The sequence below is a fragment of the Mytilus edulis genome, chromosome 9, assembly GCF_963676685.1.
Source record: "Mytilus edulis chromosome 9, xbMytEdul2.2, whole genome shotgun sequence".
NCBI classification, from domain to species: domain Eukaryota; kingdom Metazoa; phylum Mollusca; class Bivalvia; order Mytilida; family Mytilidae; genus Mytilus; species Mytilus edulis.
The window spans coordinates 30,294,211-30,438,389 of record NC_092352.1 but is presented as its reverse complement, the minus strand read 5'-3'; the positions used below and the strand labels follow the sequence as shown (position 1 = coordinate 30,438,389).

General features: G+C 30.9%; 2 protein-coding genes across 7 annotated transcripts; both read left to right on the top strand.

The window, feature by feature from the left end:
• Positions 1-33,728: 33,728 nt before the first annotated feature.
• LOC139488074 (Golgi-specific brefeldin A-resistance guanine nucleotide exchange factor 1-like) lies at positions 33,729-93,399 on the top strand. Of its 5 annotated transcripts, none has more exons than XM_071273415.1 (39): positions 33,729-33,870; positions 36,555-36,669; positions 37,279-37,345; positions 38,018-38,149; positions 38,554-38,672; positions 39,257-39,365; positions 40,106-40,215; positions 44,705-44,989; positions 45,970-46,143; positions 46,660-46,840; positions 47,652-47,872; positions 48,681-48,779; positions 50,046-50,240; positions 69,263-69,389; positions 70,133-70,198; positions 70,462-70,586; positions 73,348-73,550; positions 74,034-74,157; positions 74,749-74,874; positions 75,087-75,169; positions 76,107-76,170; positions 76,386-76,558; positions 77,782-77,881; positions 78,245-78,421; positions 78,717-78,784; positions 79,709-79,901; positions 80,183-80,298; positions 80,751-81,142; positions 81,681-81,841; positions 82,356-82,593; positions 82,861-83,196; positions 83,790-83,920; positions 84,242-84,343; positions 84,698-84,811; positions 85,188-85,356; positions 85,727-85,882; positions 86,457-86,665; positions 88,000-88,065; positions 90,135-90,328. In XM_071273415.1, exons 2-39 carry the CDS (start codon positions 36,556-36,558, stop codon positions 90,177-90,179), a joined length of 5,670 nt encoding a protein of 1,889 aa, XP_071129516.1. In that variant the 5' UTR covers positions 33,729-33,870; position 36,555; the 3' UTR covers positions 90,180-90,328. The 5 variants fall into 5 exon arrangements, with proteins under 5 accessions (XP_071129516.1, XP_071129517.1, XP_071129519.1 ...); XM_071273416.1 differs by having other exon boundaries at positions 33,729-33,911; XM_071273418.1 differs by lacking the exon at positions 88,000-88,065 and having other exon boundaries at positions 90,135-91,437.
• Positions 93,400-99,268: 5,869 nt separating this feature from the next.
• LOC139488073 (F-box and WD repeat domain containing protein 10B-like) lies at positions 99,269-143,619 on the top strand. 2 transcript variants are annotated; one of them, XM_071273414.1, is made up of 11 exons: positions 99,269-99,357; positions 102,534-103,174; positions 129,130-129,578; positions 130,646-130,884; positions 131,062-131,265; positions 131,917-132,038; positions 133,942-134,090; positions 135,932-136,074; positions 136,782-136,940; positions 138,728-140,775; positions 141,046-143,619. In XM_071273414.1, exons 2-10 carry the CDS (start codon positions 102,559-102,561, stop codon positions 140,355-140,357), a joined length of 3,711 nt encoding a protein of 1,236 aa, XP_071129515.1. In that variant the 5' UTR covers positions 99,269-99,357; positions 102,534-102,558; the 3' UTR covers positions 140,358-140,775; positions 141,046-143,619. The 2 variants fall into 2 exon arrangements, with proteins under 2 accessions (XP_071129515.1, XP_071129514.1); XM_071273413.1 differs by having other exon boundaries at positions 99,291-99,562.
• The last annotated feature ends 560 nt before the right edge of the window (positions 143,620-144,179 follow it).

Sequence of the window (144,179 nt, the reverse complement as noted above, 5' to 3'; positions counted from 1 at the left end):
ATTGACGATGAAATATTTGGTATATATTAACAACGATATACAGCTTCTCCAGATGTATGCTTTTCAATGTTTGTTCTGCAGAAGTGAAACATCACGAATGGGTTTTGTCACCAAGTCATGGTGATTTGAACGTTCTTGTAACGTACAATTATCGTGTTATAAAATGCATAAATAATATCGAGCATCATTTATTGCACAAAAAAGTGGTGAAAAATTGAAAACAACACTTCTTAATTTCCATGCGTCCGAATCACTTGTCTGAATTTACCTTTATAGGGAACACTCAATGCCGAATATTTGAAAGCCAAGAAGGTAAAAGAACAGGAAAATTGAAGAGCTTTATGACCAAAAAAGACAAAACAATAATAGCCAAATCCATCTTAGATCACATTTGTCTGGGGTAGTTCAGACCTTAGTTTCCTTATAATTTCTAAGTTTTTAAACGGGAAATTCAAAAAAACGTGTGTTATGAATCATGTCAGTATCAAAGAGAGACAAGATATGTGTAAATTTTAATAAACATGACATGCTTCAAGGTGTGTTTCATTTAGCAAGAAACCTTTTTGTTTGCTAAGTTTTAATTCAATACATTGTTGATAGTTTCTTGTTCTCTGTTTTCTCTTATACATATCTAAATGTCCATGGGCGGTTTGTACACATGAATTGATTTATGTTTGAAAAAGAAATCAGTAAACTATTTCACTACAAACAGAAATAATATCCTTAACAAGCAAGTTGACGCTTATCTTTTGAGCACCTGGAATATTTCAATACAACGTGTTAATCCATAGGGATTAACTCTTTTTATTTTTCTACAATTCAAAAAATTCAAGAAAATTGGATAAATATATCTATTAATATTATTTCATTGAAAGACAAGCGGTAAATCAATAAAGCTATTTGGATTATCTAATAACGATTTTAAGTTATTTATTTTATTATTTTCCTTATCAGTTGTATGTAGATCATCGAATAATATTACGCTTCTACTCTCTAATAAAGTATAAGTTTCTTCATGTCATTTTGATCAATTTTTAAATTAATTTTGGAAGTTTCTCAAACGAAGCAGTATCTGTAAGTGACGGTTTAGTTTCAAAAGTTTGGTTTAACAAATGTTTGATGTAAAACTTAAAACAAATTCATGTACAAAACTTCTTAAAATCTTAAGTTTCATAAAATCATTTGAAGTGGCATACCTATTACAAATTTTTGATGCGTTCAAAATATATTCAGTATGAACACAAGTACATTAGGTCCATGTAATGTGTATGCTTATAAAATGGTGTATGACCGGGTAAAAACAAAGGGTAACGAATTCCGAATACAAACAAAAATGGAAATTTGGTCCTTGGTCTTCTTTTTACACGAGTGTTTTCCCCATCACGACCCTTTGATTTAATGTCTCTAATTAGAATGAAATAAACTTAGCAGTCATCACTTGCGAACGGATGCTCCTTCACGTAAGCAGTTCAAATGTAGCAAAATAAAGGTTCCAGGAAGTCATCATTCTGTTTGGTAGCTTCAACTTCTCATCAGATATTTTTAAAAAATGAAAAAAAACAATTCTAACATTGAAAGTTACATGCAAATAATAAACCTGTTTTAGCAGCTCCATCGACTGTATCGAATTTTAATCGAGTCTCGTTTTCGTGATGCTAACACACACATGAAGTTTATTCTTTGCAGTATATTAACATGTTTATGCATCCAATTATTATTAATATTTCAAAACATTGTGTAATATAAGACAGAAACTAATTTTGTATTGGTATTGCATTCTTTGCATTCAAGCCAGTTTGAAATAAATTAGAACTAATGAGGTGTTCTGTAGCTTTTTAACTGTTTGATAAAAAGTAATAAAAAAAATGAATGGATATAATTTGTCAAAATAAATCTATCTATATACAAAACATAGTACAAAAGGTCCCATAAGGTGCCAACATATTGTTATAATTATAATATTTGTAAAAATAATATTTGGCAATGTTGCTAATTTTCTACCACACACAACAGGCTCTGAAACTATTCTAACACTACATTTTTGCACAAAGAGTGAAATATATCAAAACATTCTACCAGTAATGTGCATACATTGAATCTGAACAGATAAATGAAAAAAGATTGTATAAATGTAAAGTTACAGAAACTATATTTAGATAACGTCGAACTTTCGTCTGGATTGAATTTGTGCTAAACAGAGGTTGGGATCCTTCGTTTTATGCATATATGTGTATAAGCGAATGTTGAAAAGGGATATTTTAATTTCCTCCGAATTAAAATTAAAGCAGATTTACTCTCAGATATGTACTTAGTGTCTTTTTGTTGTTGGGATATACAAGTACCTGGCCACGTCCACTCTGTGTAGTATTTCTATTTGTATCCATATGACGAGTTAAGCCTTTTTCAACTGATTTTTTTTGTTCGTTCTCATGTTGTACTGTTACACCACTGTCCCAGGTTAGGGGGAATCCCGCTAACATTTTTTATTCCGCCATATTTTGTATACATGAGCTGTTTGTTGATGTGTTACATATTTGTTTATCGTTCATTTTTTGTACATAAATAGTTAGTCTTCTCGTTTGAATTGTTTTACATTTGTCATTTCGGGGCCTTTTATAGCTGACTATGTGGTATGGGCTTTGCTCATTGTTGAAGGCCGTACGGTTACCTATAGTCGTTAATTTCTGTGTCATTTGGTCTCTTATGGAAGGTTGTCTCATTGGCAGTTATACCACATCTACTTTTTTTTTTATGTATTTTAGCCAATGAAAGTTGATTGCACATATATGCAAAGTTTTGTTTTGCTTACGATTTAAAATACAGCGTTTATTTTAAAGATAATTCATATTTTGATATGTTTTTATGCGTTTGTTATCATACCCCATAATATGAGCTAGCTTCGATTTACTGATGTTAGGTAACTGCCTTGTTTGTTTTTCCTCTTTTAAATATCCAGATGCTTTGTAATTTGATTGTACTTTTTCCGGTGTTAGATTCCAATGTGCATGAACGCTGCCTTGTTTTATCAACCTGTGTTAGATTTCCAATGTTTAGTAACAATAAATACTTTGTAAATTTATGCTAATTTGGTTTGTAGCAAATGTTTAGGTATGAGTTCAGTATTGGCACTACAAACTAAGAACACCTTGCACGAGAGTTGTCTATGTTTGAAATCGTGCATTATCCTTCAGATGTTCTGGAACTGGTATTTTATTCTTGCCAAGTACGTGTTCTTAACACTTGAGTACCATTTCTAGTGACACTAGATATTACTTTTTGTATTTTTATTAATTATTATCCATTCTGATTTGTTAAAGGGGACATATTTGAAGTATGAATAATGGTTGTGTCTTCAAAACATGCTATTAACAGGTTTCCCCTCTGATTCCATGTTCGGATTTGGCAATAGTTTAGTTAGTAGATATAAGAAGATGTGGTATTTCCGAATATATTGGCCGCGAACATTACTGAATAGACAATAATTGTCGAAATGCGAATCTGGTGCAATAAAATTAGTACCGTTTATGTTGTTATTTCAACTGATACAAATTCTCTCAATAAAGAAAGAGGAACAGCGATGTGAAACATATGTTCATTCGTCATTATTCAACATGCAGACTATATTTTTGTTTTGTAAAGATGTTAGCTTTCTTTTTACAAAGCTGTATTCACGTTTTATATGGGACACATAATAACAGATATAAGCTTTTTTCAAATGCGTCGTTTAGCTATATTGCTATTTCCTCTGTGAAAGACAAATTTCAAAGTTAGAAAATTATGTGGGGTTTTTTCTTCATGTAACTATAACCAGAAATAGTCTGAGTTATATCTGCATAAAGAAACAATTACAATTGTAAAGTGGGATGCATATAATGATAAACCCAACCATGTTGTATCATATATAGCAACTAATTCTTTAAACACATTTTTAAGTTCTAGATAAATACTTACATTATAAGTAGCACCTAATCAAGATGAATGTGTTTACTTTAAAAATCTAGATAATTGATTTAGTTTATTTATGTGAAGAATTAATTCGTGGTATGAGTTTACTGAATATCTACCCCAGAAAATCTTATCAGTTTTCCTTATCAGGTTCCATTTGTGCAAAAGTAAAGATATTCAACTCCAAGTATTGAAATGGTCACTTCACGACTCTTGAACTAAGCCGTGTTTACAAAATGACTTCCATCTTGAATACAATGGGATTTACTCCTATCTTTTAATGTGAGTCTAAGAGTGTAACATTTCACTGAATAAACGATGCTTTCTTCCCCGGTAATGGGGTTATTGAAAACCATTGCCGCCAACATGAAAGTACATTTGTTAACAACGAAGGTATGAAACAAACTAAAGAAGCATTTATTTTGTTTTCTCTCGTCATTTGTAAAACGATTCTTTGACGGACGTACCTACACATATAAACGACTTTTATGTCACCCCAGTAACCAATGATAGATTGAAAGAAGGGAAACAATGTAGTCCCAAAAATAGAAAGAACTATTTTACACTTTATTCATTTGCTTTTCAGCTTCAAAAATCGTTTCATCAAATTTGATTTTTTTACAAAATTAAACAATCTTAAATGTGAATTAATATTTCATAAATTGATGAGATTTAAAATTATTCACCCTTGTATGTGTTTTTTAAAATGAAAGACGAAATTGCAAAATAAAAAATATACTGTAAACTTTCGCTGAAGATTTATATGAAGTTTCGAAATTCATGTTCATAACTTGTCGACAAATTGCAAATTAAAATTTGAGGCATTCTACTTTTTTATAAGTGCAGGAAAGATACATTCTAAGTATCAACACTTCAAAATGCGTTATACTGTTTTGTAGTGGGATGTAAAAAATGCGAATAAAAATGCAATAAATATAACAGATATAGATAAAAGCAACCGTACCTGTGACCTATAGTTGATTACATGCACGCTATTTGAACTATGGTGGCTAGTTTTTGCAAATACAACACATCTCCTTACTTTAATCTGGACTTGTTAGAACCTTAACAATACTATGAGAACATGAATTAAGATAACGAAAAGAAGAGTAAATTTTAAGTTTCAGAAAACTTAAAACAAATGAATTTTTGGCTTTTATTTTAGACCTATTACACACTATCCTAATGAATGTCCTCTTTAACATAATTCTTTGTTTTCAGTCTATTTTTCGATTTACGTATTGTTTCAAAGTTAAGTATTTTCAGTCTTAGCATCTTATTGTTTTACTTGTACACTTTTGAAGCTGGTCGAGTGGTTTGGTTCTTAAACATCCTTAGCTTTCAAATGTTGGGCTTCAAAAAGAGGGACGAAAGATACCAAAGGGACAGTCAAACTCATAAATTGAAAATAAACTGACAACGCCATGGCTAAAAATTAAAAAAAAAAGACAAACAGGCAAACAATAGTACACATTACACATAGAAAACTGAAGAATAAACAACACAAACCCCACCAAAAACATGAAGTGATCTCGGGTGCTCCGGAAGGGTAAGCAGATCCTGCTCCACATGTGGCACCCATCGTGTTGCTTATGTGATAACAAATCCGGTAAATAGTCTAATTCGGTAGGTCACATTCATGAAAAGGAAGGGGATTGTAGTTACGATTTAAGGAACATATTCAAACGTTCCCGCTGAAAGTTAATCCAGGAAAAGAGTTTAGAACGAATTACATTTATAACGTTTTATTTCAAAAATATTTTCACACCTGTTGTTTTTTTATATTTGTTTCATTGATGTTTGCTTATGTATTTATATCCAATACATATTAATAACGCAAGAATGTATGTTGTTGCTTGCATCGACGTCTCTGGTGGATAGTGCGGGAAATTTTGATGCGTTGAAGACCCATCGGTGACTGTTTTCTACTCTTTAGTCGGGTTGTTGTCTTTATGAAATATTATCTATTTCCATTCTCAATTTAACGTCAGAACACACCTTATTTGTATATGGTAAATCTTCTAAAAAGATTAACAACAAAATGATTGCAGTTCTTACATATAGTGTTGTTCTACCATATACCATTATTTCAAAAATATAAATTGTTTAATTGAAAACATTTAGATTTATATAATGAGTGTTACATTATTCAAATATCTATTATATATATTACCAAGGAACAGATTATGTCAGTATTATTTGGCAAAACCTTTAGGAATTTTCTGTCCTCAATGCTCTTCGGCCTCGTACTTTATTAAGCTTTTTAAAATTTTGATTCGAGCGTCAATGCAGAGTTTTTTTGTAGTCTTTTCAGATTTATTTTTAAAAGGTATAACATAGACTAACCGATTACGTATTCTTTAGTTACATTTTTTATGGGAATTCCTGGATTCCTATATTTTGTTTAGAAGCCTGAATCCGAAAACATTTACTTTTTTATGAACTAATCATTCCCTAAAATATACGACAGAAATACGAAGTATCATTAAAAGAGCCTCCTCAAATTTCTCTTATTCGCCACTGCACCCCAAAAGTGTTTGTTAAACTATAAGGTAATGTGCATTAGAAAACAAAGTGTAAATTATAAATAAAGTAGCATATTGAAAAAAAATCATTAATTATCCGTTTTAGTCGACTAATATATTATTAGTTTGTGAGTTTATCTGTGATGATTGTTCTTGCGTGTGTTTGTGCAGTATTTCTGGCACGCAGTGTTATCATTTTCGCGATATTTTTTAATATTGCCACATAAGCGGTCGGTTTAGTTATCCATAAAACTAGGTTCAACCCACCATTTTTCTTAAAATGTCCTGTACCAAGTCAGGAATATGGCAGTTTTCAAATAGTTTGTTTCTATGTATGTTGTCGTTTTTTTTTGTTGCGCGTCAGTGTTCACGTTCTTCCTTTGTTTTTCCTCTTATAGTTGATGTGTTTCCCTCAGTTTTAGTTTATGACTTTTGAGTACCGGTATATTTCTGTTGCCTTTTTTTTAACCCAGCTGAGCCCCGAATGATCAAGTGATCAAATGCAAGAAAAAAATGTCATCTCGTTGGAATATTTCATACATAACAATAAGAGGAGAAACAGACATTATCTACCATTCACCTCATGACTTAGAGATATATTTGGTCGATATCCTTGTGGTTTATAAAACATCAGAATTAGATTAATTTGAAAAGCGTATGAAACAATATAACTTTTCAAAGTTTCATCAAATAAAATGACTGTAAGATATCTTTGCTTCAGTAACTGATACTGTACATTTGTCTGGGTATAACTGTCAACAACTGTGAATGACAGGAACAGTCTTTTACAAATTTTACCTGTTCTGTCACTGGCGTTGGTGGAAACAGCTTTTATTACAGGTACTGCAAAGGGCTTCGTTGTGCAGATAAGTGCGAAAATATATTACTAGTATAAAAGAATTCTAAAGCAGATCTCGTCTTCACGATCAAGGCAAATGTGGAAAAGACTGTCATTTTCCTAAGTAGTTTAAAATAGTTGCACTTATTGAACCAGAATGACTGCCTCTCAAACGGATAGCTATTTTTTCAAGTTCATGTAATACCATCGAACAAAATCATTTTGCAATAGAATTTCAAAGGTCTTCTATTAAATACTTTCACAAAACAAAGTACATTGAGATATGCTGCATTAAAAGTAAGCCCCGGATAATACAAAATATTCAAAAATTAAAATGGGCTAGTACGAATTGTCAAGGAGATACAAGGGTTAATTTATTAAGTATTAATAAACTTGTATCATTAAACTTAAAAAGAAATATTTTTGCAATATAAACTACTACTAGTAAATAAACATGTTTCTTGTTACATTTCAGCTATAGGCAGGAATTTAATCTGCGATAGGCCGATATTGGAAATATATACAAAGAGGCATAACCCTGTCTTTTAAACATCAGAACTAAATTTAAAACCAGTGGGTGGTTATCCTTATGAAGTTTTAAAATTATTATAGTTTTGTACTAAAGCAAACCAGTATAGTTTCGATTACAAAATTGCATTTAACGTTTAAATTGTTCAAAACACTTTTTTCGGGCTATCCTCTGTTTATCAATTGCTCGTTGGTAGTAATTGAACTTTCAGGTGTAATTTTTTGCAAACAACAACATTCGTTTCAAAATAGCAATAAGATCAAAGGTATAAACCACCTGCTTTGAAATAAACTTCAGTAATACTCAATTTGCGTCCTTTGTAATTATATACTTAAAACAAAAACAAACACATAAACGAACAAAACAATTCAAATTAACCAAGAAATTCTGAAGGCTGATTAAACCATTTATAATTCGCGGAATTATGCTGCTTCTGAGTGTTGTTGTATGTATTTGAATTTTTCAGGAAGGTCAACACAAATTACATTAATTTCATCAGCTCTGTTATATTTAATGGTAAATTTCATTTAATTAGATTTTTTTTAAATGTTTGACACTCATTTTGTAGTTTCGGATGAACATTTAATACAAGAGATGTAATCCGGCTTCTGTATGTCATTTGGGCAAATTGCAATTGCGCCAATTTAAATAAAAATCGAAATTCAACTTGCGCCAATAAATGACATGTGCAATGGCAAAACGCGAGTATAATTTCAAAATAATGGTTAATTTTAAATGAGTGACACTATGGTGGTTAAATTAACGAACTGAAGATTTTTTAAGTTCTTAAACGTTGAATTTGTTGATAACAAACTGTTAATATGGGTCAGATGCCATGTTTATATACACGAACGCATGAATCTCTGAACAAAATGTAATCAAAAACAAGAATGTATAATCATACAGAATTTCTATATAAATCATGTAGTTGATAATGAAAAAGCTATAAAGTAGCAACATCCTCCGGCAACACTTGTCTTTGCCGATGGTTTTGACTTTCTTTTTATGTTCCTTTAGGGTTGTATAGTAATTTTTGGCTTCTAATCATATTTGGCTTATTCATTTTTGACTCTGATTACATTCTTGACGAAGTTCTATCAAACAAACGTAAAAGATCTGTATGTATTTTTCTTTATTTTGTGATCTTTAATTCCGCATGAATTTTTTGAAATTGCTGGCGATTTGTTTATATAATTTATTTCTAGGACATAACAATATTAAATTTTTGCATGTAACCAACAAGTAACAACAAATTCAAACGTTGTCATTTCTTATTTTAAAAATTACTCGAATAAAACTTGAATTTAATGCCTTATATCCTTTGTTTACGAATGGAATGCTATAAAGGTTGAGTAGTTTTATCAGAATGCTTATGATGTGTCGGAAATTATTTCCATTTTTCATCCTATTAAATATTTGTGATGACTTAAATATAAAATCTTTGTTTTATACAATAAGCTTGATCAAACTGTAAACAGAATTAAGTTCCATGTCAAGAAGTGAGTCTTAGGTGTTTAATAAGATCGTCCCCTTTGATGTATCAGAAACCTTAAGTCTCTGTGGCTGTGATCTGCTAGATTATGTTGCATTTTACAGGGACTAAAAGTCATACAAATATAGGATAATTCAAAGATTTTGCAAATCCCAAATTGAAGCAGAAATATAAACAAGGAATAAAGACCACTCGAATATCGTTTTGTAGTGACGCATTAGTACTTATGACAAATATAGACATGTATGTCGTAGCTATCTGCAAGGGAAAATAAAGTTTAAGTATTTCTATTTATAATTCATTTGTAATTTTTTTTGTTTTTTCAGCTCTCTCTCTTAATTCACCTTTTCAGACATTTCTTAAAATATTATTATTAATAGTCAATATTTTCATGACGGCATTTTTGTCAATATATGAAAATATAATTGCAATTGTTGTTGTATTCATTTATATTTCTTTATAAAAATCTATATCTAAGAATTGTTGGCGACAGTTTGCCTCTCTTATGTTTTTACTAGAGTTTTTTATGTTGTTTTTTTGTTTTGTTTTGCTTTGTTCTTTTGTTGGGGGAGGGTGTAATCCTTTAAAAAAGTTTAATGAATCAATAAGGGATGCGTAAACTTCAGTAATTTAATATTTTGAAAAAATACATGAAGTAATTAACATTTAAAATAATTGAATGTTCATTTGAATTGAATACTATATATATATATATATAAATAAATACAAAAAAAATGTGACAATTTACAACACAAAAGGGGAAAAATGTTTTTGATATGTCAATGAATATGTAGGAATTTGCCATGCAGTTTTGATTTACTAATCGGGTTTCTATAAATTGCATATTCAAACGACTATCTGCATTTCATATATTTTTTTAAAAGGCATTATATAGGAAGAAGAAATGGTTTTATTTTTTTTTATTAGATAGGCACACAGGGGACAAAGCTCAATTAAGACATTAAATTATGCAAAAATCAACTTAAGTAAAAGCCTACTTTTTCACGGGGGTCGAAAAACTAGAATGGTAAAACCGAATGAAACGAGATATACCCGTCTCCTTAAAGCAATTTTAAAACTGTTAAGTCCTTTTTTATTTAGCTGTTACATTTTTAGAATTACAATACTTAGTTTTTTTGTTTTTTCAAGGATATTCTGCTTACTTTGTACTTTGAAATTTAAAAAAAATTAAATACCTCTGTTGTGCCGAAATGATTTTGCATTTTTCAAATGGAGACAACTATCCACTTTTCCTCTTTTAAGACCCATCCGTTGAGGAAAACAAACTAGAATTGTTTGTTTATCAGTAGGTAGGCAGAAACATACAACATGTCACTTTCAAACTGTTCAATTTCAATTTTCAGGTAACTTAAAAATCAAAGGTTACCAGCGCGTTTCTGTTAAGTGTTCTTAGCTAAAATAAATTTCAGAATATTTGAAAGTTTGCGTCCAGAGGGATTAAGACTGATAGAGGTATTGGCACAAACTTAGGCATGGTTAAATTATAGTATACATTTATGGCGATTACTGTCATGGAAGAAATCTGGGTTGGATTAATCTTCTATGGTTTATAAGGAAGATATTCTGCTGAACCAAGTTAAAACATAAACTTTATCTTATATGAATACGTTCATATTGAGTTTTGATATAACGTATTAAATCGTTAATTGTACAAGAAGTTTACACGAAATATGTCCGTGGAGTTTACAGAATCAAAACAAAAAACATTGCGCTTTTTTTATAAATGTATCTGACTTCTTTTATAGGCACGCAAAATTCAACCAAATTAAATTTATATTGAAAGCTCTGTAATATCTTACTTGAATATATATACATGCATATATTATTTTTGAAAACTGTGCTCCTTGTATGCTTTTTAGTAAAACTAAAAAAATATAATTGATGACTGTTGCGTCACTAGCTAGAACAGGACAATAATTATTTTTAAAAGAGGAGCGAAAGATACTAGAGAGACTTTCAAACTCATAACACGAACCCCACCAGAAAGTGGTAGTGAGCTCAGTTTATAAGTTATTATAAATCCATTGCTTTCGAATGTTTTAGTCCCAGTGTATCCAGTTAAAAAAGTAGCATACAATGTATCCTTTCATATTGAAAAAAAACTCTTTTTAAAATCTAGCCAAAAGCAAAGCCGTATTGTTTGTCTAAATTACTAAGATAAATGAAATTTTAATTTTTCTTAGCTTTTCAACCTTTTGAAATTAGAGCAATAGTTTTGTTGCTGATTAATATTCTGTTTTGTTATTCGTTCTTATGTTGTTTGATTGTTTGCTTATTTGTTTGTTAACCGTGGTATTTTTAAATAATGACGATGATGTTTTTTGAATAGAAATAGATTCGCAATATGTATTTGAATATATATGAAGGATTTTTTTTACATACGACATCTTTTGTTCATCAAAAGAAAGAACGAAGAGATATGAGACTATTTCTAGATAAAAAAAAAAAACAGTGTACACAGAAATACCGCCAAAAATGTTACCCAAAAAATCTGTTCATGCAGTAAAACTCGCATGTGTATTTTCAAAAGTTGGCTTGTCTCATGTATTTCAATAGTATTGATATCTCGATGACAATTTTTAAAACATTCTAAAATTTTCCTTACACGAGTTTTTTTCCCTCAGTGTTATCATATTATAGAAAATTCAGTGTTTATTTAGGTTCTACGATCCTCATTAGCTGATTTTCTATTGGATGTTCATCTGCTTTTGAGCATTTCATATTGAGCGGGCTTTATCATTTAAAATATTTCATAAATTTTACTTTTTTTCGTAGGATGTTCTGGGGAATGTCAATGGTACTTGATGTCATCCCATTAAGTGGTATCCCGTGATGCAGCAGATCAGATATGGTTTACAGGTTCGTTTTGTTGTGGTATTTTTTCAGGGGTAATTTGCATCAAAAGAGACCAATCGATGACTGAATGAGATTATTAATTTTGTTTTAGTTATAATCAGTTATGCTGACTACCTTTCCGTCAAAACAAGGCAACAACAAGTTTAAAAAAGAATTTAAGTTTCGCCCATCATTTACAGAGTACTCTATATCTTCCACTGATTTAACTAGACGATACGTTCTGTTTAGTTGCACCTATACGTGAAATGCTTGTGTCCTATTTTCATATTTTGTATTAAATACTTAAAAAAATTCATGATAAAGTTTCTCCGACATAGCTGTAAGACATCCACCAGACAATATCGACATGGAGCTTCTGTAAAGCGCTTATTCGGGAAAATATGCAACCACGTCCGGATACATAGACGATGATTAATGTAGGGAAAATTCCAACCTCTCTACAAGTTGAATAACCATTATAGCAATTCTTAAAGGAGTCCACAGATAAACTGTTGCAAGACCAAACTTTTGGCGCTATCCGTCATAGCACATTTTAAAAGTTGCAGTCCGAATTTCCATTCCGTCTTCCTGGTCGAATTTAGCAGATTGGGTTGTCCTTGTTCAATTTTGGGCTTTAAGCAAAACAAATATTCAAATAACAAGTATTTATTACTTTACTACATGTGTGTGTGTTGTGTGTGTGTTTTTTTAAACATAATTGACATATCAATATCTCTGTCCATTGAGTAAAATACAATTGCTACAAACCTTATTATTTCACAAAATGCTTACATACTATTAAATAAAACTGTCCTTTTTTATTATTATTTTTTTCAGGCGAATTTACCACAGCCTGTCCAGCGATTATTATAAAAAGTGAAACACTGAGGAACTATTAACTTTCTTCCAGTAGTATTTTCAATGCCATGCACTTATCTGAATATCAACGTGTAGAAAACGAGAGCGCCAAACGCAAGATTTTGAAGGCGTCTTGGTTGTTTTCATCTAGGATGTTACTGTATTGTTTATTAGTTGTTGGAAAAAAAATTTTGAAACTTGATTCTTTTTATCGTTTGTTTTAGAACTAAATTCTAATTGTTTCATTTTGTTTTTTTACAATTGGAACTGATCATTCTAATCCCATCTGTATTTATTTTGAATTACGGTAGGTGTCTGGATTCACTCATGATTGAGTCTCTACTCTTGTTTCTGTGAATGATTGCAAAACAGTCTCTTTTTTTTTTTATTTCGGGTAAAAATTATGTTCTGCTATTTTTGATGCTGCATTTTATCATAAAATTGTGCTGTCGTTAATGCTGTGTTTTAATCGATGTATAAATTATAATTATGAAGTATTTTGCAAAGAACATACACAGTAAGCAACTGACATAACTATAGACTGTCGAAACGCCATTGTTTTCTTGGATCCCTGTCTATTATGGTATTTACTTCAGTGTATATTTACCTCCTTTCAATTTCGATCCGTTGGTATTCTGTATTTAATAAAACATGTTCATCAATTTTGTCATCTTTAATATCTAAATTACTTAAGTACATCACATTTGTATCTTTCTATCAAAACAGATATAGTACAATCTAAAATACAACGTTGTAGTTTACATTGGATTTTCTACCTTATTACTGACAGAACATAACAAAAATTGAAGTGCCTAGTTTGTACTAATATAAAAATAAAAGTCCATAATTTCGAACAGTAAAATATGGAATTCTAAACAGTACAATCAGGGGCATCTATACTCGTTAGATACATACAGCTGACAAAGAAAAGAACGTTACATGTGCGTACACAAGAAAGGTTGATTTTCAAAACTTTGACGTATTACATACTAGTTAGTCAAATGATGATCTGAACAGCAATGATACTTAAAGACAACGACCATGATTCAGCTCTGTCCTCATGGGTGAACATAGCTTTAGTATCTGTTTCTTGGTTAGTAGCCATTATGTTGAGACTGTGTTTTATGCTTGCATGATAAATAAATAAACGTTTGTCTGAAATTATCATAACAGTAACAATGTGTGGCAGTGCATAGACATTTAAAAAAAGAAGATGTGATATGATTGCCAATGAGACAACTCTCCACAAGAGACCAAATTACCTTTTTTTAAGTAATGAGCATTTGATAAATGTAGTAAACAGATTGTAATTTTCTGGAGTTACCCAAAATATGGCAATTCCATTTTCCAATGTTCCCAATACCTTAAAAACGGTTTTGAAATATTGTTATTATATAAATATATTAAGAATCAAAATTCGATTAGTGTGTTGTCGTTGTTTACATTTTTATGTACAAAACAAATAGAACAGAACTTTAATTGCAAGTTTGAATGGACGGCTTCATATTTTTTACTTGAATTTTCTCTCTTATGAAAAAAAACAATAATAAAGATGTTGTTCTGTGAAAGCAAGTTAATAAGATCAAGATGTAATACGGGTCATAGTTCCGTAACTAATGTTACATTTCTCAGTCTCCGGGGTACACCAAATATTTCATTTCCTGAAATTATAATTTAAACGTGATAAATGAATGTCAATTTTTAAAGTAAACAAAATGATACTGACTAATTTAAGTTTAAACAGTTCAAATGACAATTCTATATTAATTCTATATAGGCTTATTTATTCAAAAGTTATTTGTAAAATATCACACTTCAAATTGCCAATTTCCATCCAAAATCGGGGACTTTTACGGAGCAAAATAATAGAGTCTGACGTCTAGATTTGGTTTTGCCTATGTTCTTTGTAGGTGTTTCCTACAAATTAATAAATCTCTTGATTTATTTTGTATTTAAGATGCAATCATTTGTAATAAACTACCCCACGACGGAAATTTTAATGTAAAGACTTTGAGCATTTTTGGCAAAAACATTTCTTAAGAAATCAAACAATATTTGGGACAGAAATGTTTGGCTTCCAGAACATTTTCGTGGTGTAGAAGAATGGATACATGGAAATCGGTGAAAAAAACTATGTGAATTATTTTTTTTTTTTTTTATCCTACATTGAAATTTTGATGTCGTCCTAAACCCTTTCGAAGGCTCAATACGCTCGCTCTTTTTTCCATCATACTTATATCTCTTCATGCATGTCTCTTTCCTTTCCAGATATATTTTTCTTGACGACATAAAGTCACTTATTACGATAAATTAAAATTATATGTATTTCGAAAGCATTGTTTAATTGAAAATGTTTTTGTTTGTTTGTTTGTTTTACTTTGGATTTAAAAATTCATATAAATTAATTCTTGTAACGACATCTTTTTTAAGATTTTCTAAAATATTATCAAAAATACAATATATGGAAGCGCGCAAAAATGCCCTCCACATTTTAGTAAAGCAAAGTGAATGCATGGGTCTGGGTTATCAGAAATAAAAGACACTCTTTTATAATGATTATTATATAATACCTTTTTTGAATTTCTCCAACTCTGAAAGTCTTTTTTAAAGCCCTCTTTGTTCTAAATTAGGAATTTAAGAAATATTCACAATAAACAAAACTCTATAGTTATTTAAAAAGATCATATAAAACCATTTTTTTAAATTACAAACTATGGTTTTATTTTCATTAAAGTTGCTATGTATCATTAAATTGCATTATTTGATTTTAAACAAATTATATTTTACATTTGGCACAAGATGCATACACAACGCGTCCAATCTTCAAGATAATTCTAAATCTAGGAAACGAATAAAACTAGCTATGGGTTATAAATTTCAATTTTTGTTTTATTTTCTATTCAGTTTGAAAAGAAAAGCTAATAAATATATGTGGTAGTACTTCACACCCGAAAGTTGTATGTACGGTTCTATTGTTATTGATAGTGTAAGAAATCCATGGGGTTAGTCTCCAAATCCGTGTCACCATTCACGTTACTACACTGCAGCTAGGACGTGCAACTATGATAAGATGACAAGATTTAACTTTCTATCATAAATTGTTGGTAATTGACAAACCTGAATTATAATACTGCCCCTAATATCCCTTTCTCGATGATAAATTTGTCATTTTGGATAAAGCTGAAATAATTTATCTCTGTGTAATGAATTCTCGCATGATTGTGTCTGATTTTTAGGCACGCGCAGATAAAGAGACGCTACAATTAGTGGTACTAAATTATAGATATTTCATAATGATATATTACGTTGAATATTGAAAATTTGTTAAGTCATTGTGACTGTTCTAAGATAGTTCATGGTCATCAACAAAAGACAGTGACTACTCACTAATTTAAGATATAAATTAAATAAGTTTTGGGTAGGATATATACAAAGTACTTCTATGACTTCTCTAAGCTCGGAGTTTTCTTGGTGAAGCTAGGTTAATACAGAAAAGTACTTCAAATGAAAAAAGTTGTGAATACTAGATTTACATTTTATACCATTGAGTAACAACTAGTATTAAAGGACTATGAACCATTGGTAGTGTTTTCAGCCTTTGACCAGTGCTTCGGAAGTGGAGCAATGTTTATAAACAATATCATTTGTAGTTTATAAATCTTATAAATCGAAAAAGAGGTATGCTTTTTAATCGGTTTTAACAATTATAGCATGATAAGGTCACAAGAAATCTAAAATATGACAAAACATTAGAGTAAACAGGGAATTGAAGATACTAGGCTTATACTTCAGACGGTATACAGTTACGCTTCGTCTATAGACATCAGCTCTTGGTACAAAGCAGTTGTAAGGTCTTTCAAATTTTACTAAGGTAGCAAGTCTTTAAAAAAACATCCATACGAGTTGTTCATATCCGGCTAAGGTCTTCTATGTGTCGGGTGGTTGGAACCTTTGTATCTTTGATATTTCATTCTGAATTTCTTTATTGGATATGGCTAAGAGCAGAGACATATAAATACATGTCTCTGCTACGAGACAGCTAAAACCTCCTGATTTCCATTAACAATGTATATTGAAATATAACCAACAAATCGTTGGTTGGACTATACTAACAAAATATAAATGGCAACAAAATAAAATAAAACTCTACAGAAAGTAAAGCTAGAGCTGAATACCACTCAAATAAAATGAAAGAAGAAACAGGATCAGAATTTTTCACTATTTTGAAGCACGTGACATTTCTTTCATATAATAGCTACTAATATACCACAAGGAAAAGTGTGTGTTGATATATGTATATATTGTTTATGTGTTTGGCTTCCAACTTACATTTCCAACTTTTAATGATTAAAGGTTGCAACTGCCAGGGGAAAGCTTGTGACATTTGGTTAGTCTTTTTTTCAGTTACAGCCCGTTTTGATTTTATGTTGTTTGGAAAATTGGAAAAAATATCCCAAGTATCCATCAGAGATCAGAAAGAGGATGTTTTCAACTAATAGACACTGCGGGGCCTTTAACAATGAACAAAACCTACACCGTTCAGTAAGTCATAAAAGGTCGCGGCATGAAAAATGTGAACCAATTAAAAAAGAAAACACTATATATACATGTAATAATAATAAAGAACAAAAAACAAGATAAACAGCTACCAGCGACAACCACTGAAAAATATCCTCCATTTTAGAAATATTTAATGGAATATGGTTTTTCAAAATTAAAGTCTCGAGCATATCTGAGTCATCGGTCATAAAACTTTACACAGTACTCGGAGTACAAAATGTGTCCTCTAAACACCAAATCCAGCATTTTTAATGGTTAATTTCCGAGTAAGATGATCATGCTCGAAAGTTTAACTCTTAGGCTACATGTAAAGAATATGTAACAGAGACACAGTATACAAAGGGAAATTCAAGTTTATAAGTCAAAAATAAACTGACAACACCATGGAAAAAATGTAAAAAAAGACAAAATACGTATTCAAAACAACACAACAACAAAAAAACATTTTCATGTTTCTTAACAAAAACAATACTTCCTAGTGGTGACGGCACTTGTAGTAACCGTGAGAAAAATAAAAGGAAGTCACGAAAGAGGATACCAGGAGCATTAATAGTATGAGTCACATATAATGTTCTGACAGTTGAATAGGGATTCTGTGTATTGTTTATATAAAGAAAGAGGTGGTGGAGGTGTGAAGTGTTTGAACAACGTAATAAATTGATAAACACTGTTTCTCGCCAATAAGAGTTTACTTCACTTCTTCGCAAATGCCATCGATGTTTTTTGTATTGGCTACCATCGAAAAAGAACACTAGTCCATCCAGAAACTTAGGTTAAAGCAACAATTCTTCCAAAAAAGAAGTATATCTTCTCACAACCTAAAATAAGTTTTCCACAAATAAATCAATCAGTGTTATATTATGTTTTTTGTTGTGTTTTCTGTATTGGTTTTGATAAAGTAAGTTGAGAAGAAATATATAGTGTTGATAATGCCAGCTACTGAAAAAAAGAGTAAAACAAATCCATTTAATGACCAGCTACACAGCAGAAAAACTACAAACAAAACATAGACTGGACGTGTACATCCTTCATTAAATCGTTAAGACCCGTAATAAGCCAAACCTTTATTAGGCCTAGGATGATTCAGTTGATGAATACACATCTCTATAAACAGTCGTTTTTGAAATAGGTGTCAGTTGTGCACCTCTGTTAACTGACGTTTTTATGGAGCATGTTGGATAAAAATATCAGAAAAGAAAATAACATGGCAAAATACTTTCAATTCAAGGGACATTCGTGATTTCTTTTTATTAAAAACATCCGTATTTCAAGACATTCAAGCTTCTAATTCCGGGTCTTAACGATAGTTGACCTTAAATGTCTTTGGCTATATTTTTTAGCTTTTCTGGTCGTATAGTTCTTCTACTGTTTTTCAGTGTTCTTATAACTCCGTGGCTTTCAAATGTTGTGTGCTGAGCGTTCCTAATGAAGGTAAATCCAAAAATGTGTAATAAAAAAAGCATTCTAAAAAATGAAAACAACACATGAATTTCATACGTTCGAAGCCCTTTTCTCGATTTACCTTTATAAGGTAAGCTCAAAGCCAAATATTCTAAACACAAGAATGAATAACTAAACTCATATAAGGTCAACTTTGCCAAATAATTTCTAAATAAAAAATGGTTATAAATCATAACAGTACAGAAATACTGACTTCTAGGCTGATGGTACCCTCAGGGACCGATTATCTAACAGCAGCAGAATCGACACAGTGCTTTAAAAAATGAAAACCAGTCATGCATCTGAAAAGCTTTTTTTTTATTTACTTTCTTCAGGAACGCTCATAGCAAAACAGTTTTAAGATCTTTTAAGAGCTATATGGCCAATAACATAAAAAATAATAGGAAATCTAAGGTCAACTTTGCCTGAGGGAGTTTTAACCTTAAGCTTCCTAATAATTTCTAAATTCAAAATATGACCATTTGAGACAGGTGTTTTATAAACCATATCAGTACCAAAGTACGTGATGGAACCACGGAGACTAATAGTCCACCAATAGCGGTATTGACCAAGTGCTGATAACAACACTTTATAAATTTCATGCGCCCGAAGACCTTTTTCTGGAAGTCAAGTATGTATAAGAATCGACTTAGGTGAAAAGCTTGTTTGTAGCATATGTCCATGACTGGATAGAACTACAGAAATTAACTACAGAAATTAAAAATTATGCTTCATGTTTATAAATTTTTCATACATTGATAAAGGTGGGCGACTTAATATTTAAACTAGATTCATTTTGTCATGATTAAAAGGGTTCTTAATTTTATAACTGTTCAGTTTTTTAAAATTTGAAAATAGACTAAGGACATGTCAAAAAATCTCTGCAAGAAACCAAATGACACAGAACCAACAACTATATGTTGACCTTCAATAATGAGTAAAACTGATACCGCACAGTCAGTTATAAAAGGCCCCGAAATAAGAAATGTAAAAAAAGAAAACAACCGGATTTATGAACAAAATGATAAACGAAAAACAAACATGATATACAGAAACAAACCACCACTTAGACAAGCACATACAGAATGTGGCGGGGTTGAACTAGTTTGAAGGCGTGGACAGTGATGTAACAGTACAACATCTAAAATCAGTTGTAAAGAGCTTAACTCATCAGATCTATAAAAACAGAAATACATCTAACAAAATCACAGAGTGGACGTGGCGGGGTACTTATACATCTCAACAACAAACAGACATAAGTACAGTATTCGATATCCTGGGTCTGAAAAATAAAAAAATGAAAATATATCAAATCAAGAAAATTACTGCTGCAAAAGAGTGTATTCTATTTATTATTTTGTTTCTACAGTAAAGAGAGAGAAATATCTTGTCAAATCAAATTTCGAAGAAGATATTTGACAAGGTCTAACTTTTAAGAGTACTACAACTATTTTGGGCTATCTTAGCCTGCTGGAAAATATTCATAGAAAATGTATATAATATTGAAATTAATCTGGGACAACAGATACAAATTTACATTAAAACCATATTGTTTTATAAATATCCATCATTTAATATAGAAAAGAAAAGGAAAAAGTATACGTAATTCATTTTCTTGGTGTATGAATCGATTTTTTTATGGAAGACTTGAGGTTGTAGTAAGAATATATATGGTAGTATATTTTTTTTAAACAGCATGAATATTATGATATTATCAAGCTATATGATAAAAGTTAAACATCGTAGTCGTGTTGCTGTAAAACATGTCATGTGTTTGTCTTATTTTGAATTCATGTCAATAATAGTGGCATTAATAAGGCTCTTCAAAACAACTACAGTGACAAGAACAATATGCCAACTTGACATAGTATAATTTGTAATAGTATATGTTTATTGATTTATTTATTAAAACTACTTACATGAAATGATTTCCTGACAAAATCGTCAGCCATATTAACTTTTTAGCAAGATATTTGATAAGTTAAAGGAAATGTTCTGAAACAAACCTAATGTTTGCTGAATTCCCTTGGCTTTGTTTGTTTCGTAATTTAATAGAATTATTGGAATTTATTGCAAAAATCTAAAAAATCTAAGATTCTGCTTCAGTTATTGACAATTCTATTTGTTCCATAATTACTGGCATTATCTCAAAATACTATGGACTAACTTTGAAGAGCTGTTATAGTATTTTTCAGTGCAACACAGCAATGTGTCAGAAGCTGCATTGATGTCAAACATCATCCTTGGTCAACATTAATGTTTGTTCCCCGGATAAAATTACCAGCAAATATAATATCACTACTTCTATTAACTATTGTATGTTGTAACATTAGCATTAAGTCCGACATCAACTAACTAATATTTATTACATAATCAGTCACTTATATCATATAATAATAAAAGATTTTTAATATTTTTAAGCCTCGTTGTCACTTTGTTAGGACCACATGTAGACTTGGCATTATTTGGGATTTACATCCTATATACTTACATCCACTCGTCGTTAAGAAACTGTAATATGACTAGATATGGGGTTTGTAATGAGGTGAAATAATCTGGGTACAAACATCACTTGACCGGACTATAAATAAATAGCTACATCTGGATTAGGAGGAATCAAGCATGGCCATTTACACGGGAGGGTGGACAGTTCGATGATCCCTTTATCGCAATAACTAATTCCTCCTTTGATTCATAACTGACAACGAGAAAAGAGTGAGAAATTATTGGAGTGTCTATTTAAAATTTATGAAATATTTTTCTTTTTGATTTGGGAGATGTGTCTTTATTGCAATTATTTGAATATTAAGTTTATAGTTCTCGTGGTAACGTTATCTTTTGTATATTTAGGTCCCACACCTGTGACATGATAACTAAAAGATAAAACAAAAGTTCTAGTTTCCATCTTTTCGAATTGTATGTGAAAACAATAATTAGATAGTAATAGTTTTCTGTTCTTACTTATTCTTCTTTCTTTACGTTACTTCAATATATTCCAAATTGTTATAGCATATCTTTACAAAAATAAACAAGATATAAAGGACACATTTATAGTTTAATGGAAATATTAATTTAATAAAAAAAAAAAGCATAAAATTTCAAGTAATTATTCATAATTCTTCGATACACAAAGTTTCCAGCAATTTGAAAACTGTACATCTGCCTCCCTTTTTGTCAATTTTAGATTACGAATAGTCGTCATTTTATCTCCTGTTCTGTTCTGTTTAGAAAATGAGACACGTGAATCTTATAAAATTTTAAGGCAAATATATTCAATTTAGTCGTCAGCATTTTTTAGCAGAATTATAATACTTATGTACCTAAATATATGCATGTAATATTTTTCACTGAACGTTAAGCATACATAAATTCCTATATGTTGAACAGGAACTTTTTCAGAATACTCCTAGTGATTTTCTCTGTAAGTATATATAGGTTTGATGATTTTTTAAACTCTCCTTTGTTGACTCGAATGTGTGATTAACATAACAATTGTGGGTACAAGCCGATGAAAACAACATCCTACAAAAACGAGCAATGTACGGTCTGTAACATGTGGTCCATGGTCTGTATCTGTGTAATGGCTCTGCGTATGAACAAGTGGAAAATAAAGAAGGGATATTAAAAACCCTTAAGCTGATTCTCATGTTAAGCCTTGTTACAAAGAAATAATTCATTTCGAAAGTGTCTTTGAGAAAAAGGTTTTGCAAATAAAAAATACATTTTCATGTACGATTGAAGGTTTTTTTTGTTTTTTTTTTTTTTAAACTTTTTAATGCATTAAGAAATTTTAATAAAAAATTAAGTATGATAATAACCTTGTTTTGTCATTTTAAAAGATTTTTCACTTCTGTTTAAGACATCATGTGGCAAAATATTTAAGGTGAATGAACACGTTTTAAACAAAAAGACTAACTTAAGCAGTTTTTGTCATTTTTCTATCGAATTCAGAGAGTCTGAAGACTGAAAACGATATATAATAAGTTACATTATTTTTTTGATATATTATAACGTTTTGCAAACATCTAGAGGATTTGTAATGCGTTGTGATTTATAGATTAAAGCTAAGACTACTATAACACAATGTAGTAGTCTCTGATTAAAGTAATAAAAAAACACATGGCCTCATCATTCCTTTTTCTTCAGACTTGACGAATTGGTCCAGCATATGTCTATATATAACAGATACCTTCTCTTTGTTTTCGTATAAAACATTGAAACTACATGACATTACAAGAAGATCTGTCAAGTAAACATTTTTGTGGTTATATCTAATGGAAAGTTTTATTTTAGTACTTAAATTCGACCAAGTTCAAATTTCAGATAAATGTGTCAAATATCATATTAACAAGTTGCGTTATTATTTTGGGTAGTTTAAAGAACATAACTTGTCATTTTCGATCGTAGGAACGATATGACAACCACAAAATCAACAGCTAGGAATTTTATTGTATTAAGCCTCTCCAGCTGCAACCCACTTCATAAAAAACATCACAATTTCCACTTGAGTATTTTTTTTTAGATAAATGCTATTATGCTGAAGCCCATTTTGGTCATATACTCTTCATCTGTTTCTGTTCTTATCCATCCTTAACTTTCAGCGTTTCGGATGAAGGTAAATCCAGAAAAACGATTCGGATTCGTAGATTTTATAAAATGTTATTTCGATTTTTAATTTATGCGTAATATAAGACCAAAATATGTGCTAAATGGATGCTACATGTTCTTTAACAAAGCATACGAAAGAATTTTAATGATCAATGTACAATATATTAAGGACAATTTTAAGATCTAAATGAAATACAAACACTTACAACACCCATTTTGGAACACAATTTGTCATATCTGGATTTTCATTCTCAGTTTTATTATATTTTTGACAATTTTCAGAGTTCGAAAAGAATGGTTACTGGCCAAAAAAAAGGGTTGAAATTAGTAAGAATCTTTTTAAAAGTAGTTTTAAATGGTTGTAAACTCAGACTTCTGGAAAGGTGAGAACGACAATACACTGGAGAAAAAATGAAACTAGTTTTTATAATCAAAATTTCAATTTCTTATAAAAAAATAATTTGGAGACAAAGTTTTAACAATAAAACAAGATATATTGGTGTAGTTTGAAATGTAATGAATAATTTTAAATTCGGAATGGAGTCGTTACCAGCATATATCCTGATGTTTAAGCTGTATTAATGAAAACATTGTTTGCAGAATCATGATGTTGAAGATAGGCAAAGTATATGGGAAAACAAAAAACTTATCACCTGAAAGATAGTTAAAAAAAATTAGAATAATAGTTTTGGCCCTAAAAATTTAAAATCAGAAGACATATTGGCATTAAACTTATATTGATGTATGTATATGATTTATTTAGAAATTGAATATATTTTACAAAAACTAATTTAAATTTCGAGTTCAGTTTTGAACTTTACCGAATTGCTTGGTATGTAAATAGATAAATGTACTATTTCGCCTTATTTTTTCATTATATTTTTTTTTTATTATTGTGTTTTTATCATTGATATTTTCTTATTGAATAAAGTGAAAATTTTCGTATAAAATCTGCACAAAAGTGTAATGTATAAAACAAAAACAGTTATGTTGTGAATATTAGGTTGCTCTAACTTTGATATCTTGCAAGAATATGTATAACTAGAAGTGAATATTTTTAAAATGTGTTTAAGTCCCACCAACGACTACCAAAACCATCGGATTGAACCGAACAAAATATAAGCAAAATATAAGTTGTGTTTCGGGACCAAATTAAAAAAAAACTACGGCAATTAGCTTTTTAAAAACCCTTCAAACGATCTGACAAGTAGAAAAATACTTTAATTGAAATAATTCAAAAAAGTTTTGTAAACTTTTAATAAGTATACATCAACAATACAATCTGTAAAGTTCAAAACAGTGTAACGTATCTTTTCATTAACATGTATTACAGAACAATTTTTAATGGTATTTTTTCTTTAAACTGTTAACACATTTGAGATATGTTCCGATGACAGAAATAGCATAAAAAACTGGTACATAAAAAAAAAAAACTTTTTGTACAATGTTTTTATATTCTGTTGTGCATGTAAGGACATCCTTTTTTTTTTTTTTACCTCTGTTAAGATAAAGTAAATTGATAATACCCTCAAATTGAGTAACTAATCTTTCAATTTAATACATGCACTGACAGTCTAGCACGATATACCATATCAAACAGTTTGAGAGGAAATGTTTTTTTTTCTCTTTCAAATTTTTAGTTGTCGAAAATGTTCACAATTATCAACCTGATGTAACAAAGCTTTCTTACCCTGAATTGTCCTTTCTATTTCGATCCTGTTGGGTTTTTTTGCGATCGTTATATGTTTTATTAATATTTATGGATCTTTGACTGAAAAATGAAAAAAAAAAACTACGAAACTTGCTTAGCGCCAAATAATGCATTTCATAAATTAGTATTTTAATGGATGCATTGAACAATAAAAAGTGATTATATACAATTGTTTGAATATAAATTATAAAGATTAAAATAGTGCAAACTCAAATACACCATTCAAACGACGGAAACATGCACTGCAATTTTAATATTTAGTTGTCAATGTGTCATATGGATAAGCATAAAGCAAAAATGTATGAATTAACAGCCAACAAGTTGTCATTTAAATGTGATAATAACATTATAAATTGCCTTATTTTTCTCCCTACCTTCTTCTATCTCTCATTATGTAGACATATTTTCAATATAAATCTTCCTTATTAAATCACAATCAAATTATTTACAATTTCATTCATGATTTTTAGATATGAAATCATGAATTTCCGTGACTAGCGTCGATTTTGAATAGAAGTTTAATCCCAAGGGATTCCGTGTAGATCCTTACAAGCTTTTCTTTATCTATATGCCAATTCTATGGTTTCATTTTTGCGGCTTTTCATTTTCACAAAAACAATTTATTTTGGATGCTGTCACAATTTAATACTATGGTCAATATTAATTTAACACTGACCAATTGAAACGTGTTTTTCAATTTAAACAATTAGTTTTCAATTTCAATAGGAATGGTTGTTCAATATCCAAAGAAATAGTGTTCTTTCTATAGTGTCTTTGTTCTGGTCCAAGAAGAAACAATTTTAATGCATTAACAAATAGGAATATGCCCCTTCAATTGAAATGAAATGGTCAGAAAATTTAAAGGAATGCGTGTAAAACAGGAGTGGGTTGATGAAATATAACCGTAGTATTTAAAAATAATTAAAGGAACTTCATGCAAAAATGTTGTAATCATAAAACATTTATGTAACTGTCAAGCATTATATCCCTATTTGTCCATTTTCTATCTTTCAATTTTGTAACAGAAGTCAGTGTAGATGCAAATGTACATTTTATTGTATATTGTATGGGGCCTTATTCTGAATCCTTTTATGTGTCAGGAATCGTTATTGCTTTATAAGTCTGAACTATTCAAGTTTTATTTAAATTTTGTACAGAAATGTAACTGGTTTCCAATTGTCAAAGAGACAAAAACATGAGCCCAAAGGAACACGTTATTGACCAGATGTAAAACCGACTGTTCTATGACAATGAAGCAAGCTAATATCAATATCAAGGAACCCTCGCAGTAACTGAAGCTTGCGCAAAATACTGGTGGTATTGTGTCATTTTACATTCTAACATAGACTGTTCTACACACTAAAATTGTGAAAGAGCTGGACAAAAAAGAATTTTAAATTCATAATTAAACAACAAAGCAACATTTTTATGTAGTTTTTTAAACGATGAAGCGTCGGTTTTTTTTACATGAAAATAAACTTTTCAACAGTTAAGCAATTACATTAGAATTTAACCCTTCTTTTTAAAAACATGTATTAAAATAAATAAGTTAATAGAATCTTGTAAATCCTAATAATGATTATTGTCGAATATTACTTTAACCTGCAAGTGGAATTATACTTTCCCTAAAACTCATACGATTTTAATATAAAATAACTATATTTCACTATTTAAAATTTTGTGCCTGATACAGTTTCTTTCTTCACTTAGCAAAATTAAAGTTTTTGAAATACTCAGACAATGTTGGAAGCATCCATCAAAAGTAATGTATAATCTCCTTCGTAATTTTAATTAAAGGACAATGTGCGTCATCCACGACATATTTTCTTACCTCGCATGTTCTTACGTTGTATTTGTGTCTTAATATGCTGTTTGTAAGGTATGTTTACTCTGGCTGCATTTCTTCATACTCACGACAGTTTTCGCTTTCATGCAAACGCTACTTCACGTTAATTTGTGCAAAGAAAAGAGTAGTTATGATATATGAATGAAATTTCTGAAAGACAACTGCAATTACCAAAGAATATTGACCATTAAAGCCATAAAAACCACAAATAACTTCGTCAAAGAAACACTTACAAAAATAAACTAATTGGAGCAACATAGGGATACTCTGTCGCGGTACAAGCAAGACAAAACGTGCTAACAAGTTTACAGATATCCATTTACTCTCTTATATTCTGATTTTGTTCACATAAGTTTGTTATGAATTCCAATATCCATATTAAAAATGTACAATACGTCGAACAGTGGGATTACCATCTACTTGAATAAAGAAATAAGACACAGTATCAATTGTGACCCGAATGTTTGTTGGCAAATTAAGGTCACCGTGTAGAGCTGATTCCCAAAACGGGTTTTACCATTTTATTTGTATTTCCAATCCACTATGGAATGAAAGGAATGTGTCGAGGTTTTAATTTATATATTTTGTTTGGTTCTTTCTTGATTCTCTAGTGCAATATGTTTAATCTTAAATGCACATGCATTTGCCGTGTAATGCTTATTCAAGAGAATACATATATGCACATGTCCCAAGTGAGGAACCTGATGAGCAATTGTTGTCGTTTGTTGGTGAGGGTCTTGTTTCTCAATTTTTAGATATCTATATAGATATGACCGTTGGTTTTCCTGTTTGAATGATTTTACATTAGTCATTTTTATGCCATTTACAGCTTTGCTGTTCGGTGATTGCGGTGAAGGTTGTATATATACTTTGACCTATAATAGTTTACTTTTACAAATTGTGACTTGGATTGAGAGTTCTCTCATTGACACTCATATAACATCTTCTTGTATCTATGTAACGGGGAATAACTCCTGCTGTATTATTGACTTTTTGGGGTAAAAGTCTAGTTTTATAGTCTGCTCAAAAAAAAATGTTTATCCAGTTTACTTCAGCCTACCTGTTTTTTTCGATGTTAATATCTAGTCGGCTTAAGTGCAATTATGAATAAATAGAGATGTGAGTGTGCACCACTAAGATAACAGATGTTTTGACTGCATCCGATTTCCTATTCATTAAACTTTAGAGTTAACATTCTGAATACTAAAGAGCTGATTAAACAGTATACTTTGCAGAGTGCACAATAATACAATTAAAGGTCATACTGCACTAGGGCTAATATTGAACTTCCTGCAAGTTTGTAATCAGTAACGTTAAGAGAAAAGAATAAGCTAGGATTTTTTTTAAATTGTGTGCTTTTCATTCTTTCAACAGCTTTATTTGTCAAAACTGATGTTCGTCGGACAAAGTGCCATAATTCAGACCTTAAATGAAATTGTTTTTATTACTTCAGTCTATGGTTCTTGCGCTTTTTGTTATCAGTAAGTAACCATTGGAAAGTAACGAAGAAGACAAAACAACAATGAAGCAGGTTATAAAATTTGAATAGTCATTTCTATGTAGATGTTGAGTAAATATTCATCCCTGTTTGTAGTTGCAAATAAAGAAATTCGGCGAAATTGTACAGCTTTAAGTGGAATATTTCATTAACCTAAAATTGATAAATTGTTCGCTCTGTTTCAGTGTATAGCATGTTCCTTTGTCTTGGTACTTTATATGAATTGTTCAGTCTGCTCTAGGTTAATTGTCCAGTTTACTTTAGGTTAATTGTTCGGTCTGCTCTAGGTTAATTGTCCAGTCTACTCTAGGTTAATTGTCCAGTCTGCTCTAGGTTAATTATCCAGTCTGCTCTAGGTTAATTGTCCAGTCTGCTCTAGGTTAATTGTCCAGTCTGCTCTAGGTTAATTATCCAGTCTGCTCTAGGTTAATTGTCCAGTCTGCTCTAGGTTAATTGTCCAGTCTGCTCTAGGTTAATTGTCCAGTCTGCTCTAGGTAAATTGTCCAGTCTGCTCTAGGTTAATTGTCCAGTCTGCTCTAGGTTAATTGTCCAGTCTGCTCTAGGTTAATTGTTCAGTCTGCTCTAGGTTAATTGTCCAGTCTGCTCTAGGTTAATTGTTCAGTCTACTTTAGGTTAATTGTTCAGTCTACTTTAGGTTAATTGTTCAGTCTACTTTAGGTGAATTGTTCAGTCTGCTCTAGGTTAATTGTTCAGTCTACTTTAGGTAAATTGTTCAGTCTACTTTAGGTAAATTGTTCAGTCTACTTTAGGTAAATTGTTCAGTCTACTTTAGGTAAATTGTTCTGTCCAACTTAGTTGAATTGTTCAGTCTACTTTAAGTGAATTGAACAATTCAAAAAACAATATGTCTTGTTCAACTTGTACCTCACAGTAATTGTTCAGCCTTAATTCAGTCAGAACTTATCGTATACGATCCCTTGCAGTTTTAATCGTTTGCTACAATGGAAAAAAATGTATGCCAATATACCAGCGTTTACTGAAAAAAATAACATTATGTTTAGTGTTTTGTAGGCCTGCTTATTACATATTAGATTTCGGTAGGTATGTTTAAGAGATAATGCAAGGAAATTCAAATTTATAAATGACTGTTAATAACAATTTTAGACCTTTCCGCATTATTAACGGGTTGTACCATGGTACAGAAAAATAGATAATTGAACTTGTTGCACGTGTTTGACAATAGTTTCTACGGTGTTTTATCTCTCACAAATTACAACTTTTATTTAAAAAATACCATTAACAATAGAAAAAATCTAATATAAAGTTGCCATCTCTGTTTCTCGTCATTAATAAAGACTTGCATACCCTTTAAGTAAATATAAAAGGATTAGGTAGAAATAAAATTATGATAGTTAAGATTTAAAAACTCATGCCAAGATTCATCTTAACGCAAATATATATGATATATCTTACGGTGACAATGGTTAATAATCAATACACGTGTCAATTGCTCCATAATAAATGTTGTAGATACATTGATCCCTGCCAAGTTTCGTAGACATCAGAACCATGACAGTACCACGCAGGCCAGATGTGCTGACCTTTAATCCCATAATTCTTAGATGCCAATAAAACCCTTTCTCTTGGTTGGTAATGTGTTCAGAAGATTTGGAAACTTTATCTAAACAACGGAGACATTAATCATGTTTTACGTTAGAAAAGATCATCTCTTTAAACAAAACTATTTTGACGGATTGCAAATTAAAGCGCACAACCAAATAATTTTCAGGTCGTTCCATCTTACTTGCTGACAGGATTGGGGAGGAGTATGGCAATTACATTTCCCATCACCATAGTAACGTATATGATTTAAAAAGAAATTGGAATAAAAGGTAAATCCCATAAACAGATATAAGTAATCCATCAACATTTTATTTCTTTAAATTGTTTTTAGCTTTTCTGACCTTTGGAGTGTCAATTTAAACAAATTCGGGGAGATTATCTTGGATCAGTGTGGATATAATTGAGTAATTGAAATATAAGGTGGTCGAAATTCGATAAGCGTACTTTTTAATTGTTAAAATGAATTTAGGGATTCGAAATTGAATTTGATACAAAAAGCTACATGCTCATTTCTGATCACCAGGATAAATACTTTACAAATAAATGAAAAATTGACTTGCCTCAGACTATCTTAACCAGGCAACCAGCGGTTTCTCTGTTTCTTGTGAAGTATAAACATTTCTTAATTATTTTATACTGTTTAATTGTGATTCTAACCTTTCAACAAACAAGATGTGTACGTTCTTGTTTTACATTATCACAAAGCTTCAAAGAGAGTGTGACTGATAATTCATTTTAGATGGATGTGTACTAAATGATTCTTTAAAACTGCACATGTATGACCAGTTTAAATAGAAAATATATTAGATATTCGTCATTCGTGAAACTAAAATTATACAATGAATTCAAAAGAAAAAAGAAAAGATGTGGTATGAGTGCCAACTCTCCATCCAAGTTGCAATGTGTAAAAAGTAAACAATTATAGGTCAAAGTAAAGCATTGGCACACACCAAACAGCAAGCTATATAAAGGGCCCAAAAATAACTAGTGTAAAACATTTCAAACACTCTAATATGTACGAGCGCGCGAGTTAATATAGCTCTGAATTTTAATCAGATTGCTATCCCCGATTATAGAAGGGGTCTGCGCATTCACACATGTTTAACCCCGTCCAAAGTCAAGAGCTTAAATAAAATCGAGCTTAGTTAGAACAATATTTAGAAACGGCTTCAGAGTGTGGAACTTTTAATATAGTATCATTCTAACCATAAGATTACATATAATAAAAAATGAACTAAAACAAATGTTTGACCAAATAGTTTTTATTATAGTCAAACTTCTTATATCTGTATTGTTTCAAATGAAAACTGCATACCTAAATGCATGATTTACTTGGACAAATGTAACAGATTTGTAGGCACAACACTGAAATTAAATTCTGACAAAGCTGGACACAGTAAATATATCTATCATATATTTCTTATTGTTTATGATTGGCCATAAATATCATACCTTCAAATTTGAAAGCATCAAGAAAATCCACGAACAGATAAAAAAGATTAACATAAAAAATGAACGATACAAGGAAATAATCAACCATTCAGTTTTTTTAAGCAAAGGGTGAATTTAGTATATAATGGAATATTTTACAAATTATCTTGGAATCAACTGATAAAATTAAACTTCATTTAGTTCTAAATTAAAGGCACGGTTTATGCATTAGCATTAGTATAAAAGTAGTCAAGCAGTATACCCCACCATAGGAAATTTACGGAAATTACAGAAACATCCATCAAGCAACCACCACTATCATTCGATATATCAGAAAATGCTGTAAACCACGGCTCAAGTTGGTTTTTTTCATGTTGCGGTGATACTTTTATTTTGACACACTCCTCGTCTATATCTGTACCGTCATAAAAAATAATGCAAATTGCTATTCAGCACTCTATGTGTTGATGTCGAATGCATGTTGATACAAAATTGCAAATAAAACATGTTTTTACAAAATGCTGCTTCAAAAAATTGTCTCTAACAAACTGAATTAAGTTGTGTCCGACAGGCAAAACAATATTTCAGCTTAACTACCAGTAGAACTTGAGGTTTAAGCTAATGAATATATAATGAATGAATCGTATATTATAGTGCAACCTGTAAATATGTTACAGTAAATAGATGAAATTAGGATTTACACGTAATTACTAAATTTTAGGAATTACATGTAATTCCTGTTGCACTTAGTAATTACTAATTTTTGAATTAATTTTTACTGTAACGTCATACAATAGATACATATTAATACAATATTACATTAAAGCCAGTCAGATAGGCTTACCACAGCGAATTCTAGTGATTGCAGATCATCTTTGTGTCCTTGCTAAATGCTTTTGTACAAAATTCGTTTTTTTCAAATGTTTCAATATATCTAAAGAATTTAGCGGCGTGTTTGGTATTAGGTGTAAAGGTTAAAAAGTGGACAAGCAGTATATGGGTTATCTGGACATTTCTTAAGTGATAAGAACATTAGAGTGGGGTGCTCATTTTCGCCATATCTTTCCATATTTTCTTCAGTTTATGTTCAGGTCCTTATGTTTTTGAAGTATACTGATATTTCTATATGAAGATAACTTCAAATGCAAAATATTCTTAGCTTTAAAACGTGTTTGTTTTGAGAAAAATCATTTGAAATGTTGGATTAAAGGGTGTTTGAAATTTCCTGATGTTTTGTCAACGGGGGACACATATTCGCCGTTGTTACACATCTATTTAAAACCAAATAACTGCAGCTTTAAACAATATGTATCAAACAAATTTCATTATAGCTGAATAGCAGACATTTGAAAAGTGTAAAAAAACTGAAATTTAGGGCAATCAGTCAAAGAATTACTAAAGAAATACTTCTTTGAAATCGTTTTTTTCTTCAGGAAATTGGCTGAAAATCGTTGTCCGTTTTTCGGTCCTTTGCGGTAAATGCCGAAATTTGGTCTCATTTTCAAAAATTATCATATTTGTTATAAAAATATTATTTACCGGCATATTTCTTCAATTTCAACCAGCCTTTGAAGTTTTTACACCTCAAAATCATAAAACGGCGAAATTGTGTCCACGGCGAATATAAAACAGAACAGAAATAGCCATTTGATTTTCGTGGAAAAAGGGGGGGGGTAGGTGCTATAGATTTCCCCCCAGTTTTTTGAGAAAAAAATAATTTGTTTTTGACCCTGAGAAAAATTGTTTGTTTCACCCTATATGTAATGCTAAAATTGAAAGAAAAAAAATTGATTGTTTTTCGCCATAGCCCCCCTTTTTGGTTTTTTTATGCAAATCAAATGTATTATAGTGATATTTCGGATTTTTTATGTAGGTTAAAAAAACTTTTGATATTGAAAAACGATAGGTATTCAATGTGTTATTGTAGCATTTAACTTTCAGAGGATAGATAAATCAATAAAAAATAATGATTCGGACAGAGTTACGTCCCTTGTGCACAGTTTTCAATTTCTGAGGTAAAATATCACATCACCACGTCATTTGGGTTGACAGATTTTTTTACACCAAAATTTCCAATTTATCCCATAATGTAGATACAATACAACTTAGGACAGGAGTACACTCATAGATAAAGAGACCACACATCAAAGTAAGAACACCACACAAATAATAAACGTAAAACATAGAAAAGTAAGTACAAAGAGCGTGAGAGTTTGTGACAACATGACATAATTTTTGTCAACAAAATTATGTATTTCCAAAAAGTTAATTCGCAATCATTTTGTATTTTAAACTCTAGTTTCTAAACACAACTGACATGTAAATGATATTCAAATTTTAGACTTAATTATGAAGAGGAGAAACAAGTCTAAAACAGTTCTCCTGAAAATTACTTCATCGGTTCATAGAAAAAACAGTTGAATTTCAACAATACATTTTATTGCTGTTTGTCCACCATTTCTGGACATCACAAAGGTTCCCATACACTTTGAATTCATAATACAAAATATCTGATGCCACAATGGAAAAGTGATTATTGTATGACGTCAATAGTTCAAGCAGGTCAAAAGGGACAGATTTCACGAGGTATCAGTCGTTCCGGCCCCAAACCAATCCAGCTCAAAGTCGATCTGACCCAAAGTCAATCCGGCCAAAGTTGATCCGGCCAACGTCGATCTGGCCCCACGTCAATCTGGCCCCATACTAAAATAATGAATAATCTATATGGGTAAAGTTTTGAAAGGTATCTTTCTATTTTTCTACTACGCGGGACTAGTCTAATAAATTTTACAAAATGGCGACTTCGAAAAATCAAAATAAACAAAGATTTCAACATTGACATCTATTTTTTGAATTCAAAGAATATATAGAGGCATATATGAATGGAATGAAATGCAATAAATTGACCACATTTCCCGACGACACTCACAAACTTGTTTTACAAACTTTGAACAAACGATGACATTAAAAACGATCAAACATAAGGGTTTGTTCACAGGCACTTTTTGCTATCCATTGGAAGCCCCACTATCAACATATATTTACCAGTTGATAGTGGGGCTTCCAATGGATAGAAACAAGTGCCTCTGGGTTTGCTACAATTTGCCAGGTTTACTATCCATACGAACCCCGAAAATTAGCAAGTCTTTGAAGTATTAATTATCACATATTCGAACTAATAGTAATAATTGTTTAGTCAGCAATTCTACCTTTTGAAAACAATTGAGAGGATAAACAAAAACAAACCCCAAGCTTATACAACTTGAGAAATTCACATTCTCTATGTCCAGCTTGAATAAAGCCATTTGAATATTATAATACATTAAGGTCAGAAAAATGAGAAATCATTATGCTAAAAAATGTCAATTCCCTTTCAAACGTCGTAAGGTTAACAGTACACTGCTACAGTGGGTAACAAAACCAAACACAGAAGCTGACAATGATACATGTTTTGCAACATCACCTGTTAGTGCTAAGAATCGTCAAATCTAGGCAGTCTGGTATAGACCCATCATGAAAAAAGTCTTCTCCTTGGGTTTTATACACAGATAATATGAGGATTATATGAATTTACAATGGAGAAAAACCAAGACTCTTCTTCTATATCCAGACAATAACATTAACAAACAAAGGGGTAACTTCCATGAGCACGATGAGGACATCATTACAAGATAAAACATCAATAGCATAATATAAGAAAAACACATAACAAATCAATTACAAATCAACAAACTGCCCGCCGCGACAAAGTTACTGAGAATTGTCGAAAATTACACGCTTACCACAGGCACAGCGCTATCGTGGGGAGACGACTGGTGTGTGTGTATGTGTGTTTGGTTTCTTTGAGGTACCATATCGAATATACTAGTAGTCAATATATTTTAAACTCATCTAATGAAAATATTCGTCAAAGGCAAACTTTTTTTTTTACCGTACACCTTTTATAATCTTATCAATTTCATAAACTTTTATCAGTTATTTACAATTCATATATTATAATATCTTCTTTATTATTCCTTATAAAACAAATTTTTTTGTGGGCTGGATCGTCGTACAAATGTAGGCTGGATCGACTTTGGGCCAGATCGACATGAAAGCATTTCCAGATAGCAAGAAGGTGTATTGAACACAGCAGAAGACAATGCTCACCTGACTGATCAAATACCAGACAGGCCAAAAATATGAGGAAATTCTACTGTTCTGTATTCTTTATTTGTAATAAGCTCATGCTCCATAAAAATAAACCAAGACATGTTTTTCAACAAATTTCAGAGTTTTCAATAAAGTGCTTTATTAAAACATTGCTTAACATCCAGTGTCGAGAATATCTACAAAAGAAGAAGATACTTTAAATTTTCAAAACATTTCTTGATGGATATCCCCCTAAACCCCCTAGCATATTCAGGTTGCAATGTGAATCTCAGTGCCAACACTACTGATAATGGGTAAACAGCTCTGAAACATAATAAAGTCATATTCTAGGCTTACTAGGTAGCAAAAGCATTTCAACATGTACATGATGTATTTAAAGGACTATAAAAAGTGGTGGGAATTTCCTGAAAAGGGAGAGTCTACAATGTGGCACAACAATTGAAGATGACATGATTTGGTGTTTACTTCAATACTTTAGCTAAAAATTAAAATCAAATTTGTGTAATTGAACGCATAGGAGGGGGGAGTGTCTACAGTAAAAATTACTGCAAATTCTAATATACATGTATATGCAGGAACAAGCACCTCTATTTAAATAACTTGTGGAACAATGATACTGATAACTCATCTTCAACTGTTAAACTGTTTAATCTTAAATAAAAAAATTGTTTTATTTTACAGAATGGTTTCATTAATGAAAAGACCAAAAAATGGAATATACATCATACAAGGAGAAATATCTTTGGTTGTCACTGCCATGCGCAGAAGTGCCAGATGGGGACAACACACTCATCAGGTAATAACAAGTGTTACATTGTATAATATCATAAATATAAAATGTACACACATGAAGTACACATAAAGATGAAACAAAATTAGTCTTTTAAGAAAAAACAATGATAGAAATATAAGAAATTATTATAAGCATGAATATGGTGACTTCCTAATAAGATGTACTAATAAACTAAAGCATATCACCTTTAGCTTTCCCACTTAATCATGTATGTTTATCAATGGGTAATGATATCTGGAAAGTTTCTTGAAATTCAAACTTCTATTCATAATAAAATTTTCACAAAAAATTTAAATATTAAGTGACATTTAGTGTGTACTTTAAAGTGTGTTTATAAAGCCTTTCACATATGTACAAACAGAGATACTCTACCCTGAAAATCTTGAATTTCACTAGCTATTTTTATGTAGCTTAAATATGATATATCAGTAATAATGTCAAGCTGTATGTGTAATGAAAATGAATGACTGCCCATGCTTTCAACTTCTTATTATTGCAAAATGATTCTTGTGTACTTTTGAGTTACATAGATACGTAGTAACTCATTATATAATATTTTCGGCAGAAGTCAGTCTGTTAAATCAGATTTGAAAATCTTTTTAACTATTTCAGGATGAGGAAGGAGATCCTTTACTTAAAAGTTTTTCCAAGTTGAAAGATTTGTTAAATAGTGTATCAGGTATGTATCGGTGGTATCAAGTTAAAAGATTTGTTAAATAGTGTATCAGGTATGTATCTGTGGTATCAAGTTAAAAGATTTGTTAAATAGTGTATCAGGTATGTATCTGTGGTATCAAGTTAAAAGATTTGTTAAATAGTGTATCAGGTATGTATCTGTGGTATTCAAGGTATTCAATGTACTTGTAGGGTTTATTAATTGTGACAAAAAAAAAACATAAAAAAAATACCAAGAATGGTTTATTAGATCAAACTCAACATAATAAAGTAGTCGTGGTGATAATGTTTTAGACTGGAATACAAACTTAATTCCATTTTAGAAAAAAGACTTTGGTCAAATTTCTTCCATAAAGCAAAAGAGTTAGTTTTCTCGTTTGAATTGTTTTACATTGTCATATCTTGGCCTTTTATAGCTGACTATGTGGTATGGGCTTTGCTCATTGTTGAAGGCCGTACGGGGACCTATAGTTGTTAATGTCTGTGTCATTTTGGTCTCTTGTGGACAGTTGTCTCATTGGCAATCATACCACATCTCCTTTTTTATATTTGATTAAAATAGTTTCTTGATTTTCAGGTGTCTGTTCAGTTTACTATTAGCAGTGAATAGCCATTCTTTAATTTTAAGCTTGATATTTCTTCACACATTTTTTACTTCAATGTTATTTTTGTTTAGATTTGGAAGAAATTGAACCAAATACATTTCTGAGTCCATTCTTGGAAGTGATCCGGTCAGAGGATACTACAGGACCAATTACTGGACTGGCATTAACCTCAGTGAAGAAGTTAATTTCGTATGGACTTCTAGGTAAGTTTTGGTCCAGTATTTGTCAGTTTTAATGATGGATCATTAAAAGTCTTTTTTTTCTCTCAATTGTATCAATACATTAAAAACTTTGGTTGCATTCAGAAATAATACAAATAATCATTCATTAATTGATCATGAAGGATTGTGTCAAATATCTAAGACATCATGGGCCTGTATGCATAAAAGTTTTGGAGAAATCACTGTTGGATATCATATTGTTGATGAAATACATTCTTGCCAACAAACTGTAGTTATTGTTGTATAGTACAATCTTTTATTTAATAGTTTAACTACACTACAAATGGTAAGAATTCAATATTTTAAGAACATTCATAATTAAAAATTGTTTGCCTTCTAGGAAGAAATTGTAATTACATATGATAAGATTTATTTGTTGTTAACAGATCCATCAACGGACACAGCAGCTGCTGCCATAGAGAACATAGCTGATGCTGTAACACATGCCAGATTTGTGGGCACAGATCCAGGCTCAGATGAAGTTGTCTTGATGAAAATTCTTTATGTAAGATATTTTTTTACTGTTCTCTCAGAATAATGTAACAGTGATTTGGAATCAACTGATGTTAACTAATCAGAGTCAGAAATTCATTACACAAATGGCAATTTTACCAGGGATGACAAAATGTCTCAACTTAACCAGAGTTTTAATCACAACATGTTTAACTGTTTTTACATTTATCATATTCAGTATTAATTTAAACATATACACATGATAGAACACCTGTGCATGCTATGCAGTAAATTTATGTTAAATTGCTTATGTGGATCACTTGCTATTCTATGTATACAATACTAATGTTTAGATGCTACTAAGTCATATAAAAAAGGGGGAAAATATTATTCAAGATTTGGAAGTCATTTCAAGGTCATCAGAAATTATGCACAGAAATGAAATTATACACAGTCATCTTATAAAAATCTAAATAATTCATAAGTATAGCACATTCATTTAAAGGTCTGTCGACAAACATATATTGTATACAAGCACTATTTAATGAGTTTCTATTTGATCACAATAACAAAAATAATGTCCAGTATGTTTGTCACTGTGATATGATGATATAATTGATAGAATATTAATTTTAGGTGCTAGGAGCCTTGTTACTGTCTCCAGCAGGTGTACTGTTAACCAATGAATCAGTCTGTGAAATCATGCAGTCCTGTTTCAGAATCTGTTTTGAGATGAGGCTTAGTGGTATGTAGACTATCATGCACAGCTGCCTTCATTGGACAGATGAATAACTTCTGTTTTACATGGTCCATGTTCATTTATTTTGCTTATAATGTTATAACGCTCTGTCTTGTCCAAATTATTGTACATGTATATGTAATAAACATGTTTAGAAACTAACTTTGATGTCAAAAAGAATTATTACACATTTCTGAAATAATCTCACAGTATCCATGGTATCAGGCTTTTCCCCCTTGTAAATGTGTGTCAATGAAGGAGGCTGTTTAAAGCATAATGATATCATCAGTACTGGGTATACTTCTAAAGTATATTATATTACAGTAAAATGGTACAAGGATCAACTGACAGATATAAATAAATGTGTGTTTTTTTCTAAACCTTACACATGTCTAGCCTTTATTTGGAAAGAGAAGATGATACACTAGACAATATCACATGAAATGCTTAATGAACATATTGGACAGTAAAACTTTTTTCAAAGTAGTTTAAAAATACAATTTTACTTTTCTTGAAATTAAGAAAAAAGACAGTCATCATGATAAGATTTAAAATATATCTATACTTTTTCAAACATTGTCTTTAAATTAATTAGTTTACTCTTTTTATAAATTTTGGCTTAATCTGAAAGGAAAAATAAAACAGCACATCCATTTTATGAAATGGTGTTCTGATGATTTTCATTATTGTATTATTTTGTGTGTGGCCTTTTTGGTAAAATATATTATAGTAACTCTACATTTCAGAGCTTTTAAGGAAATCAGCAGAACATACACTGATGGACATGGTTCAGTTGTTATTTACCAGACTGCCACAATTTAAAGAAGACCCCAAATGGGTGGCCAATATGAAAAAGGTTTGTGGTCATTTTAAACAATCATATCTATATGATCTCAAAATTATAAGTGTTTTCAATGATACGATGAAAGCGATAGACAGGAAAAATGCTCGTTCAGAGGTAAAAAATATCCAATCAGTAAATAGTTTAAAATCTTTAATAAAAACAAATAATTTAACAGACCTTTGGAGATATTCAAATAAAAATAAACAACAATATACTTGGCGAAGAAAAGATAAATCACAGGCAAGTAGGATTGATATGATTCTGATAGGTTCAGATTTCATACCACTAGTAGAATGTTGTAAAATTAAACCTGCAGTTATTGATTCTACGGATCATCAAAGTGTTTTTATGAAGTTTAGAACAGGTGCATCAGAAAAGGGTAGGGGGTACTGGAAAATAAATAATTCTATATTAGAAGATAATGACTACATACAATTAGTTAATCAAGAAATGGAAAGCTGCTTTATGGGTAATCGTAATTTAAAAAACCTTGGTTTAGCATGGGATATATTTAAAATAAAGATAAGGGAGGCAACTATAGCTTATTGTAAATCTAAAGCAAAATTTAAAAGAGAAAACTTACGAACTCTTGAAAAAAAATTAGAAAGAAAATTGAAAATAAGAGATGAACAAGAATCTGAGAATAACGTTTTAGATAAAGATATTGAAGAACTTGAAAATAATATTGCCAAAATTTATGAACAAAAGGCTAAAGGTGCTCAAATAAGATCACGAGAGAAATGGGTTGAATTTGGGGAAAAAAATAACTCGTACTTTTTAGGTTTAGAAAAACAGAGACAGGTAAAAAAGTCAATCAATAAATTAAAAGGGGAAAATGGTGAGATTTTAACGGATCAAAGTGATATACTTAGTAATATTAGAGAATACTATAAAAAGTTATATTCGACGCAAAACCCTGATAAAACATCAAGCGACAAATATATATTTGAGACAAAACTCGATAAAGAAATGGATAAAAATGATAAATCAATTTGCGATGGGGATATTACAGTAGAAGAATGCTCAGATGCTATTTATAAAATGAAACTTAATAAATCCCCTGGATTAGACGGTTTAACCGTGGAATTTTATAGAAAATTTTGGGAAAACTTAAAGTTCATAGTAGTAAACATTCTTAATATTGGATACAAAGATCAAACACTTACATATTCACAGCGTACCAGTGTATTAACGCTATTATTTAAAAAAGGTGATCCATTGTCACTAGATAATTACCGTCCTATTTCTCTTTTAAATATTGACATGAAACTTCTATCGTACGCTCTAGCACAACTATTGAAAAAAATCTTACCAAAACTGATTAAAGAAGATCAGACTGGATATGTTAAAAATAGATTTATTGGTTTTAATCTTAGACAGATACAAGATATTATAGATTTTACTGATTTATACAAAATTGAGGGGGCTATAGTCTTTGTTGATTTTTCTAAAGCATTTGACTCTCTAGAATGGAATTTTATGTTTTCAGTTTTAAAACATTTTGGATTTAATGAATCTTTTATAAGATGGGTTAAGACTTTATATAGTGATATTCAAACATGTGTAATGAATAATGGTTGGATATCTGAGGTCTTTAAAAACACAAGAGGTATACGTCAAGGGTGTCCTTTATCTGCATTATTATTTGTTTTATCTGTGGAAATTATGGCTTCCAGATTAAGAAGCAATACTGATTTTAAAGGTATCAGAGTCAAATTAGATTGCAAAAATCATACTATAAAAATTTCGCAACTGGCAGATGATACTACTTTATTTTGTTGTTCTAAATATGATGTTCAAGTAGCTATGAATGAAATTGAAATTTTTGGTTCTTATTCAGGGCTGAAATTAAATAGAAACAAAACAGAGGGGTTATGGGTAGGAAAACTTAAATCTTGTAAAGACAAAATTGAGGGAATCAACTGGAGCAATGGACCAGTTAAGACTCTTGGCATTTACTTTGGGCATTGTACGGAGGAATGTGATAAACTAAATTGGGAAAACAAGATTGAAAAGATGAATAAATTATTTTATTCTTGGCAAAAAAGAAATCTTACTATTTTTGGAAAAATTTTGATAATTAAAACATTAATTGTGCCCATTTTTACTTTTGTGGGATCTGCTTGCAGAGTTCCAGAGAAATTTTTAAAAGAAATAGAAAAAAGTTGTTTTAAATTTATTTGGGATAATAAACCAGATAAAGTAAAAAGAAATTCAATTATTAGTCCATATGAAAAGGGGGGTTTGAATATGATAGATATCAGAAGTTATTTCACCGCTCTAAAAGCTATGTGGGTAAAAAGATTAGTAAATGATTGTGAAGGAAGTTGGACAATTATACCTCAACACTATTTTTATAATTTTGGGTCAAACTGGTTAGTGTTTCAAACAAACAGTGGGGATAAGACAGACGAAAGCATTGAAAACATCCCAGAATTTTATAAAGATATTATTAAATGTTGGAAATTAACTGGTGGAGGTCTAACAAAAAAACCAGAAACATTTACAGATATAAGAAAACAAATATTATGGAACAATAAATTTATTAAATTTGAAAATAAAGCTATATTTTTAAAATATTGGATTAAAAGCGATCTTATTTATGTAAATGATATCATAGATGAAAAAGGTGGTATTTCTCAAGACATAATTTTAAATAAACTAAAAAATAAATCAAACTGGATGGCTGAAATTAATTTAGTTAAGAAATCTATACCAAAAGACTGGGCAGCAATTTTAAAATCGGAAAATTCTATAAAAAGTATTGTTAATATAAAAAGAAACCAATTTATATTGGATGGTTTACCTATAAAATTAGAAGCATTAACAAATAAACTTGTATATAAGTCTCTGATAAATAAAAAAATTGAACCAGCTATTGGACCCAAAAAATGGCTGCGTATATTTGATATAGATGATGTGTTATATCAAAACTATCTATATAAATTTTTATTCAAATATTTAAAAGAAAATAAACTTAGAATTTTTAGATGGAAATTACTACAACATATTCTACCTACAAAGAAACTTTTATGCAGGTGGAAAATTGTAAACAATAGTTCTTGTAATTTTTGTACACAAGAAGAAGATTATGATCACTTCTTTATACTGTGTCCGTATTTAAAACTTTTTTGGAATAAAATAAATGAAGTTTTAAATAACAGTAAAATAACTTTTAAAGTAAAACTAAGACACTTAGTATTTGGATATAAAACTTCTGAAGAAGAATATTTTGACTTAAACTATTTTTTAACAATTGTGGGCTTTTCAATTTATAAAGCCTACTACATATCTGATCAAAAGACAAAAAATGTCAATGTTTACTCAATTTTTCGCAATGAGTTCAATAGAAGAGTATGTTTGAAGGTTAAAGGTAATGTTTTAGCAACTATTAGAAAACATATTACGTGATTAATCGATATTATCTAATATATATATATATATGATGTAAAAAATGTAATATGTATTTTGCAACTAATCACTACCCTGAGTGATTAGTGGATTGTAACAGGGAACATCGGGAGCAGCTTGGACTCTTGAATGATATTGTAACAAGCCAATATTTGAAATAAATATTTATTTATGTTGTTAAAAAAAAAAAAAAAAAAATTATAAGTGTTCTAATCAAATTGGAATAGTGCTTCTCTGAAGAAGAAAAAGTTATATATATATAAAGCTAATGTATTTAGGCAGACAGTCCCTTGATGATCAAATCGGTGTTGACTACCCATATAAAAAAATTCTTCAACATTTTATCACACAAGGGAGATAAATGCCTGGAATCCTATCAATATTTTAATATTAAAAATACTAAAAAAAAATCTACATTCAAATACATAAAATTGAGGTCAGAAACATATATCAGAATTTCTTTAGGAAATACACCACTTATTAATGGCCCCATTGCTTTCTATGTTAAATTCCTCAATTTCAAGTGGTCACAGCTCTTTTATCTTAAGTTCAAATAAAGTGACAATCATTGCATGTCAAAGCAACACCTTCTGGTGTCTTGTACTGAAAAAATCAACATACCTTTAATGGCATATAAGAAAGAACTGGTTCCCGGAACTTGGATGTACCTAAACAGGTACTTCCGATCTGACAAAAAGGCAAAATGTACCCTCCTTTTTAAATTTTTTTATTACTAGTATTCAAATTTATCAGTCAAAAATTGTTCTACAATAATCACCAGTCATGCAGCTTTCATTTGATACCAAAATTAATCAAATATTCTACATATTTTGAAAGTTATGTCCATGCGTAGGAACTATTTTGTGTTAAATATGTACTACTTTCTGGTATGTGCTTTCTGGTCGGGCTAGTATTAGTGGTGTTACACCTATAAACCAAGTTTATGAACAAAGTCAAAGTTGATCACATTCAAATTTTACCTTCAATGTCTTTATATTTGAAAAAAACGAACAAAACTTATTCTTTGAGCTTTCCTTCTCATTTTATAAACTGGTAAGAAAATTGAGAAATATATTTTTTTATTATTTAGTTAAAAATGAGGGCAGGTGGTGTGGATCCATCTAGAATGGGTAGGAAGAAGAGATCACCTAAACCTCGACCTAGCAGACAAAAGTATAATCAAGACATTAGTACATCTACTGGACCCTCAGAAACCAGTCACAACACACAGAATACAGATGAGTCAGAGGCTGTAGACACCAGTAGTGGACCAATAGATGGTGTAGCTTATGTCAACGCACCCAGGGAAAGACTTGCCACCACACCTGCTACACCTGGGGAGGATGGAGTCATTGATATATGTAAACAATTTCAGGTAAAAACAATTGTGTAAAAAGGAACAGAATGGTATTTTGTTTCCAATTAGAACCAAAATATATTTTTTATTTTCAAATACTGTAAATTCAGAAATTTTGGCAGTGTTTTAATTTTGCAAACAATGCAGCTGGACAGGTTTCTCAAATTTGCATTTACATATTGTGAGCTTCATTTGTTTGCAGCAGTTTCTTAAATTGCAGGGGTCTTGGTGTCAGAGTGGTCTAAGTAATTACTATTGTAATCCCTGGCCGTCAACACTGAGGTTGTTAGTTAGAACCTGCTCGTGGGTGTGCACTAAAATCCAATCTTAATTGAATAGGATTGTCACTTTTCCTATTGAAGGTTGGTTGTTTTCTTCAAGCACTCCGGCTTCCTCAACCAATAAAAACTGGCTGCCACGAAATAGCCTAAATGTGGTGCTTAAAAGTGGCATTAAAACACCAAAAATCAATTAATCTTAAATTGTTGTAATTAATCTAGCATTATTATTCATTGTTCAACAAATGCTATATACTCTGAATTAATGGTTCAAAGTACATTTTTATCATTTAATGAACTTTGATAAAAAGTTGAACTTTTATTTGAAACAAGTATGTTTAAATGTAGTAGTCAGTTCTGTTATAGAAAGTGGATTTCAGTTTGAATGTAATATCTGTAGTTCAAGGTACATACTAAACTGTTGCTTTCTCCTCTCTCACAAAAGTAAATCTGACATGTGGAAAACAAAACTTGTGTATGAATCATTATTGATGGAAACATCTAAAAAAAAAAACACCATAACAACTAATAAACAGCTACAAAAGATGTCTGTTAGAAATGAAAACAACAACAACTTTTTATTGTGAGTTCCATTTCAGTTAATTAATTTCTGAAAAAGGAGGTGTTTGTTGTGTAAGGGTTTTTCAAAGGAATATATCACAAATGTTGGCTAATACTAATTGTATGTTTAGTTATTTATTTATGTGTATATTTAAATAGGAGGCAGCCCAAAAGGAAATTGTACAGATGCATAATGCAAACCAGGAAGAGCCAGAGGAAATCTCTACACAGGAGAGTTCATTACAAGGGACATCACTGGAGGATAGTACTGAACAACCAGTACCATCTGTTCCTGTGGTATTATCATTGCCTGAGGAGGAGGATATGATGAGGGTATTTTTTATTCTTGACAAAAATCATTTGATTAAATCATAACCATTCAAAGCATTATATTGAAAATATTTGAATTATATTGAAATCTCTCTATATTTTGAAAACAGAGCTCATAGTCAATACAGTTTCTATGCTGAATTTAAGTCATAATTGTTGTAATGGGCACAAAAAAAACAACTAAGTGAATAATAATTTTAGAAAGTCTATAAATTTCAAATAAAAAAATTACAATTCTGCAATAGATTTTATAGAAATTTTAAAGTCCCTTGGCTGACTGTTATTTCAAACATCTGAATAGAAATAAGCAACTAAATATACTGTCATGTGACGTAAACGGTAAATTATGGACAGTTTTGTAGTGAAGTTTTTAAATGATTCAAGACTGTTAAATTATTGTTTACAGCTGCTTTATTTGCTACCTAGTTTTTTTATTAACTTATTTGCAACAAGGTTAAAATGGATACTGCTTTTACTTAATTCTCTTTGTGTGTGCTTATATTAAAGATTTATTTTCAGAAATCTTCCAGTGAGACAGACCTGTACCAAGGAAATGAGCGACTAGGTGTGTTACAGTCTGAGATTTGTGATGACTCTGAATCCATACACTCCACGACAGATATGTCAGAGACAGCTTCACAAGATGATTTTATCAATTCACAAGGAGTTAGATTTATGCCACATTCACATAGTAAAGAAGGTTTGTTATTATGCATGGCCTATGATTAAAGAGGCGCATTATAAATTCTTGACAATGTGTCTGTTTGTCCCTCTACTTCTATCAGGTTTAAGTTTTGGTTTAACCAAGATGTCATGTGTCGCTGAACATGTAAGTGTAAAAGCTAGAGCAAGGTTGAATTCCTATGTTTACTATTGATGTTACACATGCAAACTGAATTCAGATGTTTTACATTTTTTTCTGCTTTTGTTTATAAAAAGAAATCAGGTCATTAGAATAACTATTTACATTCTGGTAGAAATATTTGTGTGCAACAATTTCAAAATACAAACTTAAACCTTTTTTGTTCTCTTGTCAAGCAATTGGATTGATAAATGAACACTGTAATGTCACATTTACTTCCGAAATTTAAGTACTTGTTAAATATGTTGTAGAGATGGAAAGAATTTCAAACAATGACATCATATTAATGCAGTTTGTTTTATTTTGGTATTCAAGTCTTGTTATTGTAATGGATGATCAGTTAGTTTACTGCATGTTGAAATTACTTGAACTTGTTACAGTTCACTGTCATTGTAGTGAGAAATTGAAGATATATATGGTACATACTTTTTGGTCTCTATTTACCTTAGGATTACACATAATTGAAGATGAGGATAAGGGTTAGATCATGGAAGTAATATTCCTTTTAAATATTACTTCCATGGTTAGATGTAGCCCTATAGGGGTTGGGTCCCCTTTAAGTAGACAAAATTTAATTTTCCTCACCCAAATGTTATTTAGAATTTAGAATTCATTGTGTACATCAGTTTAAGATTTTGTTTCTTTTCAGGCTCAGGACCTCTACTTCCATATGGTTTACCATGTGTGCGTGAGTTGTTTAGGTTCCTTATATCCCTGACCAATCCATTAGATAGACACAATACAGACGTTATGATACACATGGGTCTCAGTCTACTGGCCGTGGCATTTGAGTCTGGTGCTGACCATATAGGACAGTATGAATCTCTACTCTTCTTAGTCAAAGATGAAATGTGTAGACATCTATTCCTAGTAAGTAAATATTCAGCTGAAATTTTAACTTTGGTCTAAAATCATGAAAGTTTTTGGACAAGAATTTATTGAATTTAGGATTTCTGACAATGCACAAAATTTGCAAAGGATGATTTATCTCAAATTTGACAAATATTTTAATTTCTTATTAACCAAGATTTTATTTTGATCTACAAAGATGGTGTTGAATAAAAAGGTATTTACTACATATTAAATAAATCATTCAGCAGTAATGCATATGTCATATCAGCAAAAATAAACCCATTGTTATTTTGACAGGAGCTGAAAGTCATTATTTCCTTTGTGCTGCTCATCATAACAATTTTGAATATATCATGGGGTCCTTTATTTGTCTCATTATATAATACAAGCAAAGGGATAAATTCTTGTTAAAATATCTAATCAACGATTTACATTTTATAATATCTAATCAACGATTTACATTTTATAATATCTAATCAACGATTTACATTTTATAATATCTAATCAACGATTTACATTTTATAATATCTAATCAACGATTTACATTTTATAATATCTAATCAACGATTTACATTTTATAATATCTAATCAACGATTTACATTTTATAATATCTAATCAACGATTTACATTTTATAATATCTAATCAACGATTTACATTTTATAATATCTAATCAACGATTTACATTTTATAATATCTACAATGATTTACATTTTATAATATCTAATCAACGATTTACATTTTATAATATCTACCAACGATTTACATTTTATAATATCTACCAATGATTTACATTTTATAATATCTACCATTAATTTACATTACAGTTGTTACAGTCTGAGAGGTTGTCATTGTTTTCTGCTTCCATTAGAGTTTGTTTTTTGGTCTTTGAATCAATCAGAAGCCATCTGAAATTTCAACTAGAGGTAAAGTATAAAAATGTTTCAAGGTCATAAAAAGTCAGAGAAAAACTTTCTATATCTTCACAAAGATAAAGGTAAGATTTGTTTAATTAAAGCCTCCGGGTGCGGGAATTTCTCGCTACATTGAAGACCTGTTGGTGACCCTCTGCTGTTGTTTTTTATTTGGTCGGGTTGTTGTCTCTTTGACACATTCCCCATTTCCATTCTCAATTTTATTCTATTAGAATACACATAAACAAACAAATCTTACCTTTGAAATTTCATGATATTTTAGTTTATTACTTTTTATTGAGCTTTGCTGAAAGGAGAAGTAACCTGTATATGTTCTATTTAAAGCATGCAGTGATTATTGGAGTTAATAACTATGGATACTTGTATAATAGTTTAACTGTATGTTAAGGCCAAAAAAAAATATATGTCTGTTTACGGTTACCTGACCGACCCTAAGCCATTTTATTTTACGTCGTAAAGTGAAAAATTAATAGAACTTGTGTCTCACCTTGCATGATAATATATAGAGGAAAGGAGCTCTCATATAGGTACTAAGAAAAAATTGGATTCTGTTACAATTTTATTTGATTTGTTGTTTATTTTAAAGTTAGCCAATTTCAATTTGTGCTGTTTAGATGACACTGTCTTGTCATAAATCATTGTAGAATTTACAAAATGAAAACAACTGTCTTTGATTAATTTATGTTCTTGTTCAAGACACATAGAAAAAATTGCCTATAACATGTAAAATCATGAAAAAATCTAGGTTAATAAGTGATTTTATGTTATTTATTTAAGGAATGACTGTAATATTTTTTCTGTCTATGAAGAAATAAAATAAGAAAGTAGTACACACTGAATAACCCACATAGCAGGTTATTTTAAAGTGTGCACCATATTTTTTATGTTATTTCGAATAGACAGAAAAAGTATTACAGTTATTTCTTATAATTTAATTCTAAATTCCATTTTAAACTGTAGTATACCATGAAAAAACGTTGATGAAGTCATGATCACATGACAAAATTTTGTCTACGAGCTGATACACAAAAAAACGTCAGCCAATCAGAAGACGTGTAACATCCAAAATTAAATTATGTGATAATATTACAGTAACATATTATGTGCCTTTATTTCTGTGATCTTATACTTTTCTTTGCAGATGTACCTGACCAAGCTATCTGATATTATTATATCAGAATCTCCTAGAGTTATGTATGAGACGAGAGAGATAGCATTAGATAAACTATAATTATTTCTGTGACCTTTTCTTTGCAGATGTACCTGACCAAGCTATCTGATATTATTATATCAGAATCTCCCAGAGTTATGTATGAGACCAGAGAGATAGCATTAGATGCCATTGTACAGTTGTTCAAGATTCCAGGCATGGTGACAGAATTGTTTATTAACTATGACTGTGATTTATACTGCTCTAATCTGTTTGAAGATACTACAAAGTTGTTGTCTAAGGTAATTCCACACACATCTATCAAGTTTTGTTTAAATAGTTTTTCATGAACTACAGTCTACAAACTGTAGTATAATCGATGGTAATATCTTAATACTACAAACTCCTCTCCCCCCTATTGTTCACATTGTATAAGCACACTCAACACATCATACTGCTTCTAAAATTATTGTTTTCCTACAGATGCGATAATTTTTGTCACCCACTTTAAATACTACTGATATAAAAGGGTGTGTTAATTAACTCAGATTGGCATCAACTGATGTCTTTAAACAAAAATACACTAAAACTAACTATATATTTTTGAAAATATTTTAATGAAATAACATGAACCAACAATGTCAAAAATCAACAATTCACATAACAAAGCACTAGATTAAAATAGCTTGGTAATATTTACAATACTATAGTATTAATGTATGGACTTTTTCATATTAGCCCTGTAACATGCCCAAGGTGTTAATAATGGCCAAGGATGGTTGTAATGGCCCTGAGGCAACGCCGAGGGCCATTACAACTGTCCGAGGCCATTATTAATATCAAGGGCATGTTACAGGGCCAATATGAAAAAGTCCATATATTGATACTTTTATTAACCAACTATAAAGGCAACTATAAAGGCAACTTCATTCAAGAACAGTCTTCGAGTCTCGGATCCAAAATTATACAGCTATCCACAAACTACAACAGGACCAATACAGAAAAGCCCGTTTCATAAAATTTTTATTAAATGGTTTTATTCTTCGATTAAACAAAGAGTAAAAAACTTACCGTGAAGAAGATACAGGAATTTCATAGCTGAACTTCAACTTGTCTTTTCGCATTCAATTTCGCATGGAATTTTAGTCAACATTGTGACTGTCAGATGTAATTTCTGATTTCTCATCCAAGTACTTAATTATATGCTATTAAAATTCATTTCATCTAGCAAATAAAAAGTAGCTGGGAAGAATTAATCAGACAGTAAAGTCTGCATAATGCATTCTGAGGATTGAACAACGGAAATGAAACAGTGATCGTTCTCGAAAAAGGCTGTGAAATATTTCCGTTTCAAGTCGTTACAAAACAATGTTAATGAACATCAAAAAAGAATAAAAAAATGTCACACTTATTTACAGAAATAAACGACATTTTGTTTTAATCGATATCCCGTTTCAACTGTTCATAATGCATGACTGTGATTTCGTAATGCACGGGTGTGGTTTCGTAATGCATGACTGAGATTTCGTAATGCATGACTGAGATCTCGTAATGACTGGCTGTAGCAATTTCTCCGTTCATAATGACCAGATGTCGAAATTTTCCTTTTATAAAGCATGGGCATTTCTGTACATATTGTAGTAAGTTGGTTAATAAAAAGCACTAAATAACAATACATAGGTAACAATTAACAGTCTCTGGAGAATACACAGAAATCTTCTGTCAGTGACTGTACAGTAGTGTCATTGTCTGGTTGTGTACGTCTTGGTGAATCCTCTGGTGTGCTATCAGGAGATGAAGGAAGGGAGTTGGCAGACTTCATGATCAGGGTAGATAACTCTTGGACTTGGTTCCATTTCTTCTCTCTATATTGGTTGTATATCTTACGGATACCAAGTGTGGTTGACTTCTGGATCATCAAATGATTATTGTAACCATGACTACCATTGATGTCAGCTGTAAACAAGAAGTGGTCTAGTTTTTTGAAAAAGATTTTTAGTATTTTTAATTTTTCTCTTATTATGAGTAACATGAAGGTCCTCATACTAGTCAGACAGTCACTTGACCTAAACTTCATTACATGGATCAATGAACAAGGTTAAGTTTTCCATATCTCAGATACTATAAGCAAAAGGTCTCCTATATTAGGTGTTTGGAATTATTGGAAGGTGTACATGTCCAGGTGACAGGTGTCATCTCACCTTGACCTGATTTTCAGGGTTTAGTGGTTATAGTTAAGTTTTTGTGTTTTGGTCTGTTTTTCTTGTACTGTATGCACAAGGTGTACTGTAGTTGGTGTATGAAATGATTGAAAGGATTACATGTTCAAATGGCTGGTGTCATCTGACCTTGACCTCATTTTTATGGTTTATTGGTCAAACTTAAGTTTTTGAGTTTTTTTTTTTTTTTCTAATATTATATGCAATAGGTCAACAATACTTGGTGTATGGAAATATTTTATGATGTACATGTCAGTCTCACAGGTTTAATTTGACCTTGACCTTATTTTCAGAGTTCATTGCTCAATGTTAAGTTTTGGTGTTTTGCTTTGTTTTTTTTAAAACTACAAGCAATTGGTCAACTATATTTGGTTTATTGAATGATTATTAAGGTGTTTTTGTCTTTCTGGCATGTATTATCTGACCTTGAACTAATTTTCATAGTTCATTGGTTATTGATAATTTTTCATGGTTAAGTTTGTTTCTTAGATACTATAAGCAATAGGTCAACTATAATTAAGGCCTAGATTGATTGATAAGTGTATATGTATTTTCTGTTTTGGTTTTTATGACCATGACCTTATTTTATAGGTTCATGTTAAGTTTATGTGGTACTTGTAGTAAAGTTAAGACTATCAACATAAATCAATTTGTTGTTACAAAGGGCCAGATATTTCGGTGTGCACACTTGTTACATGATTTATTTGAGCTTTGACCTTTTAAACTGTGATAATAATTGAAAGCGAAAGCTATTGTACCTCTGAGTCCTTGCAGACTGATAAAGTGTCAACTTAAAACATTTATATTTTCATTATTTTTATTATATAAGATATCAGCAATGTCAAATAAATAACAATACACACAACAAAGCACTAGATAACAATTGACAATACAAAGCACTAGATAACAATACATATGTAACAATTAACAGTCTCTGGAGAATACACAGAAATCTTCTGTCATTGACTGTACAGTAGTGTCATTGTCTTGTTGTGTAGGTCTTGGTGAATTCTCTGGTGTGCTATCAGTAGATAAAGAAGTGGAGTTGGCAGACTTCATGATCAGGGAAGATAACTCTTGGATTTGGTTCCATTTCTTCTCTCTATATTGGTTGTACATCTTACGGATACCAAGTGTAGTTGACTTTTGGATCATCAGATGTTTACGGTAGCCATGACTTCCATTGATGTTTGCTGTAAACAAGTAGTGGTCTAGTTGCTGGATTTTGCCTTCTAGTACATTGAGTTGAGTAACTGCTTGGTCATGTGCTGTGAGTAAGTTCTTGAGCTGCTGAGCAAAGTCTAGAACAGTAGAGTATTCCATTATTGGTTTGGTAGTATGTTGGTTGGCGGACTTGTAAAGTGATTGAATACCTTTCCCCAAATTATGGTCCTGTATATATATCTTTATAAATTACTCAAAATTAAAGTTAGCTTGGGTTGGGCTTGTGTTTGTGATAAAATCTTCTGACTTTTGGTACTTCCTGTCTGTAAGATTAAAAGATTTTAAAACAAAACAATTACTTAATAAGTACAGATCAAAGGGATTTATCAAATAATTATAAGATGAAAGAAATTAATCAATTCATAATTGAAGCTGAAAGAAATTAATCAATTCATAATTGAAGCTGAAAGAAATTAATCAATTCATTATTGAAGATGTAAGAAATTAATCAATTGATAATTGAAGATGAAAGAAATTAAGAAAGTCATAATTGAGGACAAAAGAATTTAATTAAATAGTAATTAAAGGTCAGGAAATTAATCAAGTTATTGTTGTAAGAGAAATTTTTATCAAAAATTGAAAATAAAAAGATTTTTTGGAAGTATTAATAATAAAAAATAGAAGATAGTTTCAAGCTTTATAAATATTTGCCTTATGTGATGAAGTTTCCATCTGTCATATATCCATTGTTCTTGAACTCATTTTCACGTTTTTGAAAAAGATTCTTAGTATTTTTAATTTTTCTCTTATTATGAGTAACATGAAGGTCCTCATACTAGTCAGACATTCACTTGACCTAAACCTCATTACATGGATCAATGAACAAGGTTAAGTTTTCCATATCTCAGATACTATAAGCAAAAGGTCTCCTATATTAGGTGTTTGGAATTATTGGAAGGTGTACATGTCCAACTGACAGGTGTCATCTCACCTTGACCTGATTTTCAGGGTTTAGTGGTTATAGTTAAGTTTTTGTGTTTTGGTCTGCTTTTCTTGTACTGTATGCACAAGGTGTACTATAGTTGGTATATGGAATGATTGAAAGGAGTACATGTTCAAATGGCTGGTGTCATCTGACCTTGACCTCATTTTTATGGTTCATTGGTCAAACTTAAGTTTTTGAGTTTTTTTGTTGTTTTTTTTCTAATATTATATGCAATAGGTCAACAATACTTGGTGTATGGAAATATTTTATGATGTACATGTCAGTCTCACAGGTTTAATTTGACCTTGACCTTATTTTCAGAGTTCATTGCTCAATGTTAAGTTTTGGTGTTTTGCTTTGTTTTTTTTAAAACTACAAGCAATTGGTCAACTATATTTGGTTTATTGAATGATTATTAAGGTGTTTTTGTCTTTCTGGCATGTATTATCTGACCTTGAACTAATTTTCATAGTTCATTGGTTATTGATAATTTTTCATGGTTAAGTTTGTTTCTTAGATACTATAAGCAATAGGTCAACTATAATTAAGGCCTAGATTGATTGATAAGTGTATATGTATTTTCTGTTTTGGTTTTTATGACCATGACCTTATTTTATAGGTTCATGTTAAGTTTATGTGGTACTTGTAGTAAAGTTAAGACTATCAACATAAATCAATTTGTTGTTACAAAGGGCCAGATATTTCGGTGTGCACACTTGTTACATGATTTATTTGAGCTTTGACCTTTTAAACTGTGATAATAATTGAAAGCGAAAGCTATTGTACCTCTGAGTCCTTGCAGACTGATAAAGTGTCAACTTAAAACATTTATATTTTCATTATTTTTATTATATAAGATATCAGCAATGTCAAATAAATAACAATACACACAACAAAGCACTAGATAACAATTGACAATACAAAGCACTAGATAACAATACATATGTAACAATTAACAGTCTCTGGAGAATACACAGAAATCTTCTGTCATTGACTGTACAGTAGTGTCATTGTCTTGTTGTGTAGGTCTTGGTGAATTCTCTGGTGTGCTATCAGTAGATAAAGAAGTGGAGTTGGCAGACTTCATGATCAGGGAAGATAACTCTTGGATTTGGTTCCATTTCTTCTCTCTATATTGGTTGTACATCTTACGGATACCAAGTGTAGTTGACTTTTGGATCATCAGATGTTTACGGTAGCCATGACTTCCATTGATGTTTGCTGTAAACAAGTAGTGGTCTAGTTGCTGGATTTTGCCTTCTAGTACATTGAGTTGAGTAACTGCTTGGTCATGTGCTGTGAGTAAGTTCTTGAGCTGCTGAGCAAAGTCTAGAACAGTAGAGTATTCCATTATTGGTTTGGTAGTATGTTGGTTGGCGGACTTGTAAAGTGATTGAATACCTTTCCCCAAATTATGGTCCTGTATATATATCTTTATAAATTACTCAAAATTAAAGTTAGCTTGGGTTGGGCTTGTGTTTGTGATAAAATCTTCTGACTTTTGGTACTTCCTGTCTGTAAGATTAAAAGATTTTAAAACAAAACAATTACTTAATAAGTACAGATCAAAGGGATTTATCAAATAATTATAAGATGAAAGAAATTAATCAATTCATAATTGAAGCTGAAAGAAATTAATCAATTCATAATTGAAGCTGAAAGAAATTAATCAATTCATTATTGAAGATGTAAGAAATTAATCAATTGATAATTGAAGATGAAAGAAATTAAGAAAGTCATAATTGAGGACAAAAGAATTTAATTAAATAGTAATTAAAGGTCAGGAAATTAATCAAGTTATTGTTGTAAGAGAAATTTTTATCAAAAATTGAAAATAAAAAGATTTTTTGGAAGTATTAATAATAAAAAATAGAAGATAGTTTCAAGCTTTATAAATATTTGCCTTATGTGATGAAGTTTCCATCTGTCATATATCCATTGTTCTTGAACTCATTTTCACGTTTTTGAAAAAGATTCTTAGTATTTTTAATTTTTCTCTTATTATGAGTAACATGAAGGTCCTCATACTAGTCAGACATTCACTTGACCTAAACCTCATTACATGGATCAATGAACAAGGTTAAGTTTTCCATATCTCAGATACTATAAGCAAAAGGTCTCCTATATTAGGTGTTTGGAATTATTGGAAGGTGTACATGTCCAACTGACAGGTGTCATCTCACCTTGACCTGATTTTCAGGGTTTAGTGGTTATAGTTAAGTTTTTGTGTTTTGGTCTGCTTTTCTTGTACTGTATGCACAAGGTGTACTATAGTTGGTATATGGAATGATTGAAAGGAGTACATGTTCAAATGGCTGGTGTCATCTGACCTTGACCTCATTTTTATGGTTCATTGGTCAAACTTAAGTTTTTTTTTTTTTTTGTTGTTTTTTTTCTAATATTATATGCAATAGGTCAACAATACTTGGTGTATGGAAATATTTTATGATGTACATGTCAGTCTCACAGGTTTAATTTGACCTTGACCTTATTTTCAGAGTTCATTGCTCAATGTTAAGTTTTGGTGTTTTGCTTTGTTTTTTTTAAAACTACAAGCAATTGGTCAACTATATTTGGTTTATTGAATGATTATTAAGGTGTTTTTGTCTTTCTGGCATGTATTATCTGACCTTGAACTAATTTTCATAGTTCATTGGTTATTGATAATTTTTCATGGTTAAGTTTGTTTCTTAGATACTATAAGCAATAGGTCAACTATAATTAAGGCCTAGATTGATTGATAAGTGTATATGTATTTTCTGTTTTGGTTTTTATGACCATGACCTTATTTTATAGGTTCATGTTAAGTTTATGTGGTACTTGTAGTAAAGTTAAGACTATCAACATAAATCAATTTGTTGTTACAAAGGGCCAGATATTTCAGTGTGCACACTTGTTACATGATTTATTTGAGCTTTGACCTTGAGGCCTTGCAGACTGATAAAATGTCAACTTAAAACATTTATATTTTCATTATTTTTATTACATAAGATATCAGCAATGTCAAATAAATAACAATACACACAACAAAGCACTAGATAACAATTGACAATACAAAGCACTAGATAACAATACATATGTAACAATTAACAGTCTCTGGAGAATACACAGAAATCTTCTGTCATTGACTGTACAGTAGTGTCATTGTCTTGTTGTGTACGTCTTGGTGAATTCTCTGGTGTGCTATCAGTAGATAAAGAAGTGGAGTTGGCAGGCTTCATGATCAGGGAAGATAACTCTTGGATTTGGTTCCATTTCTTCTCTCTATATTGGTTGTACATCTTACGGATACCAAGTGTAGTTGACTTTTGGATCATCAGATGTTTACGGTAGCCATGACTTCCATTGATGTTTGCTGTAAACAAGTAGTGGTCTAGTTGCTGGATTTTGCCTTCTAGTACATTGAGTTGAGTAACTGCTTGGTCATGTGCTGTGAGTAAGTTCTTGAGCTGCTGAGCAAAGTCTAGAACAGTAGAGTATTCCATTATTGGTTTGGTAGTATGTTGGTTGGCGGACTTGTAAAGTGATTGAATACCTTTCCCCAAATTATGGTCCTGTATATATATCTTTATAAATTACTCAAAATTAAAGTTAGCTTGGGTTGGGCTTGTGTTTGTGATAAAATCTTCTGACTTTTGGTACTTCCTGTCTGTAAGATTAAAAGATTTTAAAACAAAACAATTACTTAATAAGTACAGATCAAAGGGATTTATCAAATAATTATAAGATGAAAGAAATTAATCAATTCATAATTGAAGCTGAAAGAAATTAATCAATTCATAATTGAAGCTGAAAGAAATTAATCAATTCATTATTGAAGATGTAAGAAATTAATCAATTGATAATTGAAGATGAAAGAAATTAAGAAAGTCATAATTGAGGACAAAAGAATTTAATTAAATAGTAATTAAAGGTCAGGAAATTAACCAAGTTATTGTTGTAAGAGAAATTTTTATCAAAAATTGAAAATAAAAAGATTTTTTGGAAGTATTAATAATAAAAAATAGAAGATAGTTTCAAGCTTTATAAATATTTGCCTTATGTGATGAAGTTTCCATCTGTCATATATCCATTGTTCTTGAACTCATTTTCACGTTTTTGAAAAAGATTCTTAGTATTTTTAATTTTTCTCTTATTATGAGTAACATGAAGGTCCTCATACTAGTCAGACATTCACTTGACCTAAACCTCATTACATGGATCAATGAACAAGGTTAAGTTTTCCATATCTCAGATACTATAAGCAAAAGGTCTCCTATATTAGGTGTTTGGAATTATTGGAAGGTGTACATGTCCAACTGACAGGTGTCATCTCACCTTGACCTGATTTTCAGGGTTTAGTGGTTATAGTTAAGTTTTTGTGTTTTGGTCTGCTTTTCTTGTACTGTATGCACAAGGTGTACTATAGTTGGTGTATGGAATGATTGAAAGGAGTACATGTTCAAATGGCTGGTGTCATCTGACCTTGACCTCATTTTTATGGTTCATTGGTCAAACTTAAGTTTTTGAGTTTTTTTGTTGTTTTTTTTCTAATATTATATGCAATAGGTCAACAATACTTGGTGTATGGAAATATTTTATGATGTACATGTCAGTCTCACAGGTTTAATTTGACCTTGACCTTATTTTCAGAGTTCATTGCTCAATGTTAAGTTTTGGTGTTTTGCTTTGTTTTTTTATGCCCCACCTACGATATTATGCCCCACCTACTATAGTAGAGGGGCATTATGTTTTCTGGTCTGTGCGTCCGTTTGTCCGTCCGTTCGTTCGTCCGTTCGTCTGTCTGTCCCGCTTCAGGTTAAAGTTTTTGGTCGAGGTAGTTTTTGATGAAGTTGAAGTCCAATCGACTTCAAACTTGGTACACATATTCCCTATGATATGATCTTTCTAATTTTAATGCCAAATTAGAGATTTTACCCCAATTTCACAGTCCACTGAACATAGAAAATGATAGTGTGAATGGGGCATTCGTGTACTGAGGACACATTCTTGTTTAAAACTACAAGCAATTGGTCAACTATATTTATACCCCCGCTTTAAAAAAGGTGGGGTATACTGTTTTACCTCTGTCTGTCAGTCCGTCCGTCCGTCCGTCCGTCCATCAGTCCGTCCGTCAGTCCGTCCCATGAAACTTTTGTCACATTTTTCTCAGGAACTACACATCCACCCTTTCTGTAATTTGGTATCAACATTTATATATGTCAGCCATACCGTGTGATGCGTTTTCAGATTCATCACTTGAAAACTTCCTGTTTACCGAACACTTGTCTGATTTTACACATGATAGCCAAGTTGAAAATTTTCGGCACATTTTTCTCAGGAACTACAATACAAGGATTTCTGAAATTTGGTTTCAGGATTTATATAAGTCAGCTATACCGTGTGATGCGTTTTCAGATTCATCACTCGACTACTTCCTGTTTACCGAACACTTGTATGATTTTACACATAATAACCAAGTTAAAAATTTTCGTCACATTTTTCTCAGGAACTACAATACAAGGATTTCTGAAATTTGGTTTCAGGATTTATATAAGTCAGCTATACCGTGTGATGCGTTTTCAGATTCATCACTCGACAACTTCCTGTTTACCGAACACTTGCATATTTTTACACTATTAATATTATCCACTTGCGGCGGGGGTATCATCAGTGAGCAGTAGCTCGCAGTTTCACTTGTTGGTTTATTGAATGATTATTAAGGTGTTTTTGTCTTTCTGGCATGTATTATCTGACCTTGAACTAATTTTCATAGTTCATTGGTTATTGATAATTTTTCATGGTTAAGTTTGTTTCTTAGATACTATAAGCAATAGGTCAACTATAATTAAGGCCTAGATTGATTGATAAGTGTATAGGTATTTTCTGTTTTGGTTTTTATGACCATGACCTTATTTTATAGGTTCATGTTAAGTTTATGTGGTACTTGTAGTAAAGTTAAGACTATCAACATAAATCAATTTGTTGTTACAAAGGGCCAGATATTTCAGTGTGCACACTTGTTACATGATTTATTTGAGCTTTGACCTTGAGGCCTTGCAGACTGATAAAATGTCAACTTAAAACATTTATATTTTCATTATTTTTATTACATAAGATATCAGCAATGTCAAATAAATAACAATACACACAACAAAGCACTAGATAACAATTGACAATACAAAGCACTAGATAACAATACATATGTAACAATTAACAGTCTCTGGAGAATACACAGAAATCTTCTGTCATTGACTGTACAGTAGTGTCATTGTCTTGTTGTGTACGTCTTGGTGAATTCTCTGGTGTGCTATCAGTAGATAAAGAAGTGGAGTTGGCAGGCTTCATGATCAGGGAAGATAACTCTTGGATTTGGTTCCATTTCTTCTCTCTATATTGGTTGTACATCTTACGGATACCAAGTGTAGTTGACTTTTGGATCATCAGATGTTTACGGTAGCCATGACTTCCATTGATGTTTGCTGTAAACAAGTAGTGGTCTAGTTGCTGGATTTTGCCTTCTAGTACATTGAGTTGAGTAACTGCTTGGTCATGTGCTGTGAGTAAGTTCTTGAGCTGCTGAGCAAAGTCTAGAACAGTAGAGTATTCCATTATTGGTTTGGTAGTATGTTGGTTGGCGGACTTGTAAAGTGATTGAATACCTTTCCCCAAATTATGGTCCTGTATATATATCTTTATAAATTACTCAAAATTAAAGTTAGCTTGGGTTGGGCTTGTGTTTGTGATAAAATCTTCTGACTTTTGGTACTTCCTGTCTGTAAGATTAAAAGATTTTAAAACAAAACAATTACTTAATAAGTACAGATCAAAGGGATTTATCAAATAATTATAAGATGAAAGAAATTAATCAATTCATAATTGAAGCTGAAAGAAATTAATCAATTCATAATTGAAGCTGAAAGAAATTAATCAATTCATTATTGAAGATGTAAGAAATTAATCAATTGATAATTGAAGATGAAAGAAATTAAGAAAGTCATAATTGAGGACAAAAGAATTTAATTAAATAGTAATTAAAGGTCAGGAAATTAATCAAGTTATTGTTGTAAGAGAAATTTTTATCAAAAATTGAAAATAAAAAGATTTTTTGGAAGTATTAATAATAAAAAATAGAAGATAGTTTCAAGCTTTATAAATATTTGCCTTATGTGATGAAGTTTCCATCTGTCATATATCCATTGTTCTTGAACTCATTTTCACGTTTTTGAAAAAGATTCTTAGTATTTTTAATTTTTCTCTTATTATGAGTAACATGAAGGTCCTCATACTAGTCAGACATTCACTTGACCTAAACCTCATTACATGGATCAATGAACAAGGTTAAGTTTTCCATATCTCAGATACTATAAGCAAAAGGTCTCCTATATTAGGTGTTTGGAATTATTGGAAGGTGTACATGTCCAACTGACAGGTGTCATCTCACCTTGACCTGATTTTCAGGGTTTAGTGGTTATAGTTAAGTTTTTGTGTTTTGGTCTGCTTTTCTTGTACTGTATGCACAAGGTGTACTATAGTTGGTGTATGGAATGATTGAAAGGAGTACATGTTCAAATGGCTGGTGTCATCTGACCTTGACCTCATTTTTATGGTTCATTGGTCAAACTTAAGTTTTTGAGTTTTTTTGTTGTTTTTTTTCTAATATTATATGCAATAGGTCAACAATACTTGGTGTATGGAAATATTTTATGATGTACATGTCAGTCTCACAGGTTTAATTTGACCTTGACCTTATTTTCAGAGTTCATTGCTCAATGTTAAGTTTTGGTGTTTTGCTTTGTTTTTTTTAAAACTACAAGCAATTGGTCAACTATATTTGGTTTATTGAATGATTATTAAGGTGTTTTTAAAGCAATTGCTTTTATGCCGTCGCGTATGGCCATCTTTGCGACCCAGATCAGAGACTCCGCCCAGATCAAGCCATAGTATTTTGTTAAACAGGCTCCTGGTCAGTCATTCTTTAACACCTATGTATGTTTTCTAATGCAATACATAGCTTGAAACTTTAAAAAAAAGTTAGTGGATTTAAGAAGTTTCAGAATATGTTCTTGTAGATGTATTTTTGTATTTAAAGGGTCAACCGTTTGACTATCAAATAACATAGAAGTCCGAGTGAAAAAAAGTACATTTTTATAAATGCGATTCCGTTCGTACGATGTTTCAGCAAAATATGGATTCATTTCAGTTGTTGATTTAGTATTGAAAATTTAACTGAATTATCTCCTAATAAATACGGTTTTTTATGTTTAATTTGTGTTTCTTTAAGAGGTCAGGTGCTCTTGTTCATTCATAAAATTATCGTTCATTCATACATTTATCGTAAAATCAAAATCACTACACAGGTTAATGCGTAGTGTCAAATTATTACCTGTAATCTAAAAATAGACAAACTTTATTTGCGCAAATAATTTAGCGGAACGAAACCCTTGTTGAAAACACATAACAATAAGTTCGTTTTCCTTTTCTGTCAAAACTCCGTAATATTTATCGATCACCTTACTAATGAAATGGACCCGTCCAAACGTAGTAGATGCCAAGTCGGTCCAGATGAAGAGATATTTACAATTTGGAATTTTCTAGTTTATTAATACATAGATTGAAAAAAGTACGTCTTTTTAAATATCATGGGTTTGCATAACAAATGTCAGATGAAACCATTATCCTCGTCTTTTCAGTGAACAAGTCTACTACGTTTGTTGACACTCGACGGTCCACCGTGTTAGCAATTTTATTTCACATGTTTTCGAAATATTGAAGATCATGTTTCGCAATGTTTCCTGAAAATTGATAAATATCAAAGCAACGTAGAGCTGTTTGTTCTTGTTCGTATAATAAAATTGAGAATGGAAATGGGGAATTTGTCAAAGAGACAACAACCCGACCATAGAAAAACATACAACAGCAGAATTAAGGTCACCAACAGGTCTTCAATGCAGCGAAAAATTCCCGCACCCGGAGGCGTCCTTCAGCTGGCCCCTATACAATATATATACTAGTTCAGTGATAACGATTTAATGTCATGTTTTAATGTCAAAACTATTTATATGGATAATCGACCTTCCTACGGATAGAAACAAGTGCCTGTGCTCGTACCGCATCAGAAGGACACATATCAACTGAGCAATAATGTTTGGAACTTAGTTTTAAAAATGATGACAAAGTAACATTATGAAAATATTTTTATTAAGCTGAAATATACATTTATTCTTTACATGTTTATGTCTTGTAAGATATTTTATTTCTTTCCCGTTTTTTAACATTTGCGTCTGGAAAGTTGAAATGTTTTAACTTAATCATTTGTGTTAATGGTTAAATATAAATTAATAATGAAAATTGTTAAAATTAAATCAATAAAGGAAATTATTGACAAAGGAAGTTACAAACACTACCAGGGGATAATCCATGATGATTTCTTTTTGAGTTATATGTTTCAGCACATGTATATTTGACCCCAACTTTACCCTGGTAAACGTGTTGTCTCCTTGTGAAATATAAAACATATTAAAAATGACTTTCTGCTAAAGTCTTTTATTTATATAAAGTTAAAACCTTCTTACTTTTAACTAGACAACACTCATGTCAGGTTTAATTCTTGTATATATGTGGATGAAAAATAAAAGTCCCCAAACATTAACATGGCAGCAATTGCTTTTACAGCCTTTAAGGCTTTGATTGTCTTTCTGGCATGTATTATCTGACCTTGAACTAATTTTCATAGTTCATTGGTTATTGATAATTTTTCATGGTTAAGTTTGTTTCTTAGATACTATAAGCAATAGGTCAACTATAATTAAGGCCTAGATTGATTGATAAGTGTATATGTATTTTCTGTTTTGGTTTTTATGACCATGACCTTATTTTATAGGTTCATGTTAAGTTTATGTGGTACTTGTAGTAAAGTTAAGACTATCAACATAAATCAATTTGTTGTTACAAAGGGCCAGATATTTCGGTGTGCACACTTGTTACATGATTTATTTGAGCTTTGACCTTTTAAACTGTGATAATAATTGAAAGCGAAAGCTATTGTACCTCTGAGTCCTTGCAGACTGATAAAGTGTCAACTTAAAACATTTATATTTTCATTATTTTTATTATATAAGATATCAGCAATGTCAAATAAATAACAATACACACAACAAAGCACTAGATAACAATTGACAATACAAAGCACTAGATAACAATACATATGTAACAATTAACAGTCTCTGGAGAATACACAGAAATCTTCTGTCATTGACTGTACAGTAGTGTCATTGTCTTGTTGTGTACGTCTTGGTGAATTCTCTGGTGTGCTATCAGTAGATAAAGAAGTGGAGTTGGCAGACTTCATGATCAGTGAAGATAACTCTTGGATCTGGTACCATTTCTTCTCTCTATATTGGTTGTACATCTTACGGATACCAAGTGTAGTTGACTTTTGGATCATCAGATGTTTACGGTAGCCATGACTTCCATTGATGTTTGCTGTAAATAAGTAGTGGTCTAGTTGCTGGATTTTGCCTTCTAGTACATTGAGTTGAGTTACTGCTTGGTCATGTGCTGTGAGTAAGTTCTTGAGCTGCTGAGCAAAGTCTAGAACAGTAGAGTATTCCATTATTGGTTTGGTAGTATGTTGGTTGGCGGACTTGTAAAGTGATTGAATACCTTTCCCCAAATTATGGTCCTGTATATATATCTTTATAAATTACTCAAAATTAAAGTTAGCTTGGATTGGGCTTGTGTTTGTGATAAAATCTTCTGACTTTTGTTACTTCCTGTCTGTAAGATTAAAAGATTTTAAAACAAAACAATTACTTAATAAGTACAGATTAAAGGGATTTATCAAATAATTATTAAAGATGAAAGAAATTAATCAATTCATAATTGAAGCTGAAAGAAATTAATCAATTCATAATTGAAGCTGAAAGAAATTAATCAATTCATTATTGAAGATGTAAGAAATTAATCAATTGATAATTGAAGATGAAAGAAATTAGGAAAGTTATAATTGAGGACAAAAGAATTTAATTAAATAGTAATTAAAGGTCAGGAAATTGATCAAGTTATTGTTTGTAAGAGAAATTTTTATCAAAAATTGAAAATAAAAAATTTGTTTGAAGTAATAATTATAAAAAATAGAAGATAGTTTTGAATAGAATTTTTGTTTTTTAATAAACCAAAAAGATGTTTCACAAAATATTATAGAATTTGTTTTACAAGAAATGATAATGAATGCCATAAAAAGTGCTATAAAAAGTGCCATAATTTTATTGACTTTCCAGCATCAGTGGATAATATTGAACATGTTAAAATAGTTCTATTGGCTATTGGTTATGTCATTGATGGTACTGAAGGTCATTATTAAGTACTTTCATCCTTTGAAATGAACATATGTGATTTTTGTCGAGCCTGCAAACATAGGTATAGTGATATGGTGGTATTAGCTAACCTCTTAAAAGATATTTCAGAAGTTTGAAGACCTGAATCCTTCATACTTTATAAATAGATGCCTTTGTGATGAAGTTTCCATCTGTCATATATCCATTGTTCTTAACCTCATTTTCACGTTTTTGAAAAAGATTTTTAGTATTTTTAATTTTTCTCTTATTATGAGTAACATGAAGGTCCTCATACTAGTCAGACAGTCACTTGACCTAAACCTCATTACATGGATCAATGAACAAGGTTAAGTTTACCATATCTCAGATACTATAAGCAAAAGGTCTCCTATATTAGGTGTTTGGAATTATTGGAAGGTGTACATGTCCAACTGACAGGTGTCATCTCACCTTGACCTGATTTTCAGGGTTTAGTGGTTATAGTTAAGTTTTTGTGTTTTGGTCTGTTTTTCTTGTACTGTATGCACAAGGTGTACTATAGTTGGTGTATGGAATGATTGAAAGGAGTACATGTTCAAATGGCTGGTGTCATCTGATCTTGACCTCATTTTTATGGTTCATTGGTCAAACTTAAGTTTTTGATTTTTTTTTATTTTTTTTTCTAATATTATATGCAATAGGTCAACAATACTTGGTGTATGGAAATATTTTATGATGTACATGTCAGTCTCACAGGTTTAATTTGACCTTGACCTTATTTTCAGAGTTCATTGCTCAATGTTAAGTTTTGGTGTTTTGCTTTGTTTTTTTATGCCCCACCTACGATATTATGCCCCACCTACTATAGTAGAGGGGCATTATGTTTTCTGGTCTGTGCGTCCGTTCGTCCGTCCGTTCGTTCGTCCGTTCGTCCGTCTGTCCCGCTTCAGGTTAAAGTTTTTGGTCGAGGTAGTTTTTAATGAAGTTGAAGTCCAATCGACTTCAAACTTGGTACACATATTCCCTATGATATGATCTTTCTAATTTTAATGCCAAATTAGAGATTTTACCCCAATTTCACGGTCCACTGAACATAGAAAATGATAGTGTGAGTGGGGCATTCGTGTACTGAGGACACATTCTTGTTTAAAACTACAAGCAATTGGTCAACTATATTTATACCCCCGCTTTAAAAAAGGTGGGGTATACTGTTTTACCTCTGTCTGTCAGTCCGTCCGTCCGTCCGTCTGTCAGTCCGTCACATGAAACTTTTGTCACATTTTTCTCAGGAACTACACATCCACCCTTTCTGTAATTTGGTATCAACATTTATATATGTCAGCCATACCGTGTGATGCGTTTTCAGATTCATCACTTGACAACTTCCTGTTTACCGAACACTTGTCTGATTTTACACATGATAGCCAAGTTGAAAATTTTCGTCACATTTTTCTCAGGAACTACAATACAAGGATTTCTGAAATTTGGTTTCAGGATTTATATAAGTCAGCTATACCGTGTGATGCGTTTTCAGATTCATCACTCGACTACTTCCTGTTTACCGAACACTTGTATGATTTTACACATAATACCAAGTTAAAAATTTTCGTCACATTTTTCTCAGGAACTACAATACAAGGATTTCTGAAATTTGGTTTCAGGATTTATATAAGTCAGCTATACCATGTGATGCGTTTTCAGATTCATCACTCGACAACTTCCTGTTTACCGAACACTTGCATATTTTTACACTATTAATATTATCCACTTGCGGCGGGGGTATCATCAGTGAGCAGTAGCTCGCAGTTTCACTTGTTGGTTTATTGAATGATTATTAAGGTGTTTTTGTCTTTCTGGCATGTATTATCTGACCTTGAACTAATTTTCATAGTTCATTGGTTATTGATAATTTTTCATGGTTAAGTTTGTTTCTTAGATACTATAAGCAATAGGTCAACTATAATTAAGACCTAAATTGATTGATAAGTGTATAGGTATTTTTTGTTTTGGTTTTTATGACCATGACCTTATTTTATAGGTTCATGTTAAGTTTATGTGGTACTTGTAGTAAAGTTAAGACTATCAACATAAATCAATTTGTTGTTACAAAGGGCCAGATATTTCAGTGTGCACACTTGTTACATGATTTATTTGAGCTTTGACCTTGAGGCCTTGCAGACTGATAAAATGTCAACTTAAAACATTTATATTTTCATTATTTTTATTACATAAGATATCAGCAATGTCAAATAAATAACAATACACACAACAAAGCACTAGATAACAATTGACAATACAAAGCACTAGATAACAATACATATGTAACAATTAACAGTCTCTGGAGAATACACAGAAATCTTCTGTCATTGACTGTACAGTAGTGTCATTGTCTTGTTGTGTACGTCTTGGTGAATTCTCTGGTGTGCTATCAGTAGATAAAGAAGTGGAGTTGGCAGACTTCATGATAAGGGTAGATAACTCTTGGACTTGGTTCCATTTCTTCTCTCTATATTGGTTGTACAACTTACGGATACCAAGTGTAGTTGACTTTTGGATCATCAGATGTTTACGGTAGCCATGACTTCCATTGATGTTTGCTGTAAACAAGTAGTGGTCTAGTTGCTGGATTTTGCCTTCTAGTACATCTAGGACAGTAGAGTATTCCATTATTGGTTTGGTAGTATGTTGGTTGGAGGACTTGTAAAGTGATTGAATACCTTTCCCCAAATTATGGTCCTGTATATATATCTTTACAATTTACTCAAAATTAAAGTTAGCTTGGGTTGGGCTTGTGTTTGTGATAAAATCTACTTACAATTGGTACTTCCATCCAGTTAACATCAAAAGATTTAGCACAAAGCATATGCTTAATTAGTATAGATAAAAGTTATTATCCAATTCATAATTGAATATGAAAGAAATTAAGTAATAATTATAAATAAAAGAAATTAATAAAGTATTGATTGATGATGAAAGAAATTAATTAAGAAGATATTGAATGTAAGAGAAGTTTTAAGGTAATAATAATAAGAAAATAAAAAAAATGGAATAGAATTTAAGTTAAAGAAGTTTAAATATAAGGAAAATTTAAGACATAAAAATTACAGATTTCAACAAAAGTAATTTAAACGAATGTCTTATGCCATGTACCAAATAATTGTGTGAGCATATTTATTAATATCAACAATATTTTATATTTTTATACATTGAAATAGAACCTTTAAGATAAATGCAAAACCCTTCACATTACCAGAGCACTGTCATTTTAAGGCTTCCACATGATCTGAAAAGGAGAAAAATAGTTGAAATTTTCATCCTTTGATTCTTATAATGACTATCCTGGTCACTAGGACTAGGAGTAGGAGTAAGTAGTTGGTCAATTTTTCTGGTGTCCAGCTTCAGGGATTCCTTATATTCTTTGCTAAGAGTAAATCTCAAAACAAAACATCAGTTCAATGACACAGTGGCTGACACTACATAATGTTGATTTTGGCCTTTTTACAGTCATGGTGTTTAGTGAACATGTTATCTCATTTTCTAGACATCACCATAGATATGTTTTTCAGCTATGTCTTGGATAATGTTACACAGTATCTTTGAAGTTAACAACAATGTATTAGATAAATAATGTAGAATTGTATTTTTTTGGTCAATTTCAGAATGCATTCCCTGTACAAGGACTTTTCTCGACACATTTACTGTCATTAGATGCTCTGTTGTCTATAATAGATTGTATAGAACCTCACTGTTACAACAGAATATTGGCTAAACAGAAGACTGATACTGGTATGTTTATAACTCACTTGCCAGATTCATAAAAGATACATAGATATAAAAAGATGTGGTATGATTGCCAATGAGACAACTCTCCATTCAAGTCACAATTTATAAAAGTAAACCATTACAGGTCAAAGTACTGTCTTGAACACAGGGCCTTGGCTCACACCGAACAGAAAGCTATAAAGGGCCCTAAAAAATTACTTGTGTGAAACCATTCAAAAACCAACGGTCTAATCTATATAAAAAACAAGAAACAAGAAACACTTATGAACTACATTAACAAACAACAAGTTCAGAACATCAGATTGCTGACTTAGGACAGATGCAAATAATTGCAGCAGGATTAAACGTTTTAATGGTACCAAACCTTCACACTTATCATATCAATAAAGTGTTATTAGTCCATATGGCACAAGATTTCTTTTTCTTAGAGACCTGATCATTGCAGTTTGGCTAACAGAACAACAATGATGAAAAAAAATGAATTATATGTTTGAATTTAAGAGGAATTGCAATTGGCAACATAGAGGCAAATGCTACATTTCTAAGACTTTGTTGTAAGTAAGGTAGGCTCCTTATTAAATCATTTCTTCACATTTTAAAGGAAATGTTGATAGGAGTGGATCTCGTGCTGAAATACAATAGCAAAAACTTTGCTTGTTTTTGTACAAAATTAAAAGTACTATTTGTCAAATGGGATGTAATTACCTCAATAAATTCTCAATTTCTAAAACTGTTTCCTTTTTCAGCATTAAAAGAAAGTCAGTCATCGACAGAATCAGAAGTAAATACTGAAGGGTCAACTCATAAACAAGGTAATAACAAAAAGTGTATGATGTTGTTCTATATATTGATGTGCGAGCTTTATTTAATGTGCTGCATTACTTGGTATAAATTGTAGACCCTTTTCTAAAACTAATAGTGACTTCAAGGTTCAGCTAGCAAGCAAACTAACCAAAGATATTACTTTTGCCTACACACTCAATGCGGTCGGCTGTAAAACCTCAATAAAAATTATGCATTATTTATGTTTATATTGAATAAAGTTTGGATCTATAACTTTTATTTTCTTTGGCAGATTCAAAAATGAGTAAAGAAATAAATGTAAAGAAGAATCAGAGTGTTAGACAGAACAGAATGAAAGTAACAGAAGAAAAAGTTCCCACTTCAGATGAGATAGCATCCACAAGGCATAAAAAGAAGGTATGATAATAAGTACTGTGGATTCATTATTATTCAGCGGATACCAATTTTCGTGGATTTAGTGGGAACAGGTGAACCACGAAATTAAATATTCAACAAATACCACATTTTCATAGGCTTGTATGCATACTTCTGCATAACCACGAAATTAAATATCCACAAACATGTCAGTTTTCCTCAATCCAGGAAAATTGGTACAGTACATTCCGGTTATTTGCATAGCCTATTTGTCAGACGAAATTATGCAATAAAGCGGAGTATGCTTATATCCGAAATGCCAAAATACGGAGTCAAATAACATAGATAGTGCAGATCAGTAAAGGAAATCCTGAAGAAAGATGAACGTCCATAATCCACTTACAACATATTGAATGATTATTTATTCTAATAAAAGTCATACATTTTATTTCATTGTTTATTCTTTTAATAAAATTTATAAACACATTTAGTTTTAGTTTATTTATGTACCGACTTTTCCTTTACCTGAGATACGAAAATAAAATTGTTCTAAAAATAGATTTGTTTCTATGACCCGGATGTATAAATTATATTGTTACGCTTTGATTAAAACAAACTGTTGAACAATGCTACACAGTTTATAATCATTTGCTACAATAAATGTGCAATGAACTGCCTTTAATATGCAGTATTTACCGATTGCACAGTGATGTAACACTGTTTCTTTAACCTCGTTAGTTTCGTATATGCAAAGCAGTTAACATTGGGGCCCTGCATGGGTTATTTGCTGGGCACGAGTGTTGAAAGTGAGAAAATATAATAATTTTAAGTAACTGTTCTTTTAAAAAAATATTAAAAATGAAAGATTGATGTATGAAATTCTTCAACCATATATAAATGCCCTGTAATATTTAACATAAATGTAGATCACCCCATGCCAAATTACGAGATTGCACATGGTCGGATATGACCGATAATTAGCAGGCGTTATTGTTTTAAAAATACACCCAACATGTAATCTATGAACAATGTTTGAAATGCAATCAATAATTAACACCTTTTGAGATAGAAGATCATAGAATGGTTACAACAATTGTTTTTACAACAATCAGCTGATTGACATTTTTGTGACCTCGAGGCTTAAAATAGAATATGGGAAACTTTACCTGTGTACACATCGAGGTCTTTTTTATAATCATATAAACACGAAAGAAACTGTTTTAAAACTTTATTTAAATAACACAGAAGTAAATGTGAAATAATATAAAAAAAATTATGATACATTCAACAAAAATATACTTACCAAATTGCTGTTTCCGGTTAAAAATCTCGTTAGTTTTAACTCAGCATATCTAGCTGGCGATTATTTTCTATGCAATTAACCGAAATGCCACTTGTGGGGCTATGCATATAACCATACAATTTAACATTAGATGAATGGGAAATGGTTTTGTGCAGGAGAAAAGTATGCAATTAACCGAATTATGCTATTAAGCGGTATGCAATTAAGTGGAATCGACTGTACCAACAAAAATAAATGAATCCACAGTAATAGAAAAAATTGTACATATAGAAAAGAAAGGATATGGGTCATCCTCCATCTAGTAGATACAGTATACTCTTGTCACAAGATAATACATGATAAGGTAGCCTGAATTTTTTAAATCAGAATATGTGAATAACACTAAGAAAGTTTTGCGTGTTCAAATTGTGTTATTTCTGGGTTTAGCTTCATCATGAATGCTCAAACCCTAACTTTGGAAGCCAAGAATACATAAAAAAGTGAGGGGCTGTATATAATCAAATAGGACCTAAATCCAATAGCCTATTCATTGAAAATCTATGTTCAGAATATTGGAATAAATTGTCTAACCATTGTATGTTAGGCAGAAACTGATTATCTTAGGCATGGTAGAAATCTGTGCACCAGAAATTGCTTCCTTTTCCATGACAACTCGTTTGATCAAATGCTATGTTTGTGCAAGTAGTTCTCAAAAATACGAATATGATTGCACTAAAAATGAAATATACCATTGTATAAAAAAGAAAAGTGCCAATGAGACAACTATACACAAGAGACCTAGGCAATGTAGGAAAGGTGTACTGACATAAGAAGTCTCTAAACACATTAACTCCAAATGGAGCTTTCGTTAGTAGAAGCCATATTAACTATGTGTATCAGTGAGAGAAATGTGAAAGCATAAAAATATAGTATATATACCAATACACATAATTAACAGCGACTGGTGATGTTTCATAGCCTGTCAAAAAGTTTACTGTAACGTGTACATTAGCTAAATATAGATAACTGTAACCATGGAAACCCCACAAGGATTTCTCACTGAATGGATAATTTAACCTGTTTAGACATCAACCAGATACATATTTATCCACTGGATAACTATTGATCCGCCGGTTAACTCTGAACCGCCGGTTAAATCTCAACCGCTGGTTAACTCAACTGCCTGTTAAATCTCAACCGCTGGTTAACTCAACCGCCGGTTAAATCTCAACCGCCGGTTAACTCAACCACCGGTTACCATATCTATATAAATAGGGTGCAAACATTAATCCACCATTCTGCCTCTGATGAAGGTCCTTTTTGGACCGAAACCGGTCAGGCTATGAAACATCACCAGGCGCTGTTAATTATGTGTATTGGTATATATACTATATTTTTATATACACAAGAGACCTACTCTAGAGTAAAATATTATTTTATAAATATTTAAACAATGAGTTTCCATACAATTTAATATCATACAATTTCTTGTAACTAATACATAGAGATAATTTATTACAGGTATATTATGAAGGAACAAAACAATTTAATGTCAAGCCTGCCAAGGGTATTCAGTATTTACAAGAACAAGGATATCTGAAGTCTCCACTGGATCCTAATGAAGTCGTGATCTTCCTGAAAGAGAACCCACGTTTAGATAAAGCACAGATTGGAGAGTATATCAGTAGAAAGACCAATGGTGAAGTCCTCAAAGCTTTTGTCACGTAAGCATAGGAACACCATTAACAATAAGTAATTTTACTAGTTGACACTTGTCTGTCAGAAAAAATGGTGACATGCTAGTAATAAAAGGCTATCAAATAGGTATTAATCTGTGGATTAAAATCTCACTAGTTTTAAATGAATAGATGACAATAAAATCTATAATATTTGAAGAGTAGAAAATATATTCCATATTACCTTTGATCAAATAAATAACTTATTAAACATTATTGTATTTAGTTCTTGAATAAAGAATGTAGCAATCATTAATAATATATTGTGGTAATGTATTTTAAATGGCTGCATGTTTGAAGTCAAAATTTTTAAGTTTTAGTACTAACAAAGTTTTTGACTCTATTTATATTTGAATCAACTTAGATCTACAAATGTAGACTGGATGACTGTAGATATAAATGTATGTGCATTAGTGCTATCTATTACGGCTTTCCACTTTTTACTAATAGTTTATTTGTATATTTTTATAGGTCATTCCACTTTGAAGATTTACGACTTGATGAAGCATTAAGGTTGTATCTAGAGGCATTCCGACTTCCAGGAGAAGCACCTGTTATATCTTATTTAATAGAACACTTTTCAGAACATTGGTCGGTGAGTTGTAATACATGTGAAAATAGAATGATTATGATTTGCACAATCTGCAGATCTATTAATAATAATGTGAATTCCAAAATTAATGTTTACACTTATCATATTGAATCCTTGACCTCTAGCAAAACTGCTAGATCTAATGAATGCTATTGCACATTTTTATGAAGGATGAAAGATGAAACTTTGATAGTCAGTTGGAAGGGATCGATAATTTTGGCTGGCCCGTGTTAAAGAGAGAGCAATATCTCTTGCACATAAAAGGCACCCTTGTAGATTTTGAAAAAGAGCAGGCTAATGTCGCTACAAGGCAGCACTTGCACCTGCGAAGTGGAAAGGGATTAATACAAGCTTTAAAAACTTGTTTCCTGAAAGACTATATATAAATATGTTAAAACTAAGATTGGATACAGAAAACAATGTTTTATGTTTTTATTCCCCCAAAAAGTAATGGAGAACCATTTAATAACTTTCAAGCCTTTATTTTAACCTATGCCATTATTATTTTTTTTTCCAGAGAAGTAATGGAGAACCATTTGCTAACTATGACGCAGCCTTTACTTTAACCTAATCCATTATTTATTTTTTTCCCAGAGAAGTAATGGAGAACCATTTGCTAACTATGATGCAGCCTTTACATTAACCTATGCCATTATTATGTTGAATGTTGATCAACACAATCATAATGCCAAGAAACAAAATATACCTATGACAAATGCGGTGAGTTTTTATAATTTATAAAAGCATAAGGGTTTACTCTAATAAGACTAAACAAAAAAAACTAGATATAAGATACATTTCAACAGCCTTTTTTTATCTGGTAATTTATATTAAAAAAAAAACATTATTAAAAGATTAGATCGATTGTTACTTTGAATTGGCAAGATTATCTAATGTTCATGTTGTTGTTTATGTTTATTTTTATTTTATAGGAATTTAAAAAGAATGTGAACAAATGTAATGGTGGTCAAGATTTTGACCAAGACATGCTGGAGGAGATTTATAATGCAATAAGGTAATTATACCCCCGCTTTGAAAAAAGGGGGGTATACTGTTTTACCTCTGTCTGTCCTTCCGTCAGTCCGTCAGTCCGTCCGTCCCATGAATATCTTTTGTCGCATTTTTCTCAGCAACTACAATATAAGGATTTCTGAAATTTGGTGTCAGGGTTTATATAAGTCTGCTACACCGTTTGATGCCTTTTCAGATTCATCACTCGACAACTTCCTGTTTACCGAACACTTGTATTATTTTACACATGATAACCAAGTTGAAAATTTTCGTCACATTTTTCTCAGGAACTACAATACAAGGATTTCTGAAGTTTTGTTTCAAGGTTTATATAAGTATGCTATACCTTGTGATGCGTTTTCAGATTCATCACTCAACAACTTCCTGTTTACCGAACACTTGTACTATTTTACACATGATAACCAAGTTGAAAATTTCCGTCACATTTTTCTCAGGAACTACAATACAAGGATTTCTGAAATTTGGTTTCAGGATTTATACAAGTCAGCTATACCGTGTGATGCGTTTTCAGATTCATCACACGACAACTTCCTGTTTACCGAACACTTGTACTATTTTACACATGATACACAAGTTGAAAATTTCCATCACATTTTTCTCAGGAACTACAATACAAGGATTTCTGAAATTTGGTTTCAGGATTTATACAAGTCAGCTATACCGTGTGATGCGTTTTCAGATTCATCACTCAACAACTTCCTGTTTACCGAACACTTGCATATTTTTACACTATTAAAATTATCCACTTGCGGCGGGGGTATCATCAGTGAGCAGTAGCTCACAGTTTCACTTGTTGGTCATCAGTTTTGTCAAACTTATACCATTTATAGTTGACATTTTTCACTGTTCTGTGTCAATGGGTAGGTTGGCTCTATTGATAAGCCTTGCTAACAATTTGACTATGTATTTTTATCTTTTAGAAATGATGAAATTGTTATGCCATCAGAGCACACTGGATTGGTTAAAGAAAATTATATGTGGAAGGTTTGTTTTTACAAAATACAAAATCTTTACTATCAAATTCAAAAAGAATAGAAATAAATATTTTGACTTTTTAGGATCACTTTAAAATTTTACTCTTTCATATAACTGTGCATGAATTACAACAAAAAATGTCTTTTTTATGACAACTGTTTACAAACTTTTAATTTTGTCATTCCTAGTACTTTGGAAAGAAATTGACTATTTTTTATCCATAGGTATTATTACGGAGAGGAGGAACAAAAGATGGCACATTTATACATGCCCCACCTGGTTCCTTTGACCATGAACTATTCAACTTGACCTGGGGGTCAACAGTTGCTGCTTTGTCCTTTGTATTTGACAAGAGTAGTGAAGAAGCCATTATACAGAAGTCTATAACTGGATTCAGGTAAATAGTGATAGTCTTGTTAGACTTAAATTTGTATTTTCTGGTATCTTCTTTAATTAAATGTTGTTTTTTATGTACAGTCGAACCTCGTTGTGTCGAAGTCGAAGGGACCGGACCAAAGTATTCGACTCATCCGAGGTTCGACTCATCCGAGGTCTAGTGTGTCGTCATAAATTTTGAATGCATGAAATACGGTATGAGATTTGTGTAAACTAGATACAATGAACAGTGTGCTTTTTCCATTCAATCTCCATTTTTGGTCCTTCGTAATAATTAAAAACACAAGTACAGATACAAATCATGCACAAATAAAATCAATAGTCTACACAAATATTTACAAAGGTCAGTCGCTATAATTATGAAATCACGCGCAGCACGAAATAAGTTCTGAACGGTCTCTGATGAGGTCGTCTGCTTTACATTAAATTATCATGAATTTATTATAATTGTCCTAATCCTTTTATCAATTTTGATTAATGAGTTTTAAATCTAATGATTCATTTAATCACGGCTTGGGTCATTTAAATTCGTTTCGTTTTTATCTCAGGTGAAAAATGTTCAACACACTAACATTCCACTGAACGATCAACAAAGGTTTTAATTAGCGGCCACCATAAACATGTCATTTTAACTGTTATACAAACAAGTATGTTTACTCAGCTTTAATCTCTTTTGAAAATGATTAGTTGACATAAGAAATACATTCGACTTAAATTTTTATCATCATGATCATTAGGTCTGAATCTTTCGAAAATTCTTACTTTCGAAGTTCGAGACATCGGGGTCAATTTACATTAATTTTACTTTGACGGGACTATAAAATTTACTCGACTTAACCGAGTATTCGAATCAACCGAGTTCGACTCATCAGAGGTAATTATGCATTGATCAAACTGGAATTTTACCGGGACCGCGAAATTACTTCGACTCATCCGAATTTTCGACACAACGAGGTTCGACTGTATTTCAAAGTATATGTTTTTAATAAGACCTTTCTTTAATACTTTAAAATATTACCTGGTAATCATAGGTCTTGAAGCAATAAATCAAACGTCTTTTATGATGTAGAATGATCTCTACACTAAAACAAGGTGTAAAATACAGTTCTTTGATTTTATTTTTGACTGGTAATTTTGAATAAAGAATTATATCTCAAGATGCGTTACTTAACTACCTTAAGTGATAAAATTGTGCTGTTCTAATGGACGTAAATTTGTTTTCAGGAAATGTGCCATGATTGCAGCATACTATGGAATGAGTGATGTTTTTGATAATCTTGTTATTTCCTTGTGTAAATTTACAACCCTACTTAGTGCTCATGAGGTAAGAAAAAAGAAACATGCAGGCAAAAAGATTCCTTATTATCATTCACTCGAAACAATAAAAATACTGTTTCATAGCATGATTAAAACCAAACATCTTTCTCTGTGACAGAATAAGTGTAGATTCAAGAATTATCATTTTAACTTTTGACTTATTGCTTTAAATAACAATTGATAGTTGCTTTACATCCATTGGCAAATACTACATGCATATTAAAGATGATAACATAATTTTATTGGAGCTGGTAGAATAAAATTTTACTTCAAGCGACATTTTAAGGACAATAAAAACAAATTTTGTGGCCATAGAAAAACACCTTATTAATGTTCTGATTAAAATTAAACAAATGATTTTGTATTGCAGAATCCTGAGAGTATATCTGTGTCGTTTGGAGGTAATATGAAAGCAAAACTAGCAGCACAGACTGTGTTTCAACTGACTCACAGACATGGGGATATACTGAGAGAAGGATGGAAAAATATCTTGGACTGTATGATACAACTGTTTAGAGCCAAATTGTTACCTAAATCATTAATTGAGGTACATGGAAATACAAAATGTATAAAGTATTTTTAAATACACATTTTCCAGGTTTTGGCAGAAAAATAACATAGAAAGTTGATGTTCTACTATAATCCAGTGGCGGGACTCTTTCAAAAACTCTTCCAACCACAACTTTTTTCTTTCAAATTCGGATTAATTTGGAAGATGTCTTCAATGAGTATACATCACCCACCAATAATTAATTTTTAGTGCCTCCATACCACCCTGTAAAATCAAAAGTCTTTATTGTTTTGTTTGGATTTTCTCTAAATGATAATATTTGGTTTTTCAGGTTGAGGATTTCATAGACACATCAGGGAAAATATCAATAATCAGAGAGGATAACACAACAGCACAAAGGTATTGAACATTTCGAAACTGATGAATTATAGTTGTCTGAATATATAAATGTATCAGTTTATTACCAGGTTATGAACTACTAAGCGTGTTACCTGATAAGACGAATTAAAAAAGTTCATTTAAGATTGTTCACCAAAAAAATCTATGCGTTTTAAAATTCAATGATTCATTTGCGACAGAAAACCTACAAGTAAAACCTAAAGACTAATACTGTATTATTATTGCAGTTATTTACTGTATATGATCTGCTTGTATAAAACTATGCTGTCTTGTTCTACACATGGTTCAGATAGTCTTTGACTTTGTACAGTTTAATTAGTTGTATATATGCCATTTGCCCTGTAAAGAAAATTGCATAAAGTAAAAGACATTATAGAAAAATTGCAGTCAAGATTACCACTTATTGAAAAAGAAGTTAAAGATCACATTTAATTTGGAAAGCAGGGTCAAGACGTGCTCACATCTACACAAAACTAGCTTTGGGAGCTTGGTCATAAAACTTTAATCAGTACTTGGAAGTACAAGATCATGAAGATGTGTGCTCGAAATACAAAATCCAATATTTTGATTGATTGATCACAAGTCTGAGTTAGATAATTGTGCTTGAAAGTTTGTTGACCACACGACAAGGTAACCACAGCTATTGGCTGTATTCTGCCACTGTAGAAAACAGAAAAAAGTGTAATTAAAAAATATAAAGAATGGAATTAATATAAGTAGCTAAAAAAACAGATGCAAGTTTGAACAACAACAGTAGTTGTAATTGATTTTAATGATTCAATACAAGTCTAAAAAATAATCAAGAAAACCAACAAAGTTCAAGTATAGAAGTTTTGAATAAAACCTTTATTAGAAAATAAGATTTTCATCCATAAGCAAATTTAATGTAGTATTAGGAAATTAATCCAATAAATCTATTTATAGATCAGAGAGTGGAGTATTGAGTAGTTTTTACTCCTACTTCTCCATGTCAGAAACAGCTAGCACTAAAGGTCCTACACCAGAAGAGCAGGAGGCCACAAGATTTGCCCAAGAATGCATAGAAGAGTGTAACCTGGAAAACCTCATCACTGATAGCAGATTTTTGCGTGAAGAATCACTACAGGAACTTGTCAAGGTAATTCTATAAAAATGATATGTTAAATTCATGGAGTCGATATACAAATATCTTTCTTTTGCCTATCTAAGAAACTTTTGCTTTGAATACATAACAATTTCAGCTTACATTTTTGAAGATTCATGGTGAACAGTTATAAAAGATCGTAAATAGTAAAAATGATTTTAGTACCGTATCTATGAATTTAGTGAATTAGAGGAATTTGGTCTAGAAAGATCAAGGATCCATTTTTAATTTGATACAACTCCACTCTAAATTTTGAAACATTGTCTTGTTTCCAGGCATTGATAGTACAATCACAAGGTCCAGAGGCCCATGTTTCTTCAGAAACTGCTTTTGATGAAGATGCTGCTGTATTCTTCCTAGAGTTTCTAATTAAGGTTGTTTTACAAAACAGGTATGTTTGATTTCAATCTCAAAAATATAGATTGTTTTGCATGTTTTAAAGACCCTTAGATAACAAAATGTGAATCAATTCAAAAAAGGAAACCCAACAGTCTGATTTAAACTACAGCATATAAAAAATAAAAATGACAGACAGCAAACAATGACAACCATAGATTTACGCACCTCTTTCTTAGGACAAACATTTTAATTGCAGCAGGTTAAAATATGTTCCTGGAAGAGTAATGTACCAACACATATCCAAATCAGACTTCCAAAATGAGACTTGAACCATCAGATTGGTGCTAAAGACAAAAAAAATAATTAAGGAAATAAAAAACAAATTGTGCAATGAACAGATGAAACAATGAAAAAAAATTATATAAGACCTCATAAACAACTATATATGTTATATAAAAAGAACATATTTCATACATAATAATGAATACTTTCTGTATATTTTAGAGATAGAGTAAATTTAGTGTGGCAAGGAGTAAGAGACCATATTTATAATCTAGTAGTTAATGCCAGTGAACATACATTCTTAGTGGAAAGAGCTGTGGTAGGGTTATTACGATTAGCCATAAGACTATTGCGACGAGAAGAAGTGGCACCACAGGTTCTAACGTCATTACGGATTACATTAATGATGAAACCATCTGTGATTCATTGTATAACTAGACATATAGCTTTTGGATTACATGATTTGTTACGGACTAATGCAGCAAATATACACACTGGACAAGACTGGTTTACTTTGTTCACATTGTTAGAGGTTGTTGGGGCAGGGGCTAACCCTCCCCCTATTTTACAAGTGTGTACAGGTGTGGAAATGTCTGAAGCAATATCTGATGCAGGTGAGATCATTATAGTAATACAAATTTTTGTATTTTAACTAGTTTTGTAAAAAGGATAAGGGTATGTTAAACTTTTGTTATAGCATTTGTTTGCAAATTTTTCAAAATGTATGAAACAGTTATAACATGAAGTGATTCACTAGAAACCTCTTTATAGCTGTTTGAATCCTTCATCTCACCACAGCTTAAAAGTTTCTATCATTTATACTGTTTAGATTTGTTAAAGGATTCTCTGTAGACCAAAAGTTTAACCTGGTTTGGAAAATTGCTGAATTTTCCATTTTCGTTCTTGAACATACTTTGCCTCAATAAAATGTAATGAAACTTATATACAATGCAACCTTCAGGAATTTGGGTGCTGTCGTTTTCCTTATTTAGTATGAAAGAAAACAAAGTGTCAAAATGTTTGAATAAGTTTATTGACAGCATATTTACAAGCAGGTCATTTATGTTTTATGGATACATTCTTCCTTGATTTTATTTCAGATAAAATAATGCATCAAAATAAAAATGTTTACACAATAATTGTTATTTTTAGGAGCACAGAGTGACAGTGAAGTGACAAGTGTTAGTACGTCAGATGGTTATGATAGAGGATATAATTCTGATGGAGATTTGTATGAATCCCAATCAAAGGCTCATAGGTGTCCTTCACCTCTAGAAGTCAGACCTGTACCAGAAAATGGCAGCTGGTTACTTGTAAGTTTAACAAGTACCTAGTAAATGTGTAGGGAAAACAAACGCAAATTTGCATGAATGAATTAATAATAATTTATTTGCTATACAAAGTACAATTGAAAGTAATAAAAAAGATATTTTAAATCAATAGAAATAGAAAGTTACTTGAATTTTAAATTGCATTTGATAGTTGACAAATCCAGGAAGGGAGACAATTTTAGTCGGAAAATCTTATGGATACATTTCTTATGGCACTCATTTGAATAATTGTTGTTAAAAAATTGATACAAATTATATTTACTGATTGTACTATTTTTCAATTGGGAAATAGACCTCTATATGAATACTCACCTTAAACTGTTGGAAAATATAAAAAAGAAAAGGATGTGGTGTGATTGTCAGAGACGAAAGAAAGTCTGTTAAAAATAGTCATTAATTTTATTTGTTATCTTAAAAATTAATTTATATCATTTCAAATGGTTACTGAAAGTCAATTAACAGACGAAAATTATTCATGTTCCATATACTTTTCCAGGTAAATAGAGAGAACATTTCCACTACTAAAGAAGAGCAACCAAGAAAAACTAGCTTAACAACAAATCAATATACAATAGAATTAAATGAAGAACTGTATTACTGTGATAGTAAATCGTTATTGAAATCATCAGAAACATTATCATTTCTGGTACGAGATGCTGCTCACATTACACCATTAAACTTTGAAAGTTGTGTACATGCAATAAGATCATTTGTGGAAACTAGCCTGAATGGGGGTAAGTGTAAATATTTATTATTTCAATAGCAAGGTATTCAAATGTTGCTACACACAAGTTTGTTTTTTATCATGCATCTTTTAAGTTGAAGTTGTTGGCCATTTTGCTATTACAACCATGATCAAAATATTGTCACTGACCATCAGCTTTTTCAATCAACTAAGGAAAAGTTAATTCAAAAGTTCATGATTCTTTTAAAAAAAAACTTCAGATTTCTAAATATTCTGTAATGTGTTGGGAATCAACTTAACTCATTTTCTCTTGTAGGTCGGCAGAGAATCATATTACCTGAAAAGAAGCCAAAAATGACAAAAAATCAGCATAAAAAATCAAAACATAAAATGAAAAAGTCCAATTCTTCACCAAGTCGTTTACATCAGAATATAAATGTATCTGATGAAGAAGGGGAGGTAGAAGGAACTGCAGCAGGAATACATTCTTTATCTATACAGCTATTAGATTTAATGCACACACTCCACACAAGAGCAGCTTCTATATATAAATCATGGGCAGATGAAGATAAAGTTTACCAAGATCCAAATGATTCAATAGATGCTGGAACTAATGCATTATGGGTGAAATGTTGGTGCCCATTACTGCAAGGTCAGTTGGAAAGAACATTAAATAATTGATTGAAAATGATAAAGTGTAGACATACTTTATGTCTGTCTAATAGATAAGTGCATGGATAATACTAATCTCTTACTTAAATTAGATATGATTCAGTATAAATATAGATTTAATATATTACGTCTTAAGATTACTTGGTCATATTTTGTTCTTTAAATGTTATAATTGACTCATAACATATCAATACTGGGGCAGTAGATAAGATTTTATATATTGTTGACTATAAAATACAGGTCTGGTTTGATTTTGATGGTTTCAATATTTTACTGTTTGAACTTATTTACCTTTATGATTCTTGCCTTTAAAGTATTTGTTTTTAAAATATTTAGATATCGTTGTATCTGTTATCAATAGATCAAATTATTCTAGTTCTTGTCATAACATTGACAATGAGATAATATAAAAGTAATAGGATGTGGTATTCTTGCCAGTGAGACCAAATGACCAAGAGGAATCATAAATGTAGGTCTCCATATGACCTTCATAAAACCATGAGTGTACGGTCCATTACTTGTTTGTTTGAGAATTTTCTAGAGCATAATCATTATATTTTAATATATATACAGGAATTGCCAGATTATGTTGTGATGTGAGACGACAAGTGAGGAGTCAAGCACTGACTTACCTACAGAGGGCATTGCTGGTTCATGACCTTCAGACATTATCTGCTGCTGAATGGGAATCATGCTTTAACAAAGTAATAACTTCATTAAACAAAAAGAAAAAAAAAGTTATAAGTTTAGGATTGTTCTTTGTTTGATTTAACAATAACGTTGATGTATTATTCATGTTTTCCTGCAAATAGATTTGAGTAGATGAATTCTTTGGTAAAATGTAACTATCCCTAAATAATAATGATTTCTTATTGTTTACTGTAAACCAACTCATTTTTGCTATTAAATCTTTCTTGACACATTTATATTCAAAATGATAAAGCATTAGATTTATTTGAAATTAAACTCATAAAGATAGATGGAAGAATTTTCCATGTTTTATTTACATGATTTTTATATTTTAGGTGCTGTTTCCATTATTAACCAAATTACTTGAAAATATTAATATACAGGACCCCACTGGTATGGAAGAAACAAGAATGAGGGCTTCTGCCCTGCTCACTAAAGTAAGGATTTCAATAAGACATAGTGTTGTGCATTAAGAAGATATTAATTTAAGCACTCTTCTCAAATTTTGTTTGTTTGTTATATATATATTTACTTAATTGTTCTGGTTTATAAAATTCAAAATCAGGGGGAGATATTTTAAATGCAAGAATCATTCAGTGTATTAACATTTTTCATACAGTACCTGACACCATTGCTGTCATTGAATACACTATGTATTTACAGGTTTTCTCACAATAACTTAAGCCATTGGTGTCACTGCGTACATTTACATGTTGTGTTTTTACAGGTTTTCCTACAGCACCTGACGCCATTGTTGTCACTGAGTACATTTACATGTTGTGTATTTACAGGTTTTCCTACAGCACCTGACGCCATTGTTGTCATTGAGTACATTTACAGCTTTGTGGTTGACTATATTAGAATTTATGGACAAATACATGCATGCTGACAATAGTGATTTACTGGTAGGTGTTAAATATATGCATATAATCAGGTCTCCCTTAAAAGACAAGTTCAAGAGATTATGTGATGAAATAGTTTATGAAAACAAATTTATTACCGGAAGACTATTCAATTCTGTCAGTAAGTAAAATACAACTATCAGAATGCATTGAAAAATTAAGATAAAGCAAAAAATGTACAGAAATTATTCAAATTACTTGATATTCATATCACTTCTGTTATTTCTTTCCCTTTTAAAATATTTCTGAGTGTAGATCTTGAACTGTCATAGATAAAACTGATTTCATATATCTTATCTTTATTTTTTAAATGAAATTGCAGTTACTTATATTTGTAAATGTTCAAATGTACATTGATTATAACATAATTAATTTACAGGCTGAAGCTATCCCTGAGTCCTTGAAGAATATGTTATTAGTGATGGATACAGCAGGTATCTTCCAGACGTCTCATGGTGCTGAATCAAAGTTATGGAAGCTCAGCTGGGACAGAATTGATACATTTCTACCTAATCTAAGAAATGATGTTTTTAAGCCTACAGTTAGAGGTAAAAGCACAGGGCTATGTATTAAAATAAATTGTTAAGTATTAAAAACTATATGAATACAGTTCCATGGAAAATAAATATCTGCAACATTTTTCATCCAGAAAATGCATAGATGGCTAAAAACAGTGTTTTATAAAAATTAATAACCAGCTGTTGCAACCAGAAAAAACATAATCTGGTTCATGAAAGTTTTGAAAATTAAAAGAAAGGATAATTCTACTGTCACAATAAAAAAAACCATTTGAGTTATATAGTAGGGTCATTTTCATAACTGATGAAGAGAATATTTTTTTTCACCTTTACTTATAAAGAATAAATGAAATATGCAATGTTGACAGCAAATTCTTATATATTTGATTGCTTTTTACAGAAGTAAAACCCACTCCTACCTTAGTACCCCCAACACCAGAGATTACACAGAATACCCCTTCAGTACCTCAGCCTCCTGAAATGCATTCTCCACATGAAATGGAGGAAGAGGAAGAGGAACATTTAGAAGGTGTTACAGTCGTCAAAGATGTCAATGGTAATATTCGTATACAATTAGTCTGATTTCCCACTGGTTCTTTTTTACAATGGTTGTTGTGATTAGATTTTAATATAACAACTGCATTTCTATTTCTCAAATTCATAAAATACTTCATGATTGTTAAAAAAATAATTTATTTCTTTGATTGACAGTTTTGCTAAATTTAAAATGTTCTCATTGGATAATATTTTGGCAGATAATTGGTGTTTATTATAGTAAAAATTTAAAAAAAACTAAAACAGCAGTCATGAATACTATTTTTTTTATGCAGTGTAAGTAATTTGAAAATAACCCTTGTTTCAGTTTTGTGTGAAATGTTGTATTGAAAGATTCAGTTTGTTTTAATGTTTGAATGTTGTTCTGTATCTTAATTTAGACTTATTGACTTGATTATTAACTTTATTTGGGAATATTATCTTAATTATTGAATAAGTTTCATTAATTACCTACCAAGGTCACAATTTATGACTTTCTGGGGGGAAATGGCATTATCTGTAGTCTACATGCACAATAAAAAACATACCAAGTTAAAGAAGGATTTCTATCACAAATTTATATTTTTGATTTTCAGAGTACCTTGGAAATTATTCTAGTCACCCAAAGGTCCATTCCCCTACTCATCCACAATCCCCGCCCTCTTATCTGTTACAAACCCATCCCTCTCACATTTTGACAATGGAATCTGATTCTGGAATTCAAATGGGGAACAATTGCGTACCTTTACTACTGAACCCAGATGTGATAGATACTTCGGCAGTTCCATATATCTCATCGCCACAAGTAAGTTTAAGCATGATAATGTATGTGTGGTAAAGGCATGTCCCCCAAGGATCAGAGGGTTTCTTTTGTCTTCGGTCAGAAAGATTGATAGAATCTTTCTGCATCAGCATTGCTTTCTATATAATAATTAAATCATGGTGCACATAATTATTTGTACTCTTAAAGTTCACCATTAAGTGTTTCAACAATTCTTTAAAAACATATATACATATTTCTTCACATTTTACAACATTATTTCTGTAATTTGATATATCAAAAAAAGTTTTTCAACTTCCTTGATATTTTTTTCCTACTGTAAAGTATCATATATGATTATGGTTTCATTACATAAATATATTGATCGTTTCATACTTTTTCCATAAATCAATTCTTTATTATATGTTAATAATGTACAGATAAATATGCATTATTTTTATTTACATTTTCATTTCATTTCATATATCATCAGCAGCTAGTGTGCATTAAACTTGGACATGTTAATTTTTAAGCTTCTTTTGTATTTTGGCTTTTAAATGTTCTGTGTTTTAAAATAGAAATTTGACGGATAGAGCTCTCTTTATGTATTCAGTGCTTTTTGAAAGAAAACAAAACATATATATATAAGCCAACTGTCACTTGTGAACATAAATAAAACAGTAAATATTTTTTTTTTTTAAATTTCAACTCAGTCTAGCCCATTTTCAAATTCTAAAACTCTACAAAGAGTGCTGGTTTATCACATGATATTTGCAAACAATCTTTTTTTTCTCTGGAAACAAATTGATTTTCATTGTGATACTGAAAAATATTTGATGCCTTTAAAATGCTTAAATGACAAACTCGAAAGTGTTGTATGTAACATAAAGATTTAAATGAATGCATAACATTTCATTGTTACAATACAAACAATAAAAAGCTGTTAAATAAGGTGATTACACAGATTCACTGCAATGTTAAGTAGAAATTAGAAATAATGACAGTATCTAAACAGATCATTTCATATTAGAAAGTGAAACTATGATAAGATTAGAATTGATTTAAAGCAAGGATGATTTTCTTCAGATATTTAATTTATTTAAGTTATTTGTGTTCTTCAAGATTTTTTTCTTCTTCAAAATTTGCAGAACTTATAAAGAGCTGCTAGAAAATGGCACTTTTGAAAGGTGGTGGTGTTGTTTACAGATAAATTTTAAGTTTTCAATTGACATTATGTCAAAGCATAATCATCCTTTGTGTAATAAAAAAAAAATTATGCATATAATAAGGGTAGTATTGACTTCAATTATTGAAGATCTATAGAATTGAAGATCGGTCAACTTATTGCATGTTGTAAAAATGCCTAGAACTACTTTCAGATTGGATTACCTGTTTGGATTCAAGGTCGCTTCCCTGTAGCTAAAATATTGAAAAGTAGAGGAGAAGTAATTCTTTTTTATCTGTGATGGCTCCTTTGTGTCTTAATATGCATTATTATAAAAACCCATGCTTCTGGAATGAAGGGATTGAAAATAACAAATGTATTGTTGATACTTTGTCCCACTTCTTTGTTATCTATAATTACAATGGAGTTGGGTAAACTAAAAGTCAATTTATTAATTGTAGTTTATGAAGGAAATTGTGGTACTGTAGCTACTAAACAGAATAGATTAACTTATAATTGAAATGTATATTATGTGGACTTTATTTGAACATATAAAAGAAACAGTGAAAGGATGTGTTTTATAAATACATTCCACAATATATCATTTTCCAAATGCCAACTATGTTTCCAATTTAAGGATTTATGGTTATTGGATACAACTCATAGGAACTTGAACCTTCACTTTTCTCCTAGAAATATTCTCAGCATAGAAAATAAATAAAACAGAAGTTGTCTCCCATTTAAAAAAATCATTAATTTTGAAATTTGAAAATGGACTATAATGTAAAAAAAATCTGAAACTGTGGGGTCTACAGTTTTCTGTTTTCTCTATGTACTTTGTTTGCTTATGAATAAGAATAAAAAGAGATGAAGGCCTTAGGGTATAAGTCAGTGAATTTTAAAAGCCTAATGATAAAACTTATTCTTTTGGTCCAACTATTTAAATTGTTCAATATTCAACCTTAGTTTTTCCACTAAGGTCGTGGTGATTCCCCATGGTCACCTTTTTGTGGTTTTTGTTGTAATGACAGTGATAATATTTTTGTTGCTTGGTAAAGGATTGTGTTAATCAGAAGACTTCCCCCATTCAATATGAATTTAGTTGATTACCTCATAACATATTTACAGTTATTGATCCAGAAGTATCATATCCAAGAAATCTTAACTATAAAGCTGACTCTAAAATAAGTGTTATTTTTAGGTTATTATGAAGTTATTACTGAGACTTGACTGTAAGAGCTGTTTTCAACCTATTGCAGTTTACACAAAATTCTGACCAAATTACAAACTGTTCAACTGGTAAAATAAAATACCAACAGTGCTGTAGAAAACCACAGTCAAGTCATCTACAGTAATGATTATCAGTACAATGTGCCTAAAATTTGATTCTTTTTATGCTTCACACCAGGAATTCAGTACAAATGAATTTTTGTCCATATATAGTATGCTGGAAAAAGTAACTTCCTTTCTTATATATTTGGTTACAGGTTTTGCATAAACTATGATATTGTTTACGAATATTTTGTTGCTTTTTTTGGTTTTAAAGGTATTTGAATTTTTGGTCTTCTACTTTTGACATTTGTATATTTTCATTATACAGAATAGTTGAAACAATCAAACACTTTACACATAACTTTTGTTTTTCAAGTAGGTGTAAGGAATCTCCTGAATGTATGGACTGTATCCCTTCTTTTCCATTTAAGATGCTGAAATTACATCTATACTTATCCAATGTTGATTTAGAAGTTTATTGTTTTCTGTCCCATGATATTGTCCTTTTAATGATGTCTGCATCTTGAGTGAATAAAAGCTTTACTTGTAAATTAACACAAATGAAAATAACAGTATTAGAAATCTAAATGCTAATGTTGAATACACATTTATTCCATGCATATCATGCATTTTGACCAGTGACACCATAAGCCAATGTGAATTATTAATGCCTTTACCAAAGGTTGATGTGGAATTATATTTTAACTGCACACATATTGTCTGTGCTTTCCATTCATTTTGTTGCTTGTATCCATAATCAAATTTGAGAGTAGAAAGTTTTATCAAAAATGTAAAAACATTAGAAATCAAATATTTTACTGGAAATATGTTTATCACATTTAAAAATCTATGTTTAATCATTGTGCAAATAATAATACAAATGTAACTACGTCCTGTTTCCTGATCATGAATGTCCAGTTCATTCAAACACATTTATGTAAAAAAATGGAATAAAATTGCTTCCTCCTTTGAAAAAAGGAAGAATGTAAATGAAATTATGTGTATATAAGTGTTTGATTGGTTTCACATTACCATGTATATTTTGTTGTCATTTATCATGTTTTTGTTTTCTTTCAGGGGATGAACGACCAACTAACACAGATAGTAACAGAAAACCCGTGATATTATCGCACACATCTCCCAAGCTGGTGTACCCAGTTAAAACAGTATGATCTTCAAGGATAGTTTCCAGACATTGAGAGTCACAACTAAAATTATACTGTGATTTTAACATGTGTAACTATACTGCACATAATGTAAATAACTTGTAAAGTGCTGTAAATAGCCAAATGGTGTATTTTACTATTGGTAGTGTTTATGTTACTTCTTCTATTGAAGAGAGAAATATTGCTTTACTTTACTCTGAATTCTTCTTGTTTGTTTATGTCTTATTAGAAATAATATATTTATATTTATGACTGATATATTAAGTTTTCATGATTTTAATGATATCATATGATTTTGTAAAAAGTTCTGTCTTACAATAGTTGTTAGGGCTGTCAACAACATGTATATAAATAAATTTCATGTTGTGCCAAAGTTTGAAAGAAAAACAGTTTTTGAAATATTTTCTTCATACTCTTGGATCAGAAAAGTAAGCATAGCATATATCAATGCAGTAGTGGTACCTTTATGCATATAATCCTGACTGTGAACAGAAGCATGGTTCTGAAAGGTTGTGTACTGCTCAGCATGACATAAATTTTGAAGTTTTTCCAACCTTATCTTCATCACAAAAATAAAAAAATATCAGGGACTTTTATAACTGACTATGTGGTATTGGTTTTGGTCATTGTTGAAGATCATACTGGGACCTATCATTGTTAATTTCTGTGTCAATTGGTCTCTTGTGGAATGTTGTCTCATTGGTTATCTTCTTTTGTTTTTAAATATAATGATCTTTTCATAGCTTTATAAACGAAATTACTACAATTTTAATGCCCTTCCTTAGTAAACCAAAGTAAAGTTGTAGATATAGATAAATTTTGTTGTTTACTTTCTCAAGTTCTGCATATGTATTTTGTGTTCTAAAAACTGAAATTGTATTTCTTCTATAGATCATTATTTATGAATGTGTAGTGATTGTTCCAATGTTAGCTACATTTTGACTCATGGTAAATATGAAGACCATGAATCTAATAGAGGACCATTTATTAGGCCAATACCTAACTTGCATTTAATACACACTATATCTTTATGAATGCAATTACAGTTGTATCAATAAAATAGTCATGTATATATACAAAGTGAGTGTTTTAAAGCAAAAACTTATAACACCCGTAGGTTAAAATTGTTAGTTTTTAGAAAATAGAAAAGGGACACCTCTCTTTTTTATTTCACACCAAAATGTTTACATATTTTGAAGGAAAAGAAAAAAAAACTTCAAGTTGTTTAGATAATCATGAAACAGAATTCCAAAATATACTGTCAGGTATAATCTCCAATTCTGTTTATTACTGTCAGAAAACTTAAACTTTGTCATATATGTCATATATATAGTTGAAGATGTGTATTTGTAAAATTGTCAATTATTTTATGTCAAGAGTTGTGTTGTATTCTATTATATAGAACAAAAAACAGATCTTCTCCTTGATTGAATGCATTTGATAGAAGTAACAAGTGCGACACAATATTGTTTAATGGGCAGTAAAAGATATTTTAATATTAGAGAGAACAGCCTAACATTTTTATTCACTATCTATATGTGTTCGTGTAAAACTGTTGTGCTTTCATTGTAAGGGTAATATTCAGGTAGAATGAAATTCAAAACAGTGTGGCTGTGGCCATTGATTGACACATTAAATTCATCCATTGACTGGGACAATTTAGGTGAACGTTTGTCTTGTAACGACCACTGTTCACAACGTACCTTCAATAGACATTTAAACTGTGGGGTCACCAAAGGTTTCTTAACACCTTTAATTATAAAATAATTCGAAAAATTAATCAGGAATAACCTTTATGTTTTGATTTATATAATTGATATAAATCAAAAGATCGTGTTATTTCTGATTGATTTTTCGAATTACTTTATTAAGGTGTTGAGAACCTTTGGTGACCCCATAGTTTAAGTGTCTTTTAAAAGTACATAGTGAGCTGTGAGCAGTGGTTGTTACATACAAATGTTCACCTAAATTGTCCCAGTCAATGGATGAATTTAATGTGTCAATCAATGGCCACAGCCACACTGTTTTGAATTTCATTCTATATTACAAATGTAAATATGTCAAAATATCTGTATATATATAATGAATATGAAGTGACCATTTTCTTGTAAATTTATTGTACTTTAATTGTTTGTGTTTTAATGAGGCTTATACAGCTATTTTAATTCTGTTTTGGAGATTTTCAAAACATTTATATTAAGAAATTAGAAATAAAAAAATTAAGAGTAAAATGCTGAAAAAATTGTATTTTTTATGACTGTTAAAACAAAGTCATAATACATGTAACACTGTCACTTTTTTTTTAGTTTTGTCAATAATAACACTACTATAATCAACTTAAATTATTAGAGAGGCAGGGAAAGCTTCTTTGAGAATTCAGACCCAATTTTCCTTTTTAAAATCTAATGCATTCTGCGTAATATTTTCAAAAGTATACATCAAAGCCTTGTCATTGGTTAAACCATCCTTAACAATTGAAATTAAACCAATGATGTGGGGTTATTTTCATTTTGGGGGGTACAAACAATAAAATTCCCCATAGATTCTGAAATGTCCTATTGACAACCATTTTGATATCTGTGATATTTTGAGGATCATTGCAACAGTAACTGTTGTGTATCTTTTTGTCTGTGGTTTATTCTGATATTGCAGTATTGTTGTAACTGGAAATAAAAATTAAGATAAGTCTTGGTAAATTTGGTCATGGCTATTAGAAGAAGGAGGGCATATTGTTCCATATATATTTTTTTTTAATTTCAATATACAACATCGCTATGGAAGACTCTGCTTTATATGTGTATATTGCACTTTTGTTATTTTACTTGAAACAGATTTTTTTTCCATTTAAATGTAGTTGATAAACTGATTTTTTTGGCAAAGTTTGAGGAAAAACAATTTGCAATAATTTAGGATAATGAAATGACAAAGGAGAATAGTTAGAAATTTTACAGATGAAGTAAAATAACATGTTGTGTAATATGTGTATTTCACCAAGATATAAATATTAGATTGTTTATGAAGGCAGACAACTTGGATTATTATAAATAGTGTACACTGTTGTAAAATGTACATAGCAAATAATATTTATTTTGTATATCTGTGTCTTATCTGTGATTGGTCAATGTTATCCTAAACAGAAATTATCTGTTCCATTAAATAAATGCAAAATATCATTTCTTACTTTTTTTTTTTACAATTGTGCAAAGAAGTAATTTTGATTGTTCATGTATATGGCCACATGTACAAGTGAAAGAATATGACATCAGTATTTGTTCTGCATCAAAACTAAGTTAAAATGATCAACTCTGCCAGTCATTGCCAAATTTAAACTGAGATGAATGTTCAGAATAAAATCATAGATACCAGGATTAAAATCTTGTACACCATATGTATGTTTCATCAACTGAAGATGCAATTCATGTTTGAAATTCTACCTATTTTATAAATCAACGAATACATAATGTTTTGGACCAAAAACATTTTTTTAAAATTAGAATAACACATTTAATACAGATTAAGAAATGTACTGAAAGAGAAATTCAGCTTATTAAACAACATTGTAAATAAAATTGCAGCTATTTCATCCCAAGGCATATTTTAAAAAATATATGTTTTTTTTTCTCACTTTTCCTGTTCAGTACCAGTATATCTGAACCTTGGGTTGTTTGTTATTATTTGTCTTGCTTTGCTTGTTGGTGGTTTATTTAATCTTTTATATTGTCAAATATTTTTGGTAATTTCTGTGATCCATCTTATACAGAATGTACTATATACACAAAATGCTCAGATTTCAATCAACTTTTTTAATGGTAGATAACTCTGTCTATATGAAAGTAAAAAGTGTGGTATGAATGCTGATGAGGCAGTCCTAATGACCATAAGAAGGTACCTTGAATATGTGATATATTATTGAAATTGACAGCTATCATGTTTACACAAAATCTGGCACCTACCTATAGACATTACTGTAAGTTTACAATCTCTTTCTCTTTACAATTTGTGTTGAAAAATATTTTAGAAATAAAATTTCTTAAATATGTAATTAGATATAAGATGTGGTATGTGCCAATGAGACAACTCTCCTTCCAAGTCGCAATTTGTAAAAGTAAACCATTATAGGTCAAAGTATGGCCTACAACACGGAGGCTTAGCTCACACCGAACAGCAAGCTATATGTTCACTATATATAGCAGAATTAAGCAGTTCTTGCATTTATAAGATGACACAAATTTTGTTTGTAGATAGTTCAATATCTGTGCACTTACTTTAGTTACAGTTAACTACCCAGGGTAACAGTATTCTATGTTACATGTAGTATGTTGAAAAGTTTTCAACTTACATTGGTTGTTGAGTGGGATATTGTTACTTTTCTGATGTAATTTTCAACACAATTGGCATATTTCAAAATACTAAAACGTAGTTTTCTTTTAGTAGCTTATTTAATTGTTGGGGCCATTTGAGGACAACCTGGGTCAAAAAATTATATTTGATGCTTATCTGTCAATCACATGACATTAAGGACATATGTATAGTCTTAAACAATCTGTCTCATGAATATTTTCTTCTAACTTTGTTTGCTGACTATTGTGGTAAAGAATTCACTAAGTCTACTTAAAACCTAATTGTATATTAAGCTATATTACATTACCAGTTATTATCATGGAGGTGAACATTCTTTAAATTCTATTCATTCCTGTGTCAAGCAATTCATAAATGACATATACAGGTACTAAGATATTCAAGTTAGAAAATCTTTTTATTTGAATAACCATACCTGACAGAGAAATAAGTCATTGGGTAAGTTGCAGAATGTTGTAAATGATAATTCAGTCTTTCTGTTATACCTGCAGTAAAGGACAAGGTGTTATTGCTTTTTAAACAAAATACAACTTAGATTGAAACCTTTGAAAATATAGCAATCTTCATCACTCTATGCTCACAAGCATTATTTTTTTTTAAGAAGTTAGGAAATCTTTCTTTAAAAGATAAAAATTAAAAGACTTCTGGTGTATGTTTGCAATATTTGTACTTGCAAAGTCTTGTCATTCAAATATTTTTTTTTACATATTTGCAAAACGAAAAATAGGCAGCTTGAATACATATATCTGACATCTGACCAACAAAATGTTGGAAATAATTGTACAAGAAAAATAAATGCAGCATTGTCTCAACAATTTAACAATCTTTCTCCAGGTTGATTGAAAATAAATATTTGATCAGGTCAATTGTGTCTGAGGAAATGTAACCTTAGTTCTGAGACTACTATATGTTATAGTAGTCTCAGCTTAGTTTTATAACAATAAAGTCCATTTTAATGATCTAAATATTAAACAGAAAAAATGTAACTGCTTGGCTGCTTGATCCAAACCAAAGAAATTCGGAATATGAATAAATAATTTTAGGTAAGTGAACCATCGACACATTTTTAGCTCACCTGGCCTGAAGGGCCAAGTGAGCTTTTCCCTCACTTTGTGTCCGTCGTCTGTCGTCCGTCATCTGTCGTTGTTAACTTTTACAAAAATCTTCTCTGAAACTATTTGGCCAAATTAAACCAAACTTGGCCACAATCATCATTGGGATATCTAGTTTAAAAAATGTGTTCAGTGACCCAGCCAACCAACCAAGATGGCCGCCATGGCTAAAAATAGAAAATTGGGTTAAATTGATTATCAGGTCTACATCTATCTGCCCTGAAATTTTCAGATGAATTGGACAACCCGTTGTTGGGTTTCTGCCCCTGAATTGGTAATTTTAAGGAAATTTTGCTGTTTTTGGTTATTATCTTGAATATTATTATAGATAGAGATAAACTGTAAACAGCAATAATGTTCAGCAAAGTAAGACTGACAAATAAGTCAATGTGACCGACATGGTAAGTTGACCTCTTTAAGAGTTATTGCCCTTTATAGTCAATTTTTAACCATTTTTCGTAAATCTTAGTTATCTTTTACAAAAATCTTCACCTCTGAAACTACTGGGCCAAATTAATCCAAACTTGGCCACAATCATCTTTAGGGTATCCAGTTTGAAAAATGTATCCGGCGACCTGGCCATCAATCCAAGATGGCCGCCACGGCTGAAAATAAAACATAGGGGTAAAATGCAGTTTAGGCTTATAACTCAAAACCAAAGCATTTAGAGCAAATCTGACATGGGATAAAATTGTTTATCAGGTCAAGATCTATCTGACCTGAAATTTTCAGATGAATCGGACAACCCGTTGTTGGGTTGATGCCCCTTAATTGGTAATTTTAAGGAAATTTTGCTGTTTTTTGTTATTATCTTGAATATTATTATAGATAGAGATAAACTGTAAACAGCAATAATGTTCAGCAAAGTAATATTTACAAATAATTTAACATGACCGAAATGGTCAATTGACTGCCTAAGGAGTTATTGTCCTTTATAGTAAATTTTTTACAATTTTCATAAAATTTGTAAATTTTTACTAACATTTTCCATTGAAACTTAACTTTTCAAGATTCAAAGTTTTATTTAGAGTCGATATTCAATAAACTGCATAACACAAGCTCTAGTGAGCTTTTCAAATCGACTTATAACAAAATACAATACACACATACAAAAGTCATGAAAACAACACAATTTTAAACATATAATGCATAGTAAGATATACTGGGCCAAGTTCATTATAGATAAAGATAATTGTAAGCAGCAAGACTGTTTAGTAAAGTATTAAAGATGTACAAACACATCACCATCACCAAAACACTATTTTGTCATGAATCCATCTGCTTCCTTTGTTTAATTTTCACATAGACCGAAGTGAGCGACACAGGCTCTTTGTGTGCCTCTAGTTTTTAAAAAGGTTTTCACACACAACAGACAAGAAACTATCAATTCACAAGAAATGATATTCATGCCAATTTCCAAGGTTATATGTTAACAGGATAAACTTAGAGAGATATGCAAATGATAATTTCACAGCTATCATTTAGATGAGGGGGGGCAAGGGGTTTATCTGTTATGCTGTTATGGGGCATTTTAATTCTTTGTTATCTGTTGTTCTGAAAATATATTTACTGTTAGCTGTTATTGTCTTATTCTTTGTTAGCTGTTATAGGACTATTATCTATTTTGTTATCTGTTATTATGAGAATCTATTTGCTGTTAACTGTTATTGAAAATTGGAATGTTAGCATTTTGACAGCCAATCTTCCGTAGAAATTGAAGATAATTGAAAATGATTGTGATTTGAATGGATAATAGTCTCATTGGCACGCTTACCACATCTTCTTACAATGTATATCTATTGGGGTCTTTCTACTGGTGATATCGGGTGGCCCTGTATTTGCAGAAGAATTTCAGTAACATACATCACATAAACATATTAAAATCAATTGGACCCAGGACTATTCCTGTATATATTATTATTATCCTTTGTAATAAATTCCGTTGTCTGTGAACATAGCATTTTGTACAAATTATAATTCACTTATTACTTGTACAAAAACTTATAGTATGGATTTTGTTATAAAAAAAAGCATTGGTACACCCTATAGATTTTTTTTATTCAATGACCACATAATAATCTTTATGCTGTACTATTACACCACTGTCCCTGATTAGGGGAGGATTGGACACCAACTAGCATGCTTAAGTTGACGCAGTCACATTCTGTATGTGTCTATTTCCAAGTCAGGAGCCTGGATTCAGTGGGTGTAGTTTGTTACTGTGTTACTAAGTTTCTCGTTCACTATTTTGTGGATAAATTAGGCAGTTAGTTTTTTCCTTTGAATTGTTTTACATTACTAAGTGGTATGGGTTTGAATTATGGCTTTGGGAATTATACAACATTTTCTTTTAGCATTTATATTATAAGTGCTACTCCCTCTCTTTTCATTTACATGAAAGAGAACCCTGACCACCATATTTTTAAAAGCTTTTTAACTGCTTCACATGGCGAAAATTGCAGCTCAGAAACCATTGATGCAAATAAAGATGTGTCTTCAGTTTAATTTTTCGACAAATACCCTTTTAAAAATCCTACAGCTTCTACAATGCTGTACCCAAATTTTCCATATTCTATAATTTCACATAAGATGCATGATTGGTGTTTCACTTGGTGTCATCCAAATTTTCACTAGGTCCAATTTCTATTATACTATCAGAATTGTCACTTGAGTCAATTTCTATTATCAGAATAACTATAACTGGCATGTGTGTGTCAGTAACATGCCCTGTCTCCACTGATCTGGGTATTTTTGTATTTTATAAGTAAGTTTTATCATGAGGTCATTAAATAAAAAAAATATATTGTGCATCAATGTTTTTTTTTTTTATTACTTGTAAAGTACAAATGTATATATATTGCTTTTCAGAAATAAAAAATCTAAAAATCAAATTGATAATAAAGTGTCACTGGCTGCACTACTTTCAAAAATTCAATAAAAAAACCTAAATCATTAAAAATTGATCCCTCAAATGCCCTAGATTAAAAATATCCGTATATCAAAAACAGAAACTAGTTATTTCGTTCAGAAAAATTCAACATCAATACTATAACTTATTGTACAAGTTACGGAAAAAAATCAACCAAGGCAGAACTGCCTCAACGGCCGAAACGTCTTGTTTACACAAATTACATTTGTCTAGGTCCATACCACAAGTTATATACTAAGATCTACGAGTCATCTACTGGATTGGTCCTGGACAGATTTATTTTCATATTTCATTTACTGTTATCTGTTATTGTCCCTTTTCAATTCCTTGTTATCTGTTTTTCACCAAATCAATTCACTGTTTTGCTGTTATGGGGACCCCCCTTGCCCCCCCTCTTAGATGTTACTTTTGTAGGACCAAAAATATTATATGAACTGGACCGTTGCAGTTTTATACATTATTATTTCTTGGTATTAAGATATTCTACATTCTGGCTCTAAACGGATTATCTACCCTTTAGTGCTATATAAATTCTAAAAAGTATTATTTTCCGTTTCTATAATAATTGAAATTATTATTAATTTATTTTTATTGTATAATTTTTACTTGTTCACACATTTTGTTGTTATTTACCAACTTGATAGTTTGGCGGATTCGAAACTAATTTGACTCACTCCACTCAAAAGATAAACATGCGGACGTCTCCTTGGGGACGTTTACCTCTATTATAAACTGTAAGTGGTACTGGATCATCGGTATTAGCTATGATAACGTTAAATACATACGACATATAAGTGTCTTCGTATTCCATAAAATTCCAGAGACATGACACTTTTCCTTATAGAAAGACATATATTTTTTGTATAAAAACATGAGCAAACCTGTGTTGGAAAAATATACATGTGCATGGATTATTTATCACAGTTTGGAGCTTTAAAGGTGATGAAAGTTTATAGCTAATTGTGTGACCATGTTTACTTTGATGTTAAACTTTATTGTATATGTAAACATAACTTTTCACCCTTTCAATAGATGTTGAATTTGAGAAACATTATTAATCTTTATTTCAAACACTAAATAGCTTTCAAAGTTTGCGTTAAAACTTGATTTGTTGCAAAATTTAGCCACTGTTTGAATGTAGGCTGAAGTAAAAAAAAATAGTCTGTACACACAACAAGTGTTGATCAATGTTGCAGTTTTAAGTGGTACACTTTATAAAAATCCATTTTCTTTTTCCTCTTTTAAAATAGGGGGTCATCATTTCTTAAATTCACATAAGGCAAGTGATTTTTTAAAATTATATTTTCCTTGAATTTTATGCATCAAGATTAACAGATTTATTATTTAAAGGAATTTAAGTGAAAGAAATATTTATAAGGGGGTAACTCTGCAGTGATATTGTTTGCCTTAAATTAATGGAGAATACATGTAAAGGCTTTTTCCCCTGGAGAAAAATCCCAATTTGAAAAAAATGGCTTAAAATTATTCCCAAAAAGACAACTTTTTTCCCAAACAGTGCTGTCTCAGTAGTAATTGTGCATGAATACAAACTGAAAAACACTCATTTAAACCATTTTCATTCCTAAAATGACTATATGTGCAGATTTGAGGGTTTATTTATGTATCATCACTGACAATAAGGGGTTGTAATATTATTTCAAATGAGGGTTTACCTCTCAAAAGGGGGTCTGCAAATTGAAGTTTCAGGCAAATTCATCTTTCATTATAAATTTCCCAATTTGATAAAAATGATGCATATTCCCAATAAAAAGGGTAGAGGTAGTTTTGAAAAAAACCAACAATATCACTGCTCTGTCATGTCTGTTTTTATGAAAATTTGTGTACATGCACTTTATATTTTATGTTATTGATGTGGTCATAATTATCAATTAACTGTTACATGTAGAATGGTTAGCAAAACTTTGAACTTTTCTAAATGCTTCATTTAATTTTTATGAGTACAAATTTTATTGGATTTTGGAAAAATTGAATATTTGATTTTCATGGTTGCTGCATACAAGCTTATAAAGAATTCCTGCTTCGTTTAACATTTAAATTTGTGGTTCACATTTTCATGCGAAATAAAAAAAAAATGGTATCTAAAAAATAATACATGTAATTAAGCCATGGTACATTTTTTGTACTTAAGATTTTCCATCCTTGGAAAGTATTTAACTCTACAATGTACCTGTATTTCTCTAATTTTTGTGCTGCATTGTATTTTCACATTTCATGAGCGGTGTGAGAAAAATATTTCTCATCACTTATGAAATATCTGTTCTCAACAAATGATTTAGACATGTTAGATTGGTTAAATTTAATTATGATGTTTAATTTTATTGATTTAGTCTGAATTTCCTATTTTAATGTCATGAAAAATCGCAACAGTGACCAATGACGTCACAAAGAAAGAACACAACTTTCTTCAAATGTTTGAAAGGAAGGAAAAATCATTAAAAAAACAGATTCCACCACTATAACTTGTATATTTCAATATATCTCCACTCTTAACAGTTAAATTTTAATCATTTAAAAAGTTTGACAAGCCTGGCGCTTTAAAAATTTAACTGTCTCAAGTGGAGAAATATCGTAACATACTTATTGCAGTTATGGAATCTATATATTTAACACAACCTTTTGGATTTTTTTCCCCCATGTAGAAGCATACATGTACCTTGTACATCTTTTTACAAAGTTTGGAGCTACATGTACATGCATTAAAGATATCTACATTGTGAGTTTTTTAATTACTCTTTCAAATATATCTGATAATCTGAAGAAAAAAAAAACATGTGCATGCTAATGATGTTACTGCAAATGCAGCATACATTTGTACTTTCAAATTTTCAATTGAAATTGGCAAAATATACCTATAAATGTATAGCTATTTATAGCATGAATGTAAAAGTATAGAAAAACTACCTGTTTCAACTTTGATCTGCTATTTAAGATGAATTCCAGCCTCAAATTATTTTTTGAGGTAATGATAGCTGTGAATCTTTTAAGTTATTTACTGATACTAAAGTCACTAAAAGTGTCTGCACTTTAAGACATTTCAGTACTGAGCATGTACAAAATGTATAAAAGTATTCAAAAAAAATAAATATTTGATTTGTCTAAAGCTGTGCCAAATTGAGCAGAATAATAAATTTAAAAGCATAAAATGAAAATAGAATAAGTAAAACAAATTAGCAAATAATGATTAGTTACTAATAATTGATTTATCATCTGATACTAAATTAAATGAAATGAGTAATTTGTAATAATAATATATATATACATATGACCCTTTGTATGTCACTGGAATGAAGGGTACTTACTTTACAAATAAAAGTATGTATGATATGTACATGTATGTATATGAATATATATGTTCATTTTGTATATATAAAAAACAGATGGTTTTAATTTGAATTAGTTTTTTTTCCCCTAAATTTTTAAAGCACACATGCAAATAAAATTCGCAATATATTTCATTACTGTGGATACATAATATTTCGTGGGTACCAATTTTCATGGATTGAGGAAAACTTGCATTTTGGTAGTTATTTTAGTTTGTGGTTTTGCAAATCTCTGCATACAAAGCCTATACATGCTATAGAAAAGTTGTAATATGTGAACATTTGAAAACACTTGATCGCTTGAACACACAAAACCCACCATAATTGGTATTCTATGAACAATAATGAATCCACAGTAGTCTGTATCGTGTTGATATTGCAGTAATTCTAAATTATCAATGATTCAGTACATTCAGACATTATTTATTATACATGTTATAGATTTAGACACCTTTATATAACTGTTGTTCCAAATGATGTATTGTTTACTTTTTCATTGATTATTATTTTTCCATGGATGAATAAAACTGAAAACATTTAAATAATTATTCTTGATTTGTATTTTTCAGCGACAATGAGAAATCAATAGTCACCATGCTGGAGGTTTGTCAGTATAATAGTGGAATTTCTGCAATTACAGAACCAATGAATGACGGTGTCATAACTATCAACGGCAACATGAAGCATGCTTCTGCTGATGTTGAAGTGTATGAATTTAATTTAGGACAAGCACAACAACTTAGATGTGTTAACCGTAGTAAAGCTACCGTTTGTGGAGATTGTGAAGCATGTATCTTAAACAACAAACTATCAGACATCAAAGAATGGTTCCCAAAACTGGGAGATCATTCTAAGAAACGACTTATGCTTGGACTGCTAAGGCGATTTCATAGTATCGATCTCTTACATCAGCTTGTGACATTATTACACCCTATGATGTGTAAAGATTATACATATGCACGAAGTCGTACATGTCCAAGTCTGAACACAGACTCTTCAACTCTGAGTTCTGACCGTGCACTATCTACAGATAAAGTAGAAGATAATATTAGCTGTTACTGGCAATGGTTTGAGAAGACCAACTATTGGACCAAGTCTAACTTTGCCTTTGCTATTCTACAGATGTGTGACAGTCACCTTTTGCACACATTAGCATCACAAGCTCGTACATTGCTGATCACAGAAGAAAAGGCTGCTTTAAATTTGGAAGGTTTGTAGCACATAAACATCTTGCATACATTTTGTTTTCATTACAATAGGAAATGTTAAATTAGAATATATATATACGTGTTTGTATCACTAGAAAAACCAAAGAGCTATCAAGCCCGCTTACTGTCTATTATGCCTGTCAACAGCTATTATTATTGACTAGATCGATTTTATAGACGTTCTACATTCAAAATAGCTGTCGTATTTCAAAGTTGCTGTCAATCAGTTATTTTTGCCGTCTGCAGTTAAAATCGTCTTTCCGCTCGGCAGATTTGACCTTTACCTTTTAATCCCTCTGATACCATCAGATAACGACGGTCCTTTAACAGACGTCCGTTTAATTGAGAAGTTAAATCTCGCGATCGGTATTGTGAACGTTGCTTTTAATTTAAAGTTTTTGCAATTATACATATATAATGTTCATGATGTTTAAGTGGTATCTTTCAAATTAGTACAAGTTATTATATATATGGTTCGGAAGACTTTGAAAAATATTCGGAATCGGTAAAATCATCCTAAAGTTTTAACACCATTTTTAAATTCATAATTTTAGTACCTTGACGATTATGTTAAATTGTTTCCCCCAGGCATATACAATCAACCTTGTGAATTGAGTTCACATCAAAGGAGATTGTCATTCGACAAGTAGGAGAGTTAATTGCTTAATCCAGGTGAAAAAGTTCTTTGATAGCGGCGATCCTTTTTTGATAATAATGAAATGTTCTAGATTCGTAATGATATTAGTATTGAAATGTTTCAAATGAATTTAAAATTATAAATTGTTAATTATGGAATATGCATTTTTTACCAGTCAGGAACCATGATAGCGTATAGTTTGTTTTCTTTGTCAAACAGAAAAGTGGATTTTTAAATTATTTCCACTTTTAAATTTCATAATTGAGATTTGTCCGACTGTAAAAATTTACCATAGATTCGTTTTCAATAGCGTAATAATCAATTAGAATATAAATACAAATTCCGTTGCCGTATTTACTGATCATCGTCTTTTCTTGATTTTAGGTGTCTATTGAATGGTATGTGAACAATAAACAGGCACGTGAAATTTTGTCAGATATCTAATTATTATCCGACATATAATTCTGCAATAAAATGTATCTGTCCAAATTTTGACAGAAGAATAAAATGCCTTGTGGCATTTGATTTTGTTCAAGATTTTTATTCACATACCTGTCTATTTGCATGTTAATAGTTTTGTTCATGTTCGATAAAATTTCCTTATCTAACCAGGAACATATATATTCCCAGATCTAACACATGTTTTTTTATAATTTCGGGGTGAATGAAATTTCCTTTAACAAAGTTGATTTACCAGTATTTAGTAAGGTCTCCATCTCATGTTTATAAGCATACGCATTGTGAGTAAAGTTAATTCACAGAATCTGTGTATTCCTTCAGTAATCCCCAATTTTGATTGCGGTTTTCTTAAAAGAATCAACCTATTGTATTTGAAAAAGTACGGTAATTGGACAAAGTTGTTGTTTTACTATTCATATACGCATGCTATGTTCTGTATCGTTTTTCGGGGTTGCCAGTATGACCAAGGAGATTATATGAGAAGGTCTCATATAACTTCCTTGGTATCATATATTAATTTATTTTAAAGTATTAGTTCGTGTTCTAAAATTTTAATAAATTTCAAAATGTACTACTTTGAATCCTTTATTATTCACCTTTCTTAATGAAAAAGATTCATTTTTACCAAGGAGGTCATATAACTTCCCTGTTTTTACATTTAATCATTATTTGAAATATATATAACATAACTTTATATATCAGTATCTTAGACTGCTAGTTCTTCACGTAAATTGCTAACTTTTAATCTAACTATTAAAAATTGCTTATAATTAAATTGAATGGGGTCAAGCTATTTTTTCTTTTATTCCTTAAATTTTATTCTATTTTACATTTTGTTGTACCGTTTTATATCTCAGTTAAAGAAGATTGGTTTTGTTAAAATTGTTCTCAAGCTGTCAGTAGTTTTCTTTTGACTTTATCGTGTATATATGTATATAAAGAAGAACATCAATACACTAGTTGCTAGCCGCCAGTGGTGGATTAATTGGCACGTGTTGAGGAGACAAATTGGAAAGAAACAAAATGAATGATTGTCGATAGTTTAACGTCCAGTGGCAAATATTTCATGCATGTTTCACTGGACGAGGATATCAACTGGCAGAAGAATGAACAAATAAAGTGGAATGGTAAAAAACAAATACGATATAGCAGAGACATATAATACAATATGTCTCTGGATATAGTAATATGGAAACGAATAAAATATTTAAATGGTTTACATGGTGCCCCCAGGCATACGAGGTTCTGGTCCGCACATACAAACAATTTCTTAAAAAATGTGGGCCCCCCTCCCATGTTTTAAATAAAAATTGTCACGCGTAAAATGTACATTATCATGTAATTTGAAAATTATCCTTATTTGTATACAATTAATTTGGTTTATAAAATTTATGAAATTTAATTACATTATCTTAATCTATAAAATCTATAATCCCTATTTTTGATGAAAATTTAATAATTTCATGCACGCAATTTTATACATCTTAGTGGTCAACAGATGTAGCTTGACCTTTAACTTGACATTGCTCAGTTTGTTCGCCTAAAATTAGCTGACACCAATTATCTTCTTGCACGAGAATTTCATACGGCGGCAAAATTCATGTAACAGTAAACTTAGGTGACTTTACTAAATGACCGTGGGAAAATCAATTCAGTGTTACATTCCATGTGTAATAATCGAGGCTCTTGAGGGCCCATTTGCAATTAATTTATGAAAGTCTAAATTATAATCCTTTTTCAAATACATAAAAAATGTCTTCTTTAACTATTTATATTTTATTACTCATAGTTATTAAGATATACACGTCCATGAACAACAATATTCATTACGGTGCATGTCGTGGAGATCGTACCAATTATATTCAATTATTATTTTAACTTATAAATCTCTAAAAGTTACAACAAAAGTCGACTGTGTGAGTTGCTAAGGTAGAGTTCCAAGTTAGTGAGCTATCTGCGGACTAGGATGTATTTTTTAAAAAGGCAGGAGGAGCTAATTGAAAAAAAGGCAGAACAGAGATACGACTAAAAAGAATGCCGGACATTTACTTTTATTTCACCCCAACCACCTTTTTTAAAAAGAAACAATTATGTGGTAGCCCCCTTCTGAAAGTCGAGTTGTGAGTTACAAAAACATTTATACCTTCTCTAATTTTTTAAATTCCTATAATATTTAAACAGTCGTCAGAGTTTTCAGGTTTACTTCACATTTAAAAACAAAGCATGCGTGCGGTGACCTAAAGTTGTTAATATCTGTGTCATTTTGGTCTCTTGTGGACATATGTCTCATTGGCAATCATACCACATCTTTTTTTGCATGAGGTTGGGTACTGGTATTTTGATGGCCGGTTTTAAAAGAGTTGTTTGAGACTTGTCTTTACTTCCTTTTGACGATAAACTTCTATCCAAGAATACAAATCTTTATTTTCAAGTTAGTAAAAATTATTAATACTTTACCCACAGCATGCCGAAAAAAAGTCCATGTATGCGTAAAATACGGATGCAATATTTGCCACTCCACTTTCAGATATCCCAATTAAAGATGTATACCAACATTATCAACATTAAACATATATTTGTACCTATTTAAAAAAACTGCTCAGTAGATTTCACCTGCCAATTAATCTTAAGCTGTATAAACTAATACAACCGTACCATTGCAATCAACATGTAAATAATGTCTTTTACAATTACCAAGAGACATTACACACAGGTGTCAACACATGTATAAATTTACATACCGACCAATAAGTTGTCATAAATCACGTGTGTGGACGCTGACCAGTATCAATAAACGGCCAGTTTAAGAAGTCAAATCAAGCTGTGATTAACTTCTCTCTATAGAAGCAGATTCAATAGCAATAAAATCTTGTTCGAAAAAACCTGAACCTGTGAACAGTATATCTATATATGTTCCTGCCTGAATTGCGGGGGGGGGGGGGGCGGGGGGAGGTACATCCGGTAAGCCGGCTCTGAATTCAAACGTTATATCGAATTAATATAAGCAGAAATAAACACGCCTAGTCAATCTCCTATTACTTCAATTTTTCGATACAAAGATTTTATTGAAAATGCAGTTATGTTGAAATGATCTGCAATTACCCTTTTTTTATATTTTATATTTTTTAGAGTTTGTGATAATTTGCAAATTACTTATATCAACCAGAGACATATATGTCTCTGTATCAACGTATGTTGCAGTAAATGGTATTGATCTATGAGCTTGTTAAAATTTACGCACATCATAGTGTCATTGTGGACAAGTCTACATACATATTATGCATATAAAAAGCAGGACCACTCCAGACGTCTCATGGTTTGGTGTATTTCTTTCGTTTATGCACATTACAGTTGGTCCGAGACCACAATTGACGTCCCTTTTACAAACATAGTCCCTAGTGTTGACAGTGGGTTACTTGCCATAAATTTTTATACCCCTTCCAAATTTATTTCTCCATGTGTATTGCCTCAAATTACAAGTAGGGGTTGAAATAACACTGAAAAAAAATTTGGTCCAGAAGTTTAAAGGAAAGTAGCAGGGATCTGCATGGCCTGTTTAACGATGGAGCCCCGCCATCGTTCAAATGTCTTGCGCCATCGTCAAATGACTCGCGCCATCGTTAAATTGTCTTGCGCCATCGTTAAATTGTCTTCCGCCATCGTTCAAAACTTCATCGTTTTTTGTAGCCCGACGCCATTTTTTTTATCAATTATAATCAAATGCATGTAATTGCATAACCCTTAGGCTTTTTATGTTATAATCCAATACAGTTCTAACGCCTGAGGGATATCCGGATTAAGATCGCTAATTACTTGTACCTGAGCTTGTACAGGTAGATCAACAAACCAAACAGGAGAATACTATCTGAGGATAGACGATCCATTTGTCGAAGTAATCAACTAAGTTTCAGCAAATGATTATGATCATTTAGATTAAATAAATAAATTAATAAATTAATCCAGTTACAAAGAAAACAGTTTAACAAGTCGAACACGTGCTTTATTTTGACTTACGCAATCAGCATCCCCCTTTTTTAAGAAGTACAAAATAAGACGCAAAACAGTAAATATTATTTCATCGTAAATAACTCGAGTACTGCTGTAACGATAATTTAGAATTACTTTAAAAGTTTAAAAGTAAAAGCTTAAATATTTCCTGTAAAGAAATATCGTATCTAAATTCCGAATTCATTTCGTATATTACAATCAAATTGATACATCCGCGTTTCCGGTTTCTATTCAGACTCGAAAGATGCATGTTGCACAGCATCAATTTTTCCAGATAGTCATTAAAAACCTTTTCATTTGTCGACGTTTGCTTTACAAATCTCTTTAACCTTTTACATAACCCGTACGAATTGTTTTGTTGTTGCTGCAAATCAGCCATACCGGTAATGGGCTCTGAATTTGACAGTGTCCACGAAAAATAAGCTCCACATTAGATGATTTTTAACCCCCATAACAAATTACAATTACCAAAAATAAAAGAAATCTGCATGGGGACCTTCATGACAGCTTTTGGTCATTCTCGACTAAGGGGGGGGGGGGGGGGGGCCATGATGACTTGGCATTTGAATGGTTAAAAACGGCAATAAATGAAAATATTGATACTTCTAATTCTATAATAAAAATTCAAATAAATATAATTTAAATAAGCAATGAATTAGCATTTTCACCATTCCTTGTATGGAGGGATAAAATACTTCCGATCGCGCTACACTGTACAGCGTAGACAAGGTTTGTAATGGTGAAAGTTCCTCCATGGTTCAATTTTCATCCATGGAGATCCCTGAGTAGTGATTTGGTCCAGCTGAAAAAAGGTTTAAAATTAGCCCTTCGGAAGCTGTCAAAAGATTTCAAGACGACCTAAACATTTTAGCATTGTCCATATTTTGAGTTAGAGCCGATGAAGTTTTCTATAAATTTAATATAATTTGTCCCCAAAGTAGTACAACACACTAAAAGTTTCTTTGAGAAAGCGCAGGTGGGATTTTTTTATTTTCATTTATGTTCTAAAAGAAAAACGAAATAATTGTGGTCTCGGACCAGTTGTTTCAGAGGTTATACTTGGCCCAATAGTTTAAAGGGAGAAGATTTTTATAAAAGTTAATGTGGGACAGACGACGGACGCCAAGTGATAAGAAAAGCTAACAAGAGCGGGAGACATTTCCGGTGTTCTGGGATTTGACAGACTACGAGAAATGGACGTACGACAAAACATTTTAAATAAGTTCTAGTAGGACATAATTCGGAAAAGAGAACATAACGTAATATATGCATAAGTTGCGGGTGCAGAACTTTTTATAAAGGAAGGTGTCGCTTTAGTCATGCTTCAGTGATTCCCTATAATTATAATCAAACAAACTTTTCTCACTAAAAAAGGGGGGCGGGATCCGCCTATGTACTTTTACGGTGTCAATCCTGGTATTTTGATTAATGGCGATAAACACGTTACCCAATCTCGTGACAATATTATACCCTAATAGGATTGAATATCAAAGGAAGTAACCCATCGAAGATATAGGGATTGTGTTTCTTCTATTAAAGAAAATTCAGAGTTGTTAATTAGAACTATTCAAATCAAGGAATGAATGTGGTATACGCCATTCTTGTGCATTATGAAATAGAAACTACAAATATGACCACATAAGTGATAAATACTGGTCACACAGATTGGCAATCTACGGTAGATGAATTAATTGAGGAGAAATATGTGAATTTTATGCATATTTGGGTTATCAAATATCAGATATCAGCTGGGTATTGTATATTTTTGTATTATTTTTAACAAGAGGTTACATGGTCCATAACGGCGTCTTCTGTATCTTTTACAAAAGTATATTTGACTAGTCTACTACATTTATAGAATAATGAATGGAAACAGGGAAAATGTCAAAGAGACAACAACCCAACAAACATAAACAAGTCAACCCAAGTCAACCCAAGTACACCAATGCACATGCACAACACAGCGAGAAAGTCCACACCAGAGGCTGTCCCGATCAGGCCCCGAAACACAGCGTATCGAAAATATGGACGCAATTCTCAGAAACATTTAGATGACCCCCCCCCAAAAAAAGCATACAAGACCAACAAAGCCTTTCAGCGTTCTTGACTTTGGACGGACGCAAATGCGACTGGATTAAACAGATTTTATGGGCGCTCAATCGAACCTTTAGTCATTTCATTTTTGAACACAAACAATGTTGAGTGTCACGGTCAAATAACAAATGTTCAGGGGTCCATAAAATAAATTGTTTCTGCAACTGTCTAAAATTTGCAAATGAAACACCTCATCCAAAACATCTAAATATAGTCTTAAAGAATACGAATTTTATATGTTGTACACTATACTTCTTATTGTTGTCTTCGTAATAACCATATATTTGGATTTTACACCAATAAGATTATTTGATTTTTGCCCCAAAGAGGCCTCTCTTAACGAAATCTGCAGAAGGGGTATTTTACATATATGTAAAATAGTTTAGTTGCTACCCCCTTTTCCGTTAACTATGACGCTGCAAGCTATGGAATTTAATAATAATTACAGCTAGTTTCCTAATCCTTGTAGAGTACTTTGGAATGCGTGCTTGCTTTGTTTGTAAAAACGTAAATTCGAGCTTAACATTTAAAATTGACATCTTCAAACAATTTATAGGCAATTAAACTATTTTATATATTCTAATTACAATTGTACAATATAAAAACAAAGCAAGCAAGCTAACCAAAATATTGCTTTACATGCATTTGGAAATTAGCTGTAATAATTTCAAAAGGCTATTTGTTTCTTCACAAAATAACCATACTTTGCGTAGTGGTTATATAAGCACCTCTTTTTTACGAAACTAGGATGATGTCCAAACAAAAAAGAATCAACAATATAGTAAATCATTCTATAAGCAAGCATCATAAATTGTTAGAGATACACCATTTGTTTTAATGGTTTTCCTTATTTTCACGCACACCTAGCTTTTGGCGTAACTCTCGACCCGACTTTCGTAACTCGCATCATAACTTTTGTTTTTCTCAACTCGATTCCCCGCAACAAGTGAATTTTCATCTCGACATGCAACATAAGTTCATTTAAATGTTTTTCGTATATATTTTATTTGATACCAATATTGACTTAATATATTACTTCCATGGTCTTATTCGTCTACATACTGTCAGTCAGTCAGACTCACTTGCGGACAAACTTTTCACGTTCTAAAATTATACATTAAAGTAGTATGCTATACAAACAATAAGTTTAACTTTATTATTTAAACGTTGATCTGGAATCAATTTTATTGAAAAATTAAAGTCGCAGAAATCTTGAGATACTATCAATGTGGCATTATACACAACACAATTAGCGCACATAGAAGACTTGTTGCGACACCTAACCTATTACAGGTAATATACATGTAGCTGTCGGTAATTCGAAAATGTCGAGGAAAACTCGCACTAAATTCAAATAGCCGGAAATGTCAAGGAAGACTGATTTCGGGGTGTTACTAATTACAATGACTTTAACTAATCCGAATAATTCAGTCGTTCATATTACGCTGATCCACGATAACCTCGCAAGTAGGAGAGGACCATTTCGGGGAGTGACCGAATTATTCGGATTCACAAAATAATGATGTGTATAGCAAGAGACTTGTGATTTTTTTTTGTGCTAATAAATATTATCTAAAGTATAAATTAAACATTTTAAAACCATATAATTTACATATGTTTTTTTAGGTATGATATAGTTATGCATGAACTTATTTAACGAAGAACAAATATTGACATAGGAATAACTGTTTTCAGATGTATATGACAAAAACAACATAATTAAATTGAAGTCGAATTTCAGGGTTGAAAATTTGTAAGGGTTCTGCGGAACCCACATATCTACGCTTGCCAAGGATTACGATCCACTCCCGTTTTCTCCACGTCGGCACCGTGGAGAGAACGGGAATGGATTGTAACCCTTAGCTAACAAAGACGCGGAACCAGTGTCTCGCCTACTTTTGCTGTTAACAAAAATGACGAAAAAAAATCCAAAAAAAAATTCCTCTCGATACTATCTTTTGATTGTCAGAAGCTTCTGTAAAATATAAAAAAAAAAAATGTGGTATGATTGCCAATGAGACCTCTGTCCACATAAAACCAAAATAACACGGACATTAACAACTATAGGTCAACGTACGGCCTTCAATAATGAGCAAAGCCCATACCGCATAGTCGGCTATAAAAGGCCCCAATATGACAATGTAAAACAATTCAAACGAGAAAACTAACAGCCTAATTTATAGAAAAATTAACGAAAAAAAGAATTGTATCACATACACAAACGACAACCCCTGAATTACAGGCGCCGGACTTGGTACAGACACATACATAAATAATGTGGCCAAAGGGTTTGCTCATTGTTGAAGGCCGTACGGTGACCTATAATTGTTAATGTATGTGTCATTTTGGTCTTTTGTGGATAGTTGTCTCATTGGTAATCATACCACATCTTTTTTTTTTTTAAAGTTTGGTGGAAATCAAAGATAGTTTTTATCAGAATTTTAAAAACTTTAACCACAGAGTGAATATTTGCGGACGAAGCAGACGGAATGGAGGATCGCTATGTTTCGCGTTTTCATCGTAGGCTCGCCAAAAATGGGGCTAGGCCTTTGCTGATAGAATATTTATTTCAACTATGGATATTTATTACAAGCGCTGCAATCATCTTCACTTTCCATGCCTCATTTTAAGCCCATTTTTATGGGCATTGTGTATTCTGGTCTGGAGGTCCGTTACGGTCTGTCCGTTCATTCGTTTCTTTTTCCCACCGTCTTCCCTGCTTCAACTTAAAAACTTTGGTCGTGGTTGTTTTTGTTGTTTTGATGTCAACCCAAAATCAACTTGAAACTGAGTACACATGTTCCCTGTGATATGATCTTTTAATTTCAATGCCAATTTAAAGTTTTTTACTCCCATCTTCACGGTCTACTGGTACTGAACATAGAAAATTATAGTGCGGATGGGGCATCCGTGTACTATCACATTTTCTTGTTGTTTATGTAAAAACAAAGATTTGTACAGCAAGCTGGACTATGTAAAAAGTAGTTGTTGTTACGTCTTGCATTATTAAATTTTGTTTTTATATTTTTATCCAAAATACTCTCGAAATTGATACCCATCTTTATTTTCGGACGGCCTCTTTATCTGGACATGACTCTATTGTTTTCTATCGTCAACGGGTTGCGGAGGGTTTAATGTTTTTGACCCGTCCGTCCGTCCGTCAGTCCGTCAGTCCTGTTTCTTGTCATCTCAACTCCTCTCAAACCACAGAACAGAATTTCACGAAACCTTTTCAGATAATAAGGACATACTATGCAGTTGTGCATATCGACGGGAAATTGCGATTCAATTTTTTTCTAGGAGTTACGCCCCTTTGAACTTATTTACTTTAATGTAATACTGCAACAGTTTGTCATCGCAACCCCTCTCAAACCACACAACAGAATTTCACGAAACCTTTTCAGATAATAAGGACATACTATGTAGTTGTGCATATCGACGAGATTTTATTTCTCAAGTGAAAATATGAAGACGTGGGGTATATGAGCGTGCTCACAAAGGTTCTTTAATTTTGTACAGGTTCAATAATATGTACGATAGCCGACATACTTGACATGCATGCATGGTATAGTTACCACTGAACGCATATAAAACAAATATTAGTAACATACTCAAAAAAGAATTTTGTAATATATTAGCGATTAATTATATGAGTGGCGAGGTACAAGTTATAATCTTTATAGAGAAAAGCTCTCGGTTACAAAGAAAACAATACCATGGCAAACAAGATTGTATGAAATTTGGGCTAGAAAAAAAAATCGAACTTATAGCTCGGTAATGTCAGATAACAACGAGTATGGTTTTTCTTTACTTTTTCCATATGATAGCTAATGACAATAGTAGATGCACTTGGGCAAATATCAAACTAGTCCCGACTATGAAAGAAATATTTGCCACTGGACGTTTTAAGCATCAACAATGTAATTATATTTAAAGTATACAATCCGCGTTATAAAATCTCTGTATTTGGCTTTCGACACATACAAAACTTCTTTTTTTTTTATTTAGCACCGAATTCATATTTTAATGCATTTTACAAAGACGGTGATAAAGACAATGCTGCAGGTTGCTAAAAACTTTCATTTTGGGCAGAGAGATCTATGTTTTACATAGACCAGTTTAAGTTATCTCTTCATTCAAGGGACTTGTATATAATTGGGAAATATATTGAAACTGAACTGAATATATTGATATCCAAATAACATTGTAAATAAATTATGAAAAAAATCATGTGTTTGATTTTCTACGATAATTTTGTCTTATTTGGTTAAATGGGAATTTCTTTTCAATCTATCAGATTTAAACGCTACTTTGTGTTTGATTGATAAAATACATGAGAATGAGAAGCAGGATAAAATGTGTTACATATCAGTGAGAACTAAACAATCAAACACAACATAAAACAAAATAAATGTAACCCCGTACTCAGTCTATCCAATAACCAAAAAGCAAGGTGATCCCTAGCGTTTTCACTTTACAGTTCTTGCATAAAAAAAATCCACTTTTATTAATATTGTATTTCAATATCTAGGCCTTCCTTAATGCATTAATGTCAGTTAATTATCATCATCTTCTCTTGTTTTACCATGTTTTCTTCTGTACTGCAGTGACTAACCCTTTACGACCTGACGTGAAGTATTTTCCGCTAGACTTATTAGCTAGAGAGCTAATTAATTGAAAACAGACAAGGCAAAACCTATGCTGAATGAAAAGGCAGTCATGAAATTCCAATATGTATATTTGTATTTTTAATTAAAAACTGGACTTGTACTGTACATAAGACGGGACTGACCTGTCACCACGCCTGTCACCACGCCTGTCACTCGTATGCATACGATGATCTGTAAATGTTCTTGAAGTCGTCTTTTTTCGGACACCAATTTTGTACATTGAGTGTTGGTTTTTTTTAGAATGACAGAAAATTTTCAATAATTTCATTTATTTTCGAATAAATAATATATAAGATCTTGTTTATTTACAAATTGATGCCCGCAGTTGTATTTTAAAAAATAAATCGCTCAATCGGCTGATTATCACCAAAGAGAATAATGTATGGTCAGTAATTGTTCTGACGCAGGAGCGGATCCAGAATCTCGTTGTCTGGGGACACCATAAATCGTTTCTATATTTCTATATCTTTTTTTATTTCGTTATACCGGTACTATTTATCTTAATATTTTCCTGCCAATTGATCTGTATTATAATCGTCCTTAACATATATCAAATATCTGCCACTGGACGTTGAACAACCAAGCACTATCCATGATTAATCATTATGCTCTTTATAGTTCATCACCTCTATTCTATTATCTATATTGTTTTGGTATCGCTCCCAGACTTACTTGTTGGCACATTTTTCTTATATCTGTAAATACCTTCAAATCCTTATAAATGATGACCTATTCATATTCTCATGCATGTATGTTGTGCATGGTAATTTAGAAACATAAAATATAACTGGATGCTTGGGCTTTAAGAGAAATGTATAAGTCCAAGAATGTGTTACAAAGTAGATCTTCTGAAAATAAAATACATTTCATTAATGATTATTTATGAGGAAATGTCAATTTATTTTTACTGGACCGGGAGGTAAGATGGGAGACAGTTGTTAAATAAATTGAAAATTGTTCTCGAAAATAAGAGAAATACGACGTTCGACATTACACATACAACACAACCATAGAAAAAACAACAGCAGAAGGTCACCAATGTAGCGAGAAATTCCGAAATTACGTTACTTGTGGTAGCAAGTGTCACTGTAGGCGAGAGTACCAAACTAGGATTCGGAACAATAATACAAATAATATCAATTTGTAAAACTAAAAATAAAGATTGTGATAAGGTTTGTTTAAATTTAACCCGCATGATCCAACAACATGTATGATCAGCTCGTACTAGACCGTACGCGTATACACATACGGTCCGACCGTACGCGTATGGTCGGACCGTACGATTATATACGCATACGGTCCAAATACTCTGGATCATAATCACATTTGATTTGTTTACGCTTGGTAACTGAACATAAACTTCACTGATTATTGTAACATGATTGAAGAATATACGTGAATGGTGTGAGAATGCAAAAAAAAAATATTTAACAGCAATACACAAGTTGGTTTTGGTTGAAAAATAAAACAATATGTGCATAGTAAAAAAATACAGGCCATCGATTTATGCTTGACTACATGACACACAAGTGCATACTTATTTAACATATATTGTAGGCCCGTCTTTCTGGAAACTTTAATTTTTAGTCCATTTTCTCTATTAATTGGTACTTTTCCTTTATACATAAAGTTGTTGGACTATTATTCTTTGTAGTTAGTGTTTGATAAGCATTATGTTATAATTGCATTCTGAGGAATGACTAAATTCTATATTTCTTTTCGGAAGTGATGAAGACTGAAGTTTTTAACGGCTACACACCTTTTAAGATTTCAAGATTTTATTTGAACACTCAGACACAGATACATGTGTAACATGAGGTCATACATAATAGCATTATATAAACATGACGAAGTAATTATGTGGTATCAATGACAGAGTATAAAGATATAACAATAACATACAACATGGTTTTTTTTAACATTTTCAGAACATATTTGCAATGTTTTTGATAAATACAGAAAGACGTTTATACAGTTGTACATTACATATTGAAAGAAGACCTTCCATTTTTTTATAATTAGGGTTCACTGTGTAATAGCTTGGCAGAAACTTTTCCCTTAATACAACAATATTTTGATAAGTACACTTAAATAACAAATGAAATTCATCACCAATATTACTCTTACACAAAGTACATATTCTATCATGCCTCGGGATATTTTGCCATCTGCCTGTTTCTATAGGCAGACGCAGATTTGAACACCTAAAGTGTGTAATCCAAAGCCTGCAATATTCGGGAAGTTTTAGCAGATATGTTTCTAAAGTAAAATCTTTTTTAAATATTGAGTAGAATTGACCTCGTGATGAATTTTCAATATTACTAAACCACTGTTGTACAAATTGATCACAAAGTATCTGTTTTAAGTACATTTTATCACAGTAGCCTATTTGATTGGCAAAAATATATCCAATGCCAGTATCGTTTAATATTGCTTCTATACAATTTACCCATTTAAAGGTGTATTTAGATTTAGGCCTTAAACCAAGCATCAGTCTATACAATAAACTGCATAGTTTTGATTCATTATTTACAATTTTACACCAATATATAATCATTCTAATTTTCACCTTTATTTCAAGAGGAAATCTACCCAATTCTCCGTACACCATAAAATTAGGCGTAGTGTTTCTAACTTTCAGCGCCCTTTTGCAGAATTTCAAGTGAGTTTTTTCGATAATTTTCAGGTTTTCAAAGCCCCAAACTTCAGAACCATACAGTAAGATAGGTTCTATCATAGAATCAAAGAGTTTAAATTGTAGATCAATTGGTAAAGATTCATTCCGTATAATTTTGTAAATATAAAACAGTGCCTTTTGGGCTTGATCTACAAGTTTCTTCTTGGTATCAAAAAATGTACCATTATATTTAAAAATTACACCCAAATACGAATATGTATCAACAACTTCAAGTAAATCGTTCTGCAGTGTAAATTTCAGATTTTCTTTAGTTTTCCTCTTGCTAAATACCATAACTTTGGTTTTCTTAACATTCACCTTCAATTTCCAATTTTCACAGTACAACTGGAAAATATCTAAGGAATGTTGCAAGCCTTCTTTAGTTTCTGAAAAGATTACTGTATCATCAGCTGTCGGTTTTGTTAATTGAAAGTGTGTATTGTATAGTCTATCGTTCACACCTCCACATCAAATTGATCCAATTAGAAATAAGCAATAATAGTATATATTGTTACACGGACCAATCAAATGTGGATGTAGGTGGGGCATGTTTTTTAGGGGGGTGGTTTTTTTTTTTATATATTAAAACAAATACCGGGAATGTCGCATTACGTTTAAAACCTTTTTCACAATCAAATCTTTTATAACCTGCTATTTCTTATATTTTGTTTTGTTAAATTGCGTACAATTGTTTTAAATGTGATCGTTAATTTTTCTATAAAGTCAACAACAATCTGAGTGCTATAGAAAGAGAAAAAAAAAACAAAAAAAAACCCAATCAATTAAGTAATATAAACAGTTTCTGTTTATTTCGTGTACTTCTCTTCATGGATATTATATTCGTCTTGACCAAAGAGGCGACGAATAGATTTTAACAATAGAGTTTTCCGGCAAGTACATGTACGGATATTCAAGTAAATAATTATTAAAGCAAGTAATACAACGTGCATACTATGATAGTAGAACTATAGAAAGCATATATTTCCCACGTGTATGAAGGAGTTTGAAAAGATTTCTGTAATATTTCAGTATAAAATAGGTTTCTCGTGTAGACTACTTTGTGGAAATCATAGAGTTTACAGTGGCGGATCCAGAGGGGGGGGGGGGGGGGGGTTCCGGGGGTGCGCACCCCCCTTTATTTTTGCCGATCAATGCATTTGTATCGGGACATATGTTTTGCCACCCCCCTTTGCCCTGGGTTAGCACCCCTCTTTCGAAAATTCCTGCATCCGCCCCTGGAGTTTATAAAATATTTATATTTCTCACTATTTCCATTCTCAATTTTTTATGTCTGTAAACTGTGAGCCTCTGACATAACATTTGATCAATTGACATCTCGGCTTCTAATAACCAATTAGGGAAAAGAAAGCATGTAATATATTAACTTTATTTGATTGCATCTGATTGAAGATGTTTTCCTAGGAAAATACACTAACTAATTATTTATTCACATGAACATCTCCGTATTATATTCGGTAATACTTTTGAATATTGTACGCTACATATACATGCATTCTAATCTAAACAGAATAAATTAATGTTAGTCAAATAAAGACAAGTCTGCTCTTTTCTATCATAAAACGATACTGTTAGTCAACGTAAACAATTTCAAATTAAAAAATCAAACAATTGTAAAACAGGAAAATAACAGGCACGTGATTTATTGCAATATTTAGGTTATTCGGTCTATATAATTCACTCAAATCTGATGTTTGAATCCCTTTAAAAGAATTATGAAATGTTAAAAAACACTTTCATAAAAAAAATCGCGTGCCTGTTAAATACGCACATACCTATATGTGTACCTAAAGCAACAGAAAAAAAATTGTTAATAATGATACTAAGTCTTTCAATTGAATATCTTTATATTAAACGTATGATAAAATGTACGATTTCAGCAATATGAATCCTTTCAATAATGTTAATTTATATAAATCAATTAACTATTTCAACATTCCTTCATTATACAACTTTTTTTTATTACACTGTCATTGAAATTGACAAATAGCCGCTCCTACTAATTAAGGTGGTTTCCTTTGATGTGAATTAAACTCAGGTAGGTCTGCTTTTGAAAACAACTCATAAGCTTTGGACGATGTTTAATTGTGGTAATTAAGAATATTAAGAACAAATGTGACTTTTTCAATTCTTTTGAGCGGTTAATTTTAAATCTTAAATATTAAAATTTGCATTCATGATAATTGTATTAATTTGAAAGAAATACCAAATATAAATTACTTATATAGTTATTGTAATAACTGTAACAACGTTAACGTTCACGATATCGATCGCGAGATTTAACTTCTTATAATTAATTAAACGGACGTCTGTTAAAGGGCCGTCGTTATCTGATGGTATCAGAGGAATTAAAAGGTAAAGGTCAAATCTGCCGAGCGGAAAGACGATTTTAACTGCAGACGGCAAAAATAACTGATTGACAGCAACTTTGAAATACGACAGCTATTTTGAATGTAGAACGTCTATAAAATCGATCTAGTCAATAATAATAGCTGTTGACAGGCATCATAGACAGTAAGCGGGCTTGATAGCTCTTTGGTTTTTCTAGTGTATTCATTATTTGGGTGTCCTAAAATAAAAAAATTCTACTCACATCAATTTCGTACATTTGCATTCTGAACAAATACATGTATGATATCTTAGAAAAAGAAATGTGTATGTGGCTATGGGCTACTTGTCAGTATGAAAATTTAACCCTAAAAAAAAACGTAACAAAAACTTAAAACAACAAAAACAAAACAAACAAAAATCATAGAGGTCAGCATAAGAATACAATGTCATAATGCTCTAAATTGTCTGGAGTTGAAAAAGTCCTGAATTAATTTAGTAGATATTTTAAAAAAAATAAAAAAATGCTAGCAACTCAAAATTCCATTTTAAACAAGATATAGCTTCCAGACAGGCACATGGCTATTGCAGGTTGAGTCGTTCTACCCTCAGAAACATTTCAACTTCAGCAGTGTATTTGTAAATGCTTTATATCAAAGTAAATATACATGTATATAAATTGCAAAAAATATTTCTGTATTTCACTATCTCTTTATAGAATCAATGTCGTAGTTAGCCTCAAATAGAGGGTACACACCCACTTGCTCTTATAGTCACGTCCTATGCATGCTAATAAATATATACATGTATATCTCCTTTAGAAATTTATGTTCCCAGTTTTATGTTTATCGATAATTTACTTAGTATAAGGTTTATTTTTATTTATTATGGGTGATAATAAAAAGACCATTACTTTCATCTTTTTCAAGTGATTTTTAAATCTGCTCTCTCCTTACTTAAACATAAATATATTATAAAGTAACAATAATCTAGAGAAAATTAAAACGTTTTTGGGTGATTTTTGGGTAAGCATACATTGTAGTCATAGACTAAAATTTATTCAGATTTAATTGTTTCATTTAAAGGGATTATATATTTTTGTCCATAAATAAAGTTATTGAAAGTATGAGTATGTCCTCCATGTTAAGGAGATGACTTAGTAAATAATGCTGACCATGTTATTTATTGTATGAATGACTTGCAAGTTTTAGATGAACATGATGAATGAGGATGTAATAAATTTATGATCATTTATATTATGGTTCATTACCAAATATTCAATCAAAACTGGAAATATACATGTACATGAACATGAAATTCTATTTTAATTCTATAAGCACCATATAAGCAAATTTGAGAATTTCATTTGTTGATCATGTTGATTTGGCACAATTGGTATATTTATTTTAAGTCTTAAATGAAAAGTATTTGCGTGCATGTTTACCATGTTTTAACTGTGTACATGTAATTCTATTTATTCATATTGACTTTTAAAAGTACATGTAACACCAGAATCAATATAACTTTGACCTGCATATATTGGAACTGTTCATTTGGTTTTGTAAGTCTTTTTAATTTGAAATAATCATGATATAGCTATACATTGTATTTAGGGATCATGTTTTTTTTCAAAATCCATCTGGTTTTACCATGATTCCTATACATGTACATTTTAAAAAAAAAAATTCTCCTGAACCAAACCCTCTAATTTTACAAGCCCTCCCTTTTTCCAGAGCTTATCATTCTTTTCATTTGAAAACCTATAGCTGTTAGATGAACTTATATAGTTAAATTTGAATGTCTTTTCCCAAATAAATCTTGAGAAAACAAAATACTTAATTTGACTTATGTACATTTGTAAGTCACAAAAATTTCAATGTATAACAAATTCCTATATTTTTTTGTAAGATTCTGCATGAATTCTATATGTAAGCTGTAGCATCCTTCTGTATTGTTAAAAATGTTTATTTCATTAAAATCAGTTTTATAAAATGATATCTGTTGATTTATCAAGGTGACTTTAAAGACATACATGTACAAATGTAGTTAAATTAAGTATCTGTTTTACATGAATATGGTTGAATGACAGAGTCCTTTATAAATGTTACAGAAGTAACTTGTCTATTGATAAATTTTGGTTCTTTTTTTTTAAACAACATCTTCAAACAGCATTTGTACAGGTCAAACAAAGGCATACAGAATCATGACATAATTTTTTGGATGATTACAATAGTGTCTCGTGTCTGCATTCTTTTTTTTTTTTTTGCTTACATGGTTAAATGCTACAATACGTGTTTAGTTTGTTATTTGATGAAATAAAGGTTTTTTACATTGTCAAGTCTTCACATTGACTGAACATATATATATTAGTTTCAAAGCTTTAAATCACTTTATTAATGCTTTGAAATTTGAGCCATAATTGTACTTAAACAAGGTATTTATTACAACTAAAGTTTACAGAACATATTACATTTTAATATGTATATCTAAAATTTTATTTGTTTTATAATCTTGTGAGTGGCATTGTCACCTTAAAAGCACATATAAACTTCTGTTTTTGTTTAGGATTGGAATTTGGCCTCTTTTCTTTCTATTCAAAATTAAGACTTTTATCTTATACAGTAATTTGATATTAAAATAAATATTGGGTAATCTTTTTATTTAGAGTCTGAGAACAATTAGGAAGTAAATGTTTTGTATTTTAAGCTCCGACCAATTGGTGATTTGATGGTTGCTAATTAAGTTTACTGGCAAGGCGTTAGCAGAGCATGTAAATGGGGCGACCATCAAATCATCAATTAATGCCTTCGGAGCTTAAAATACAATATTGTTATTTTCATTCTAATGAAACTGACAGAAAACAACGTCAAATCATACTTGTGCATACATTTTCATAGCATCAATTGCGAAATTAACACCATGAAAATTGGCGACCTTATGATATCCTTTCAAAATGAACGTTACAAACAATGTTGCATTAGAGTTAACATTTATCAATTGCTGCACGTGATTATAGAAGTACATTTACGGTGTATTCCATTTGTACATCTACATGTATCATGCATGCTACATTGCAATTTCAAAGTAATATGTAGGACATAATAATTAGCTTATTTCTCTAAGAAAAAATAAAAATTATTGATTCAAATTTGTTGCCTTTCTTTTGATAAAAATCTCTTATAACTTTTACCAAGTGTCTTGGACCACCACAGGCTTATTACGGTGGTATTATGGCGGCTAATTTCAGTTTACGTGGTTTTGACATTTATCACTCAACGTTTAGACTTCTTTAAGATCAACTTTTTTTTGCTACAGTAATAAGCCTTTAGCCATGTTTACATTATATGATATAACTTCAGACAGTGTTATCTGTAATCGCTTACACCTTACAGTATATAACATTGGTAGGGTTAAAAACATAAATATATATTTAATTTAAATGAAGAATTAAGCACAAAAACATACTTAAAAGGAAAGTAGAGTTAATGACAGCAATTAGTTTGATATAAGAAGATATTGGCACCACATATTAAATGGTTTTTGGTTATTAAACATGTTAAATGGCTTCATAGATGACACATTTTAATCATGTTTATATTTTGTAGTCATGGTTGTAATCTTAGTATAAGGGTACAACTGAATCATTTAAGATAATTTTTATACTAGATTATTGTGAGTTGATATGACCATGCCATTATTAAATACAAAGCCGAGACAAAATACTAACTCTAGTAGTTACATTTTTTCAGCCTAGTTCATTATTTAGATACCAAATCAAGGTTTGAATATGTTGTGTAATTCATTTATTAATTCACATTCTGCATGTAAAAATGAGAAAAATACATTTTCACATATGCATGATTGTAAAATTATCTAAGTTTGTAGATTGATTATGATAAAAGGAGAACTTTTGCTCCAATATAAATTATCTGGGATATATTATTGAATCCTTGCTGTCCTCTGTCTTTTATCATTCATTGAGAAGTTCCTCATATTTATTTACAAGATTTTTCCTAATCTCTGCATCCATTGATGACCAGTTTCCCGTTAGTCTGTCCTGTACCAGGATACTGTTTTTGTTAAAGGTAATTGTGCTATTTTACCATTTTAAAAAAAACATCACTAAAAAATGAATACTGGCAAACACATTAAACAGATGACATTACATTTCTGTACTCCAAAAGCTGTGGATTTTCACAACAAAAGTAAAAAAAAAGTTTCTGACAGTGAGATTTTGAATAAATTAAGATCTCAGGCTAATTAAAGCGGTTTTAGTATGCCGATGTAGTCTTCATAATATATTAAATTTACAGCCCTGAAGCTGAAAAAAAAGTTTTAATTAGATTCTATTGGCTTGAAGAGATAATTTTTACAGGCCCCACAGTAATTTAACATGCCTGGGCTATTTGGCCTGTGGTTGAATGCAAAGACTGCTGATGTTGCACATTGTGAAAGATCCACTGTCAATACATAAAAGTCTGAAGATTAATATTGTTTTTATGTCAATCTGAATCATTGTTATGATGTCCAAATTATAACCCTGATTGCTTTTTGTTATGTCTCACATGATAACGTCTGGGGGGAAAATGTCCTGCTGGCTCAAATATTTTTTGGAACCAGGGCATAAGACTGGTCTACATGTGACACTATTATACCATGGTATAATGCCACTTCGCAGCATTTTTAAAGCCTGACAGTGACATGTTGACTAAATCTGGGACCATTATACTAACTAGTATAAAAGTCTCAGACTGAACTGACCCAACATTACTTTGAATATATTATATGTTACATTGTGCTTTAACTTAAATTGTCATTAAGAAAGGCTGATTTATTTTGCCGAATTTTACGGTCGTTTGTATTAAATTTAATTACATATTATGCATTGTTAGTTTAATCTTATTATTAAACATGTTAAAGTCCCTTACAAGTTTTTTTCTATTTTGTATAGAATTAAATTCTAAACCATGAGCTTACACTCTATTGATTCGTCTATGGGAAGGTTATATTTTCAGCATTTTTTACTTTGTCTACTTATTACTTTATTATCAATTTTCATAGCAGAGTTGAAATACAGTTAGGCAGTTCAATTTATAACTGGGAAATGAATGCAAGGGCAAATATCTTAGTCGGATCAAGGGGGCCCGGCCCCTCCTATGTGGGAAAAATTTGGTTGATTATATTGTGAATCACTGGAGCATGACTGGAGTGCACCAGTCTTCAACAATGAGCAAAATGTATATTGTTATTTCCTAATATTTCAAGAAATTTTTGCCATTTGAATATCCAATCTTTGTATAAATATTTTGATATGAGCCTCACTGATGAGTCTTGTGTAGACGAAACGCGCATCTGGCGTACTAAAATATAAATCAGGTACCTTTGATAACTATTTGTACCTTCTATCTAAGTTTGTATTTATTTATAAGATTAACTTTTTAGAGTACAGGTCAAACAAACCAATGTTGTAAAAACCTTATATATATGATGTTTCAAAAGTTTTCATGTGAAATGTCTATACTACTGAAGGAAAGACATGTATCTAACAGTGTGGGGCCTTTTTTATTGAAATTCTTCACAGAATTAAATGTTCAAACCTTAAAATTCCTCCTACTTAATAGTCATTTGAACTGTTTAATTTGTAGGGCCAAATTTTATATTTGAATTGAACTTTCCGTTTTTAAATTCAAAATGAAAGTTTATATTGGCAGGTGTTTGTTATCTTTGTATTTGCATATTGATGTTTCACATTACTATTTTGAATTAAACTTTAATAATCTTTAAGGTAGTGCCTGTTGACGCAATACTCATGTTGATAAATCTTACTGTAATAGTTTTATAGACTTGTATTCTGTCAGATTTGATTAAAATTTTCTATTGTTAAAAATTAAATTTCCAAATCTTTTAACTGAATTGCCCTCATTGTATATATATTGCCTCATATTTGATCAGTTTATTATATTATTTTACTCAACAGAGAAAAAGCTTAACACATTGTTTAATTTTGAAATTGAATATATATGAATTGATTTTTTGGCTGAAATTAAATTGATTCACATCAAAGAAAATTTAAACTCTGTATTTCTATTTACTCAATAAAGTATTTGTTAACTGGTTACACATTAACTTTATGGTCAAATAAGTGCTCCTTCAAATTGGTTACTACATTTTATCAATTTATATGATGTTATATAAGATTTAATTTTAATGATGTTGCTATATAAAGTCTTGTTACACCAGTTTTGTTGTCAATGATATTAAAATTAAATCATGCCTTTTTTACATTCTTTCCATCATGGTCTAATGAAATCATGCTCATATTGATTGTGCGGGGTTGATTCTTGATTTCATCAAACCAAATGTTTCTGTACTTGTACTCCTTAGCTAATTCACTGGTGTCAACGTGATGATCGTAACTGCAATTAAAATCATTCCAATATGGCTGGCACTAAAATATTACATGTAATTTTATAAGCCTGAATTCTCCACTTTAACAACTTATTTTTAAATTTGTACTATGTGAAGAAACATCTTCATAGGCATTCAGGCATTGTCATTGAAAGTTTTTTTTCCTAAATGATGGAAAAGCAACCAAAAGAATGAAACACTAGATTAAAAAAAAAACACGATGATGATCATTTCTTCCCCTTTTTAGGTAAGTAGTGTTTGATGATTTTATCTGATGTTTGCATCCTTCCATTAGAAAATTCATCTGTAATTCTGTTCAACTGTCCTCTAATAAGGTTAACGTTAGGGTTTTAAGTTGTCTCACCTCAACTTGAAACTAATTAAGTGTAGATGTTCACTTTTTGAATTATGCATCAAATATCTGTTTTGACCTTAATTTCACAATTCACTGAAAATGGAAATGTGATAGTATGAAATCAGTCACATTCTTAGGTTATAGTTGTTTTTTTGTCTCTACAGGCATTTTACCATGCATATATTGTCATATAAACTTCAAATTTAATACTTATGTTCAATCATTATAATTATGAACTGTTAAAATGTTATTCCAAACTATAGGTTTTATTCCAATTTCCAAGGACCATTGAACAATGGAAATGATAATGGAAACTGGCCCTTACGGGGCAATACTATTTTAGGTTGATGTCTATTAATCACTGTATACTTTTAATGAATTCTTTTCCTTAAAATCTGTTTTGTTTAAGATTTTGCTAATATCTTCTACATGTATGAAGCATTTACAAATATGGAATAATTAATTAACACAAGCACGAATCAGTTTATGAGAATACAAGAATTAAATTTTGTCTGAGAAAAAATGTGCTAAAAATTTTAAATCGAACTTGGACAGTAAATTAATATATTAATTGATGATATCATTCTTAATTAATCCTAACTTTCTGTCCTGTAAAGAGGATGGAATATCTAATCTTTAACGCCCTCATTAATATTATAAAGCCGATGATTAAATGCCTTTCATGCTATGACATTGCTTTATGTTTAAAGAATGCTCTTCTTCAAACATGAATTATGATTTTATATATCATATTTTTACAATGATTTAATCTGTAGTCGTAAGCCTGTCAGATATTAGTTTTTGGTAGACTAAATGGATTATTATGTTTTTAATACCTAATCCAAGATTTAAAGATTTCTACCGAATAAATTGACTCACAGCCATGTATTTGGGAACCTTTGTACTGTTAATTTAGCTCTTTTATCAACACATCGGCACGAATGGTCTAGAATTGTTGGATACTCACAAAACCTCTTCACAACAGCATTGTTCAAAATTCATCAAAGATTATTCATAAAACTGTCTTATATAATTCTCACATTGCTGCGTCACATGCATTGTCATTTTATACAAAGATAATTTGATAAATTGAAATAAATTGATATTAAATCTTATATTTACCACTCCAGTTAATGTATTGTAATTGAAATATGTTTTATATGCTGTTGAGATTATAGACAATCGGCACTACATGTACTCTTATAATTTATTATAGTTAATGTCTTCAAGTTTTAATACTCTGTCATTATCGCATTAAGTTTTAGTCTCACTTATACTTTTTCATGTGTCATTATACTTACTGACTTCAAAGTGATAAAAGTCAGAACAACATGAGCACATACAATTTTAGTCTTGCTGGTGCTGAGAGAAAAGTATATTACATTAATTAATTATTTGCTGATGTCAGCAGAATTATAGTCTAAGGGTCAATTGTGAATAGAGCTACAAAGTCAAGGTCAAAATTTTACCTAATATAATGTTATTTGAGCATTCAAACTGTTTCAGTCATGCTGTTGCAACTTTTAAGAATATAGAAGTCAGAATCCTGATGTTCAGTAGTTGTTGCTTGTTGATGTGGTTTATAAGTGTTTTTATTTCTCGTTTATTATATAGATTAGACTGTGAATTTTCCTTTTTTTGAATGGTTTTACACTTGTTATTTTTGGGGCCCTTTATAGCTAGGTGTTTTCGGTATGAACCAAGGCTCCTTGTTGAAGGCTGTACTTTGATCTATAATAGTTTTTCTTTTTCAAATTGTAACTTGAATGGAGAGTTGTCTCATTGGCACTCATACCACATCTTCTTATATCATGTATATATCTATATAATGTGTTTGTATGTAACTACAATATACCATAGTACTGCTCTGTTTATAGACATAATTGTTCCTAATTTACAAAACAAAGCAATCAGTATGTTAAGTTAATAGTTTTAGATACTGTCTTTCCACGTGTGAGATCACAAAACTCTTTTTAAACAACTCTTTGATCACTAATTATAGAAAGGCAATAAAAGATGATTAAATTGATTTCCACTTAAAAACCACTTTATGTTTAATTGGTTAACAACAGTTTATAACATTTTATAATGGAATATTTGATTGTTCAAACACATGCTTTACTCTAATTATTTGCATGTAGAACTCAGTATTATAAGAGGAATCGATTTTGTTGAGGGTTTATATGAACTCTTATATATCAATAGATCTGTACATTAGATTACCCGTTACTTCTATCTATATAGAAAAATCAGATGATTTAAGTATATAATTTTAAAATAATTTCTAATTCTTATTTTTGCAGATGATGACCATCTTGAATCTTCGTCCATTTGTGAGACAGAATATTCGTATAAAACAGATGACCATCCTGAACTGGACATGCTTATTAGTTTGTCCCCAGAATATGGTTCTCCAACAAGAGACCCAATCACTGGTAAAAAGATCAGACAAGCAATAAGACCTCAGATATTAGATCCCCATGATTTTCATGATGAGACTAGCCTGTCATCACTGGACCCTGCCCTTATGGTCATTCCCTCTTCAGCGAAGGCCCATTCTGGTGTGTCCCACTTTAAGGACTTCATTAGATATCTACCAGTCCATCTTGCCAAATATATCCTTCGACTTCTGGATGAGGCTTCTTTGCATGCTGCTAAGGATGTCAGTACCAAGTGGCAGGTGCTTGTTTCAGAGGTCAAGGTTGAACTGGAGTTGAACAAGAAGTTGATGGAAGAAGTTATGCTCATGCAGGTAAATTGCAAAATGAAGATGAAAGTACATGTAAATGGTACAAAAAAGTGTTTTTATTGGCCTCAGTACAGTGAGCCAAACTATTTTTGTCCCAAACTATTTTTGTCCAAGCTTTGAATTTGGATTATCTGTGTGTTAACAGTTTTGATCAAGCTAGAAAGTATTAATAAGAAAGATAATCTGTTACATAACTGCTCTTCATCATTTTAGGGGTATATTTATGTGCTATGGTCATTTAATCTTGTTTCTACAATGTTATAATAGAATACTCAAAGAGATTATGCAAATAGTTATGATAGTTAAGAACTTAAAGATTTCTTTATAAAATTGAAAATATATGAAGCGTTATGGTGATTTTGACAAAATTCTAGGGATTTGGAGTAGGGGCAGTTGTTGATAGTGAAAGTTGGAAGGTGAGAATAAAGGGATGTTGGTTAATAGGGATAGGAGTACAGATTTAGTTATTTAGAATTTCAATTTCAATTGGAAATAGTTTTCTTTATTATTATTTTCTTCTTCTAATAGTAGAATCAGTAAAGCATGATTTTTCAGAAATTGATAAAAATAGGTCAGAATTACTTTATAAAGGTATAGGGAATAGGATTTTTTTTAGACTTAGTTCATAATGTTATTCCTTTATTACTCATAATATGATTAATTTGATTGTCCCATGCGTTTATTATGAAAATAAGAAGATGTGAGTGGTATGATTGCCGATGAGACAACTTTCCACCATAGACCAAAATGATATAGATGTTAGCAACTAATGATTGTATAGGTGTTGGCTATGTTAGATTTTTGTTCTTTTTACTTATTTATAGTGGTGCTGGGAAATTCAGTGTTGCATGCATAAACAAATTGTTTCTATACCTACTGAAATTGTAATCATATGTTTATATTTCTTAAGTTATGTTATCAAGGCATTAATAGATGATAATATTTGAACTAAATAAGTTTGAATTGCATATATTAAAATTAAAATAGACTAAGGAATGATTTTTTCTAGTTTAACTGTGTTGCTAACTGTTTTCATATACATTAACTCTAAGACATTTTATTATTCCTAGGGTGCCTCTGCTCAAGGTGTTAATCATGAATATGCAAAGGATATTGATGTACTGGTTCCTAATCTGTATCCCGGTACAAGGGAGGTAATCAAAACAAATGGTGAAGTAACCTACCATCCTGACTATAAGACAATGATGACCTTTGAGACAGGATACAGTGGTATATCTGTACGGAACGCTATCATTGAAGAAAGGAATGTCTTCTGTGGATCTTACTATGTACAGATTATGTTAAAATTGTAAGTTTGTATTGAATATCTTAAATCTGTTGAAGAATGAATAATGTCTTTGATTAAAAGCAATAATTTGTTAATTTTTAATTTTTTATATTTTTTTAAATATTGCCCAGAATGCATTGGATTATGATATGGCAAATTCTTTCAGAAAATTTATGTGTTTCTTTTTTCTCTCTCCAGAGATGATGGTCATCGAGTGTTCCATACAGATGGAGGAAATTTAATTGTTACTGGTTCTAAAGATAGAAAGCTAAGATTTATTGAAATGGAAAACAGAGCAGAATTAGATCTTAAGATATCAGGGCATGCTGGCAGTATAAAATGTGTCCATCTTAATGAAGAAGAAAATTATGTACTTAGTGGGAGCTATGATACAAGTATACGGTATGTTATTATTTTGTTTATTCATTGAAGTCAGGGATCTATGCTTTAGTTGATAATATTGTTTGAATGATAGACAGTCCTATAAACAACTAAAGAGTTGTCTAGTATTTAACACTGTGGTAATTATTCAAGAATTTATTTAGATTATTGAATTTTAGTCATGTTGTCTTTATTTATTTAACTATCAGTTGGTGGGTAGAAAAACAAAGTTTAAGGGTTGTTGTTTAAAAAACATTTTTTTTTATTGACTATCACAAAAGATCTGGAGTCAAATTTAAGAATTGCAAACGAATTGCAGTTTTGATAAGTTTTAAGATGATTGTAATGATACAGGTTAAGAACATTCAAGATGAATGAATGAAACAAGACAGAAAATAGTTTTGCCAGTTTTTAAATATTGACTTTACACTTTTAGCAAGCATTTTAGCAAGAAGTTGTTCTGATTCATGAACATATTTTTTTTTAGATTGTATTCAGTTGTTAGCTCAAATTGTTCATAGCATGATATATCAAATAGTTCATTAAACAAACAGATAGAACGGAAGTAGTAAACATTTTAATTTTGAATGCTGAACATTTCAAATTCTCAAAAACACTTTTGAATACCAAATGTTATTTGTAATTCTTTAATAAGGCCAATTTCTATAACAGGAAATGGAGCACAAAAGACGGGAAATGTCAGAAGATATTCCGTGGACATAGAGATACAGTATTGTGTATTGAAGTTGTAGAAAACCTTCTGTGTTCAGGTTCTAAAGATGGTGCTTGTAAAAGTAAGTTTTAATTTAATTTTGATAGAGATTTATTTATTGAGTTTTAATTAGTTTAAACTAGGCAACCTCATGGATGTGTTGGGTATTCTTTTCTTCATTATTAAGAAAAACAGTTGTAGGGATAAAATTTAACTAACTGGCATAAATATTTCCATGTGAAAATGATAAGAAATGGCAATAGCTTTTGTTATGTTGTTGAGGTTCTGTGACATGTCTTTTTGAAACGTACCAGACATTTCATTATGTTTGTTTCCATTGTTACTTCATTCAGTCTGATTTGAACACTGGATTCATCATCTGCAAAGATCTGTCAATGCTCTGTTTAACTGCCTGACAACCTTTGTGAGACGACCTTTGTGAGAACTATCAGGTTTTGTTGTAATGACGCACACCTTCAAAATTTAGAGGGAAAGAATTTCAATGGTTGACCTGATAGTTTGATTTGAGGGTTGTGAGAACGTTACAAGCAAGCCATGTAGATGGATCTACTAGTATATATTTCAACAAGGTTTTGCAGCATTTAATCTAAAGTTTTCCTATTAAAGATAATTGTCACTTCCATGTTCCAATCTAAATTTTTGTCTACAACAAAAATAATTTCAATTTACGTAAGAAGGATCAAGTTTTTGTAAACTTTTATAAATGATTTTACATGGAAAACCAATATAGATTTAAACCCATGTATACTAAAGCTGTATAATAGTGTTCTTAAAAATTGATTGAAAACGGAAAGTAAATTGCTATTAAGCTCAGTGCATTAGGTGTGCAAACAACTCATCATAATAAGAAAAAAAACAATTCTATACATTTCACTGAAGATTAAGTCTCAATTAGAATAAGAATTAATCCCTATATGCAAAAACACATATTTATGTTCAAAGTCTATTTATTTTTGAAAATGAGAGTTTTAAAGTCAATACTTGAAATAAAAGAAAATCAATACCATGTAAGATATCACTTCTTAACTACTCTTTTTAACTAAAACATTTCCAGGAGATAAAAAGGATAAAACATAGTTCTTTAGAATGTCAGTTAAGATTTGAATCAATCAAGTCTGTTTACTTTTGTTAAGGAACCGTTGTGAAGAGTTGGTCTTTCAAAATGACTATCCATTTCTTTTTCTTAACATCAACTTGAGAACCAATTACTCAGATAACTTTTTATATGACCAATACATATGGCACTTACATGTTTGCAAATATTGTTGTTACCAATGTATAGATTTATCATATAATGTTTTCATGAGGTCTTTCTTAATATTATGAAAAAGCTGTATGGTTTTAAAATATAAGTAAACAATTGAATATACATAAATAATTGAAGTCTGTGTATAGTAGGTGACTGGTGTCAGATTTGTTATCAAAATACATTGTATAACTATTCGTAAAAAAGTACAAATTATCTGTGTGCAGTAGGTTTAAATGAGAGAGATTCGTTTGATGTTGACGGCATTAGATGATAACATCTGATTATTGCTGTGATTTATTTGGTTACTTTTTCTTGAACTCTTTACAATTATAAGATGATGACATGAAGGTCCTCTATTAAAATTACATACGCATATGTAGGAAATGGCCAATATCTACCATTCCCCACATCATGTAGTACTGAAGCTTATTATTATCAAACAAGGTCTTCAAGGCATATACAATCTTATACATATGCATCAGTTCAATATCGACCATACCAAGTTTTAAGAAGTTTTAAGATGTGTTGTCAACATTTAATAGTAGTTATTCCCCTTTAACTTTGAAAGAAAAATACAAAAGTTTCCAATGATAGGAGACATTATGACAATAATCTGTCTTATTTCATTGTTCCTTTGTCATGTTTGTACTGAGACCATTGTCCTAAAAAAATCTTTTTTTCCATTCAGTAAGTATATTGTATTTTAATATTTCAGTATGGAATATGCAGACAGGGAAATGTATATCTAACTTGAAACATCGTAGTCCAGTATCAGCTTGTGCTATGTCAGAGGAGATGGTTATCACAGGCTGTGAAGATGGTTTAGTCAAGGTCTGGGATCTTAAATCAGCAGAACTTATCAAGGTTAGTAGTACAGGGATAGTCAATACTAGTCTATCGGCTATTTTTAGAGGTTTTTTTATGCCCCACCTACCATACTAGAGAGGAATTATGTTTTCTGGTCTGTGTGTCCATTTGTTCGTCCATCTGCTCGCTGTCTGTCCCACTTCAGGTTAAAGTTATTGGTCAAGGTAGTTTTTGATGACGTTTAAGTCCAATCAACTTAAACGAAATTTCAAATGTTTCCTATGCTATGATCTTTCTAATCTTAATGCCAAATTAGAGTGTTGACACCAATTTCATGGTCCACTGAACATAGAAAATAATAGTCGTCTGTCTGTTTGTCCTGCTTCAGGTTAAAGTTTCAGGTTAAAGTCATTGATCAAGGTAGTTTTTGATGGAGTTGAAGTCCAATCGACTTGAAACTAAGTACACATGTTCATTATGGTATTATCTTTCTAATTTTAATGCCAAGTTAAAGTTTTGATCCCAATTCCATTTTCCACTGAACATAGAAAATAATAATGTGAGTGGGGCATCCTTGAACTTTGGACACATTCTTCTTACTTAATGTGATTAAGCAAGATTCACACCAATAGCAAAATAGGCATTTTAAATGTGAACACAGATCATTTTGTATCTTCGATAGTAATACTCCGTAATAGGATGTGGTATTGAACAAGTCTTAATTAGGTGTCATTTGTATGCATTTTCTAACAGGATGTTTAACAGTATGTTTTAAAGCAGATGTTTTGATTATTTTCCAAATAAATTAATAAATACCTTTAAAAGTTTTAAAGTACTTTTAGCATATTTTCAATAACTATCAACATTCCTTCATTTTTTGAGACCACATTATCTACAACAGTACTTCCCTGTTCTACATGTAATATTACTTGTGATTTTGTTTGTTATTTTGGTATTATAGTGTTCATTGTTTTTTAAACTAAATTTCTATTAACTCTTTTTAAAGATTTAAATTAATAAATTAGGTTAAATATGAAAAAGAATTGTAACCAATAAACCAATATGCTTTATGTTCCTGCACTTGTCCCAAGTAAGAAACCTCAGCAGTGGATGTCTTTTGATTTATTCTAAGGGTTTTGATGGGAAATTTTTGTATGAACTTTAGAATAAACAGCAAATATATACTAGAAGTTAAGGAACCCCTACATTAATTTATATATTGCCAAAACTAGTAATAACTGTTGAGGATGGTATTTGAGGTAATGAAACAAAAAAGCAGAATAGTATTATTTTAAAACAAGAATGTGTCTATAGTACACGGATGCCCCACTCGCACTATAATTTTCCATGTTCAGTGGACCGTGAAATTGGGGTGAAAACTTTAATTTGGAATTAAAATTAGAAAGATCATGTCATAGGGAACATGTGTACTAAGTTTCAAGTAGTTGTGACTTTAACTTCATCAAAAACTACCTTGACCAAAAACTTTAACCTGAACTTCGCACTTTCATTTTCTATGTTCAGTTGACCATGAAATTGGGATCAAAACTATAATTTGGCATTAAAATTAGAAAGATCATATCATGGGGAACATGTGTACTAAGTTTCAAGTGGATTGGACTTCAACTTCATCAAAAACTACCTTGACCGAAAACTTTAACCTGAAGTCGGACGAACGAACGAACAGACGAACGTAGGTTGGGCATAAAAAGTTGATTCATACTGGAAACTGACTGACTGATGGCAGAAACAATAAAAATTGATTACCAGTATACTTCTTACAATTAAAAATACATGTTTAAAACTGAATATACAAAAATGTTGCTGAAACTTTGATTAATATATGAACTTAGTGAAGTTAAACAGCCAATATTTATACATTATATTATTTTTTTCAGATTTTGAAAGGTCATGATGATCAGATAACTGCCATTAAGTTTGACCGTTGGCATATAATCACAGGAAGTAAAGACAGCTATGCCCATGTGTACAGTACCCAAGGCAACCATGAAAGGATTCTTAATGCCCTCAAACATCCTCAGTATGTATTAGTCTGTAAACAAAGTCAAAAACATATCAGATTGAAGCAATACTAATGACTAAGTAAAAGTTATGTTAGCAATTCTTTTTGATACTCATCACAATTTAGATTTGTGTAAATGTAGAAAAAAGTTGCTTTTAAATCACACTTGATTTGTTCATATTTGAAAAAGTTTTGGAATTGACATCATTTTTATGTCGTACATGTTGTCAGGTCTTTTAAAATATATGAGCAATTCTAAATTAATGCATAAAAGAATATGACAATAATATGTTTTTGTATATTTTTGTCGCATTATGTGAATTTTGTTATGGTAAGAATTTAACAGCTATCTCAAATTAAGTTTTCACCAAAATGATGTAAATGTGATCACTATTTAATAATGTATACTTGAAAATAAGGTAAATCATCACAATTCAAGAATGTATGGATGAAAATAATGTAAATATAATCACAATGCAAAAATGTATGGATGAAAATAATGTAAATGTTATCACTATTTGATATTAAATGATATAATGTAAATGTGATTACTTTTAAATAATGTATTAAAGAAATCATGTAATTATGATTTGAACCCAAAGGGGGATAAGTCAATTTATTATCATTTGAAAGAAATTCAACAGATGTATATATGTAACTTACTGGTCTAGAAATTACTTTGATTCACCCTTTCCTTAATAGAATATAATGATGTATACTTTCAGGGCAGTGCTTTGCTTAGCTTTTATGTATCTTCGAGTAATAACTGGAAGTAAAGATGGCCGACTTAGAATATGGAACATGGTAACTGGACAATGTTGTCGTATCATGAGAGGAAACAGTCAGAGTGATCCAATCAGAAGTATTGTTGCTATAGGAGATAGGTAATGACAAGAAAATTGACTTAATATAAAAAATGCTTAAATTTCAATATATTAAATAGATAGATATAGATATAGGAAGATGTGGTATGAGTGCCAATGAGACAACTCTTCATCCAAATAAAAATTTATAAAAGTAAACCATTATAGGTCAAGGTACAGCCTTCAACACAGAGCCTTGTTTCACACTGAACAACAAGCTATAAAGGGCCCCAAAATTACTAGTGTAAAACCATTTAAACAGGAAAAACAACGGTCTAATCTATATAAAAAAACCAGAAACGAGAAACATGTATGAATTACATAAACAAAAGACAACTACTGTACATCAGATTCCTGACTTAGGACAATTGCAAACATTTGCAGCAGGATTAAAAGTTTTAATGGTACCAAACCTTCTCCCTTTTTCTGAAACAATAGTATAATTTACAACATACAAAAACACACGATAAAATATCCATTGGAAGTCTTAACTCAATCAAAAAACGTAAATTAACACACTATGAAGGAATAAATTTGATCTGCGATACCTGAATGCAAATACATAGTTAATAAAACTATTAGGGACAAATATTTAAGGTCAAAAGTAAATAAACAAGTTCATACAAAGCTATGGTAGGGTACAACTGTGAAATATTTAACAATTTTTAGAAAATCATCACTTTTGAAAAAAAACCAGTTTCATATTCTACACAGGTAAATGAAAAATAACTTTGTTATTAAGTATACTACTTCGTCATAAAATCTTCTGATTAGGAATAACAAGAAAGTTGTGTAATATAAATAAGACTAATCTAACACTTGGTACATATGGGGTGAATATGGGGTGAATATCAACAATAAAACTATACAATAAGAGCTAGATAAAACTTCCTGTACAGGTGCTAGAACAGTTTAAGGAGAAATGTCTTTTGAATACAAACCAATCAATATTTAAGAAAATGTGAATGTTGGTTGTTATTGCATGGATACATTTTATAAATCTTAAATTATTTAATTTTGACGTATACTTAAAGGAATAAATCATATCAGAGTTATTTTAAAATGATTAGTTTATAAGGATGTTTTATACATAAAAGAAAATTACCAGCATTGTTGATTATTAAAATAATTAAAAATATATTATATCCTTGCTGAAATAGTTTATTTATAGTTTACTGCAGTTGGTGATTAAAAAAATGATTTTTTTCAGTATTTTTGCATTTTTCAACAGTATAGAATAAGATCTCTTAGGAATAGAGAAAAATTTAAAAAAAATTGTGTTCAAATAATGTGATTTATATTAGAATGAAATTCAAAACAGTGTGGCTGTGGCCATTGATTGACACATTAAATTCATACGTTGACTGGGACAATTTACGTGAACGTTTGTCTGTAACGACCACTGTTCACGACGTACCTACGATAGACATTTAAACTGTGGGGTCACCAAAGGTTTTTTAACGCCTTTAATTATAAAATAATTCGAAAATTTAATCAGGAATAACCTTTATGTTTTGATTTATATAATTGATATAAATCAAAACATCGTGTTATTTCTGATTAATTTTTCGAATTACTTTATTAAGGTGTTGAGAACCTTTGGTGACCCCATAGTTTAAGTGTCTTTAAATAGTACATAGTGAGCATTGGTCGTTACATACAAACGTTCACCTAAATTGTCCTAGTCAATGGATGAATTTAATGTGTCAATCAATGGCCACAGCCACACTGTTTTGAATTTCATTCTATTAAAGATAGAAACTAATTTGTTTGTGAATGTTATATTTTTAAACTTTCTTTTATTTCAGAATAACCTTAAACACAGACAAGAATTTATTGGTGCTAAGTTTTGACCCCCCTAACTGGGATTACACTTTAGAGTCTGACAAAGTACCGTCTTTAGTTCCATATAGCTCATATTCTGATGCACCTATGCGTCATAGGGAATATTCGTATATACGTGCCTGTAGAATGCAAAAAGCTGGCGCAACTAATACAAAAATTCTCCAGCGTGGACATGCCAAAGCCTCATCAGACTATATATATGAAGGTTTCCCACAAACTCGATTCAGAGCTCCACAACTGCCTCATAGTGCCAAAAGTCTTAGTAAACGTAGTATGCATAGTGCTAAAATGATTCAAACACAGCAATATGCTGAATCTGGGTATGAAAGTGGAACAACACCAATAAGGATGGAATCCAGAATGGCAAGTTCTGTCCTGTCGTCTAAAAAATCTGTCCATTCAGCACCTCTTCATCCTCCATTCCCTAAAACCAGACCCAAGTCAGAATACAGTGTTGTCATAGCAACAGACAAACATGATATTGACGAAGATGAGGAAGATGAGATCGAGCCTCATCCATCAATGATTAGGAGGCGTGTTTCATGGGCATTCGATAAACCTCTTATTCCTAAGTCTAAGGATGTGTCATTATCAGAAACAAAAGCAATTCTCAGGTCACAAATTAGAATGAAAGCTGAAAGTATTGTTCCACCAGATTTTATATATTTAACTGTCAATGCAATACAAAGTTCAATGCAACCATCTGAACTATCTGCCAACACCAACAAAAATATTAGAGATTTAAGTTTGAGATTGAAAGAATTGAAGAAACGTCCGTCTTCATCACCAAGTAAAATTGATCCTAGAACTAAGGTTCCTGTGGAAGAGATGGGACTTGATAGACTAATGCCTAAAACAGAAGAGATGGATACAAAAAGTGTCTCAGAATTCTCAGAGGCAAAGTCACATAAGTCTAAAAAGAGTAAAGAAGGTGTGACATTGCATGGACCTGATAAAGAAGTTTATGCCACACAATGTGATGTCATACCTACAAAGGTCAAGGTCAGGACAAGTCTCCATCAGAAAACTACCAAAAAGACTGTACCAAATGGAAGGGTTATTAGACCTGTATCTGCCTCAGCTTCTCGTCGACATCCCCCTCCTGAGGAAGAGAAAGGTAGACCTATCACAGCACCTTCCCTCAGACGTCCAGGTACATGTTTTTCTGTACCATCAACTATAAGTCCAGCAATGCCTGGAGTATCCCCTCCTAAGAGGCATGAAGGAATCTCCTCTACAGCTTATGAAACAAACATTGTTCCAATGTGTATGTATCCCCCAGACATGAAAGAAAAACTTGCTCAATTATTGCAAGAAAAGCGAAAGGCTTTAGGTCATGATATTCTAAGAACACGAAGTGAATCCAGTTTAGGTGGAAGAGTAGGACAATTTAGTGATCCTTTAAGGAGTCATGTTAAATTTGAACTTAGGACTTATGAACAAGAAAAAGGTTTTGTGGACTCAATAGAAAAAAGTAATCTCGAAAAACGTAGAAAAGAAGAAGGGGAACTCGAAAGAAAAAGAAAAGCAGCATGGCTAGCGAGGGCAAAATCAAGTACTAGTATTAAAGAAAGGCCAAAAACTGTTTCATAATTTAATCAAGCTGTTTGAATGGTTTTGTATCATATCATGAAAAAATGGCAAAATAAAAAGCAAAAATAATGTTTAATGGATGTGCAACAATTTATTTATTTATAGTCATGCTTTATTAGTGAGTAAGTTCTATTGAAGTGAGAGTAAATGCATTAGTATTTGTGCACAACTCAGATTTTCAGATGTAATATTGTTGATTTTCAGCAGAGTTCTCAGATTGATTTCATTAGATTTTATACAGTTAGCAATGATGTTTCTATCTACTTAAATTAAGTGGTATTTTCAAAACTAAATATTGTTTGCCTTAAATTATTCTAGGAAATTAATGAATAAAATTTTAAAATACCGTAAATAACAACATTGTCAAAGAAAATTTCAACAATATTATTATTTCTGTTTCTTTAATTAAGTTTTGCTTGTTAAGGTGGTACCTAACACTTTCACTAAAATTAATTTGGCTCGTTTAATTTTGATAAAATTTTGACAAAGTATTTACTTTGACCTTTAAACAAAAATATAAAAATTTCAAAAGTTTTGAACCAACCGTTTTGTCAGAAAAATTACACTGGTTATATAGCAGTTTGACAAACACCAATTTTGATCTTTGAGAAGCTTATAATTCCCTTTACAACACAATGTAATTAAAACGTTTAGCTGACTTTACAGAGCTATCTCCCTGTAGTGTTAGGTACCACCTTAATAAAAAGAAAAACATTCCATTTCATAAAAGAAGCCAAAAAAGAATTCAACTTTCTGTATATGTAGTGAAGAAAAGAAGCAATGACCTTTGATAAGGGAGATAATTCAAACTGAACAGTGTTGAAAACCAAAAGAAACACTCAAAACCTGAGATCCTCTCCCAAAAAATGTTAATACATCACCTTTTTGAAAATATACATAAAATGAAATCAGTGGTACAAAGCCTTAGTGGTAAAAAAGTAAAAAAAAAAGTGGTACATGTATAAAGGAAGACTTGAAAAAAATTGGTAACAAACACTGTTAAATATTTTGCACATACTAATTTAGCTCAGAATTGTTATACATTGCAATGGGAAAAATTGTGATAAGATGCTCTTAATTTGTTAATTTTATACATTATTTAAGATTGATTTAGAGTAAGCAGTTTTATTAAGTGCCTATATTTTTTAAACATTGTTGTATTCTTGTTATCAGAATATATTATTATTCTTGAGTTTAAAAAAAATGTTAAGATGGAGCTACACCTTTTATTTTCTATTTGTAATTTCAATGAACTAAATATGAATACAAATGGGTTTATTGGTAGTCTAATTAAAGTTTTCTGAAAGCATTGTTGTTTTGAATTACCACGGTTAGGTAAACTATGGTAAATACTACATAAGCTTGTCCAGAGTGTGTTGGTTGCTAGTAAATATTAAGCAGACAACTATCAGTTAATCTAGTTACGCTATTTTTACTTGTTAATGTGTTAAATGATTTCACTATAACATACTGAATTATAAGTATTGTTTCATTTTTGTTTAAAAATGGATATTTGTAACCTTCAAAATTATTGTCAAACTTTCCAGACTGAATCACGATTGCATAATGTGCCCAAATGTGATGTATATTTGTTATGCTTATTTGCTAATTTTTTATATGTTGTGCAATTTATAAAACAGTAATTTGAGGGAGTAAGAATATTTTACATGTACTTTGTATAGTGCTATACAATATAGGCCAAATATAAGTAAAAAATGTTTATTGAGTCATTGCAGCAATTTGCATTGGTTTGTTTAGAATGTATTATATTATATTCCGATGAAAACTGGAACAAAAAGTTGTGATAGTGCCTTAAACTACAAGCATTTTTACGATTCATTTTACAGATCTAGATTCCTTTTAGCATTTGCAGCAAGATTTATTTGAAGTGATTCTGTCGCAAAGTAAATATTTTTAAATCATAACTAAAGGATTTTTGCAGTAGGAACTCAAATTTGATTAGTGCATGTGTGTAGTTTCAGAAACGATTATAAACATATGAAGGATTTGGGAGACAAAATTCATTGATATTTCCCTGTCAGGTATTTTATCAATTATCTAAAATGTTTTTGATTGGGCATAGCAATGGTGCTACACTTGTATGGTTGTCAAGTCAAGATTTTTGATAGCCTACTTAGTGTCATTTAAATGATTTTTAACATCTTATCCTAAGAATTAGATATGCATGGAAAAAAGTCATTTCCTTTACTGACCTTTGTTTGTACAGTAATAAAACAGATTTTTCCCCCATCATTTTTACTGGCACTGAAATTTCTGTACTGCTTTCCTGCTTCATTGATAATACATCTGTTCAAACATGATAAACCTAGGAAGTGCTTATTTTGAGTGACAACTAAAAAGTCAGTTTATCATGCTTGCTAAACTTTTAGATTCCTTCTTAACTCAAGGTGTGTTTTCAGTGAAAAGACTTAACCATGGATTTATTTATAAGATTACTAGATTTACTAGATTTCTTACCACATATTGTTAATGTCCTGTCATTTTACTTAGATACAAGAGCTATTATATATTTTAATAATGTTCTGTTGAAAATATTTTAAAATATATATGCTTTAAGGAAAGGAAATACATAAGAATCAGTTGAATAACTTTTGCTGTAGTTATATAAATTTGAAATTATCCATCTATTTATTATAAAGATTTACTTGGTTATATCATGCTTTGTTCCTTCATTTTGGGTAAATGATTGGTATATGTTTTAATGAAATGAATTTGTTGTATTGGTTGCTCAGTGCTGACATATTGTCATTGTTGTTAATTAATTGTGGTTGACTTCAGTTGTTACTACAACACCCTATGGATTAAGATCCATGATGTCATGATTATTTTATAACTTTTTTTTTTTAAATAGCCACAAAAGCAGTCAAATTAATTTATTTATGAATGAAAAGCACATTTTCATTGTTGGATAGTTTAAAAAGATTTCAAGAAAACATGGTTTATATAGTACCCTTCAAATAAGTTATTGAAATGTTTATTGAAATGAATTATTAAAATATTATAAATGTTAACCAGAACCATCAAGATTTTAGGGAGCAAAACTTATTTGATTGAAAATTATAAGATCTGCATTTCTATTTTCTAGGGGGGTACATGTATGTAGTAACCTACAACAACAATGAGTTATAAAAACATATTCTGTGATTACTTTTGTGCCTTCATGAACAATTGTTATTTTGTTGCTTATGTATTTGAACTTCTGTGATAGAATTATTTTTTTAATTATACTCTACATTTTAAACTGTGTTGTTCATTTATATTCATCAACCCATATCAATCTAATAGTTTTAGGACAATGAAAGAATTCTAAGAAAGAATCTAGTGTTGGAAAAAAGTAAAATTAAAAAAATACTGAGGAAAGTTCAATAAAAAAGAATTTTGCTAAGCAAATTTCAAAATTACAAGCTCAAACACATCAAATAAATGGATAACAACCACCATATTCCTGTCTTGGTACAGATATTTTTTGTGTGGAAAATGGTGGATTAAACCTTGTTTTATAGCTAGCTGAACCTCTCACTTGTATGACAGTTTCACAAAATTCCATTATATTAACATGATATTGATGGTATGATACTAAACCCCTAACGGGAAGGATTGTGCCTGATGTTCATATGATGAAATCATAATCTTTCAGTCAGTTTAATTGAAGTCTGGAGCAGGCATGTCAGTTAACTGCTAGTAGTCTGTTGTTATTTATGTATTATTGTCATTTTGTTTATTTTCTTTGGTTAGATCTTCTGACATCAGACTCGGACTTCTCTTGAACTGAATTTTAATGTGCGTATTGTTATGCGTTTA

What these genes read in the sequence shown, in the direction of transcription:
- LOC139488074 (XM_071273415.1), top strand. Translation starts at nt 36,556, where the DNA reads ATGGTTTCATTAATGAAAAGACCAAAAAATGGAATATACATCATACAA. An exon ending in TACCTAAATCATTAATTGAG is followed by an intron (nt 78,422 to 78,716) that starts GTACATGGAAAT and finishes TTGGTTTTTCAG; the next exon opens with GTTGAGGATTTCATAGACAC. An exon ending in CACTACAGGAACTTGTCAAG is followed by an intron (nt 79,902 to 80,182) that starts GTAATTCTATAA and finishes TCTTGTTTCCAG; the next exon opens with GCATTGATAGTACAATCACA.
- LOC139488073 (XM_071273414.1), top strand. Translation starts at nt 102,559, where the DNA reads ATGCTGGAGGTTTGTCAGTATAATAGTGGAATTTCTGCAATTACAGAA. An exon ending in AAGAAGTTATGCTCATGCAG is followed by an intron (nt 129,579 to 130,645) that starts GTAAATTGCAAA and finishes TATTATTCCTAG; the next exon opens with GGTGCCTCTGCTCAAGGTGT. An exon ending in TAAAGATGGTGCTTGTAAAA is followed by an intron (nt 132,039 to 133,941) that starts GTAAGTTTTAAT and finishes TTAATATTTCAG; the next exon opens with TATGGAATATGCAGACAGGG.